The sequence below is a fragment of the Manis javanica genome, chromosome 5, assembly GCF_040802235.1.
Source record: "Manis javanica isolate MJ-LG chromosome 5, MJ_LKY, whole genome shotgun sequence".
NCBI lineage: Eukaryota > Metazoa > Chordata > Mammalia > Pholidota > Manidae > Manis > Manis javanica.
In genome coordinates, this window is record NC_133160.1 from 57,134,031 (window position 1) to 57,278,209 (window position 144,179).

Genomic DNA, 144,179 nt, shown 5'->3' on the forward strand with positions numbered 1-144,179 from the left:
CTCCCCACCAGTAGTCCAGTGTATTTCTACATGGCCCAGGTCCCAGACAGATTCCCTGGATGCTGAGGCACATGGCAGGCACACCTAAACATCTTAAAATGGGTTTTCAATTTCGGTCCCTAATTTTATCATTATCTTCCTGATTTTCATCTCTTTATCCTTTTCCCTATACTCTAGGGAATCTTTTAAAGTTTGCCTCTTTTTGTTATTTGACTTATCTTCAGATAACAAGTGTACTTTCAGTGTGTTTATTAATTTTAATTAAGCTTTATAAATTTGGATACACTCCAATACTTCCTTTCTACCTTCTGCTCCTTTTATTTCTTGTATTTATCTCTTCCTGTTGATCCCTCATTTTCCCCCTTTCTCCATAACCTGCAGCTGTTAATAATTTTCTATTCATCATGTGTGTTTCTTTTAATCTTTTGAAAACCTCAACCATTACCGTTTTGTTTTGTTTTGTTTTGCTTTGTTTCATACAGAAAGAACAGTTTACCATGTTTCTTTGTTCTTCCTCTAAGTCTTCGGAATGGAATCTCTTCTTCCGCTGGTTCATCAGTCCTTTTTAGTTGTTATTGCATAAGATTTTTTTCTTCAGTAATATTTGTCCTGATGTGTATCTATCAAGACATTATGAAAGGTTTTCCTTAGTGTTTTCATTGACCAGCATTTGCAGGTTGAATTTCCTTTTCATAGTTATAGTTTCATAGTTGTTAGTGTAGGGTAGGTTCAGTATAATATTTTCAGTAAATCGGACATTTATCTGGTATGGTTCTGCTATATGAAAGTTAGGTCCTGTGCTGTCTCAGCTCTCTACTTCTGTGAAAATTCAAAAGCAAAAATATGCAAGGGAGATATATAATACTAAAAAGCTTTTGCACAGCAAAGAAAACTATTAACAGAATGAAAAGGCAACCTACTGAATGGGAGAAAATATTTGCATAACATATTCTGATTTAAGGAGCTAATATTCAAGGTATATAAGTAACTCATACAACTCAGTAGCATAAAGTCCCAAATATTCTGATTTAAAAATGGGCAGAAAATCTGAATAGACATTATTTTTCAAAGAAGACACACAATTGGCTAACATGCATATGAAAAGATGCTCTACATGATTAATCATTCAGGGGAATATAAATCAAAACTATTACAAGATATCACCTCACACTTATTAGAATGGCTATTATCAAAAAGACTAGAAATAGTGAGAGTTGGTGAGGATGTGGAGAAAGGAGAATATTTGTTCAATGGAGGGACACTATGGGAAACAATATGGAAGTTCCTCAAAGAAATTAAAAATAGAATTTCCATATGATCCAGCAATTCCACTCCCAGATATTTATTTGAAACAAATGAAAACACTAATTTGAAAAGATATATGCACTCACTCCCATATTCATCATGCATTATTTACAGTTGTCAAGATATGGAAACAAAATAAGTGTCTATCAGTGGATGAATGGATAAAAAAATTGTGGTATATATATGTATATACAATGAAATATTCAGCCATAAAAAAGAAGGAAATATTACCATTTGTGACAACATTTGAAACTTGAGGGTATTATGCTAAATGAAATAAGTCAGAGAAAGACAAATACCATATACTCTCTTTTATATGTGGATTTTTTCTAAAAAGGTGAAAACAAGCTCATAGATACAGAGAAGAGATTGGTTGCCAAACAGTGGTTTCCAAAAGTGGGGTGGGGGATGGAGGATAGGATAAACAGGTGAATTGCTTCAGGTTTGTTTTTAGTTTAAGTAAACTAAATTTCAAAAGAAGAACATTCAGAAAAGATATATTTTATGAAATGGCTCCATAATCAAAACCTCTTGTCACAAACTAATACTTTTCCTCATGGATCATCATGCTCTGTATGTTAGCACTGCATGTTCAAAAGTGCATGCTGCATCACCAGCACCTCTCCCACTTCTTGCCCAGTGTGCTCTTGTCAGTTTAGTTCTATATGATTTGTGTGTGTATGTGTGTGTGTGTGTGTGTGTGAGTGTATGTATACATGCATGTGCCACTGGGAGAAAAATGGGAGGTATATCTTTCATTTAACTTAAAGCTAATTTGCAAAACACAACTCACCCAAAGTTAACTCACTGAGTGCTATTATTCAGCAAATATCCAATTTATTTATTAAGACATTTGCTAAATAAACAAAACTTCTTTGTATTATCTACAAAGAGGCTTAGAGCAGTTCATGGAAAAATGTTTATTTCCAAAGTATGTATCAAGAGGTTTTTTTCAAGGCTATATTTTTGATGCTGTCATTTCACCAAAATTAGCTAAATTTAGGGTGCTTTGATGTCTTTTACAAAGTTATTGCAGAATGAACAGTTCCACAGGCACAGTGAAAAGAGTTGAGTGGAAGGGCAGTTTTGTTAGATGGATTATGAATAGGTATTACAGGGCATTGTAGTGATAAGTGCATGGTGTAGCTTTAGAGTTTGCCCTTTGAATACTGTCTTTTGTTACATACCCAAGCACTCCATCTCCCTATAGTGCCTATTAATTTACTCCATAATATAAAACACCTCCTGATTTCTTTCTTTCTTTCTTTTTTTTGCTTATTGTCTATCTCTTCTTATACTCTCAGAAGTATAACCTCTCTGAAAGATGGGGCTCTGTTTTTTACACTGCTGAGTATCCAGTTCCTGGAAATAGTATATGTTTGACAATAAAAATTGTAACTGTGGTATATAGTGCTCCCAATGCATATTCATTGTTCCATCAGCACACTCTCTGTAGGGGAATTGTACTTTCTTCTTGTCATATGATTTGATTTGGCCAAAAGAATATAAACAGGTGGTTGGTTGGCTCATTCTAAAAGTGGTTTTAACTTATGCATAGGTCACTAAACAAGAAATAAATATTTGTTGTTGTAAGACTGAATTTGGGTGTATTTGGTGTCACAGTATTATCCCAGCAAAGGCTGGAAAATACTATAACACCATAATTCACACTTACATTCTTACTATAAGCCAGATACTGTTCATAGTCCATTACATATTTAGCATATCTAGTAACATCTTTAATTTATCAGTGAAGTAGATATTATTATCAACCAAATTTTACAAATGAGAAGTCTGAGGCACAAAGTAATATACTCAAATTCATATTAACTATCAATTCTAGAGCTGAGATTTGAACCAAGCCTTTTGACTTCAGAACTAGGGTTGTCAGACTTAGTAAATAAAAATTATAGGATGTTAGTTAATTTCAATTTCATATTAATGATGAGCCACTTAGATTGTTTTTGTGTAAGTTTGTCCCAAACATTATAAAGGTGCCCTCTATTATATTTGCATTCTTGTCCAGTCCTTTCTTTTACAGTGTTGTATGGTTTCTTTATAAAATTTATATAATGAATGAATGACCAAAACTGATAAGAATGTGATTCATGTTAAGACTAAGTGCCCTTAAATTTTTTATGCCACTTACTTATTGGTTGTTTCTATGTTGGAAAGCCTGATTGTGTTGTCACATTGTGATAATACTTGTGGCCCACATCCATTTCTTATGTTCTGTCAGTCCATCCAGGCTGTGTTGGACACAGACAACCAGGAGTAAAAGAAACAGGCCTTGGAAAAGGGGCATCACAGGGAAAATCTTGTCTTGGTCATCCACATCTGTGCTGGGAGGGGTGGCCTGTATGTTCAGTGCATGTGGATTGCAGTGTGAGCACAGGTACCCACTGAAAACTGGTCTACTGCTCTTGTTTGAACAACTGCGCTTAGCACACTCCTGCATAGAAGGGAGGCAATGGCTGCTGCCATGGGCTGGCCTCTAATATGGGGATTTTGGCTGGACATAGATGCTCAGCTAGAGGCTGAAACTCCATTACCTAGTTGGAAGAAGAGCTGGAATTAGAGAAGGACATGCAATTGTCCACTGGTCTGCTAACTTTGGAGCTGGAGGACAAGATGGGAGAATAGGATAATAAGTTAGAGATCTCAGTATGCCATTTTGCAAAGCTAGGAAGGTACAAACTAACATGGATTAAGATTTCAGCACTTGTGACAAAGCCTGATTGAGATGCTAAGAGGTAGAATCCCTGGGAAAGTGAGGAGAACAAGGAGAGGATGATGTGGTGATAGATGGGTTAGCAGAAGAAATGCCTTGTGTCATTTGACCCCCACTACAAAGGGAAGCAAAAGCATAGCATTGGCACCCCAGGCAGGAGGTGGCCCTCAAGTGAGGACATGTTCATGAAGGGACAACAAATATACTTCCACTGAACTTATTGACAGAGCTGCCAAACTCCAGCAAAGGGCCATAAAAGGTATCCAGGTGCTGTTAGTGCAGCTATGGAATACAGGGGGTGATGACAACATTTCTTTGACTGGGAGGGGGGCAGAGAAAATGCACTATCACCACATATGCTGCCCTGCAGCACCTACTTGGCATGTGGGGAATTCAAGGTACTCTGAATAGACTGGGTAATTCTAGCTTTGGCTCAATGAGACCCTGATAATCTACTAGGAGGTAAAACACACCCTTAGGGAGTTGGGCATGAGACAGGCAATCCACATTCCTGTCTTTTAAGTCCCTGGTCAGGCCACATTCACTGCTGGAATGAAGCTAAGATTCTCCAGTTCACACCCAGCACCAGGTATGGAAGCTGATATCTATGCTGAGTCCAGGTGCTGGACCTCGTTGCTTTCAGGACTCTGAACAGGTAGGCTGACAACCCAACACTGTGTTGGTTGGCCAGTGAAAAGCCTTAAAATCTGAACAGTTCTGACCTGCTCCATCTGTCCCTACTGCGCCTGCTGCCCTGCCTGGTCCACCAGAGGCCTCAGGAGTACAGTTCTATTCGGAGTGGGTGTTTCCCACTCTCCAGGTATAGAATGTAGGCCAAGATCACCTCCAGTGAGGGCTGTTGGGGCCAACTGGAGTCCTTGTGTTGAGTTCACTATTATCCCAGCAAACCAGGCTACTACTTTAGGGGATTAAAGAAGCTAAGTACCATGTATGCATATCTTCAACAAAGAGATAATAATCAAGGGTCACATTTCAAAAGTAATGATGTACAAGACTGGGAAAAAGTACATGACATTGAACAGAGGTTCCATCACCCCTATAACATGTAAGCAAGAGGCTTGGCAGAAAGGAAAAATGGAATATTAAAGCAGCAGATTAAATTACTAACAAGTAAAACCTCCTTGGTCAGGTGGAGTGAAGTACTATCCCAAGCTTTAATACATTTGAATGATCAACAAATAGTTCTTATTGCCCATGTGCCAAACTGGGGAACCCCAATGACCTAAAGCTCACTGTGGATCAATATGGTAGGCTGCGGACAACAAGCCCCATCAGACCTTGGAGAGGCTTTTTCTACTAGAATTCTCAATGAGACATTCTGATAGGATGGGTGAGTGACTTTGCATCTCCAGGTGAGGGTGGACTGCTCAATCTCCCCTAAGATCTCAGAGTCCTGCTGCAGTATACCTGGAATAGAACACACCACTGAAAGGGGAGGGAAAGGAGGTCTGGCATATTTGGCTGCCTCCCACCTTCCCACTCTTTCCTTCCCCCCACCAACATGAATGGTACACACAACCTGGTCAGATTCTTAAAGCTGCAGCCTCATTAACATCTAAAGATCAGGACACAAGTGTAATTCTTAAGAAAGGAATGACTTTCTATACAGGTCCCTACTAAATGTCTGTCTTTTCCACCTCAGGTTTCTGCTGCTTCTGTGGTGTCTGGTCATGGGATGGATACTAAGTGGAAATACCTTTTTACAGTGGATCTTCTCATTTGCCTGACCAAAAAACAATCCAATTGTTGGATATGAGGGCAGCTTCCCCTTTCTAGTTCATTAGGATTTCCATGGTGGGCATCACCATCCAGGGAGGGGATTAGAAGTCACTAAAGCAATGCATTAGAAGAGAACAAGTAGTCAGAACTTTTAATTCACCTGGTATTCCCAGTACTAACCTAGAGACCTGGACTGTGGCATACATATCAGTAACATTGGGCATGGGCATTCTTTTTCTGTCAATCAAATTATAGAGGAAGCCCATTAAAGTCCTGACTGGAACGGTCTTCAAAATACCTCTATCAGAGCTATGGGTGGCTATGTTCAGATTTGGGATGGGTTCAAATGGCTTGCCGCAGGTTATGGACATTTGTGCATCCAGTCACCCCTATGTTAGAAACAAAACAATTTATTCCAAAAAGAACCAACCCAAATATATAAGGAATATGGTATGGATATCACTGGAATTAGGTAGCTGTTCTGTCATATTCAAGGAGACTGTTTTGGCACTGACTGGTCATGCCACCCACGTATTTACTGAGTGACCCTAAATGGGACCCAATGGTTGTCTAACACAAATCTTTGGCTGTGGCTCCCACTGGGGTGTTTGGACCACTGCACCTTGGGTTTCTCTGGGCACAGGGAAGAATAGGTGCCACAGTAATTATAATTGCCATTTTCTTTCTCCTCCAGAAGGCTTGGTGGGCACATTCTGTTTTCCACTGATACAATCACTTGGCTGCTGTCTTTGTCTCCACCCTTAGCCTGGAGGACATTACGGCACACACAGAAGCCCTGACTTAAGTTCACGCAACAAACCTTGAATGATAGATAGTGAACAAAGCCTGTCCTTACTGAATACTGAAATGTTTCTAATGAGAAAAGCTGTCCTTCAAAAGAAGATGTCTTCGGACTGTTACTGCCTTACAAGGAGGCACCTGGGCCATTATTCAAACAGAATGTTGTGTGTTCATAGTTGATGAGTCTGCTAGTGTATCATTATTAAATCACATAAGAATACAAGGGAATTCCCTGAGTGATCTAGTCCCCATCCTAGAGGACCTATAAATCAATGGTTCAGTTCATGGGGCTTTTGATAAAAATGTTGTCACTGATTTCAGGAATCAATGTCTTAATTTGTATTTTCTCTTGCACATCCCAGTACTGTTGCTGTGGCATCTGCCTTCAATGCAGCCAGAGGGCTACAGAAGGAGCCACCTCCATGTGACTAAGACCTCTTCCAGACTACTCAGGGCACACTGCAGAAGTGGAGGGCATGTGAGAATGCAAGAGCCTGTCATGAAGGGTGGGTTGTCAGGGGAGGTTATCAAAAAGATATGACTACCAGCTGATACTTGAGCTGAACTCAGTCAATGATAGGCTCCCCATATACTCCCCTGTCCTTGGAATATGTGTTCTACTCATCTTCTGCACTACCAGAAGCTGCTCGAAAGCTATAGCCTTAAGATAGAAATATGAGGATGAGGTTATGTGGACTGGGTGCATGACTGAATCCAGGTAAGGACTCCTGTGTGAATATCCTAAACCAGTTAAGGCCTCTCTGTAACCTGTTAAGATTCTGATAGGTAGGTGTGGAAATTTCATCTTGTAGCCACCCAGACAAGCCTCATCAGAAAGTTCCTTTGTTCATTAAGATTGCCACCTACCAATCTTGAGCAGTACGCTTCTTTCTTCATTCTCTCCTGCCTTCTGGTTTTGGAGAATGGCTTCAGATTTGACCCATAGGCTGCTACAACACAATGTCAGACTGAAGCTTATAAACAACAGAAATGTATTTCTGATTTCTGGAGGCTGAAAAGTCCAAAATAAAGGTGCTGGTAGATTAAGTACTTCCTAGTGTACAGTCACCTTCTCGCTTCATCTTCAGATGGTGGCAGGGATGAGGGACCCTTGTGGGGCAGCTATTTTGAGGGTACTAATGTCCTTCAGGAGGGCCCCACCTTCATGAACTAATCACTTCCCAAAAGCAGTATCTCCAAATATCCTCACAATGAGGGTTAAGTTTCAACATAAGAATTTAGGGGAGCACAAACATTCAGTCTATAGCATATCTTGAATAACATTTTGGCAGATCTCATAATGGATGTCTATGACATGTTTTTCCATATAGAAAGGCATAAGATGAATTACTCAAGGCCTGTTTGCATTTGCAAAGTCAAGTCATTTACCAATTCAAGAGCAGGTATAAAAGAATAAAACAGCATACCCAGCAGTTTCAGAGCCAAAAATGCTCAAGAAATACAATGGAATTGTGATAAACTGATATTGTTCTTGACTTTTTTTCTGATGTTGGGTAACTATGTGCAACTAAAATAGCTTAGGTCCAAGTACAACTTTATGTACTACAGTTGCAGAAATAAATCTGATTAGGAAAGCACAATTACTCCATAATCATCTACTATAAACCAAATAATGTACAGATATAGTTCACTTTATTCAATTATTTTCAGCCCTCAGATGGTCTTTTTGGTTTTCTATTGACAAGGAACTATTCTATATCGTGAAAAAATAGCTCTATCCTCTTTTAAATAATATTTATTTTACCCTCAAAGATTTTGACTTGAAAAAAATATACATGCACAGCTAATTATAATAAAATTCATCAGATGATATAAAGAGGCATTGCAGAGAAATTGGAAAATGTGGGCAGGACTAGTGAATTAGGAAAAAAACATCTGATAAGTTGATATTTGAATTGTATCTTTAAGGAATAGTAGGTGTCAGAGAGATACACTTAGTTTCAAGTGTATGGAAATGTAATATAATATGCCATTTGGGGAGGATATTAGAAAGCCATATGTGGCTGGAAAAGAAGTTTTATTTGCAGCTGGGTCCTGGGAAATGATGACTTGTGAGACTGAGAGGCAACGCCTTGTTTGTAAAGGGATAGATATATAAATAAAGTTATAAGCATTTAAATAATTTTTCTAGATGTGAAGTGAGATACCCTAGGTCTATAAGCGGGCCTGAACCATTCTTATATTGGTTCTTTGAAAGGGAAGTATCAATGCTCGTCTTGAAAGGACCAAAATGTCCATCATGGTACCTCTGGAAAGACATGAATCCCAGAAAGAAAGGCATACTAAGTCTCCCTTATTATATCAGTTCAGTACCTTTAAATAAAATATAATGATGAAAAGTTATTTTTCCAGTTGATAGCAGATTTTAGTATATAAAGACTGGAATATTCTATGTCTACATCAGTTGGAGGAATAAAGGCTTTTCATGCAGAACTAAATCATAACCATTCCTGTGGCTGGAACTGAGAGACATTCCTGAGTGACATTCTGTCTGGAGTATGTACTCTTAGCTGTACTCTGCTGCTGGGCTGCCTGGGGTACCTTTATCTTGGCATTAGTTCATTCTTGATGGTGATAAGGTAGGGGTGAAAAATCATCTCCCTAAGCAAATTTGAATAACCCCGTTGATTATTTTGAACATTCAGTTGTACCTATTCAAAGAAGAAATCCTATACATATTTCATGTAAGCTTAATAAGAACAAGGAAAAAATGTTTATTCAGAGCAATATTACATAGAGTAAGTAATAAATGTTTAACAAATGAATAGTAAATAAATTAAATAAATCTTCATTTAATATATTTTAATGAAAAAAGTTAATTTGTTTTAAAATGCAATTATAGTCTTAGCATTAATAAGGTGATATTAAAGACATTTCTTCCCCCTCCCTCCTCTGTAACCCCTTGAAACAAGAACAGCATGGAAAAAATAAAAAATAAACCTCGCTTCAGTGAATCTAGAAATCATCTCAGATTACAAATTTCAAACTAAGAAGACCACTTTATAATAAACATTAACTGCTTAATTTGTTCCATGTACTATTCTATCATTTGGGATATATCAGTGGAGACAAATAAGACAAGCAGGTAAAGATTCTTATACTAACAAAGCTTGCATTTCAGTAAGAGGTAGACAATGAACTGTAATAATTATGAATAAGTGAATTATATAGTATATAAAAAGACGATTAATTTTGTGAAGAAAGTATACTATGGTAAAACTGGATGGGAAGTTCCTGGTGGGGTCAAAGAAATTGCATCTGGAAGAGTGAATTGGGCAAAGGAGGCTATTGCAGATGATGCTGTTTGTTACATCCCCAGCTAAGATTTAACTTAACTCTGTTAAAACAAAATGTGGAAGTTTTTAAGTGCTGGGTGAGCTAGTAGCTAAGTGCCAGGGTATGTTAAAGATATGTTGGTCAATGCATTAGGCCATGTGGGTTTGATGATTGTCTTTACTGAAGTCAGCCTCCTACCCTCCCACAAAACTGGTGGATAGTGGCACTACCTTTCTTAATCATTACATTTTAAAGGGATGGCTCCCAGGACCTTGAGAAAGATATTCCTGGATTGTAATGCTAACAAAGTCCAGAGGAAGATTGATGTCTTAAAGAAACCGAGAAAGAATTTATTTACCACTGCAAGTTTTCTTAAGTATATGATCTAAGAAATGGGTGGCCAGGGACGTCCAGTCGGGAAGAAACTTGTCAGTGGTTTGGGTAGGTGGGATGCAGGTTGTGTTTATTATTAACAGGAGAGACACTGGAACAGCACAGATACATGCCCTTGTATCTCAGCAGCTGTGGAAGGGAAATTTAGAAAATATCTGTATCAAAGAAGCCTGTGGAGCCTCACCATTCTATCTTGCACTTACACTGTAGTGTGTAAACCAGAAGCCCAGAGAAACTAGGCCTCTGCCAAGGATAAGTGATAGACAAGAAAAAGCAATGCCACATGCAAAAGCACTACCAAAAGAAAATTAAAGTAATAAAAAGATAGGGCAAATTATGTTGGTTAAAGCACACACACAAACACACACACACAAAGAGGCCTTAAAAATACAGAAAGAATTTCAGACAAAAATTCTTGGTGTTCTCAAAGGATTATTGTTATTTTATTAACTCATAGACAAGTGCTGTCAAAAGAGAAATCGAAAGAAAAAGCAATGAGGCCATTGTTGACCTCACTACATTAGTGAAGAACATGAGAGAGTTGAGGTTAGGTGGCCAATATCACCCAAAAAGTATGGATTTGATCTCATGAAGTCAAACTCCAGGACTCGTGTTCCAAAGCTTTGTTCTGCACGAGTTTACCTATTCTTTTCAATAAAACATTTTGATAAAATTTATCCAGTAAACTAGTGCTTTAAAACATAGAGCTCAAGATTGGAGAGATTGTGGTATTTGCATTTGTTTATTTATAGAACTAAAGTTAATAGCTAGGTCTGTTTGCTAGTTTAATCTTTGGCTGGCATTTGCAAACTAGGATTTCAGGAAAATTCTATTTCCAGAACAGATAGGAGTATGCTTAAACTATGCCCCAAACTGTGCAAACAATATGGTTTTAGACTGAACACCTGCTTTCCTTCTGGTAGTCTTGATTTTTGGTCCATGCCAGGCAGAGAGTGCCTATGTGATCAGTCCCCACTAAAAATCCTGGACATTTCACACACGTTGTCATAACTTCTGGCAGGAGAAATTAAACACATCCTTTGTGACTCAAGGGGGATAAAACTCTGGGAAGCTAGCATCTAATTTCCTCAGGACTTCAACCCATCTACTTTTTCTCTGTGCTAATTTGGCTTTCTAGAGCTTTACTGTAATAAATCTTATGTGTGACTATATGCTGAGTCTTGAATCTCTTAGTGAATCAACAAAGCTAGGGCTGATTTTGAAGGACCTCAGACACTCTGTACTGTACCTAATAGATTACTAACATTATAAATCTTGAAAAGGTTAAAGAAAAGTACATTATTAAAAATGGTGCATACATACAGTATTGTGAGGCTCATAGAAGATTCACTTTGGAATCCAACCTGACCCCCTACCCTTATGATACATAGGGGTTTATCAATCACAACCCTCTAGCAATAATCTTGTCCAAAAACAGGAAAGTGATCTAAGTTAGGCCAGTTATGAAATCATGAATTATGATTATAAGAATTCAGGAATTTTCCAAAATTTATGCTAGTCATTTAGGGTTATATAAAACCATCTTGCATATATCAAAAGGAAAATCTGTCTACAGAAGCAGGCAAATAATCCACAATTAAAAAAAAAGATGACAATTAGCTAATGTAGAAAGATCAAGTATAGAAAGATTGAGTTTGAGTTTCCAGTTTAAATAATAAAAATTGACAAAATGCAAGTCTTGGAAAAGAGAGATGAAAAGAACTATAGACTGTTCCATTTTTTATCATAGTACATCAATACTGTGAAACTTACAAATAAATATGAGATTTAATATTTCAATTTAAAGACAAAAAGTTAACCATTAGATCATCTGAAAATCAAATTTGTAGTTTCCCAAAGAGAAACACACACACACACAAATGTGCAACTGCATAGAATAAAAGGAAAGATCATACTACAAAATCCAAAGAAATATTTTAAAAGTTATATGGTATGTGGAATCTATTTGGTTATCTCTGCATCTTCTATAGAATCCACTTAAGTATAAAAAAGACATTTAGTATATGGAATAGAATTGGTTATCTCTACTTACCTGATTAATCAATTAATAATATATTGAGAATAAAACATAAAACTCACAAGGACAGAAAAATGGAAGAGAAAATGATAGGTGATGAACAATATTTCAAAACTTTGGAAATGGAAGAACAAATGGTAATTTTACAGAACAGAGAAAGTGACTTCATCTACTATAGAAGGAGAAGCCAACAGGACTTAAATAAATTGAGGACAAAAAATGCCAACAGGCCTCAGAAAGTGAAGGTATAAGGTAACTTTAAAAGTAAATGATATATGGAGTTGAAAGTAGAACTGAAATATTTTATAAGCAACAGTCAGACTCTAAGATCTCCTTCATTTCTTTGATGAAAACCATTTTGCAGTTCTAGTTTAAAGAGATTTCTTTTCTGGAGACACTGAACCACAAAAAGTAAATTAAAACAAAATTCTAGATGCAAGAATACCAAGAAAATGGGAAAACTAGATCTAAGCAATATTTTAAACACTTGTAAGATTGCTATACTCTTTATATGCCTATATTCTTTAGTAAGTGAAAATCCCTTTCCCTTCACTGGAATCCCAGAAATAAACAGCCAGTTCAAATTGGTTAATTAGGAGGACACACTCCGTAAGTGAGCTCATGAAAGTCACAACTTTATTTGAAAAGGTAGATATAACCCCCAGTCATTGCTCTTTCTTATGCTTTGTGGTACAGATCACCTTCTGAAACCTGAATAAAGTAAAACCAATTTGATTAAAGTAGCCATTTGAAAGGACAAAGTACTGGGCTGGACTCCAAGGAAAGGGAAGGGAAACTACTCCCCCTGCCTCAGCCTGCAGACTGGAGACACAGGACTGAAGGGTGTTTACCGAATCCCTCCAAACTCAAGGAAGGAAGCAGCTCACTCTTACCTGCCTCCCTGCCATACCCACTCCCCTCTTCCTGGTAAAAAGCTAGCCTAGGGGGCCATCAGGTGAGAAACTGGGGACCAACAGAAGGGAGGCTTAGAACCTCACCCCCACCCCCCCTGTTTTGAGAGAAATCTTCTGCATCCGTGGATGTTTTGTTGCCCTTGTCTAGCCTGGATTAATACTTAGTCTATAGGCACAGACCTGATCACCTACATTTGCCCTCTTACAGCACTAAGCTATGTTTTCTACCTTTATCTTGCATCTACCTACCACTTCAGTATTTTATTAAAAAAAAATAATAATAATAATAGTAATAATAAGGGAGAAATGTGGGATTCACATATAAATCAAGTACAAAAATCAAACAAATAATCATATTTGACCTGATTGTTTATAGTTCATGATACGTGATCAAAACCGAAAGTTTCTGTGATGACTGCCCTTGCACTGTTCACCATGTAAGAACTTATTCACTATGTAAGAACTTGTTCACCATGTAAGAACTTGTTCGTTAGGCTTCAGAAGATTGGAGACTGTTGAGAATTAGGCTTGGGGTGGATTAATGATTGTGCATTGAGTCCCCTATACAGAATTTTATTGTTGTTAACAACCAATTCATCATAAATATGAGAGATGCCTCTCAAAGAAAAAAAAAAGCGTAACCAGCGACTTCACTAGAACTGCTGCCCCAAAGTCACCCACTACTCCCAAAGTAAAAAACATTATTAAAACTCACTTACTCACCTGCTGGACTTGTCCAGAGTCATTTCTTTGGCCTATAGGTTCCGTTACAATTCAGGGAAATGTGTTTCTTTTATGAGCCTCTGGGAAATTCTGGTAAAATGCTTCCAAACAGTTTTTAAGGGTCTCAACTGAAAATATTAAAAAATAATTTTGTAAAAGGAGTACTTTCACATGTATTCAGAGATCTAAACAAAAACAAAAATTCTGTATACAGAGTAAAACTTCAAAGAAAGTATAATTAATGCCCTCAGAGTTAAGAGAGGATACTGTAACCATGAACAAAAACAGCTCTGTATTCAAAGGAAAAGGAATTGTTCATGAAATAATTCTTGAAAGTTAATTGTGTTGGTAAGACTTATAACATCACAATAATTGAAAGCTACATTCAATAAATAAAGCAAATAAATGTAACTAAAAAAGTTTAAAAAATATATATGAAAATTTAGAATCAATTCAGGATGTAAGGCTGATTTACAGGTGTTTCAGAAAGTGAATTTATAATTAGAGGTTTCAAATGATCAAAGAAATACATAACTAGAAAATTGTGCAGACTGAATTGATTTCCCAATTTTAAAATGTCCAAACAAAATGTGAAAAAGCAATGAATAAAATAAGACTAACGTCAAACTACATAATTATGAAATTTGAAGGCAAAAGCATTTAAAAATATACCCTAAGAGCTTCTAAATGAGAAAAATGAAACAGTTTGTATGCAATATAAATAGAATGGCAACAACACGTAATGCTCTCTTTAAAGGGTTCTAGAAATACTAACGCAATTTCTTCTAAAATTTAAGTGAAAATTGTTTACAATCTAAATTCTCCTCCTATCTAAAACCTCTTGGAAATGTGAGGGTAAGATGAAGATGTTTTCAGCCACAGAAGATCCTGCATGCTCCACTTCTTTCAAAGCTACAGAAAGATGGGTTTTATCAAAAAAGAACAAAAAAAAAAAAGGAATCCATATAATTCAGAGAAAAAGCTATTGAGACTAGAATAGGGTCAAGTGTATTTTCTAGGGAAATCTTTTTTTGTATGTGTGTATGAATCTGAATATCTGCAGAACTGTGGTTATGTAAACACTGAAGGTTAATTTAACAAACATTTTGATAAAAGTCTTTCAAGAGATTTAGAGGAGAACAAGTGTTTTCTTAAAGTGAAGATTAGAGTTTAATAACTTATATCCTTACTTAACATATTAGGAAAAATTATATCAGAAATGGAAAAAAATAATGTGTATTACTCACAAATGTATTTATTTAAAAATCACATTTAAAATTAAAAAACAAAACATTATTCAGGATAAATTTGAATTCTTGCTTCTATATACTTTGAAGTACATTGAAAAAAATACTGCACAAGATTGCTGGATTTCAATCCAAAGCTCTAATTTTATTTAATGACCCTGCATATTCTCGTACGCTCCCTACACTTCCAACATTTTTCCAAAATTAACAAATATTATATGGAAGAATTGTCCCTAACTTTTCAAGCGGCTACATTAAACTAGAGTAAAATCAATTTACACAGACAGCCCTCAATTTCCCCTGGCCAAAAAAAAAAGAGGGAAGAGTGTGCTCCTATTCCCAAAGTCCTTGAATTCTATTCAGAATTATTTAAATTGCTTATAAATGTTTGGTACTAGAACCAAGCCATACAAGCTTATCAATTTATAAACAGTTTACACTCGTGTAGTTTCGCTGTCACTGTTTGTAAACTGTAAGACAGCATAAGTCACCATGTTGATTCATTGAAAATGGCTTGCAAATGCTAACTGCATAAGCTGTGTGTACAAATAATTTCTAACTGTAATGAGGCCTGCTGATTGACATATCACAGTGCAAAATGCATGCAGAAATTATGTGCCCTCAGTGACTTTATACATGCTCCCTAAAGAGAGAGCATGAAATGAACCAACATATATATGTCCATATTTCCCTTGATTAGCATAAATTTTAATTCCCTCATACACTGTAATACTGCTTTCTTTGTTAAAGGGTTCCTTGAGTAAAATAGTTGAACCTGGGGGAGAAGATAAACTCTCCAGAATGGCAGGACTTTATTATTGTATATTAAACAAAATCTTGAGTATTCTTGACCAAGAAGAATATAAGATAAAATTCAATTTTCAAAATGGATTTACCCTTGAAGAAATCTGTATTCATCAGGCAACCATATGGCTCTTTCCTCTTAACCTTACTCTATATATAACTCACTATACATTATTGTCATTTTGTTTTTGTTTTCAAAGAATATTTAAAATTTTAGAAGCAACATTCTTTATCAAATTAAAGGCTGTGTCCCACTTTTATATAATTTAAGTGAGCATTAAACAGGTAGTGAGGTTAACATTTTCAGCAGTGGCCTTCCCAGAAATCATAAAAATATATCACATAGGTTGCCTACACCAATTATTAAGCCAGTTCTTTATAAAGCATGACCAAAGGAAGTAGTATTTTTGACTGACACATATTGAAGTCATATACTAAAAACCACTTAGACTGTGTTATAAATGTGGTCTTTGAGTCTGGACACAATGCAATGGTCACTCATTGGGCTATGAAGGTTTTTCTTCAGATTGCTTTAGTAAATAGTACTACAGGGATCTAAAGAGTTGTATAACCATGTGTGGTTATAATACTTGCCTTAATACTTAACACACAGTAAGCATTCCATAATTTCTTGCTTAATCAAATAGAATTAAGTGGCTGGTAGGAAATTACTGGGGAATTAAGTTACTAGGGAAGTTAAAAATAATATTTGGGGTCATTCTATCCTTCCCTAGTTAATCATTGGAGCCTACTAACAAGGAAAGCACTCACTATCAGCACTGAGCTCAACTATACTCAAACTCTCATTAATGCCCTGAGGTACGTATAAATGCGGGACTTGAAAATGTAAAAAAGTAGGAAGGTGTTACTTTAATGGAAAATTGACTAGTGGAAGCCAACAATTACAACATGGCTCTTCAAGGTATAGACAAAACAATGTCTTGCACAATGACTGTGGTATCTTCAAATTAAAGAAAAAATCCTGAGGCAGAGTCAAGATGGCTGCATGAATAGGACAGTGGGAATCTCCTCCCAAAACATATATGTTTTTGAAAATACAACAAATACAATTATCCCTAAAAGAGAGACAAGAAGACACAGGACAACAGTCAGACTACATCCACACTTGCGAGAACCCAGCGCCTGGTGAAAGGGGTAAGATACAAGCCACAGCCCGGCAGGACACGAGGCCTCTCACCCCAGCACCTACTGGGAGGAGAGGAGTCAGGGTGGGGAGGGAGAGGGACCCCAGGACTGCTGAACACCCAGCCCTAGCCATCTGCCCCAGAGCGCAGACACACAGCGCATGCATGGGGTTCTGGAAACTAGGGAAACAGGACAGTAAGACCTGTGAGTGGGTCCCATAGCTGGCGCCCCTGGGACAAAGAAAAGCAAGCACTTTTGAAAGTCTTAAAGGGACAGGGACCCCACAACTGGACAGAAGCATCCCGGGTCACAGTCCAGCAGCTGGAAATTCCAGAGAACTCCGGGAGCACTAACCCCCTGGGCAACAGCTCTGAGACCCCCTCATGGAAGTAAAAAGCCTAACAGCCCCCCAATAATTACCCCTCCGGGCCCTGCCAAAGCAGAGCAGCAGCCTGAGGGTTGCCATCCCCACTGCAAGGGAGCTTCATCCATACCGGCCGGGAAGAGACCCAGTCTACAAGCAATTGCCAAACACAAGCCACTAGGGGTCACAGTTGTCCCAGTAAAGAAAGGCCAGGATCAAGTGCAAAGAGTCTTGGCTCACCCAGATGACAGACGAGTCAATAGCATACCTCTGAACATATCAACATGAAAAGGCAAAAAAATTTGATCAAAACAAGATTAACCCAGACAGGTGTTAGCAATACTATTTTCAGACAAAATAGACTTCAAAATAAAGAAAGTAACAAAAGATAAAGAAGGACATTACATAGTGATAAAGGGCTCAGTCCAACAAGAGGATATAACGATTATAAATATATATGCAGCCAAGACAGAAGCACCTACATATGTGAAACAAATACAAACAGAATTAAAAGAGGACATAGAATGCAATGCATTCATTTTGGTAGACTTCAACACACCACTCACTCCAAAGGACAGATCCACCAGACAGAAAATAAATAAGGACACAGAGGCACTGAACAACACTAGAACAGATGGACCTAATAGACAACTATAGAACTCTACATCCAAAAGCAACAGGATACACATTCTTCTAAAGTGCACATGAAACACTCACCAGAATAGACCATGTACTATTCCACAAGAAGAGCCTCAGTAAATTCCAAAAGATTGAAATCCTACCAACCAACTTTTCAGACCACAAAGCATAAAACTAGAAATAAATTGTACAAAGAAAGCAAAAAGGCTCACAAACACATGGAGGCTTAGCAACATGCTCCTAAATAATCAATGGATCAATGACCAAATTAAAATGGAGATCCAGCAATATATGGAAACAAATGACCACAACAACACAAAGCCCCAACTACTGTGGGATACAGCAAAAGCAGTCTTAAGAGGAAGGTATATAGCAATCCAGGCATATTTAAAGAAGGAAGAACAATCCCAAACGAATGGACTAATGTCATAATTATCGAAATTGGAAAAAGAAGAACAAATGAGGCCTAAGGTCAGCAGAAGGAGGGACATAATAAAGATCAGAGAAGAAATAAATAAAATTGAGAAGAATAAAACAATAGCAAAAATCAATGAAACCAAGAGATGGTTCTTCATGAAAATAAACAAAATAGATAAGCCTCTAGCCAGACTTATTAAGAGGAAAAGAGAGCAACACACATCAACAGAATCAGAAACGAGAAAGGAAAAATCATGACAGACCCCACACAAATACAAAGAATAATTAGAGAGTACGAGGAAAACCTATATGCTAACAAGCTGGGAAACCTAGGAGAAATGGACAACTTCCTAGAAAAATACAACCTTCCAAGACGGACCCAGAAAGAAATAAAAAATCTAAACAGACCAATTACCAGCAACGAAATTGGAGCGGTAATCGAAAAATTACCAAAGAACAAAACCCCCAGAGCAGATAGATTTACCTCGGAATTCTATCAGACATACAGAGAAGACATAATAACCATTCTCCTTAAAGTTTTCCAAAAAATAGAAGAGGAGGGAATACTCCCAAACTCATTCTATGAAGCCAACATCACCCTAATACCAAAACCAGGCAAAGACCACACCAAAAAAGAAAATTACAGACCAATATCCCTGATGAATGTAGATGCAAAAATACTGAAAAAAATATTAGCAAAACGAATTCAAAAATACATCAAAAGGATCATACACCATGATCAAGTGGGATTCATCTCAGGGATGCAAGGATGACGCAACATTCGAAAATCCATCAACATCATCCACCACATCATAAAAAAGAAAGACAAAAACCACATGATCATCTCCATAGATGCTGATAAAGCATTTGACAAAATTCAACATCAATTCATGATAAAAACTCTCAACAAAATGGGAATAGAGGGCAAGTACCTCAACATAATAAAGGCCATATATGATAAACCCACAGCCAACATCATACTGAACAGCGAGAAGCTGAAAGCTTTTCCCCTGTGATCGGGAACAAGATAGGAATGCCCACTCTCCCCACTGTTATTCAACATAATACTGGAGGCCCTACCCTTGGCAGTTAGACAAAACAAAGAAATACAAGGAATCCAGATTGGTAAAGAAGAAATTAAACTGTCACTATTTGCAGATGACATGATATTGTACATAAAAAACCCTAAAGACTCCACTCCAAAACTATTAGAGCTAATATCGGAATTCAGCAATTTTGCAGGATACAAAATTAACACACAGAAATCTGTGGCTTTCCTATACACTAACAATAAACTAATAGAAAGAGAAATCAGGAAGACAATTCCATTCACAATAGCATCAAAAAGAATAAAATACCTAGGAATAAACCTAACCAAGGAAGTGAAAGACCTATATTCTGAAAACTGTAAGACACTCTTAAGAGAAATTAAAGAGGTCACTAACAAATGGAAACTCATCCCATGCTCTTGGCTAGGAAGAATTAATATCATCAAAATGGCCATCCTGCCCAAGGCAATATACAGATTAGATGCAATCCTTATCAAATTACCAACAGCATTCTTCAATGAACTGGAACAAACAGTTACAAAATTCATATGGAAACACCAAAGACCCTGAATCGCTAAAGCAATCCTGAGAAGGAAGAATAAAGTGGGGGGATCTCACTCCCCAACTTCAAGCTCTACTACAAAGCCACAGTAATCAAGACAATTTGGTACTGGCACAAGAACAGAGCCACAGACCAATGGAACAGAATAGTGTCTCCAAACATTAACCCAAACATATATGGTCAGCTAATAACTCGATAAAGGGGCCATGGACATACAATGGGGAAATGACAGTCTCTTCAACAGATGGTGCTGGCAAAACTGGACAGTTACATGTAAGAGAAAGAAACTGAATCACTGTCTAACCCCATACACAAAAATAAATTCGAAATGGATCAAAGACTTGAATGTAAGTCATGAAACCATAAAACTCTTAGAAAAAAACATAGGCAAAAATCTCTTAGACATAAACATGAGTGACCTCTTCTTGAACATATCTCCCTGGACAAGGGAAACAAAAGCAAAATGAACAAATGGGACTATATCAAGCTGAAAAGCTTCTGTACAGCAAAGGACACCATCAATAGAACAAAAAGTTACCCTACAGTATGTGAGAATATATTCATAAATGACAGATCTGACAAAGGGTTGACATCCAAAATATATAAAGAGCTCACACACCTCAACAAACAAAAAGCATATAATCCAATTAAGGGCAGAGGAGCTGAATAGACAGTTCTCTAAAAAAGAAATTCAGATGGCCAACAGACACATGAAAAGATGCTCCACATCTCTTGTCATCAGAGAAATGCAAATTAAAACCACAATGAGATATCATCTCACACCAGTAAGGATGGCTACCATCCAAAAGACAAACAACAAATGTTGGCGAGGTTGTGGAGAAAGGGGAACTCTCCTACACTGCTATTGGGAATGTAAATTAGTTCAACCATTGTGGAAAGCAGTATGGAGGTTCCTCAAAATGCTCAAAATAGAAATACCATTTGACCCAGGAATTCCACTTCTAGGAATTTACCCTAAGAATGCAGCACTCCAGTTTGAAAAAGACAGATGCACCCCTATGTTTATTGCTGCAGTATTTACAATAGCCAAGATATGGAAGCAACCTAAATGTCCATCAGTAGATGAATGGATGAAGAAGAAGTGGTACATATATACAATGAAATATTACTCAGCTATAAGAAAAAAACAGATCCTACCATTTTCAACAACATGAATGGAGCTAGAGGGTATTATGCTCAGTGAAATAAGCCAGGCAGATAAAGACAAGTACCAAATGATTTCACTCATATGTGGAGTATAAGAACAAAAGAAAACTGAAGGAACAAAACAGCAGCAGAAGCACAGAACCCAAGAATGGACTAATAGTTAACAAAGGGAAAGGGACTGGGGAGGACAGTTGGAAAGGGAGGGATAAGGGCGGGAAAAAAGAAAGGGGGCATTATGATTAACATGTATTGTGTGGGTGGGCATGGGGGGGCGCTGTGCAACACAGAGAAGACAAGTAGTGATTTTACAGCATCTTACTATGTTGATGGACAGTGACTGTGAACGGGTATGTGGGGGGGACTTGGTGAAGGGGGGAGCCTACTAAACATAATGTCCTTCATGTAATTGTAGATTAATGATACGAAAATAAAATTTAAAAAAAGAAAAAATCCTGCAAATTCTTAATAAAAAGTCATTTTTTATATGCCATTCATGCTGAAGGAATAGTCAAGGGGGAGGATCAACTCACAACTGTGTCCAACATTTGACATTTAATATATGCAAAAAAAGTAATTTTACTTCTCAGTTGACGTATTTTAACTCAAATCTACCTTTTTATTTAATTTTTTTATGTTGAGGTAAATACGATAATTGCACAAATCTTAGAGTTCAGCTTGATTAATTTAGAAATGTATACACTTATATAACCGTCTACATTTTAGTAGTGGCATTTAATTTGGAGCACTTAATTACCTAAGAAAGACATTTGTAACTGTACCTAGCATATACATCAAATACTGTAAGCATCAGTTGATAGATTATGAACACAGTGATGCTATCACCAGAGATGTGAATAACCACTGACTCTGTTATTCAGTGTTCCTCAAATTGTTTCTCCAAACTATTAACCTCAAAATCCACAGTGTTATCTGGAGCTCAGGACCCAAACCAAAATCTAGGGATACATCCTAGATCCTGTGTATTAGACATCTGTAAGTACAGCACACATATTGTTTCATTGTACAAAGTCTCACATCGAGTCGAACATGTGCAAAATTTTAGAAACACATTAATAGTGGATATGTTTTGGGTTGTCTGACATGGGTCATTAAATAAAAAACTAATGGCAATAGGTAAGCATAACTTCTGTAGTAATTAAAAGAGATTCAAAATATTAAACCACAATCAAATAGATATGGTTTCCATTTGGATACATTTGCAAAATGAAGCTTTTGTCAGAAACATGATTCAACAAATGACACAATGGGAAATTATATGATTAAAAGAATATTAACTGAGCAATCAAATAAGCACACATAAAATGTGCCCATATAAAATGCATAAGGAGATTATTTAGGATTATCTTGGTACGATTATACTATTTTTCTAGGCAAAATTATGTGCTGCAATTGAAAGAGGTTTTTTTTTGATATCAGAGAGAAAATATTAGGAAATCAAATGTAAAATCCTTTAGGATAAGGAATAGAAGAGTTGGAAAAGACAAAATTTTTTGGAACCTGAAATCTCATGTGCACACAGATAATCAACATACCTTCTGTATTTTTAGATCCCCTTAAAGAATTACTGTGGAAAGTTTGCACTAACCATGATTATGTGCCCTAGCTAATTTCTATGATAACCAGTAAAATTAAAAAATAAAAGGACTACAGGCAGGTTAACATTTTATTATAGAATCAGTTACTCCAGAAAACTATTATGAAATCTTGCTGATCATATTGTAAAAAGAGGTTTTTATAAGATTTTTTTAATTCTTTGTTTTATGAAAAGTTTGTTTTTGATCTATTACAAACTATAATTACCAGAATGACATATTGAAATCATCCAAGACCATTTTTATAATAACACAGAGTGTATAAATAAATCAAGAATTAATTAAAATCCTAAAATGATCATTTAAGAGCCAATCAACATTTTTATTGAAGTGTTAGATTGTATTTTAGGCTACATTTTATCTTCATTAAAAGAAAACCTGCTACATTTACAGGATTTAAAATATCTTAGTAAGGAGTTTTGATGCCTTTTAGTCTTATTTAACATTTTTGTGTCATATTCAGAATTAAAGTTCTTATAATTATTATGGTATTATCCTGCAACCCAAGTTATAAAATCTCCAATAATTACCACATAACAGTGTATTTTATTGAAGTTTATTGTATACACATTTTTGAAATTTTCATACTTGTTAATCACTTGATGCAAAAAGAAATAAAAATAATGACAAATATAGCATGCTCTGTCCTATGAACAGAAACCAGGAAAATCAATGAAAAGCTCAACTACTCTTTTACCTTCAATATAGTTATGTGATCAGCAAACCATTTCATCTAAAACAATTTTTTAATCAGTGAAATAAATATTTTAATGATTCCTTAAACTTGCTCTTATCCAGTCATGCCTCATATATTAGCACACTATAGAATCCCCTGGGATAAACATACTCATGAACAGATTGATTTTAAGCACATGCTTGAGTTCACCAAGGAAGGAACTTGCCAGCTCTACAAACCTCCTCTTTTACCATGACTTCAAGAAAACAAAATATTTTTGGAGTGACTATGATAAGAAGGATGGCAATATCCTAAATTATTGTACTAAATTTTTTTTCTATTTGTGGCCTCTGAATTAGCCAGTGTGCTACTGTTTGTTTGAAATCTATACCATTTTATCATTCTATTCTTTGTTGTCCTGATAGGAAGCTTCTTGTTTCCCCATCTGCATCATACAATCTTTCAGGTTAAATTTCTCTCACTCTCTTTCTCTCTCCTGTCTCTGTCTCTAAGTGTCTCCCCCCACCAATTAAACAGTAAAAAATAGAGCACCACATTGTTTGCTTATTCAACAAATACTAATTGACTCTTTACCAATGCTCTAGATATAGAAAAATAGACAATAACCTATGTACTTTTGTGGAGTTTCCATTCTAAAAAGAGAAACCAGCAAAAGCATCGAGGAGAGGAGAATGTTTTATGTGCTATGGAGACATATTTGAAGTACATAAAGGTGAAGGGACTATTGGAGAGGCGAGTTTCAGTTTTAAACAGTACATAGGGAAAGGCTCTTTCATAGGGTAACATGTGTATGACATAAATACAAGGGCCGAATCGTCGTAACTCTAGAGAACATTGTTCCACTGTAATCTGTGTGAGTGATGCCCCCTGAGTGTGCAGGCCACAAGCTATACAGCTATAAGTAGTGCTGGGATAGAGATCGGAAGGAGCTAAGGGAGAAAGCCAAGCACACATCTACAGAAGTGAATTCTAGACAGAGGATACAAATGACTTATTTAAAATGGAAGCGTGTTTATATGTTTGTGCATCATCAAAGAGACTGAGGTGTCTAAAAGTTATTCAGTAAATACTTGGATACAGTTTAAATATCACCCACAATCAATTACATCAATTACGTATTGATCTAAATTAACATTTGTAACATCCTAAGATATTTAAATGGAAATTATTCTCAGTTTATTTCCTGTATTTCACAAGCTTTGCCATAGTTGAATATTTTCCATCATCAAGATTGACAATTTTTAAACCAAATACAGCTAGATAAAAAAAATACTGATGTGTTTTAGGATAAAGAACAGAAAAGTTGGAAAAGACATAATTTTTTGGAACATGAATGTGTTGCCTGGTATTTATATGTTTTTACTACTTTTGGTATTTGAGAAAAAATTTTATGCAGATTAATAATATTCATCTTGTAACCTGTGCATGAAGTGGCATAACACATTGTGAATTAGTTTAGGCATGCTGAAACATACAATTTGCAAATATTAGTGGGGCTTTCTTTCTAGATACTTATGTCGTGAAGCAGCTTATTAAAAATATTTCTATATTCTGTGATAGGATGCCCATACTCAGAAGAAATCCAAAAGCATGTGTGCAGTAATTGAAAAATAAATAGAGCTGTGGTTTCTTTTGAGTTTATGCCATGCTTCTTCCCATCTGGGACTTTTAGCTCAATCAAAAAACAAAAGGGATGTTTTGGAGAGTGGATAAAAGAAGTCTTCTGAGCTTTTTCTGATGCTGCTTGCTTTAACCCTTTTCGAGTTTCAAGTTTTGGATCCCTCTTCCTTTCACCCCAAAAATGTTCTAGGGGAATTGTAATTCTTTGTTCCAGTCTCTGAATTGTCTGTTTTTCCAAAAGAGTGCTTTAAATGTCAACAACACAAACTAAGCCACCAATTTTAGAGCAAAAATAACAGCCAGTTCTCTTGAGCTTACACATTGGGATATTAAATTCTAAGCGTATTGTGAGCAACTCATTTCAACAACCAATTACTGCTTCAAAGACACAACAAAGACTAAGTAAGAAAGCACCATCCACCTCACATTTCGGAAGTATATGTGCTCTGTGTGAGCCAAGCCCCATGAAGCGTTGAACCAAGCAACCACAGCAGGTTCCTATCCTCTTGGTTATTCAACATTAATTTCTTAATGCCTGGTTGGGCTTGCTGATGAGTGGCCTCTATCTCTCAGGTATTCTGCAACATTGATTTCCAGCCTTGGAGTGAATTATTTGTTCGTTTTCTCTTTGCATGATTTAACACAGTTGGATTGCTGTGCAGAGAAGGGGAGGGAAAGAAAGCCCTTCAATAGATGTGCCCTACTTGAGGTTTCTGTTTAGTATTACTGATGTGAATGTACATGTTTTTTAAAAGACTGCTCAGATTTCTTCCAGCTACAAAGTTCTAACATTTTTGCATTGAACTACCAAACGCTTATAATTAACAAGTTCCATACCCAACATATGCAGTTTAAAAAGCCTATCACTGTGATACAATATTTTCAGTAGATAAGAGATCCCTCAAACCAATGCTTTTCTTTTCTTTTTTTTAAATTTACTAGCAGGTGGGTTTTATTAACATATCTTCCCAAAATGTCTCTTCAGCTAGTTCAAAGTCTCTTTTTTATGTTTGCTATCTTAACAATTTATTTACAATCACTATAAGCAAAATTGCCATCTTTTTAATTTCTTTTGAATTCTTCTACCTAATAAAACTGAATGAATGTTCTACATTTTTGGTAACTGTAACTGGATAGCATTTAAGCATCAGTAAAATTTATTTCTGAGTCATAACTTATTCATCATACAGTCATCTTATCTTTACCAATATTACAGAATTTTGCATTAAAAAGTAAGGTTGGAGGAGATTCTCAAGATGGCATGAGTAGGGTGGCAGAAATATCCTCCCAAGGAGGAGATTTCAAAATACGTATTTTGAAAATACAGCAAATACAATTATTCCTAAAAAAGTGACCAGAAGATACAGTACACCAGCCAGGGTACATCTGGGAGACCTCAACATCTCATGAAAAGGGTAAGATACAAAGCCATGACCCAAACACTCCCCACAGCCCAGCTCACCAGCAGGAGGAAAAGAATCAGAGCGGGAAGGGAGTTGAAGCACAGGACTGCTAAATAACCAGCCCTAGTAATCTCCCCTGGAAGCATAGACACACATTAGACACCCATTGCATGGGACTCTGGATATGAGAGGAGTGGAAAAGCAAAATCCAAGACTAAGACTGCAAACAGATTCCTACAGTCGGCTGCCCTGGGACAAAAGAAAAGCAGACACTTTAAAAGTCTTAAAGGGACAGGCATTTAACAGGTGGACAAAATCTTCCTGGCATACTCAGCCCAGCAGGCTGGGAATACTAAGAAACTTCAGGCATTCTAATCCCCCTGGGGGCAACACAGCTCTGAAGCCCCTCCCAGTAATAAGCAGCCTGCTGTTTTTTCCTACCCGGCTGGCACTGCAAGCAAACTGGCTGACCTGCCATTACTGCGGACCAGCTGGATAGCAGCCCTGCCTACAACCACCACCAGCTTAACACAGAGGCTTCACCCTACACACAGCTAACTGGCCCAGAACCAGAGGCTGCTCTCTGTGTCCAGTTAACCAACACAGACAGGGAGATGAGTGCAGAGTCCAGAAGGCACAAAGGGGCTCTGTTATCATGGTAGAACACACACCCACTTGCCTGTGACTGACGCCAGTGCTCTAGGCCATCCTGAGGACAGCCCCAACCATGGCAGCTCAGGGGTTTAACCCAGAGGTTGGCCCCTGTGTGCGGTTGACTGGCACAGACAGCAGAGACAGGCAGGGCAACCAGCAAGCAGGAAGGGACTTTGTTCTCCCAGATGACGCACACACCACTCACTGGCAACCACTCCCATCACCATGAAAAGGCAGAAGAATCTTGTTCAGTCCAAAATCCCTGAAACACCAGAGAGACGGCTTAGTAAGACTGAAATCACCAAACTTCCTGACAAAAAAGTCATAATAAAAATCATAACAATGCTGATGGGGCTACAGAGAAATATTCAAGAGCTAAGGGATGAATTCAGGAGGGAGATAACAGTAATGAAACAAACAATGAGGGGATTTAAGAGCAGACTGGTTGAGGTGCAAGAGATAGTTAATGGATTAGAAATCAGAGAACAGGAATGCAGAGAAGCTGAGGCAGAGAGAGATAACAGGATCTCTAGGAAAGAAAGAATGTTAAGAGAACTCTGTGACCAATCCAAAAGGCACAATATTTGCATTATAAGGGTACCAGAAGAAGAAGAAGAGAGAAAAAGGAATAGAATGTGTCTTTGAAGAAATAATTGTAGAAAACTTCCCCAATCTGGGGAAGGAAATAGTTGCTCAGACCATGGAAGCACACAGAACTCACAACAAAAGGGACCCAAGGAGGACAACAAGAAGACAAATAATAATTAAAATAGCAAAGATCAAAGACAAGGGCAGAGTATTAAAGCAGCCAGAGAGAGAATAAAGGTCACCAACAAAGGAAAACCCATCAGGCTATCATCAGCATTCTCAACAGAAATCTTACAGGCCAGAAGTGAATGGAATGATATATTCAATGCAATGAAACAGAAGGGCTGTGAAAAAAGAATAATGTATACAGCAAAATTATCATTTAAATTTGAAGGAGGGTTTAAACAATTACCAGATAAACAATAGGAGAGGTAATTTACCTCTTATAAACCATTGTTATAATGTACTTCAAAGGACCTGCTCTAGATGGAAGTATGCCTAAGGCTATATAGCTGTCACCACAGAAAATAAAACCACAGCCCACAGCAAAGAGTGTAGACTAACCAAACACTAAGTAAATGCAAAATAAGTCAGCTATCCACAAAATCAGTCAAGGGAAACACAAAGAGTGCAGAATAAAACACCTAACATATAAAGAGTGCAGGAGGAAGAAAAAGAAGGGAGAGAAATAAAGAATAATCAGACTGTCTTTATGACAGCTCAATAAGCGAGTTAAGTTAGACAGTAAGATAGTAAAGACGCTAACCTTGAACCTTTGGTAACCACAAATCTAAAGCCTGCAATGCCAATAAGTACGTATCTTTCAATAATCACCCTAAATGTAAATGGACAGAATGTACCAATCAAAAGACAGAGTAATGGAATGGATATAAAAACAAGACCCATCTATATGCTGCTTACAAGAGACTCACGTCAAACCCAAAGACATGCACAGACTAAAAGTCAAGGGATGGAAAAAGGTATTTTATGCAAACAGCAGGGAGAAAAAAGGAGGTGTTGCAGTACTAGTATCAGACAAAATAGACTTCTAAACAAAGAAAGTCACAAGAGATAATGAAGGACATTACATAATGATAAAGGGGTCAATTCAACAAGAGGATATAACCATTATAAATATATATGTACCCAATACAGGAGCACCAACATATGTGAAACAAATACTCACAGAATTAAAGGAGGAAATAGAATGCAATGCATTTTTTTATGAGACTTCAACACAGCACTCACACTCCAAAGGACAAATCCAACAGATAGAAATTAAGTAAGGACACAGAGGCACTGAACAACACACTAGGACAGATGGACCTAATAGACATCTATAGAACTCTACACCCAAAAGCAACAGGATATACATTGTTCTCAAGTGCACATGGAACATTTTCCAAAATAGACCACATATTAGGTCACAAAAACAGCCTCAGTAGATTCAAAATGATTGAAATTTTACCAACCAACTTTCAGACCACAAAGGTATAAAGCTAGAAATAAATTGTACAAAGAAAGAAAAAAGGCTTACACACACATGGAGGCTTACCAACATGCTCCTAAATAATCAATGGATCAATGACCAAATTAAAATAGAGGTCAAGCAATATATGGAAACAAATGACAACAACACAAAGCCCCAACTTCTGTGGGATGCAGCGAAACAGTTTTAAGAGGAAAGTATATAACAATCCAGGAATTTTTAAAGAAGGAAGAATAATCCCAAATGAATAGTCTAAAGACACAATTATCAAAATTGGAAAAAGAAGAAGAAATGAGGCCTAAAGTCAGCAGAAGGAGGGACATAATAAAGATCAGAGAAGAAATAAATAAAATTGAGAAGAAAAGAACAATAGAAAAAAAATCAATGAAACCAAGAGCTGGTTCTTTGAGAAAATAAACAAAAATTGATAAACTCCTAGCCAGACTTATTAAGAAAAAAAAGACTCTACAGACATAAACAGAATCAGAAATGAGAAAGGAAAAATCATGACAGACACCACAGAAATATAAAGAATTGTTAAAGAATACTATGAAAAACTGTATGCTAACAAACTGGATAACCTAGAAGAAATGGACTACTTTCTAGGAAAATACAATCTTCTAAGACTGACCCAGAAAGAAACAGAAAAATCTAAACAAACCAATTACCAGCAATGAAATTGAACTGGTAATTAAAAAACTACCAAGGACAAAACCCCTGGAATTCACTGAATTTTATCAGACATTTAGAGAAGACATAATACTCTTTCTCTTTACAGTTTTCCAGAAAATAGAAGAGGAGGGAATATTTCAAAACTCATTCTATGAAACCAGCATCACTCTAAAACGAAAACCAGAAAAAAGATACCACAGAAAAAGAAAACAACAGACCAATAACCTTGATGAACATAGATGCAAAAATACCCAACAAAATATTAGCACAGTGAAGTCAAAAATACCTCAAGAGGATCATACACCATGATCAAGTGGGGTTCATCTCAGAAATGCAAGGGTGGTACAACATTCGAAAATCCATCAACAACATCCTCCACATCAACAAGAAGAAGGACAAAAACCACATGATCATCACCACAGATGCTGAAAAAGTATTTGGCAAAATTCAACATCCATTCAAGATAAAAACTCTCAACAAAGTGGGTATAGAGGACAAGTACCTCAACATAATAAAGGCCATACATGACAAACCAACAGCCAACATCATACTTAACAGTGAGAAGCTGAAAGCTTTTCCTCTAAGATCGGGAACAAGAAAAGGATGCATACACCTCTTCTTTTATTCAACATAATTCTGGAGGTCCTAGCCACGGCAATCAGACAACCCAAATAAATAAAATGCATCCATATTGGTAAGGAAGAAGTTAACCTTTCAGTGTTTGCAGATGACATGATATTGTACAAAAAATACTCAGAAGAATCCATTCCAAAATTACTAGAACTAATATCTGAGTACAGCAAAGTTGCAGGATACAAAATTAATACATAGAAATCTGTTGCATTCCTATGTACTAAGGATGAACTAGCAGACAGAGAAATCAGGAAAACTATTCCATTCACAATTGTATCAAAGAGAAAAAAATACCTAAGAATAAACCTAATGAATTAAGTGAAAGACCTATACTCTGAAAACTAAAAGACACTCTTAAAATAAATTAAAGAGGACACTAATAAATGGATATTCATCCCATACTCTTGGGTAGGAAGAGTTAATATTGTCAACATGGCCATCCTGCCTAAAGCAAGCTACAGATTCAATGCAATCCCTATTAAAATACCAACAGCATTCTTCAAGAAACTGGAACAAATAGTTCTAAAAGTCATACAGAACCACAAAAAACTTCAAATAGGCATAGCAATCCTGAGTAGAAAGGATAAAGTAGGAGGGACCTTTTTCTGAACCTCAAGCTCTACTACAAAGCCATAGTAATCAAGACAATTTGGTACTGGCACAAGAACAGACCCATAGACCATTGGGACAGAATAGAGAGTCCAGATAGTAATCCAAGTGCATATGGTCAATTAATAGATGATAAAGGAGCCATGGATATACAGTGGGGAAATAGCCTCTTCAACAGCTGCTGTTGGTGAAACTGGACAGCTACATGTAAGAGAATGAATCTGGATTATGGTCTAACTCCATACACAAAAGTAAACTCAAAATGGATCAAAAAGGTGAATCTAAAGCATGAAACTATAAAACTCTTAGAAGAAAAGATAGGCAAAACTGTCTTGAATATAAACATGATCAACTTCATGCACATATCTCCATGAGCAAGGGAAACAAAAGCAAAAATGAACAAATGGGACCATATCAAACTAAAAGCTCTGTAGAGCAAAGGGCACCATCAGTACAACAAAAAGACATACTACAGTATGGGAGAATATGTTCATAAATGACATATCCAATTGGGGGATGACATCCAAAATATACAAAGAGCTCACATACCTCAACAAAGAAAAAACAAATAATCCAATTAAAATTGGGCAGAGCATCTGAACATACACTTATCCAAAGATTAAATTCAGATGGCCATGAAAATATGCTCCACATCACTAATCATCAGAGAAATGCGAATTAAAACCACAATGAGATATCACCTCACACCAGTTAGGATGGCCAACATCCAAAAGAGAAACAACAACAAATGTTGGCGAGGATGTGAAGAAAGGGGAACCCTCCTACACTGCTGCTGGGAATGTAAATTAGTTCAACCATTGTGGAAAGCAGTATGGAGGTTCCTCAAAAATCTCAAAATGGAAATACCATTTGACCCAGGAATTCCACTCATAGGAATTTACCCTAAGAATGAAAGAGCCCCATTTTAAAAAAACATATGCACCCCTATGTTTATCGCAGCACTGTTTACAATAGCCAAGAAATGGAAGCAACCTAAGTGTCCATCAGTAGATTAATGGATAAAGAAGATGTGGTACATATACACAATGGAATATTATTCAGCCATAAGAAGAAAACAAATCCTACCATTTGCAACATGAAGGGAGCTGCAGGTATTATGCTCAGTGAAATAAGACCGGCGAAGATAGACAAGTATCAGATGATTTCATTCATCTTTGGAGTATAAGAACAAAGCAAAAACTTAAGGAACAAAACAGCAGCAGATTCACAGAATCCAAGAATGGACTAACAGTTACCAAAGGGAAAGGGACTTGGGAGGATGGGTGGGAAGGGAGGAAGAAGGGGAATAAGGGGCCTTATGATTAGCATGCATAACATAGGGTGGGGCACAGGGAAGGCAGTACAGCACAAAGAAGACAATTAGTGATTCTATAGCATCTTACTACACTGATGGACAGTGACTGTAATGGGGTATGTGGTGGGGACTTGATAATGGGGGGACTCTAGTAATGACAATGTTGATCATGTAATTGTATATTAATGATACCAAAAAATATATAAAAAAGCAAGGTTGTTCATTACACACTTTAAAAATTATTAAAATATTCTTTAATTAAGAGTTAATTAGAAAAATTTAGACAATTCAAAACTTATAAAAAATTGTCTTTTATTAGAAATTATTGTCCATACCAAGACATACAGACATACAAAACACTTCTTAAAGAGCTTTAAAACAAAATTGAATTATTTACTTCTGAAAGTCTTAACAAAGATATAATGTGTTGAGTTTTTATAGAAATACTCAATTAGTAATTTTCCCAATGATCTCTCCAAATATAATTCTACTTCCAAATATGTCAAATAAATACTTCAATATATGCATGTATTTCTCAGAACTAAAATGGTATAATAGTACAGATTCAGATAAAATAGAAATTCTAGTTAAACAAAAATATAAATTATCTAAATGATTTCATATATGTGTTCCATGTTGAATATTCTTCAAAAACCATGTACTAATATTGCTTTCTAAAGTCAAAGTCAAAAGTTTTTAAATAATGTAGTTTTAAAATTTTCCTGATATAACCACCTAACAAATTAACAGTTTGCCATGAAGAGTTAGAGATTGGATATTATTGGGTATTATGTTGAACATATTAAATTCATTGCATAGTCAACTGGTCAACTAATTCTTTTGAATTTTATAAAATTCAGTAGAAACCAAAAAGTGAAAGATTTAGTTTGTCTTCCAGTGTGCACTCTAAACTTAATTCTAGGTCTTAAAGCAGAGAAACATATCATTGTGACCAGGCTAATTATTATGCTACCGGAAAGGCCAGTCAATAAGTCTAAACAGTATGATTTCAAGAACCTCTACATATTTGACTATCTGTAATAATTTTGCATATTTTTGTATCATTTGAATACATGGTATGCAAAAGTATTAAATGGATATTTAAATGGAATTTTAAATGGCCTTAACAACAAGAAACCACTAAAAACAAAAGCACTTTCGTGCTTTTCTATTTGTGAAGGACATGCATGCATGTTTGTGGAGGTGAAAGAGATAGAGGCTGATAAACAAGTCCATCATAGCACAGCATCATAATTATAGATTTATTAAAATGAATTTAGATTTTAATGGTCAGTCAATATGCCAAAGAGTATTTCTAATTATCCTGCAAATTGTTTGCATCTGTGACTAATCCTACTGTAATACATCTTCACCAATCAACTCATACAGCTTCTGAATACTGCTTATTTATATCTTTGTCAGTGTTCATTGCAATTTTACACTATAAATGCACTTGTTTCTCCTTTGTAATGATTTTTCACCTACCTTACATATCTAGCTATTGTTTTTCTATTGAAAAACCATACAGGATTTGAATCATATTTAAATAACTTCTAAAATAAATTTGTCTTGTGCTTAGCTTACTCTTGTTTTTAGCTTTAGAAGCATAGTTATATGCATATGTTCACTACATATGCACATATGCATATAACTAAAATGTAAAATTATAATTAAAACATTAATTAACTGAACAATCCAGAGCTCTGAGATTTATCATCCACTACAAAACCTGGTAATGCTGTTTTGGGAGAGAGGGAAAGGCATTATTTTAGATCAGTTCTCTAAAGTGCCTTGCAAACCTGAAATTCAAGGAAAGGAAAAGCAAATTTTGGTATTAATAAATACAAAAAACCTTCCTGTGGGCACTTCTGCTTTCAAAAAGGGAATAAAGGGATACCTTTGTACCAAGCAAAATAAATCTATAAAGTTCTCTCTTGTGCTTACAAAGAATGAGGGGAAAGAAGACACTGTTCAAACTTGCTATTTGCTAAAGGTAGGACATTTATTTCAAAGTTTCTGACATTTTTTTCTTTTTTATTACTAATAGATAAAGTTCTTATGATCATGAGTAGACAGGTAAAGCTTAGTTAAGCTCATTAATAATGTCTGGGTTATATAAAGGAAAGGCCAGAACTATGTTTGACATAGGGGAAAGAGAAACCAGAATAAATTAGTAAAGCTGGGAGAATCTTTCCATTTCTGAACAAAACCCAAGGAAAACAGGGTGAGGAAACAACAGAAAGTAATTCCAAGGGAGACACACCCTATAGTTGGGATGACCATGAGGTTTTAAGAACAAAGGTATATACTATTCAATTTTTATTCTTTTTATTTTTAATCAGATCCCTGTATTCAGCCCAGAATCATTAGCAAAGCTTTTCACAGAGACTAAGCATTAAATGTTATTTTAGAAGAGCTGGATCCAGACTAGTTTCCAGTGGAGCTAAGAAATCACAAAAAGTTAGCATATCTGGAAGAGAGCTAAAGCAAACAAGGAATATTTACTAGGTGTATCTGGGGGGGAAAAATACGTTCCCAGCCTGGGGCAAGTAACATTTGAAGGCGAAATCAGTCAGAGGGAGAAATAAAGTGGGAGAAACCCATTTATTATTTTACAAGGAGTCGTCCACTTATGCTCTCCCATGTGTCTCCTGACCTGGCTGCAAAAAGGGACCCCACACAACCTCTCAAGTCCAGATATGCCCTCGCCCCCTCTTGTAATCATCCATTGATATGGAAATGGACTACTTCTCTCCACCCTTGGAAACATCAATTGATATGGAGATGCACTAAGGCCATCTGAGAGATTCTGGAAATACTGTAATTTTACCCACATCCCACCCCTCCAGAAATCTTGCCTCATAATTGACTCACTCTTCATCTTCCTCAATGGCCCCTGTGTGAGAAACTTGGAGCACTGTATCCACACTAATAACATATAATAACAACAGCAATAAAATCATGATAATCTTCAAGCCAGAGGACTCAGCTAGGTTCAAAGTCCTATGCAGATTGTCAATAGCTCTCCCATTCCACAGGCATCAGTAGCTGATTGGCTAGGGAGATCAGAGCCATCATCACTCAGCAGATGCAGCCAGAGGGTGGATCCAGGCCACAGGGTCTATAAAATAAAATAATCTTAAGGGCTATAAGATACATATTTTAATGACACCAGCATAGGCAAATATTGTCCGTCAGGTAAGATGCATGCAAGAGAGTGGTCCTATGATAGGACAGTGGCAGGAATGGGATCTTGCCCTCACTTATGGGTTGCCCTATGTGGGGGCCAAGAATAGTCACTAGGGACCCAAAGAAAGATGAGGGAATTGTTGGAGCACAAACAACTCCTTCTTGGGACCCTGGAGGTCCATATTATAGATAATATTTTTCTTGCCCAACTCCTGTAATACCTGCTGGAGCTCTGCATACATTTTCTAGCTAGTGGGTAAGTAAGGTAAATCACCCTGATTAAGCCAAACTGCCCTGATGGCTGCTGTCAACCAATCCAGAAGTGCCTGACCCCCTGAGGTGTGACAGGCACTTTTCAACTGCTGCTGGAGAGAAGGGTGAGTCATCAGAGAAGCCAGTCTACCCATTTCAGAACCTGACATAACAATATTTTCCACCTCCATATCCCAAAGATGGAAAATCCATGTAGGCAGAGGTTCTGATGGCTTCTGCCCAAACAAGAAACTCATGTCCATCAGCTCCTCCTGGGTATAGGGGTGAATCATGGAGAAGGGCACCTACTCCCTCTGAGGACCCTATAGTTGTTGTGTTTTATTTTTTTAATTACAACCAGGCAGGCCTTTAATACATGAGGGGCTGGTGCCTCAGGCAGTGGCCTCTGCAACAGTTTGACCCTTGGCCCCACCCCATCATCCTCCCGTGATATTTCCTCTACCATCTCTGGGGCTGAAAGCGCAGTCTTTCCTCACCCTCCCCCACTGCCTGCTGCAACACAGATACCCCTGCCGCCTCCTCCCTCACTGCTAACGTATCTTCCGGGAATGTGACCTGTCTTCTCAATAACGGTCTCTCTTTATTAGAGGCACCCCAACTGTGATTGCCCAGCTCCTCCAAGTGATGCCAAATTGTGTCTTTCTCCCTGATAACCCTTTCCACTATCTCAAGAAACAAACACCCGACAATCCTGGCCACCACATGGCCACCTAGGGCCTCTAAGCAGTCTTCTATCTCATGGAGGCTAATTCCCCAGCTTTCAGAGTCTCCACCCTTCCCCAATTCTGGGGAAGGACCCACCCATCTAGGAGGAGCTTTACCCTAGACTAATTTCCCACTAGGTGCTTCCAAAGTGGAAGCCCCAAGGATGGAGGGTTACTGGGTGAAACTGCACCCTCCACCACTGCTAAAGGGAAGGAGGAGTTGTTAGCACCATTGCAGCAGCCACCAGGGCCTCCTGACCATTCACAGAGGGGTTTCTGGGTAACTTCCAGCCATCTGTAGGGGCAGCTCCTGAGTGTTGCACACATGAAGAAAGATTCTGGATTCAGAGGTCCTGTTGGCTACAGCCAGGTGCAACTTCTAGGGGAAAATATATTCACAGCCTGGGGCAAATAACCTTTGAAGCTGAAATCAGTAAAAAAGAGAAATAAAGTGGGAGAAAGCCTTACAAGCAATTTTCTACTTCTGCTCACCTTTGTCTCTCATGACCTGGCTGCGAAAGGATCCCACCACACCTCTCAAGTCCCAGTGCATACTAGCTCCCCACCCTCCTTGTAGTCACCCATTGTTATGGATATGGCTACTTCTCTCCACCCCTTGGAGACACCTTTTGATATGGAGATGCACTAAGACCAGGCAAGAGATTCTGTAAATATTGCAGTTTTCCCCACACTAGACACGGAAAATTAAAGTAGAAGTTGCCTATTGACTCTTGAATGATAATTGGCACAGGGGTGTCCACCCTCCATGACTGGAACACCGTACATAACTTCTGACTCCCCAAAAACTTAACTACAATTAGACTAATATTAACTTACCAATAACATAAACAGTTAATACATATTTTGTATGTTATATGTAGCAAATACTGTATTCTTACAATAAAGTAAGCTAGAGAAAAGTTTTCTGAAAATTGTCACAAATCAACAAAAAATTTTCCCAATATATTTACTGAAAAAATCCTGTATGTGGAATTGCATACATCATATGTTTATGATGTTCTAAACATGCTTTCTTCAGCAAGCAGCATTATAACTTCTCTAAGAAATCACCTACTTTAATTTAAATGTTTGTTTTCTCTATATCTTAGATGGGAGTTTTCATCTGTGGTCAATTTCTACCACTGGTCATGTATGAACACATATACACAGATGATAAACATGTGAACAGCACATAAAACATTATTCTCTACCAGTGGTTGACAGACTATAGTTTGTGGACCAAAGCCTACCACTGTTTATGAAAAAAGTTTTATTGGAACATAGTCACACCCATTTGTTGATATATTGTCCATAGGTAGTTGCAATAGAGATGGTCTGCCATAGAAGTCAAAAGCAATTGCTATTTAACTTTTAAAGAAAAAAGTTTGCTGATGTGTATCCTGCACTGTAACTCTGGAATCTCTTTTGTTCTTTGTTTTGTTTCCACTTTTCAATTTTTATGTTCTATCACAGGGAATGGTGGATTTAATCTTATGCAAAGCATAAGATCAACTATCTTCAATATCTTCCCAGGATGAAAAACTTTGAAACATTTGTGAAACAGAGGACATTCCAAGACAGAAGTAAACTGTGGCTGTTTCTCCATCCTTGTAAATTTTACTCTCTTTGCTACAATAAACTTGTGAATGCCGCCAACAGATTTCTCAAGGGACAACTTGATTCTCAGAATGTATTTAGTTGACATGCTGTTCATGCTACAGATTTAGAATCCAACATAGCATATAAGCCAAGTCCATGTTCTTCCCAGACTGATCCCAGTCAATGAATAAATTAAGCCTGTGTATGATTACAGGTCTCCTCTATCAGATAATCTTTGCTATGGGGCTTCTTATAAATGATTACATGGGCATTTCTCAAATTTCACTGCAGTCTGAGTCTCTTCCTAACTGCATTTCCTTTCCTCCCTGTCTTTTCACAGGGGCCAAACATACGTTGTTTTCTGGAAGCTCTCTCTGACTAACCTGCAAACTTTCCCTTTATCTGCAAAAGCCTTTTCTCTCAATAAATATGTTCCATGTCTAATTCTGTCCTGGCATCTAGTTTTGGAAGACCCAAACCTAAATAATCTGTTCTGATCTCCCTTCCATTTGCTGTATATTGTCACCCTATTCCAGACAAACAATGAAAACAAAAGGGAAATTATAACTAATATCAAAATAAAGCATATTTGGAGAGTAAGGTTCTGAAAATGATTTAGCAGATTATAGTTTGGAAAGTGTTGAGAGATCATTTCCATTAGTTTCTTGCATTTCTACACATTTTATAAGCAAAGAAATTGCTCCTCTACATTTTTCTGAACTACATTCTCAAGTACAGAAATAGGCATTCTTTCTCCATGTGGGACAGATAGCAGATTTGATTGCTACCCAGGATAGTAAAGTTAATTTGGGGCAAACATTGGGCAGGTTACCTAGCAGATCCTTTAAAAGATAGGAATTTCCTAAATTTATGTTTCTTAGTTTCGACACAAACCAACTGGGTAGGCAGCATCCACTTAGATGGCTCCACACTGCCCCATAGGACAGGACGCAGGGAGCACAGGGAACATAGCAGACTTGCATCTTACTTGAATGCTGTGCCATAAGTAATAAAAGTCTTTTGCCTCTGACCCAGAGGCATCCTTCTGCATCCATGAAACTTGTGACAAACTAACTTGTTAGCATGCAAGTGACAAAAATCTCACTCTTCCCAGGCCCTAAAAACATCTAATCAAGAAATTCAGTTTAAAGAAACATTTTAAAAAATAATAATTTGCATCATTATTGACTGTGGAATGAATAACCGTTAAACCTACTTTCCCCAAATATAAGTTTTACTCTCTTACTTCTGTGATATGGTAAATATTCTTTCACTGCAAATTATGCTTTAAAATTCAGTACACTGGTGAAAGCCATTTTTGGTTACTACTTGAGGATTCAGAAAGGAAAAAGAAAATCATTTGCCAGCAAACCTATAAAGACGTTGCTAGCTATTTTTTAGAGATATTTTTATCAAGCAGTGTGCCCTTTGATTTAGGTAAATGGATCACTTAAGTATTCTGATTCATTCAAAATCTAAACCATTACTTTATATGGAAGCAGATTTGTGGTCTAAATTATGGCTCTATCAGGCATTGGAAAAATGAATGACAGGATTCAGCACCTCATGGAGGAGTCTCCTTGATTACCCTTTGACAGTCTAGCTGTCTGTATGTTAAGCTCATGTTCAGCTATGATGATTATTTTATGCTAATAGAGTAATATTGTGTAGTTTTTACCCAGACAGGAAAAAGCAAAATGAGCCTGGAGAGGACTGTGCAGCTGTGTGGATTGACTGTGTAAGGTCCTTGGGGGATGTGACTATCAGACGGCTGAATCATCATTAAGATAATTAGTATACTTGGCGACTGCATTAGTGAAATTATTGTCATTGCTCACAGTTTGTCGGTGTGGTGTCTTTTGATTTGTTAAGATTCATTTTTATAAATGCAACTGACCATATGAATGAAATTAAGAGAAGTGAGTATTGTTATTTGTATTCTGTCAGTTAAAGAACTAATGCATGAAATGTGAATATATTTAAGCCTGGAGAGGTATTTTCTGAAATTGAATGGTTGACTTGCAACTGTCCTGTAAAATTAGATATTTAAAACAAAATATTTTATTGTTTATAAACTAATTATCTGTTTAAGTTAATTTTTCATTAGTAGTCATGAGTCTGTTTTTAAAAGATAAATGCTGAGGCCATAAATGGTCAAACCATAAAAGCTGACCTGAAATATATATTTCCTATTCACTACTTTGTCTAAACTTTGGGGTCTGCCACGATTGTTCATAAATGACTTCTAGTGCCTAGATTCTATTTTGGGAAAAATCGTAACTTTACAAAGTACAAAAGAAATACATGTAGTTATTGCTCAGTGATGTTGCTTCCAATGGCTTAATTAAATAAGCTGAATTTCTGGTTAACGATAACTCATCTCTAATAATGAGGACCCAACACCAAGAAAGCACTGATTGTTCAGTTTGGCAATGTCACCAGTTCTACCCTAGAGAGTGACAGTTTTAATCCACATGATGCTCATGATTGTTTTCATTAAAATTAACCTTGAAACACAGAGCTCTCCTTTTTATCTCATTTTGTTTCTTTCATGGATTGATTGGTACACACTAAGTGGAAGCTCAGTCTTTCCAATTTCTCTTCTCATCAAGTTTATCCACTTTTGCTCAATGAAAAAGTGAAGGACCAAGTGTCCTTACTGAGACAATTTAAAATTTTGCTGAAAGTATCATTATTTTTTATCATGTATACTTAGGTCTTACATTATTCCCTGGACCCTTTTTTCCTCCTATTTTTTCACTTCTCCTATCTTCACAAGAGTAGTCAGTCTTGGTAAAAGTCATAATGCTGACTTGTGTTCAAGAATCTGGGGAATGGGAAGAAACTCCTTGACAATGAATGGTCTTGGCAGTGTTTTCTTTATATGACAGTGAAAGTAAAAACAATGAAAGCAAAAATCAACAAATAGAATGATAGAAAAAAGCTTCTTCACAGAAAAGTAACAATAACAATATGAAAAGGTAACCTATAGAATGGAGACAATTTTTGCAAACCATATTTCTTATAAGGGATTGATATGCAAAATACAAAGCACACATACAAATCAATAACAAAAAGCAAAAATCCAATTAAAAAAAGGCTAGCAGAACTAAATAGACATTTTTCTAAAGAGGACATCCAAATGGCCTGCAGGTATATGAAAAGATGCTCAATATCATTAATCATTAGGGAAATGTAAATCAAAACTGCAATGAGATATCATCTCATACCTGTTAGAATGGCTATCATCAGGAAGACAAGAGATAATAAGTGTCAACAAGGACATGAAGAAAAAAGAACCCTTGTACATTGTTATTGGGAAAATAAATTAGTTCGGCCACTTGGAAAACAATATGGGCATTCCTCCAAAAATTAGAAAAATAACTACCATTTGATTCAGCAATTCTGCTTCTGCGCATTATCCAAAGAAAATGAAAACAGGATACAGAACAGATATATGTAGTCCCATGTTTATTACGGCATTATTCATAATAGCCAAGATATTGAAACAGCCTAAACACTCAACAATGGATTTGAATGGATAAAAATGTGGTGTATATATAAATATATAATGGAATACTATTCAGTCATGAAAAAGAAAGAAATCCTGCCATCCTGACAACATGGATAGACCTTAAGTATATTATGCTAACTTAGATAAGTCAGACAGATAACCACAAAAACAGTATGATATCATTTATATGTAGAATCTACAAAACTCAAACTCATCAAAACAGAGAATGAAATGATGGTTACCAGGGGATGGGAAGTAGAGGGATAAAGAAGATGTGTAAAAGTGCACAAACTTGTAATGAGCAGTAAGTAGGACCTAGAGATCTAATGCACAGTATTGTGAATTTAGACAATATTGAATTATAATCACTAAACTTGCTAAGATATTAGAATTTAATTATTCTGACTGCTATAGTGAAATGATAATTATATAACATAATAGAAGTGATAATTATCACTATAATAGAAATATTATTACTATATATATGTATATTAAAATGTTATACCTTAAAGTTACACAATGTTATAGATCAAGTATATTTCTTAAAAAAAGAATCCAGGGAATTCAGCTATGGGCCTCAGAAATATCAGCACCCACTCCCAAAGCTTTTTTTTATGGAAAATTTTCTTCCTTAAAATAGCACGCAGTATGTGTACTTTGAAAAACGTTTACAGAATTTCAAACAACAAATAAAGATCACAACAAATCAATTTGTAAAAATGTAAACATTTAGAAATTAATATTCATTTATAAAACCTGGCTACAAAACAGTATTTTTTACTTTTGAGGGAAACAGAAAAATGGAAATAAAACATTGAGCCACCACTAAAAATATAGCCCACAAATTATGAATATTACAAGTCACAATAGGATGGATTTGAAAGTGGATATATGACACAATTCTGTGTCCCCATCAAGGAAAAGGGCAACATGCCTGAAGAAAACTAAATACCTTTCCCTGTTTCGTCAGGGAAGATTTTTGAAATACAGCATATTTTTTATCTTTTTTTAACTTGATCTCCTCATCTCTACCATTCTTTATAAAATCTTTGTGCTAATGGCATTAATAATACCCAATTTATTGCATACAATAAGAGCTTAATAAAGTCAAGAGAAATTAAAGAACATTTAATAAACAACTAGATGAATGTAATTAACTCTGATTCAGCTCTATAAAATTTAATTAATGTTAGCTTTGAATATCCAATTGTAGCTAAGGCAGAGGCATTTTTCCATCATGAATCATTCTAGTAGGAGTATCAATATTAAATGGTAAATGATTTGAAAATTATACTGACCAAATTACTGTAGACTACAAAATATTCTACTCAGAATATCTACATGTTTCATTTTAAACCATTCATGCTTGTTATCATTAAGAGTCTGCTATTCAAGAAAAGTGTTTTTTCATTAGAGAGAATTAATCCTCTTGATAAATTCCTCCCATACTTCAGGTACTTGGACAATGTAATTTTTATTTCACCTAATCTTTTCTTTATTGTAGCTGTTATTTGTAATGGATGAGGCTAGTCTTTTTTTCTTTTCCTTTACTCTAAGTCTGGGAGAATCCAGACACAAGTTACACAAGTAAATGTGGAAGATATATTTCTCTATATTATTTTATATACTGAAGTATAATGCATGTATAAGGAATTTTACAAATTCGCAATTTACTATAAAATAAAATTAGAGTTAAAGTAATAAATACCTTTATAATCTATGAGTTTATTTTAATTCAGACATCATTGATAAATATGCTGGTATTTGTTGCATGTAGGAATGCTGGAGTTTTTTCATTTTGTTCTTCTAAGAATACTTTAATATCTAAGTAGGTGTAAAATGCCTTGACACTTTACTATTAATTCCCTTGCTTATCCTTGAGTGATTTAACTCTTTATCCTACATAACTGTCATTATATCCAAAACTCTGTCATCAATAAATGCTCATCATCTATAGACAGACAATAAACACAATTGTATTTGAGATCTAGACTTTTAATTGTAGAAACCAAAGCCCTTATTTTTAAAATTTATGCTTATTGTTTCTAAGGTGCCATTTTATTAAATATTTGAGCCACATTCATAGTCACAACTGATTATAATCTTAGCCATACTGTATAGATAGAGACAATCTTAGAGTTAATATTGTGGAACATTTATTTTGCTTACCTACTTTGAACTAGATATCTTATATATTATTTACTTATTCCTCATGTAGGACAGTGTTACTATATCCATTTATTCTGCTGAGGAAATAGTCTTGGAGATGTAAGTTATCTAATTTATGGTCATGCCACTAAAATTGGTAGACGTAGGATTTAATCATTTCTGTCTGACACCATAGGCCATGATATATATGTGCTGCTATTAAATACATGCATGTTAATACTGGAAAATATGTTGTGGTGTCCATGAGAATGCACCTAGCAGTCCTCCAACTATAGGGAATATAATTGATCAAGGGCCCCAGTCAGTCACCCCAGTCTGAAACCCACTGAAACTTTTGTACCAAGGCCAAACTTTCCAGTTTATAAATGAATATGCAGGCATACCAAGACAAACCATTCCTAGGATACACAGTTTTTTCCTCATGGCTGATCTTGGCTTGAGCACTCCCAAGGTACCTGACTTTGTGGACCTTTCTTGAACTGCATGGTGGCCTAAGACACATCCACCCTGCCTTCTCTCCCTCCCATTCCCTCACGATAGGACTTGCTTCGCAGTCTTACTTGTGACTCTCACACAGACATTTTCCCTGCTGAAACCCACGCATATTTAAAAAAATCAGTCATTTCAATGAAAATGTTTAGGTTTTAGTGGTCAGAGGTTTGCTAGGATACCTACTCTAAACTAAAAGACAGGTGCTGCATGTTACATTTCCTATCACAGAGAAAGAGGCACAGTGCCCTGGAAGTGTTTTTGGGTTATAGGTATAACATTTTACAAATCTAAGATTATTTTTCTGGTTCATACTCTTAGTGACACTGGGGGCTATGAGTTTTAAGTGGGGCCTAAAGGAAGAAAAGTATTTTCAGTAGGTTTCGGTCACTATCCAATTGGCCCGGTTGCTTGAACCATATGATCCTGATTTCAACAGAAGGAAAAAAGATGTAGTATGGAGCTTACAACATGTGTGTGAATCATAATGCAGGTTCCTGAGATGGTGGAGAAATGCCGTACCATCTGCTGAGGAGTATTATATACCATTTGAGAAACAGGACTTTGGTAGGCTTGGAATCCTTGATTATGTGATACCAAGTGAGCATACTTCTGGAACTTCCCATAGTAAGGTAGCTTATGTCAGACTCATTAAGTCATAAAGTCTGATAGGCATAGCAGCAGTCTATCATAGGACGGAATTAGTGCATCCTGGAATTGGACCAACCAGAACCAGAGGGCACAATTAAGCTAGATGAGCAGGTAGGTCAGACTCCATGTCATTTACAAAATTGCACTAGTATCCATCAACATCCAGCACCTATGATTATACGAATGGAATGTCCTTTATATTCAAACAGGAAAAGCTCAGATTTGATTTATAGTTTGGTTTATCACTTGGGAAATGTAAGTAATTCAAAAATGGACAGTGGGTGCATTACAGCTACATTGAAGGGTGACCCTAAAAGACAGTGGAGAGGGAGAATCTTCCCAATAGAAGATCTCTGAGCAGTGTGTTTGGTCACGCACATCGTGTGCAAGGAAAAATGGCCCAAGGTGAGAATGTATGCAGAATCTTTGGCAGATGCCAATGGATTTGCTATCTTGTCAGAGACATAAGAAAAGAGCTGGAAGATCTGCTCAAGAGGGTCAGGAGCAGAGGCATACGGATGGAAATATGGGAGTGGGTGCAAAGTGTGGAAATTTTGGTGTCACACATTAGCATCCATCAGAAAGCATCCATAAAGGAAGAGGCACTGAAAGTTCAAGAAAAAAAACTTGACTCAGTTTACATTAGCTTGATTTTGCCATCAGTCACTCCATAACTGACATAATGGGCCCATGAATAGATGCCCATGATGGCAGAAATAGAGATGATGTATGGGTCCAACAGCATAGAGTCTTACAAGACTGATCTAGCTACCACTGCCTCTAAATATCTAATGTGTTAGCAACAAAGATGAGCATTGCACTTCTAATATAGCAGCACACTTCTAGTACAGCAGTATTACTCGAGGGGACCAACAAACTACTTGGTGGTAAGCTGAGTATAGCAAGTCTCTGCTGTCCTGAAAGGGCCAGCATTTCATCTTCACTGTGTTAGTCTGGTTATGGTTTTGCCTTTCCTATTTTCAAAGTCTTGACCAGCATTTTTATTCAAGCATTATGGAATGCTTGATCAGGGGCATTGAATCCCTCATGGCACAGCATCTGACCAGGGAACCCACTTTACAGTGAAAGAGGTATAGGAGTGGGCTCATGGCCTTGGGATCTCATATATGTGCCATGTTGCCTAGAAATTTGCTGGCTTCATAAAATGCTGGAATTGCCTCTAATGGAGCAGCCAAAATATCAAATCAGAGGTCACATTCTCCATGATTTCATCATTACATTTTCATGGAAGCTGGGCTTCTCAAGAGCTGCTCCTGTTCCTGCAAGACATGGGATTCCATTGACAGTAGATTTTGACTCTAGAACTCTCCAAGAGCTTTGCCAAACCTTTTATACTGTGTGACAGTCCAGGAGGATTCCTCCAACCATCTCTTCCCTCCTTCATTTGGGGGAAATGTCTGTCATGAGGCTGACTTGCATGACTGTCAGAGGCTCTCCCAGTTTTATCTTGCTCCTTTCCAAGTTTTTCTCATGCAGGCATCTCTCCTAATACAAAATATGTGCACTCTCCTTATATAAAATACTGTCTTGGCATCTACTTCTTAGAGGAGTCAGACTTATATACATGTTAATTAAAACTTATGCTAAATTTTGTGCCTTTATGTATGTATGAAATGATTATTACAGGGGAATACTATATTGTTCAGTTGAGAAGTAAATCTCAAATTAAAAACCAGACAACATAGGATTAATCATATTAATAAAAGCAATGCCTTATTTCATAATGCTGAATAAAATTTATTATAATTGAGTTAAGCAAGATCACTAAAATCTTAAGAATGGTGCTTAATTTTTGTTAAATGGAAGATTAATGTGAACTGTTGCCAAACATCTAAAGCAAACTAAAAACATTGTTATTAAATAATCCACATAAAAATTAGAAATTATAAGAATTACACTTTAAATGTTTAAAATTCTGAAGTAGACAGAGGAAATAGAATTTTTTGTAGTGTGGGGTCCAGTTCAGCTCACTAGTAATAATTAAAGAAACAATGAAAAGGTCAATAGATAATTTGTTGGAAAACAGTTAATTTATTAACTTTCATTCCTCATTAGCATATAGTGAGATGAAAACTTACACAATATTATCAGATTATACTTTCTTATATACTATCAGATTATACATTCTCAGTATTTTTTAAGTAGGTATCAGGAAATGTAGAAATTCATACCATTTAGCCGAACAATTTTTTTCTTGAGTAAATCCTTAGAAATTAATTTAAAATGTTTACCTGAATTTATATGCACAGGTATTTAATACTATGAATAATCAAAATATTAATAACAAAATAAGTATCTCCCAGGGGAGATATATTTATATTGCTTATAATCAATTGCCAAGTATGAACTCTACACTAGGTGGAAGGGTCTATAAGGGCCTTATCTATGTTTAGTCTCAATAGAGCTATAGACCGTGACACAGTGACTGAAATGTCAAAGGCAATCAATAAATAATTATGGAGGAACTTATAAATTGTGCTAATGACCAGTTAATGCACATGAGATAATATAAATTGAAATAAATAACAGGGAATAGTATAAACTGTGACTACTCTATGTTTAAACATACATATGTGACATGTAATCACATAGTAACCAAAAGTCATTGTTCCAAGGCTAACAATGTTTACATTCTAATATATAGATTGTGATAATTTTCTCTGCATTAGAGTTTTTCTTTTCAATTAAATTGTGTTGTCTTACATTGGAAAACAGGATATTGGGAAATAACAAATTAAAGAGAAGATTGGAGAAAACAGCTTTGCTTTTGGGAGAAAATAAGGAATAAAGAAACAGTCTGCTTAGAAAATCAAAATTGGTTCCTTTCTTAATGATGGGATCGCCTTCCCCAAGCTCCCACCAAAAACTTTAAGACTGCCAGAACTCTAAACATAATTGTTCCTAACACTGAGGCCTGTTCATGACATGGTTTGAAATTCATTGAGCTGCTATTCCCTCTCTATCAATCTTCTGCGATTGTCATAATAAGTATCACAAGATTTGGTAGCTAAAATAGTCAAAATTTATTTTCTCATAGCTCTGCAGGTTAGAAGTCCAAGATCAAGGTGTCAGAAAATTTTGTTTCTCCTGAGACTCCGTTTCCTTGGCTTGCAGAAGACCATCATCTCACTGTGCTCTCACATGCCCTTTTCTCTGGACACACACACCTTTGGTCTCTCTCCTTCTTGGAAGGATGCTAGTCTATTGGATGAGATCTCATTCATATGACCTCATTTTACCTAAATTATTTCCTTTAAGGCTGTACCTAGCAAAACAGTCACAATAGGAATTAAGATGTCAACACTGTGACATTTAAGCTTTGTAAAACTTCACAATTTTTTATAAAAATTTATATAAAATTCAAACTTTATATAAACATTTTATATGTCTATAGTTTCAGACTTGAATGTTCAGTTTTTGCTATGTATCTATCTCATTTTGCTTTCTGAGCAATAACATAATTTGTTTTTAAATTTTGTAGATTATGAAAATTTATTTGACCCTAATATAGTATTTTTTGCCCAATATATCATTTGATTTTTTTTAATTGAGTACACATTAGGAAAAATAATATTATTCTCTTATTTTTCTACATTTAATATTATGTAGTACAAAATGTGAAAAAAAAAAGCATAATGATGTTTGTCTAAAAATATTGGAAATAATTCCAGTTCCAAGGCGTTGTTGCACTTTAGGATGAGAGATTTGAATTAGGGAGATCATCACAGTCTAGTAGTGCCCTAAAATGCCTGTTGTTCTGTGTATGATTATAATTCTAAACTTTAGGTTGTATATTACTACATTGTAAGGGCAAAACAACTTTTGCTGGGTAATTTAGTATCCTGAATTTTAACATAATGAGCACAGATTACTATGCTATTCTGTTATTTATTTCTTCACCTCTTGAAGTCACCTACTAGGATCCATAATAAAAACATCTTATTAAAATTAATACAAATACATATAAATATGTGTATGCATATATATATATATATATAAGAAAGATGATGAATGATAGATGGGAGGATTTTTTAGCAGTTTTTGAAAAGGTTAGAACTCATAATGGAAGTCACAGGTTACCACTAAACAGCACATTTCTTGAGAATCTGCAAGAGTAATAAAGTAATTTTAATGGTCAATTATTAAAACACCATATCACTCATTATCATCACTGCTATGCTGAAGGCTGTTGATGACAGCTCCTCCAAAGAAGGCCATCTTTCTATTCAGCTTAACAGCATGTTTTCCCCACTCTTCATCCACCCCAGGCTCCTTTAATAGCCTATAAGAGTTATCAAAGGAACCACTGGATTACAATTTCAAAGTAATGTTTATATATCCCTTCTTTACTTCATATCCCTTCTTTACTTTATACCATGTCTATATCTACCCAATAAATGAATGAAATCCAAATCAGAATTAGAAAGCAGCACAATTACATGCATCAAAAACAAATGCATATGAATCCAAATTAACTTTGTATTTATATGGCTCTTCAAAATAAGAAATATTAACTAAGCTAGTTTTAGTCATAGAATAAAAAGTCCAGCAGTTTTATTTCCCTTTTATAAAACAAAAAACAGAGCAAAGAAACAGACTATCTCAAAACTATGATGAAAACAAAATGCAGGTTTAGAAGTTTCACTGAAGGAACCAATCTCTCATACATGAGCTAGAAATTTTGGTAGGGAAACTCAGGTAAAATGAGCAAAAAATGAAAAATAATATAGATTGGAGGAAAATCTTTTTCAAAGGAGAATGTGAAAGTTAAAAAAACAGATAAGTTTGACACATAAAGTGAAACATAATTACCATTTAACCAGCTGGCTATTTTACCTTAGAGAGATGAAAACATGTTCACTTAAAAACCAGGTATAAATGTTTCTTCTTTATCACTGTTAACTAGACACAACACAAAAGTCTTTTAACAGATGAATGGATCAATAAACTGTGGTACATCCATATAGTGTAGTAATACCCAGCAAGAAAAAGGAGCAAATGGCTGATAAACTCAGTATCAGAAGTGACCCTCAAAGGCATTTTTCTCATTGAAAGAAACAACCCTCAAAATGTTACATACTGTATGATCCCTTTTTTATGATACTCTAGAAAATAAAAAACTGTAGGAACAGAGATCAGTGGGTATCAGAGGCTACTTTTGGAGGAACTGTTGACTATAAAAAGGCAGTATAAACGATTGTTTTTAAGGTGATGGAATTCTTCTATATCCTGGTTGTAGCAGTCATTAGCCAAACCTATACTAGTAATAAAATGCATACACTTGTACACCAAAATGAGTCCATTTTAGTACATGTATATTTAAAAAATAATGAAGACATCAGACATAATGGAAAAAGAAGGAAGAACACAAAAAGTGGGTGGGGGAAGACAGAAAGGGAAGGAATATTATCACATATTAACTGGGCAAAACTGTAGAAATACTTCTGCAGTTATTTCTAAAAAAATTTCTAAGAAAATGGACAATAGTTTGCTTCATTTATAATACCCAGTTGTTAAAATAATTCAGTTTCCAAAATAAAAGAGCACCAAAATCTCTGCTTTTACTGTATATACATGGTGAAACCTAATAAGCATGTTAGCCTAGAAGTCCAACATAAAAACTGAAAATAAGTTGTGCATTAAAATAAAAATCTGAAATTGAGACTTTAATGTATACTATATGCACAATAACAAATAAATTTTAATAATTATAATATTTCAAAAATTTGCATGTGATTTTTGTATTAGAAATCTGTGCCATTATAATACTCAACTTTCTTTTATTAATTCCTATAAAATATAATCACAATTATTATTGATGAGTTAGTTATATTCTATTTTTAAATGTCATGCCATTATATTGAATGCTCATATAAAGTAGCTATTGAGATTTTAGGTTAAGGGAACAGAAAACCTGAGTGTGAAATCTGCCTCTGCCCTGGCCATATGGGATGTTGACCTAAAAATGTAATTCTTGAGGCTCAATTTACTTTGTTATACAATATGAATTGCAATATTGTGAAATGATCTGGTTGTGGTTAAGTTAAAAATGCTACTATATGAAAAGAGCACAGTTCTTGCAGATAATAAATTTCAGTTAATACTATTTTTATTGTGGTTATTATAAATGTGATAGTTCACAAATACAGCTATATTCAATATCTACCTTAAAATATGAAATCCATAAAATTCTTAAATTCTAATTATTTCATCAATAATTTATATCCTCTACTATGAAATACATTCAATAATCTTATATATTTCAGTATGTGCATTAGGTATGTGAAAAGTGTATTTTACAAAGTGTTGATGTGAATGAATGTGTTGAGAAAAACAATTTAAAAAATTACAATGCACCATGGACTGACTACATGTACCTGAACTTCATAAATTTAACTTTTATTAAAAATGTTTTTATTGTTATTGCTTTGAAAGTATAAGCACTGATGTTTCTTTCTGTACCACTAGAGGCCATCGTACACTTTCTTAAACAAGTAAGTATATATTCAAATCACAAACTTAATTTGAGAGACATTTATAAATAAGTAGTCTGGAAGATTTTATATATAATAGAAGAGTTCTCATATAGGTTTAGGGTGGATCTCTCTCTTCTACTCTAGTACATGACACACTTGATTAGATTGGTAGCTATAACTGAAGGCAACTTGATTTTCTAGCAGAAAGACTTGCTCCTGTTATACCAAATTCAAATAAATAAAGTAAAAACAGAGTATTTCAGAGTTAACCAAATATTTTGTCATGTAAATTAATTTTGTTTGCTTACTGTGTAATGTGTTGAAGAATAAAATGTTAATTGAGTGAAGCACATATAAAGGAAAAACAGTGTAAAAATACTGAAATAATTCCAAAAGTTAGCAAGTGTGGATGTATCATAAAATTTCCATCTTATTTTTAATTTAGTGAATCTAGTTTTTATCATCTTCATTACAGTCCTCAAGCTGTTCTTCTGAGGTTACAGCACAAAATAGAAAAGTTCATTGTTATTGTGCCTTTATTAATTAGGTGATTTTCAAGAGCTAATCTAAGATGGATTTACATAAATAAAATTGTTATGACCAATTTATTTGTATTATGAAGTTAACTCTTTCCAAAAATACTAATGCAAAAATAATACATTAAAAGCAATATCTATTATAACAGAATATATATGCAGTATGTTCTAAAGATCAGTTATAAAAATTAAACCATAAGATATGTCTTGTAATAATTACAACTATCTTTTGAACATGGTATAAAATATCAATGACAAAGTATGAGAATAATTTGAAATCAGGCTATTATGTCTAGCAATTAGTGAGGAGCAATATACCCTAGTGACCCTGATTAAGTGATACACAGAAAAATTAGTTATCTCTACCATAATTTTATATCTAGTTGTTTGTAGAACTACTGATGTGAGATATCATTGCAGACTTAGATAATTACAGGAAAGATAGGAGACTTTCAGAGGCTAAAAGACTTGCTCTTTAATTCAGGAAAATAGAACCAAACCACTTAAACGCAAAAACTAAATCACATGTTCTTGAGGTACATCACATATTTAAAAAGCTATATCTGAGATAATGGGGAAAGGTTTCTTATAGGTTATTTTATAGTTCAAAGTAACAAGACTAATGTATATTATTAGTTGGTGGATAAAAGATTTCTAAATGTAATCAATCATGTTTATAATGGTAGACTAGTTCATTAGAAGTGAAAAAATATAATTTCTTATGACTTCATTGAGTTTGAAAATATATCTGTATCCCAGATTTAGCAAATATGATCAGTCAACATAAAATGAAACTAAAAATTATGAAATTACATGAGATAAGTTTTGTTTCAGTTTTTAAAAAATGTCCAAAATAAAGAATAAGCTACATTAGCTTCTAGTCTAGTTCTAATCAGTTCCTCTACTTTTCAGTTGGATTGTTTGCTCTTTACTGAGTTGGAAGTTCCTTATGTGTTTAGAAAATTAACTTGTTATCAGAAATGATTTGCAAATATTTTCTCCTATTCCATTGGTTACCTTTTTATTTTGTTGAGAAAATCAATTTAAAAAATTACACAATGCAATCAAGCATTTGCTGTGCAGAACTTGATTTAATCCCACTTGTTTATTTTGGATTTTGTTGACTTTGCTTTTGGTTTGAATCAAAAAAATAATTGCCAAAACCAATGTAAAGAATCTTATGCCCTATTTTTCTTCTAGGAGTATTATGGTTTCAGGTCTTATGTTAAAAGTCTCTAATTCATTTTGATTTGATCATGCATATGGTATAAGATGGGGGTCCATTTTTATTATTTTGTATGTAGCTGTCTAGTTTTCCCAAAACAACTTATTAAAGAATCTCTCCTTTCCTCACTTTATATATTTGGTCTATTTGTCATAAATTAATTGACTATATATATGCATGAGTTTGTTTCTGGGTTCTTTATTCTATTCTACTGATGTATACATATGTACTTTACTGTTTTGATTACTATAGCTTGTTGCTAGTTTGAAATCAGGAAGTGTGATTCCTCTAGCTTTGTTCTTCTATTTCAAGATTGCTTTGGCTTTTTGGGACCTTTTGTGGTTTCATATTTATTGTAGGATTTTTTTTTCTATTACTGAAAAATATATTGCAGCGAATCTGTAGGCTGCTTTGGAGAGTATAGATATCTTAATAATATCAGTTATTCTGATCCATGAGCATGGAATATATTTCCAATTATTTGAATCTTCTTCAATTTCATTCATCAATGTCTTGCAGTTTTCAGTATACAGATATTTCATCTCCTCAGTAAATTTATTCCTGTATTTTTTATTATTTTTTATGCAATTCTAAATGACACTGTTTTCTTAATTTCTTTTCCTGATACTTTGTTGTTTATGTATAGAAACTCATTGATTTTTTTATATTGATTTTGCATATTAAAAGATTTACTGAATTTTTAAATTAGTTATAACAGTCTTTTGGTAGAGTCCTTAGGTTTTTATATATACAAACTCTTATACCATCTACAAATAAAGATAATTTTACTTTATTCTTCTTGATTTGGATGCCCTTTTTTTCCTTTTTCTTGTCTGATTGCTCCAACTGGTATTTCTAGTACTATGACAAATAAAAGTGGAGAAAATGGTCATATTTTTCTTGTTCCTCATCTTAGATGAAAGGCTTTCAGCTTTTCACTGTTGAGTATGTTAGCTGTGGGCTTATAATATATTATGTTGGGTTATGTTCCCTCTACTAATTTGTGAAGAGTTTTTACATGACAGAATGTTGACATTTCTGAAATGCTTTTTATGCATCTAATGAGGTGATTGTGCTTTTATCTTTTATTTTGTTAGTGTAGTTCATAATTAATTTGCAAATATTGAATTTAAAATTATTGAATCTTTCCTGCATCCTTGGAATAAACCCCTTTGATCATGGTGTGCGATTCTTTTGAGGTATTGTTGAGTTTGGTTTGCCAATATTTTGCATCTAGGTTCATTATAGATATTGACACATAATTTTTTTTTTCTTGTAGTGTCCTTGCCTATTTTTGGTATCAGGGCATTGCTGATAACCTCAAAATGACTGTAAAAGTATTCGCTCCTCTTCTATTTTTTTTTTTTTTTTGGAGGAGTTGCGAAGGTTTAGTATTAATTGTTCTTTAAATGTTAGGACCCACCAGTTCTAACATTTAAGCCATTTCTTCCTGTACTTTCCATTTTGGGGAAGTTTTCAGTTATTGATTCAATTTCCTTATTGTTGTTCCTTACTGGTGTTTGGATTTTGTAGTTCTTCATAATGCAGTTTGGGTACTATTATCTATTTCTTCTTGGTTGTCCCATTTGTTGGCATATAAATTGTTCATAGTAGTTATTTATTTGAGTCTTCTCACTTTTGTTCTTGGTAAGTCTAGGTAAAGGTTCATCTATTTTGTTTATCTTTTCAAAAATACCAGTTGTTACTTCCATTGGTATTTTCTATACTTTATTTTATGTATTTCTGCTCTAATATTTTTTATGCCCTTTCTTCTATAAACTTTATGTTAGGATTGTTATTTTTCTGGTTCCTTGACATGTAAAGTTGGGTTATTTAAGCTCTTTCTTTTTCTTTATGTAAGCATTTATCTCTATGAATTTCTAGATCTGTTTTTCCTACATCCCATATATTTTGGTTTATTGTATTTACATTTGTCTCAGTAAGTTTTTAAGAGTTTAACAATTTTGTTAATATCTTGTTCAGTATTAGTGCTTGAACAGTGAATTAGATGTTATTTTTAATGACTTATAAAGTCACAGTGACTTAAAAAAAATTATTCTGGGAAAATAATCAGTAGGTGGGGGCAACTTGCTATTTAAGATCCATATAATATTACTTTAAACTCTTTCATCAGTTTTGGATTAGCCAATCCTCAATATTTCTGCAAATTTTTAGAGGCTTATTTTTTGAAGGATCATTTTACCATCCTTTAAGTGCTTTTCCTGAGCCTAACACTTTCTTAAGTGACACAGAAACGGAGTTAGCAGACAATTGAAATTATAAGATTGAAGGATTTACATTGTGGAATGTATGCAATTTTAAATGGGGTATCAGGTATCTGCATTGTTAAAAAACACAAAAATGTCCCCTGCCATTTTCTCATTTTATGCTCTAACTTCCTGTGGTGTTGCTCAGCCCTCAGCTCTCTCTTCTTTTTTGCTCTATTTTATTTCTGTTTTACTTTAGGAGGAAATCCCTTTAGGATTTGCTTTAGACAGAGAAATTCAGTTTTCTTCAGCCACTATGGCAGAACTCAGATCTGCGACTTGCTTCACATGTAAGGATTCAATTAAACATTTGAATGTATGACTTGCCAGGGGCCTTTCCTCATTGTTTGTAGACAAAGGCTGTCCATGCTTTGATTCACCACAAAGAGGAGAGGAAAGGCACCTTATTTTTCTAATTATACAAGTATATAAGCAAGATAATTTAAATTTCTTGGGATTTCCTTTAATATTTTTAGGATCAACTTAAAGTAGAGTGCCTCTATATTATTAATCACTTTTGTTTGGTAAAATATATAAATGATCTTACACCAAATTTTAAAGATGAGAGGATTGTTCAGTTACATCACCCATCTCCATTTTTGCTGTCTAATGCTGATTCTCCACCCAGAAGCTAGTCATTTTTTTTTCCAAGTATAAAGCAGAATATAACACTAACCAGCTCAAATCTTCTAAGAGCTAGTTTCCTATCACAGAATATGTAATCTTATCTCCTTAAATGGCTTCCAAAGCCTTACCTGCTCTGGTTCCTGCTACCCTACCTTCTTAGCCTATTGCACTCTCTCTTCTACCCATCTTCCCTTCTCCATTCTAGCTCAGTATTATTTATTTCTCCTTTGAGCCATCGATTGTAGCATGTTGTTTTATTTCCACATATTTCTAGATTGATACCACTGAAGTTAGAAAAGATGCTTTTTATTTCAATCTCCTTAAGTTTATTAAGACTTCCTTTGTGGACTAACATATGATCTATACTGGGGAATGTCCCATGTATACTTCAGAATAATGTGTCATCTGGTGCATTGGACAGAATGTTCTGTAAATATGTTCTAAATCCAGTGGTTTAATGTGTGGTTTAAGTCCAGTGTTTCCTTATTGATTTTCTGTCTGGATGATCTAGCCATTGCTGAAAGTGGGATATTTAAGTCCCTACTATTATTACACTGTTGTCTATTTCTCTTTTCAGGTCTGATACTATTGGCTTTATATACTTATGTGTTCCTTTTTTGAGCAAATAACATTTTGTAAATGATATATCCTCTTGTTAGATTTACCTCTTTATCATAATATAATTATTGTTCCTTCTTTTGACTAACATATTACATCTATGATGCCTCTGAATAACAATAAAATCCATGGCAGTTCTGAATAGTAAAACTAAGTCAAATATGTTATAGAATATATACAGTTTAAATAAACCTTATTTTTTCTTACCCTAATTCAATAGTCTTTATAACAAAACACTATATTTTGTGTAACTATAATGAATTAATACATTCAAAACACATAAATGAGACTTTAGTTTAAACTTACCTAAATATAAATTAGTTTTACATATGATGTTTGTATTACTGAGCCTATCAATTATAGCTATAATATAATAGTATATATATAAAATAAATATACTAGGAAACACTTTTAATAGGAATGTATTTGGAAATTTGTTGAAAAATTATATAAAAATACAATTAAAAGCTATAGTTTCAGCACACACACACACACAAAAGATCCTTACATACATTAAAAGGCATACTTCATACCACTAAGAACTAGTTCTTGACCCAAGATATAGACAGATGGTCTAGCTCCTAAAACATTTAAAAAATTTATTTTCATGTATATGCACATGTTTCCCGTTTGTGTCCTTCTGAATATTTTCTAAAGTGACCAGAAGAGAACTTAAAAATTATATTATCTGTTATACTTAGTCTTGTTTAATTTCTATACTCTGAAGTGAGAATTAAGTTTGCACATGCCATTTTTAAATTTCACTGTACATTAATAATTTAATAATTATTAAATGAATATTTATAACTGAGCAGTCTATATACACTTATAATCTAATAACTAAGATATGTCTGAGCAAGATTTCTTTACAGTTTTTTTATATGACTGATGAATGATTTTTCACAAATCTAAACACTTATGTTGGTAGAATGTCAGCATACTTTTAAGCCAATTTTAATATCTAGAATTTCTCTGTTTTGTGATTCTGAAGCTGATGCAAAGGATCCAAATGGAAAGAAAGAAAGAGGGGAGGGAGATGAAAAAAAAATTAATATGTAAGTCCGTTTATCTGCTTTCTCTATTTTGGTATACTTTTGTAATTTTCCCCTATACTTTTAATTACAAAGTAAATTTTGATACTATTATTAAACAAAATGAAACATAATTAGCAAAGTGTCATGTGAAAATATGATTTATTGATGTTTATAGAACTGCTATTTGGCCCAATTTTAATTTTAGTTGCATAAATATTTTTCTTTGTATTATATTTAAAAAATTATAACACAAAATAGAATTGCTAGATAATAAATCTATGAATTAATGTATGCTTATCTTAAAATATTAACCCAGTACTATGTAGTGTGAAATAAAAAAAAATATTGTCATCCTTATTTAGCACCTTTGATTTGGTATATAGTTTCCTTATAGATCCATATATTCAGATTATTTTAAAATGCCATTCATCAGTGCACTCTCCTAGCTGTACATTTCAATTATCATGATTTAAAAAGAAATAAAATCCTTGAGGATTTATCAATGATCAGTAAGCAGTATGTTTGTAAAGCTAAGGGGATTTAAAATAGGTTATTCTAGTCTACAAGTTAGTATTATCTTCTTCATTTATTTTTCGCACTTTGATCTTCATTTTTCTTGCTAAATAACATAAATTAGATTTACTGACATTTATTTTATATATACCACTTGGGAAACCAAGCTTAGACTTTCAACATCCATATCCAACCAAACAAAACAAAATAATTGCAGGAAGAAAAGCAATAAACAATACAGCAAGAACTGAAGGATAAAGAGAAGAAAATATACCAAAAATTTGAGCAGTTCAATGAAAAAAATATCAAGAGATTAAAATTAAAATTTAACTGTAATTTAATTTTTTAAACCAGGAAAAAGAGGAAGAAGAAAGCTGACATATTAATACTCTCTGTAAGAATTACCAATTAGCCACATGAAAATACTAACTCATTCCATCAAGTCAGCAAATATTCATTGCATGCTTATTTAAATCTGTGATATTTCATTGAAATTCATTCACAAAATAATTTTGTTTTCAATTATTACATGCAGCATGAATGGTATCCATTTTTCCTTCACTTGATCCTTCCCTTTAAAGTAGGTATAACTAAATATTTTGCTCTGCTAACTTACGTGTTTAGAAACATAATTTTGACTGATCTAGATGATCAATGTCATATGGAATGCTTGTATTTATTCTGTGAGTCACTTTGCCTATTACTTGTTAATACTTTCTGGAAATCTCTGCCCTTTCCACTCCAAAGTTGGTAGTAGTCCTCAAATAACTGAAGAAATTGTTAATTTCTGACCTAATTTTGTATGAGACTTCAGGTAATTTTTCTCCTCAGTATTACGAATTCTGATTTTCAACAGCTGGCCCATCTAAATTATGCTAGGAAAGTCAATGATAGCATCTTAAAAGGATTTAAAAATGTTCATTAGTAAATTCACTGATTTCCATCATATCTTCTTTCATGTGTTTAACTTTGCATAGACATTTCTACATACTATCTGAATTAGGCAGCCCTAGGCATAAAGAATAGATGACATTTTTCATATTTTTCTGTTTGCTAATCTAGTCAGTTGTGATTCCAAATGGAAAAAGAAATGACCTAGTCACCATCTGCTGCCAGAGCTTGTCATTCATTATCTCAGGGGTGGAGTGGTCTATGCTCTTTTATGGATTTATCTACATGACAGCAAACACTTTGAAAATTAATTAACATGAACATATGGAAGTGGGTGTTAGTTTCATAACATATAAGCTGGTTCAATTTTACAAAATGCTTCATCCAAGTATTTCCTCCAGTACACAAAAAATAAGCTTCTAGAGTAATTTGGAAACTTGAAGGAGTGTGTGACTTAGTGATTCAGACTCATTAGTTATGATAAAAGATAAGGCATCTACAAGGAAATACTTTCTATTTTAAAAATTAAATAAAAAATTCCAAGGAAAAAAAATGACTTTACCTTACTTTACAGAAACTCTCAATTTTTACACTAATACATTTTTTCATGACCAATAACCTAGTTAGAATTTTGCTTTTGTGTATTTTTAAATAGACAAACTGTTAAGCTAAATTAAGTAACATTTTAAATTAGTGAAATAGCTATGAGCTATCATTATAACTACATAGTTCCAAGTAACTGATTTGATTATATTTTCTATTTTGGCTGGGTATTTATTGGTGAAATTGATAAATATGGAAAAGATAGCATTAATTAAAATTACAGAACCATCACAGAATATCTTTTAAATGGACACCAGTTCTGCCTGTACTACAGCTGGATCCAAAACTACCCACCAACCTTCCTTTGAATATATTTATGGGAACCTATCAACAACACTCTACCTCTGTGTGAATCTAAAATATATCTACCTGTAATGATCCATGATCTGACCAAGACAAGTTTCATGAAAAGAATTACATTAACATGATATATTTTTGAGAGATATCTTTAGATATTTGTACCTAAAAATATAATATTTCTAAATGGGAGATATATTAATAGAGATAATGTTAGCTTTTTTAAATCTTTACTATCTTCAAATATAATTGTATGTTGCTTCAAGTATAGTCTTTTAATGTGTTTTCATGAAATAGAAAAGTTTTTTAAAGTGACTATTTGGTAACATAAAAAAACATATTTTAACTTCACTAATAGAAAAAATTCTGTTTTCCTTATTAAATTATAAAGTGTTTATTTTTTATGCCATTAAGGAAAATCATAATATGCAAGCTTTGAAAATTTTCTTTTGACCCTGATTATTTTATAGCTAAGGGAGTCTATGTGAAGAATAGTACAAATAAACCTATGACAGGCTTGTACAATATATAAAAGATGACCAGTTTTACAGCAAAGTTGCACACATATCCTTTTTGGTCAATAGTGCATTTTCCTGACACCATTTGAAATCATAATATATTTTTTACCATCATCTCTCCTGAAATAACTGATGTTTAAAAAAAAATTGTGCTAGTTTTATATTTCATTTTTTTCAATAAGCTTTATTAATCCAATAATTCTATTAACTGCATGTTAGAATAACAAAATCCTCCATGTTTGTGAATACGCTATAAACATTTCTATTTTCTCTGAGAAAACAAAACATAAATTCTAACATGTGTTCTTTCTACTACAGACACTAGACTTATTTTTGTGCAAATGTTGTGTTTTTTGAAAGAAGGGAAATATCCCCAAAGACAGTGATTTTAAATATTCTGTTTGTAGAGTGTCCCAAGCACATGGGCTCTATTTTAGTAACCATAGGTCTTAATGTAACTCCACCTAAGACTGGATAACCACAAAAATAATAATAAAGTATGCTAACATGAAAGACATTTTTATAAGAAACAGATATTGGCTCCTTGCCAGAACTTCCCAAAATGGGAATAATTTAAAATTATTGAAACTGAATTGTGTTGTCGGTTATGCTATGTTGTGTGAGTAATAATACTAAATATTTGCATACATAATATATTGATTTTTTATTTCATACAAATGATGGTAAATATTGCTACTTGACCTGCAGGAATTATAGCAAATTGCTAGTCACTGTGCATTTCAAAAAGAAATTTCCAAAGAAAAATTCACTCTTGGCATGGTGAGTGACACAAGGAGGCTTTGATGTTAGTCTAGTACTATAATTATTTTTCCCATGAGAAGAACATATCTGTATGTAACAATATGGAAATGCAGATTCCACTGTTAAAGGGCAGACATCATTGAGCATATTTTTCCAAGGAAAAAATAAAGAATATGATGGGGAGGCACTATTACAAGTAGAAGCCCTTTGAAACTCTAAAGCTGTAATCAGATTCACTGCGGGGCACAAAGCCCTGGGGCATTTATTTGTTGCAGACTGAGCATATCCAGAGACCTGGAGAACTTGTAACTTCACTCTGCAGTCCGAAAACATATACACTGCTCTACTTTTGAAATGCATGCTTGTCTTCTTTCCTACTCTCTTCATTCCTTCCAAAGTTTTAATTTATTGTTAAATGCTAGGTGTATTCTGTAACTCGGAGGGGGAAAATCTGTTCCCAGCCCAGGGCAAAGTACCTTTGAAACTGAAATCAGTGAAAGGGAGGAATAAAGTAGGAGAAACCTGTTTATTGCTTACAAGCAGTCTTCCACTTCTGCTCACCCATGTCGCTTGTGACCCAGATACAAAAACGGGCCCCACCCAACCTCTCTGGTCCAGATATGCCCTCCCTCCCTCTTGTAATCACCTATTGGTATGGCAATGGACTACTCTCCACCCCTTGGAAACACCTATTCATATAAAGATGCATTAAGGCTAGACAAGAGATTCTGAAAATTTTACTCACACATTCCCTGACATAGATCAGTGTATATGTATGTATACATGTATATACTGCACTATGATAAAACAAATATTTTGCTGTGAATTTTTGAAGTCATTTTGTTAGAAATGGACTTTACGTTTAGTACAGCTTTAGATTTACAGAAAAATGGTAAAGGTAGTACAGAGAGTTTCCATCTACCCTACCCCCCCGTTTCCTCTATCATTAACCTCTTATATTAGTATAGTCCATTTGTTAAAATTACTGGACCAGTAGTGATACATCATTATTAATTAATCCCAAGGCTTTATTCAGATTTCCTTTATTTTTGCCCACTATCCTTGCTCTGGTACCATCCAGGATATCACATTACATTAACTCATAATGTCTTCTTATATTATTGTTGACTGTGACGATTTCTCAGATTCCCTATTGTTTTTGATAGTGTTGACACTATTGAGGAGTACTGATCACATATTCTGTAGGATAAAATGATATTAGAATTTGATATTTTTCTCATATTTAGATTGGGGTTATGGGTCTTTAGGAGGAAGAGCACAAACATAAAATACTATTTTTATCACATAATATTAAGGGTAAATCTTATCAACATGATTTCCACTATAACGTTGAACTTGACCACCTGTCTTGTGGTAGGAAGCCAAGGAAGCCAGGGAGACAAAGTTTCTGTTGAGGCTTCAGGAATGTACAGGAATCACAAAGTGCTTGAGTGCTTGAGATTGAAAGAATGTAACAATATATTACTCCCCCTGCCCCACCAGGACTCAGTGGTATGGAACAGCTTATTGATCACAGTCATGGAAGCCCATTAGTTTATAATACGGTATCCGGGTAACCTTTACAGAAATAGGGCAAAATATAACTAGCATCCTGAATACACCTATAGTGACCTAATAGCTCCCACTGCAACATTCCTGGGTGTTGACTCCCTCCGACCTTGTAGACAATGTATAAAAGTCTTGGCCCTGCTGCCCCCAGGGCTTAGCCTCTGGATAGGAATCTGCTGAGCCAGTGTCAGCACTGATAAATGCTGCTTTTTGCCAAATGCCTCGGTGTCCTGACTCCTTGTTCATAGTTCCTGCGGTTCTTGCAACAATCTAATGCAGCGTTTGGCATATTTCTCCACTGTGAAGCTACTGTGGAGTAAATTTTCTTCTACATGTTCCACTGGAAAGTTAATTTTCCTCTTCCCATACTGTCCTTTTTAGAAGGTAGTTACTATGTTAACCGACTCTTACAGAATGGGAAGTTATACTCTACCTCCTTGAAGAGGGGGTATGTAAATAAATTATTTAGCATCATTCTGCATAGATTTGTTTCTTCTCTCTAAAGTGTTTATTTATTCCATCATTTTTCGTATCAATGAAGACTCATGGATATTTATTTTATTTTGGGGTCATAAACAAATACTAATGGATTTATTTGGTTACTCAAATTGTTCCAGCTGTAGTCATTGGGAGCTCTATTCAGTTGTTTTAAAAGAGCAAAATAAACACAAAACAAACAGAATGAAAAGACTAAAAAGTATAAATAATAGGAATCAATGAAATTCAAGGCAGGAAAAACAGTAAAAAAAACAGTGAAACTGAGAGCTAAATCTTTGAAAGGATCAGTAATAATGATAAATCTACATAGACTCAATAAGAAAAAATAGAGAAAAGCCACAAATTCCCAAAATCAATACTGAAAGAGGACTTTCTCTCTTTCTCTTTCTCTCTCTCTATATAGATAGATATAGATATTCCTCTAGTACACACACACAGACACACACGTTCTTCTTGAAAAGCTAATTAAGTACATACATATCCACTTCTTTTATTGGGCTCTCGCACAACAATGCCTCTAATCATATGTGTCCTAATCACCCTAGGACCAGTAAACAGACAACTGGAGACGTACTCTCTGCCCTGGAGGCAGAGAAGTTATTCAAATCAGCCAATCCACAGGAAGCCTGTAATATCTAAATTCCATCCATCTTGGATATATAAGCTTTCCTCTACAGCTCCATGTCCTATGACTCTGTCCCTGGGTGCAATCCCATGTGTGTTCCTACATGGCAACCTTCTCTTCTTTGGACCTCTAAGTAACAGAATTCTGCCTTTCATTTATTCAAGTGTAGTATGTCCCACAATCAAAATATCTTAGTCTTAGAAAACCGAGACATCATTACAGACCCTACAGACAAGCAAAGTTTTAAAGGTTCATAATAATACATTATGAACAAAAGTATGTGCACAAATGCAAAATGCTAGAATTTTTTCATTTATGTAGAGTGATAGACAAATATCACTAATAAAAGCTGATAATCTGAATATCACCTATATCTATTAAATATTATTAAGTTCATCTTAAAAACCTGACAAAGTAAACTGAAGAACCAAATGGCTTCACTGGTGAATTCAATCCAATATGTATGTAAGAAATACTAAGACTACATAAGCTACTCCAGAAAATTTTAGAGAAAGGAATATTTCTCAACTCTTTCTATCTTGCTAGCTTTACTATAACAGAGTTTGACTCCACTTTTGATATTTGATGATGACAGCTTTTAAGCCACACCCTCCCTCTTCCCCATTTACTCTGTATCTACACAAGTTGATGAGAAAGCCCAGTGCTAACCATACCCACAGACAAAACAATATACCTACATGATCAACTAAGCTGACATAGAAAAGTCAAATAGAAAAGTTCAAATATCACTCTTGATTAAAAAATAAAAACTCAGAAAACTAGAAATTAAAAAAGACTTCATTGATGTGGTAAGAACTATCTGCAAAAATTGCAACATATCATTTTTGATGGTGAAGAGCTGAGTGCTTTGCCTGTGATTAGAAAGAAAGCAAGTTTATCTGTTATTCTCATTTCTATTCAACATTGTAATAGAGGTTCTAGGCAGTGGGATAACACAAAATAAGAAATTTAGGGCAGACAGATTCAAAAGAAGAAACTAAAATGTCTGTATTCTCAGATAACACTGTTATGTTGGAGATTCCAAAGAATCTTCATAAAATTACTTGAACTAATATGTGAATTTAGCAATAGCACAGGATTCAAGGTCAATTTGAAAGATGTCAATTTCTCTAAAATAGTTATGAACAATTGGAAATTAAAACAAGTAACAAAGTGTATAGAAAATCTCCTCTCTTTCTCTTCTACTATTTATACCACTTCACACCTGTGACCAGATGCATAAGTTTTCCCCAACACTGAATTAATTCTCTGACACCATCTGGTGACACACAAATTGAGGGCTCAGTCCTAGAAGAATGTCCCCATTTTTGATTCCACTCTCAAGTCTCAGGTTCTCAACTGTACTTCTGAGAAACCCAAGAGTTCTCCAAATTCCATAGTTTAGGGATTTTTGTGGAGGCTTCCTCTCTTAGGCATGATTAATTATTAACCCCATCTCTCCTCTGAAAATTCCAAATTCTTAATCATGGCTCATTTTTTTCTGGTGGTCAGGCTGTTCTGAAGCTATCAAGGAGTCCACCAAGAGTTTCTCCATTAGAACAAAAATAAATTCCAAGGGATTTAGGAGCTCTTTATTAAGAACCAGGTTCAAAGATCAAATATTAGAATAAGTGTGCTCCTAGTGCTTTTATCACTTGGGAAATTATAAAGATTTTAAGAGTTCTGGACCAGACCAGGGATGGAGAAAAAAAAATGTTTCTTATTATATCACATCACCACACATATATAATAGCATCAAGAAACTTAAATTCTTAGTTATAAGTATAACAAAATAAGAGAAAGATATGTGAGAAGAGGAAAAACCCTGCAACTAGTAAAAAAAACATATCCAAAATTATTTTAGAAAATGGACAGATATAATTGGAAGACACAATCTTTGCTAAGATGTTAATTATTTCCAAATTGATTTATAGTAAGGCAATTTCGATAAAATAAAAGGTGTTTTCGTGTCTGTTTTTTTGTAGAAATAGAAATAGAAAAGGTAGTTCTAAAATTACATGGAGCTTCAAAAGAACTAAATTCATTGAAAATTGTGGAAAATATCTAATGGAATTCTAATTGCCTGATTTCCAGAATTTCTATAAAGTTTCTGTGACCAAGACAATGCAGCATAGAGGAAAAGATAGAAATATACTACAGAGTCTAAAAACAGAACTTGGTCAATATGATAAATTGATTCTCAATAAAGTCACAAGGGAATTCAATGCAGTAAAGGTAGTCTTTTCAACAAATGATGCTGTAATTATTGGACTTTAATATAATGAATACCCTGATCCATACCTCAAAATTCATTATATTTTAAAATATAAAATTTACACATTCTAAAATAAAACATTTGTAGAAATACGGCTTTCGGTTACATTACAATTTTTTAGTTAAGACACCAAAAGTATAATTGATTCATAACGGAAAAAAATTGATATATACTGGCAAAATTGAAAACTTCTTCTCTTCAAAATACACTGGTAAGAAAATATAAATGCAAGTCATAAACTGAGGGTATTTACAAAACAGATATCTGATAAAGCAATTGTGTCCATAATATATAAACAACACTCTAAACTCAAATATAAGTGAATAATAAAAGAATAAGCAAAGGTTTTGAACAAATATTTTACCAAAAACCATCCAAGGATGGCAGAAAAGCACAAAAAAAAGATGTTCAATATCATTAGCTGTAGGGAAGGTAAAAATTGAAATTGCTCAAAATACTACTTCACACATATTAAAACAGCTAATATATCTGGAAAATATAACACCAGAGGCATGATCCCTAAAAAAGGTAATTGATAAGCTGGATTTTATTAAAATTAGAAATGTCTACTTTATAGTAGACATTATCAAAAAGATTAGAGCACAAGCCATAGACTGGGGAGAAAATATTTGTAAAAGATACATCTGATAAAGCATTGTTTTCCAAAATAAAAATAAAACACTTAAAATTCAACAATTACAAAACAGATAACCTAATTAAAAATGGCCAAAAACCTTAACAGATAGCTAAACAAAGAGGAGATAGAGATGGCAAATAAGCATGTGTACGGATACACCACCTCATATGTCATTAGGGAAAAGCAAATTCAAACAACAATGGAATACCACTATACACCTATTAGAATGACTAAAATTCAAAACACTGACCACATCAAATGCTGGGCAAGGATATGGAGCAACCCTCATACACTGCTGTTGGAAATACAAAATGGTACAGGTATTTTGGAAAATAATTCAATGATTTCTTATAAAATTAAACATACTCTTACAACAAGCTGCAGCAATCCTTTTCCTTGATATTTACACAAAGGACTTGAAAACTTATGTCCACACAAAAACCTGCACATGGATATTTATAGCAGCGTTACTCATAATTGCCAAAACTTGGAAACAACTAAAATGTTCTTCAGTCAGTGAATGAATAAACTGTTGTTCATGCAGACATTTGTCAACCTGAAAACAAAGAACTGTAATGAAAGGCAAATGAGTGTGTTTATTTAAGATCAAAGAATTATCATTCAGGGAGAAAAGATGCAGGTAGAAACTCAAATAGTGTTCCACTTCTAGGGTGAAAGCAAGGGGGTTATGAATAAAAGGAAGTGTTGCAATTTCATGAATTGAAGAAAAGGCAAAAAATATCCTATGAGTGTTAACAAAATAAATTACTCTCGGTTATACACTGATTGACTACTGATTGTATCTTCAGAAAGTCCACCACCATTAGTCTAGTGTGTAAATTCTCTTGCTGACTTCTCAAGCGATTGGTTAACATAATTGCTGTTTTGCCCAGTCCAAATGTTCTGGGCCAGTTCAAACAGACACATAGGGCAGTTTCTCTGCAGTGACTGCTCTTCCTCTATTTTAAAATGGTTCCAGTCATGTCAAATTTTTACACAATGGAATGTTATTCCAAACAAAAAAATGAGTTATCAAGTCATAAAAGACATGGAGAGAACTATAGTGCATATTACTAAGTGAATGAAAACACTCTGAGAAGTCTACATACTGTATGATTTCACCTATAATACATTATGAAATAGGCGAAACTATAGAGACAACGAAAATGGTCAGTGCTTCCAGAGTTTGGGGGAGGGAAGGATGAAGAGGCAAAACACAGAGAATTTTTAGGGCAGGGAAAATACTCCATATGACAATATAATGATGGATATATGCCATATATGGATATTTATCCAAGCAGATACAATGTCCATAAAGAGTGAACCCTAAGGTAAGCTATGGACCTTCGGTAACTGTGATGTGTCAATGCTGGTTCATCCATGGTGTAAATGTGGCACTCTGGTACATAATGTTGTAAGTGGGAGATGATGTATGTGTGGGGGCAGGAAGTATTTGGGAAATTTCTGCACCTTCCATTCAATTTTATTGTAAATATAAAACTTCTAAAAAATAGTCTATAGTAAAACAAAGAAATGGGAGAATTAACCACAAAGTGTATTTTGCTGAGAAAAATAACCTTCTTTGTTTTAATGCTAGAACTTGCAGTTTTAAAGACCTTAGCTCACACTTACAACACTTGAAAATGACTGTGTTACATATGTTACTGTTTTAGATATTCAGTGTCTGAGGAGATTGTTTGATAAGCACTAACAGTAATACATGAATGACTTTTTCAACTTTAGAGTTACTAGCAATATATAAAGTGTGAAAAATTAATAAAGTACATTTTCATGAGTATCTGAATCATGATCATTTATTTAAACTCAACTTTTTAAAATCCACGTTTGCCAATGAAATTAGGATATAATATAAAATTTAATTTAATTTTGCTATGTTTTTAAATTATTAGTAGATTGAAGTTATAATAAGGGAAGATTGTTATTTTATTTCATTAAACTATCATGTAATACAACAGCTCTTTACACATTGCCTATGTTATATATATATATATATAACATATATATATATATATATATATATATATAAAACCCATAATAGCTATCTATATTATGTTTTTATTCCCAAAGCCAGTATGCCAGTATGAGTATTTTTGTCAACAAAACCATGTTAAGAAAACCTTCCTAATTTTTGAATTTTTCATTAATGTGTTTGCTTTTTTCCAACAATATCATGACACCAATGATCAGTTGAATTGCTTAGCTGAAAATTATTTTAATAATTTTATTTCCCCAAAAAACTGACATCATATAATGCTAGAGAGTATGAGTGCCACATGAGATAAGTTGGATTTAAAAAGGATACTACTGATACTGATGAACTATAAAAGTTAATCTACTAAAATCTCATAACTCTCTTGACATTATTCTGACATCTTTTAAGAAAGATGACTAACTTTAAAATATTTTAGTCAAGAATACATTTTTGAGGTTAATTATTATAATTTTATCTTTTCTTCTTTTCACTGATCTCTTAAGCTTAAATACTGCCTTCGAAATTCATGATGATGACACAAGTAGAAATTAATTTGAAAGAACCTTAATGTCATTTTTAGCTAAAATAATAATTTACTTGATTTTAATAAAGTTGTTTAAAATGCTCAAAATATTATTAGGCATATCATTGAAAGAATTCAAATGTATCTTGAAAGTGCTAAGCTTATGAAATTTTCAAAATTAACTTTGTAATTAGTGTGTGTCACCAAACAGAGTGCTGATAGGCATTTTCCAACTGAATCAAGTTCAATTTAAGCAATGAAGACTATGTGTAGCATTATCAGTAGATAATTTTGACATCACCAAACCTTGCCTGTAATAAGGTATTAGGAAACAAATATTCAAAATTTTTGTGTAAAATTCATTCAATTTTTCTTGTCTGATTTGGATACTCCACTGAAATATGTACTGTAATTAAAATAATTATTTAAGTGATTCATGCTTTGAATAACAAGAACAAAATAGTTTAATTTCTTTAGTGAGATTTATTTTATTTGTAATTGAGTTATGACAGTAAAATAGTCTGTAAACATTTTTGTTTATAGCGATTACTGCATTACTTTTTATTTATTAGGCAGATGATACAAATAAGTAATTACAGTTCAACAAGACTTTGCTTTATTACTGTTCACTTAATCCTGGGATAAATTTGAAGCAAACAAAATACTATAATTTTAAAAATGTATACTTTATTTTGTGAATTTAATATATTCTTATTCTTTAATAAATAATACCAACTTTTTCTATATCTTTGTGTAGTGCTACTTATCTTTAGAATGTCATAATAACAGTTATTTTCCTATTTATAATCCTGATTTCTGATCTGATAATCTTGCATATTAAAATGGGATATCTAATAGTAAAATATGCAAATAATATAAATTTTAAGAATTAGTCATGAATTGCACTTTAAATTGGATTATTGAAGTGAAATAAACTAATTCAACAATGTTCTAAAGAATCTTAACTTTATTTACTTTATTTTAAATTATTTTAAACAAGCTGTAACAAAGTTTTCCTTCACATATTCTCATTATCCATTTTCTCCCTAATCAACAAGTTGGGCTTTATATCTTAGTTAATGGTTAATAATGTGGATAATATCTTCAAAATAACCTTCAAAGTTTTTGATGTAAGCTCTGCAGGTGCTTTACGTGATCCTGAAAAATATAGGTATCAATCACAATAATTCAAATGAGACATTCAAGGTTCATTATCATGACAACACCATAGATTATGTTATCATTCTATCCTGACCCACACTGAAAAATGAAAGTACACCAGCTTTTCCACTAAAAGCTCAGGCCATCTGTGGAATAAGGCAATATCCCTGTTGTGGGGTAAATGGCAGAACTTCCAGAATCTCCCAAATGGCCTCAGTCTATTTACATATCAATGGATATTTACCACTGCAACTTCGTGTTGATATGAGCAAGGAGTGGAGAGAAAATGGCCATTTGCTTCTTCCTTCTGTTCCTGGTAGGTAATTGGTCTGGCATCTGCCAGTCACCAAGGACTGGCCCATGGAGCTCCTCCTAGAACTGGTGGTGGGCAAGGAGAGAGCATGCTGTGGCTATAAGAAAATGGAGCATGGAGTGGGCTTTGCTAGTGGAGACTGGGGTGAAAAGACTTGGAGAGTACAAGCAGCAGAGGGGATGGAAGGAGCCAGGCCTGGCTAGAGGACTGGAGCAACTGTAAGAAAAAAAGCCTTTTTCCCAACCTGCCCTTTTCCCTTGACTTATTTCAGTTTCACTGGATTCATAGTGTATTTAGCCCTGGGAGGGAGACCCCCTTACCCCCAGAGCTACATCTGTCTAATTCAAAAAGATTTAATATATCCTTTAAAATAAAACTTTAATTCCTCAGGCCTTTTTCATTTTTCCTTGGAACTTATAAATCCAAAATTTTGTTATTGGTATACTAATGATTAGAGGTGTGTGGTTCAAAATAGAGAAAGCATAGGGTTCGAATAGGGATATGATGTGATTTTCCACTAGCTAAAAAAAGTCTAATTTCTTATGTAAAAATTACTGCTAAAACATAATGTTTTTGCAAGTCCAGAACTTGCAAATTCAAAAAAAAGTGTGCAGAGAACAGTTATATTTAAAAAGATATAAAAAGACAGATAGACATTGTTTATTTTATGTTTGTGATCATATATGTATCTTCAGAGTGTGTGTTCTCCCTACATTTTATAAAATAAAACTCATTTCACCATATGACTTCCACTAAGTAGTAATTACCTTTATGGATGTTACAGACTGAATAGAATGAACTGTAAAATTAACTAATTTTAAAATCTTCTTCTTTCTAAATTCCTTCTATTTTTTGAATAAGCTCTAACAGATGCAAATTTTCAAAAGATGTTCTTCAAATAGATTTGTGCAGAATTCAGTGACTGAAACAGTAATTCATCTACTTAGAGGAACTTAACTTTTTTTATTAGTTAGGGTTTAAAATGTGTTGTTCTGAGGGGTTGAATTCATAACTGCCACTAGGACAAGGAGTCAGGAAGACTTCTCCAAAGTCAGAAAATATGGGTCAAGGCATAGGATTTACTGAGATAGGAGAAAAATCACAAGTGCAGAATCAGTAAGACAAAGAATCACATAGCTCTTCAGTCTCCACATGATCTAATGGAGTGGCACACCAGGGCCCATCTCAGCTACAGCTGGCCACAGTTTGATTCCAGTGGACAGACCCCATGTCGCTCTGTGGGTCTCCTTGTTAAGAGTACGAAAACATGGCCTACATGGCTGCTGGGTACCATTTAAGTCTGGAGTGCCTGATATTTACAGGAGTTGCCTGGGAACTCCTGCTGCAAACATCTGAGAAACTAGGTCCTGTGGCACCTGTGGAGGGTCACAGTCCCACCCAGGGAATTACACTGCCTCCAGGAAATATAGTGTTGTCCACACCATTCAAGGGTCATTCTTAGGCAATTCTGCTCCTGGCATAATTAATTTTTTCCTTATTCAACCAAGTAATGCAATGACTAAATAGCAAATTGGGACTTCAGAGCCATTTTCTACAGCTACTTTAGCTAAAAGATTATGATGTGTGAGTAGCATCAGTGCAGTTTTACACACATTCATGTTTGCATCAACATTTAGTTTGACTCAGTGAACCAGTGGTGCTTCAAACCTTTCTTGGATGGCTTATGCTACCTTCTCAGCATTTAGCTTAGGCTCTTGTTCTGCTTTTTTGCTTCCCCAGGACAGTAGGCCAGTTTGCTCTCCTTGCAGTGTCTATGCCATAGAAGAATGGAGGCTGATGGAGAGAACAAATTAATCCCTCTTTCTGGCTAGTAACATGAACTATGTTGTAGCTGCCTGGAACCAACTTGCCCAGAAGTCTTCTACCAGAGTCCCCAGTTAGAAGTAGGCCAGGAACTCTTCAGCTTTTCAAAATCTCTTCTACTTTGTTGAGAAACATCTAAGTATCATGTCATTTTCCTTTTCCATGTCTTCTTATGCCTTTCATATTCACATAAGTCTTGAGAATTTTTCCAAAGAATTTTCATGAAACTCTAACATCTCAGGCATACTGAACATAAAAAGATAAAAAGTTAGTACACAAATCCCAAAGCTGAATTATTTTTCCTCTGTGAAATAACTCAATTCAAGACAAATTTTGCATGCTAGCGGTCCATTAAGAGAACTTAGAGAAAATCCAGTCTGGTATAATAACTTTAAGTTAAGAAGAAGTGAGGAACCTAAGAGATCAAATTCCTCAGAAAAGTAAGAGACAGCACTGAAATCTACATCTTTTTGCCTACAGGCCCAATATTCTTCCTTAATTATCAAAAACAAGTTAGATCCTGTAGACAATTTAGCTACTGATGTAAGTAAACTTTTGGGAAACCTTTTTACATGAATTTTCATCTAAACATATTCACCACAGAGATGAGCTCACTTAAAAGCATGCTTAAATGATGCTATACAAAGTGCAGGCAAACATTGTGAAGTTCGTGTTTCAGAAAACAGCAAAAAAATCCTATGCGATAGGTAATAACCAAGACAATGGAAAAAATGGAAAATTCATGGACATTCAATGGAAAACGATTTTCCTCTGTTGAAAAATCAAAATTTTAGAGACTTTTCCTGTGTGGGAGACTTGAATATATTCACCATGCTAGTAAAATAAATAGTGAAAAACATGTTCTTACCTACAAAATTGCAGATACAGAAACCCCAGCATTAAGTGCAAAACACTAACATTCTAAAAAGAACATGCAGTTACTCAACAATACATCACTTCTTACACTAATTTTAGAAGCTGGTGATTCATTGACATATTTCTATTTGAGAAATAAAGTCTCAAATATTTTTAAAAATTGAGAAAAATAAAAAGTAAGATATACAAATAAAATACCAGCAATAAAATACTGCACATTTTCTCTATTTAGATAGACTTTCGGGTTTCACTGTGCAATGTATTCATAACATAATTGTCTATTACTTCTAAGATCCATTTAAATCCATAATTGTCTCATTTGAGCTCAGTATGGTTACCATTTAAAAGCTTTTTTTTCAGGTGTCCATACTGCTCTAGTGCATAATAAGCTGTTTGCGATCTAGTGATATGACGAGACTCTCACTTGAGCCCAGAATGATTGCATCTTAACTCAGTACGAATTCTGTGTTGATGCTTTGTGTTTCATGCTTTGAAAAGAAGAAACAAAAAATTAAAATAGCAGTTGAAACCCAATATTTCACTTCAGATTTCAAACCACAGGTGTTTTATGTGCCTTAAATACAAAGTGCTAACTAAAAGTTTGCTTCATGTGGCTAAAGAATGATGTAATTAGACCATATCTTTATTAAGAAATTATGGACATCTCTGATGGTTTAAAACCAAATTGTTTATTTGCTGTTATCTTAAGTATTTTGTTGGTTATTCAGGTAGATATATTTGAAATGTGAACTGTAGTTTCATAGCATTTTAAATTATGTTTTCATGAAATTTTAAAGGACAGATATTATTAAAACAAATACATGTAGCCAACTAAGCTGTTCTAGTAAATAAAGCAAGTATTTTATATTAACCTATATATAAGTACAGCTACTTCATTAATCTATATTTTAAAGTCATTTTAATTTTTCACTAAATTATTATTTTCAAATCATTAAATATCTTAAAATATACTTCTCTTTAATTAGAGATAGAAAACTGTTTTATGTGCAATTGCTGTTCAGAGGATGAAGAAGATGGACAATGCAAAAGAATGTGTTTGCTTGGCATTTACCTGTAATTATGTAGCTGGCTTATGTTTTCTGAAAAGTACTTTTTCAGAATAGCAATATCTAAAATAACTGAAAAACATTGCTTTAATTCAGCACTATGTAAAGAAGTCGTATAAAGGAGTTTGCTATTTAACGTAATTCTTTTCCATCATTAAAATTTTATGTAAATGGAACATTTATTTAGGCAGCTTTCTTTATCTGGACTTTATTCATAATCTGACTTAGTGTGAAACTACAAACATAAAAATCATCTGAGATGATGTATTCAATCCAAAAGACTGTTTTTTGAGAGCATACATTTGTATTTTCCATCTAAGCACAGAATCTAAAAAGGCACTTTCAAAATATAGATTTTATGTGGTATACATGCAAAAAAGTTTCAGTTTATCAACACAAAATTTGATCTTGTTTTAAAATATATTATTCAACATACTCATTAAATTTGACATCAACTATACACTGCAAGGTACATCTCTTTTTCTTCCTTAACTGTCTTATATTTACATATTCATAATCTATAGTTCACTCCCTCTCCTTCCTACCCCCTGTCTTATCAGGATTTGGTACATGTAACTGAATGATTTTTATCTATGAGACATGTAAAGTGCTAAAATTAGCTATCAGAGGACTCTAAATATATTATAAATTCATTGTAATGGTCCTAAACTATAAATAATTAATATTTTATGAAATTTATACACATAGAATGAGATATATTTTGAATGATTGTGGTGGGTGGGTGGGAAGGGTGAGGAGGATAAAGGGACACAAAAATTCTCAACATAATAAAGTTGGTCACAGGGATGGTAGAACAGCATGGAGAATATAGCCAGTGATTCTATAACATCTTCCTATTCCTATGTTGGCAGATAGTAACAGCACTAGTTGGGGAGGATTTAATAATATGCGTAAACTGTTGACCCACTGTGATGTATACTTGATACAACTATGCTTCAATAATAAAAAGAGAGTAATTTACAATCCAGAATTTTTGAAGGCTTGGGATGTTTAAATGGAAGGCATATTCTCATGTATTTTTAATGGAAAAAAATTTAAGATAAATCACTGGAACCCATTTCTAGTTTTTCTTGTTTTTCACAATATTGTTGTTAATTTAAATGCAGTTAACTTAAATGTAGTAGTTTTAAAAATTATTGAGAAAAACTATGTACATTTTCATTGAATGTACAAATAAAAGATGCTTTATATACTTTTAAATTTCTTTTGCAATTTCGGAAATATTTATACTGGTACATTCCAAATAGAGATCAATTTGGCTAAATATTTGTATAACATTAATACTAGAAGTATACATATTTTAACCTTTCAGGTACATAAGTTGTTTAAAAGACAAATTTTAATTAAAATTCTGTCTTTCAATACAGATTAGTAGCAAAAAAGAAACACTTTATGATGTAATGGATGATTATATTTTATTAGGATGTTTTGCAATACTGCTTTCATTAAAATAAATTGACAATACAAAGCAAAAAAATCATTATTATTGAAAGCAACTAACCTAACACCTTCATCAATATGTTCAAAGCACAAATATGTTTAAAGTGTAGATATAACTTGAAGCTTTTTAAAAAGCTGAAATTGAAGACCAAACAAAAATTTCTAACCACCCAAAATATCTTGTCTCAATATCTTGCATGAAGAATGACTATGATTTTCATATAAGAGCAGCTCTTATGATATGTTAATATGTAAGGTAAAATGTTATTCACTAAATTATTTCACTCATAAAAAGATTTTTTCAATAAATTTTGAAAATGACTTATATTTTAAAAAAATATACGTGCAACAGTTTAGATGGTAATATTTTCCAAGAGACATCACAAATAAAGTCATTTTTAACTACATGTCTCATTATGCAATTTAATTTTAATTCTATGCCATGGTTAGTGTGAATTTCTTAATGTGTTGAATACAGGATTAGACTTTATACCACACAGAGGTGTAAAATACCATTTTTCCACAATAAATTATAGTTTATATGCACATTTTATTTCCTGATTAATGGAGTACCGAAATTACCATGCATAATTTCTGCATAATATCTGCAATTGTATGATTAAAATTTAATTTAATTCCATTTTATGTTTAAAACAAAATATAATTCAGTTACACCAATGGGAATAAATAAAACTACACATATCACTTAAGATGATTTTTAGAAGGGGTTGAATTATATAAAGTCATATTAAAACTATATATTAAAGCTACATGGCTATATCTGTATTTATGTTGAGAAATAAATTCCTTCTTTGTTTATATTTAGAGTATATAAATGCACTGAAAACAAATTTTTCCATTATAAAGTGGGATGCCCCTCCAATTAGCACTGTTGATTTCAAAACTGTGTTGTTTTTCAATATCCCACAGTTCCTAAAATAACAACATGCAGTTACTCAATCTCTACACTTGAAATGGTTGATAATTTTCCTTTAAAAATGTATAAAATGAAGATACTAACTGAATTAGAATCAGTCATTGTAAGTCACTGTTTCTAGATAGATTATTATTTTGCATAAGTTTAAAAATATGAACTGTAATGAATATATTTTTAAATAAAAAAATACTATATCTATTTTTATGAATATGCAACATGTGAATAATTATAACCATGAAATCATGACATAATATAAATTTTGAAAATTACCTTTATCTAAATATGCTTTTACATCAAGTGTATTTGCATTTTGAAAAATCAGATAAATGTCAATTTAAAGTTATTTAAATGTATGAGAAAGCTATTAAAAGGTTTTCGCTTCCTGATAGGTAAGAGAAAGAATAAAATCAAAGTGAGCTGCCAGAATAAAATTGGTTTCTTTCAGATTTTAACATTCTGTTTCTGAAAATAATGAGACTCAGTAATAACCCAAGTTATTATATTATTGGCAATAATTTCTTTCAAAAGGAAATATCAAAGTCTGAGTCCCACATTACTTGATCTCTGTTAGTGTTTGGCACTGTTAAGTATTTTCTCCAACTTTCAATTCTTAATTCCTTTGGTTTCTATGATAACATTATTTCCTACCACACCTCCTCAACTCCTCCTTTTAAGTGTTTCATGTCTCTTTTTTCCCTCAAACTTTAAATGGTATCTTTTATCACTCTAGTCTTCCATTCTTTCTAATTTACTCCTTCTACATGAAATCCCATCAAAACATCCACTAAGTCTTATGTCATTCAACTCATAAGTAAATACAGGCAGAATCCTGCCTGATGATAAACAATTTTAAAAAGTATATTTGAAACCTATATATAATATTCCCAAATTAATGCAATATAATCCTCAAATATTTTCCTCATTTTATAATATTCACACTGGTTAATGAAAACACTATTAGACTGGTTACTTAAGTAAGAAACACACTATAAAAATTACAAAATTACTTCTTCAACACACATTCAGTCACTTACTTGTCTTGTTCTTTCTTCCTTAACATCTTTTCTATCTTCTCTCTTCATCCCTAGGACTTCTACTAGCTTATTTTAGATCAGGAATTACTTCTGCTTTTAACAATGTAAAAACAAATGTAATCTCACACACTTTAAAATACTGACTACAGGAAAAAGAATAATGACTACTACACAGGCTAAAAGTTAATTGAATGTATCCTATTGTTGTTGGGCAGCGGCATCTGCGAGGTCTCTCCCTGTGCACCAGGTGAAACCTAAACCTAGATGAGGAAGGGTTCTTGACTGAATGAGAAAGAATTCTCGAGCAGGTTGGAAGAGTGTAGGTAAGAAGGGAATTCATTAAAACAAGAGTAGAAACGAATGGCAGTGGCCTTGCAGGCAGCTGAGATAGGGACAATGCAAAGGTGCAGAGAGAAAGTTTGCTAAACATTTTCTTGGTATGTGACAGATTCCCTTGCCATCTCTTAAAGCCAGGGTCACTTGGCCTCCCATGTCTGCTAGGATCAGCACTGTATGGGGGCTAGCCCTTACCACCCCAGGATTTGGGGGAGCTGCAGAGCATGGGATGGGGTGAAATTATGTTCTGAGAACTTCCCAAATAAATATTTTCAGGCAGGCTCCTGCAGTACCGTCCAGAAAGTTCCTGCCCAAATATGAGCTCTTTCAGGCCCAAATATGAGCTCTCAGCAAATTATGAGAGTCAAGTGGAGATGAAGTGAAGATTTAGAAATAGAATGAAATAGCAAAGGAACAAAGATGTTTACCGCTGGAAAAGCAGAGGCAAAACATAATTGAGCAGTGAGAAAACTTTATTTAAAGTTGCCTACTAAAAGAGATCAAAGTGAGGGCGTCCTCAGACAGGAGGCATACTGAAAGGCTGGCACTTCCTCTTTTAAGGAGTTTTCAAGGGGCCAAGGGGTACAAACTTGCAAAGTGGTCTCAAAATCATTATCTGGGATGAGAAAAATTAAGTCTCTTCCATTCAAGTCCTCCAGATAATTTTACAAAATTATGCCTACCCTGCCCTCAAGGTGGGCTGAGTTATTGTCTGTTTGCTAAAGAATATGTTAGGAATCTTACTTCCTAACTTTCTCATTTTTAAAATGGAATCTTAGATTTAAGATGGAATCCTTCCTGTTCTTACTATGCTGTTTATATGTCAGCTTTTTTTGAAAATTAATCATGATGCTTGTCTCCTGTCTCTGTCCTCCATCACTATGACCCAAGCAAGTGTTCTAATTACTTTATATGAACTATCTTGATTCATCCACAAAACTTGGTATGAGCCAGGATTTTATCATTACCCTTTCACAGATGAGGAAACTGTGATCCTGAGTGATTAGGTAACCTGCCCACTGTCACTCATATAAACAAATGGCAGAGCAGAAGTTGGAAACCAGTGTCTGCATTCCAGTCCTGAACTATTCAATCCTCCTCCAGATTAACTCTCATTTAAAAACTGTAATTGGGAGGAGCCAAGATGGTGGCATTAGCAGGACAGCAGAAATCTCCTCCCAAAAACATATATATTTTTGAAAATACAACAAATGCAACTATTCCTAAAAGAGAGACCAGAAGATACAGGACAACAGCCAGGCTACATCTATACCTGAGAGAACCCAATGCCTCACGGAGGGGATAAGATACAAGTCACAGCCCTGTGGGACCTGAGTGACACCCCTACCCCAGCTCCCTGGTGGGAGGAGATGAGCTGTAGCTGGGAGGGAGAGGGAGCCCAGGACTGCTAAATACCCAGCCCTAGTCATCAGGACTGGGAGCGCAGACATACAGTGCATGGTGGGCTGGATACTAGTGATACAAAACAGTAAAACCTGAGAGCAGGTTCCCACAGCTGGAGCCCCTAGGACAAAAGAAAAGTGAGTGTTTTTTGAAAGTCTTAAAGGGACAGGAGCCTCACAGCTGTACGGAAGCATCCAAGCCCACTCAGCCCAGAAGCTGGGAATCCTGGGGAACTCTAGACACCATAGCCCCCTGGGCGGCAGTGCAGCTCTGAGGCCCCTCACAAAGGAGTGCTCTTTGAAACACCTTCCTGCTCATTCCCCCTCCACTGCGGCCCCATCACAGCAGAGCAGCAGCCTGAAAGTGGCTACACACACAGCAACCACAGAGATTACTCCACAGCGACCCAGGCAAGAATCAGAGACTCTTTCTGCATGCAGCTGCCCGGCACAAGCTCCTAGGGGTCGCCATTCTCCCCAGAAATGAAGGCCATGAGCAAAAGGGAAGGGACTCTGTTCTCCCAGCTGAAACACACGCCAACTGCCCATGACTACCTATATTGCCATGAAAAGGCAGAAGAATTTGATCCAGACAAGAATCACACAGACATCCTCCCCTGTGAGGGAACCTGGGGAGATAGATTTAAGAAATCTTTCTGAAAAAGAATTCAAAATAAAGGTTGTAACCATGCTGATGGACTTGCAGAGAAATATGTATGAGCTAAGGAGGGAGAGTACAGAAATAAAACAATCTCTGGAAGGACTTAAAAGTAGAATGGATGAGATGCAAGAGGCCATTAATGTAATAGAAATCAGAGAATAAGAACACAGAGAAGATGATGCAGAGAGAGATAAAAGGATCTCCAGTAATGAAAGAATATTAAGAGAACTGTGTGACCAATTGAAATGGGACAATATCCACATTATAGGGGTACCAGAAGAAGAAGAGAGAGAAAAAGGGATAGAAAGTGTCTTTGAAGAAATAATTGCTGAAAACTTCCCCAAACTGGGGGAGGAAATAGTCTCTCAGACCACAGAAGCACACAGAACTCCCAACACAAGGGACCCAAGGACGACAACACCAAGACAGAGAAAAAAGGCCACCTACAGAGGAAAACCCATCAGGCTCTCAACAGACTTCTCAAGAGAAACCTTTCAGGCCAGAAGAGAATGGCATGATATATTTAATGCAATAAAACAGAAGGGCCTTGAACCAAGAATACTGTATCAAGTATGATTATCATTTAAATATGAAGCAGGGATTAAAAAATTTCCAGACAAGCCAAAGTTGAGGGAATTTGCCTCCTAAAAACCAACTCTACAGGGTATTTTAGAGGGACTGCTCTAGATGGAAGCACTCCTAAGGCTAACCAGATGTCATCAGAGAAAATAAAATCACAGCAAAGAAAGCAGAACAATTAAATACTAACTAAAGGCAAAAAATAAAATCAACTAGCCACAAAAGCAGTCAAAGGAAACACAAAGGAGCACAAAATAAAACACCTAACAAAGAAAGAATGGAGGAGGAGGAATAGGAAGGGAGAGAAATAAAGAATCACCAGTTTCTGTTTATAATAGCTCAATAAGCAAGTTAAATTAGACAGTAAGATAGTAAATAAGCTAACCTTGAACCCTTGGTAACCACGAACCTAAAGCCTTCAGTGGCAATAAGTACATATCTTTCAATAATCACCCTAAATGTAAATGGACTGAATGAACCAATCAAAAGACACAGAGTAATAGAATGAATAAAAAGGCAAGTCCCATCTATATGCTACTTAAAAAAGACTCACCTCAAACCCAAAGACATGCACAGACTAAAAGTTAAGGGAGGGAAAAAGATACTTCATTCAAACAACAAAGAGAAAAAAGCAGGTGCTGCAGTACTTGTATCAGACAAAATAGACTTCAAAACAAGGAAAGTAACAAGAGACAAAGAAGGACATTATATAATGATAAAGGGGTCAATCCAAAAAGGCAATATAACCATTATAAATATATATGCACCCAACACAGGAGCACCAACATATGTGAAATAAATAGCAACAGAATTAAAGGAGGAAATAGAATGGAATGCATTTATTTTAGGGGACTTCAACACACCACTCACACCAAAGGACAGATCTACCAGAGATAAAATAAGTAAGGACACAGAGGCACTTAACCGTGCACTAGAACAGATGAACCTAATAGATATCTATAGAACTCTACACCCAAAAGCAACAGTGTACACATTCTTCTAAAGTGCATATGGAACATTCTCCAAAATAGACCACATACTAGGCCGCGAAAACACCTCAGTAAATTCAAAAAGACTGAAATTCTACCAACCAACTACTCAGACCACAAAGGTATAAAACTAGAAATAAATTGTAGACAGCAAAAAGGCTCACAAGCACATGGAGGCATAACAGCATGCTTCTAAATAATCAATGGATCAACAACCAAATTAAAATAGAGAACAAGCAATATAGGAAAACAAATAACAACAACACAGAGCTCCAACTTCTGTGAGACTCAGCGAAAGCAGTTTTAAGAGGAAAGTATATAGCAATCCAGGAATATTTAAAGAAGGAAGAACAATCCCAAATGAATAGTCTAAAGACACAATTATCAAAATTGGAAAAAGAAGAAGAAATGAGGCCTAAAGTCAGCAGAAAGAGGGACATAATAAAGATCAGAGAAAAGAAATCAATAAATTTGAGAAGAATAAAACAATAGAAAAAAATCAATGAAACCAAGAGCTGAATCTTTGAGAAAATAAACAAAATAGATAAGCCCCTAGCCAGGCTCATAAAAAGAAAAAGAAAATCTACACACATCAACAAAATCAGAAATGAGAAAAGAAAAATCACGGACACCACAGAAATACAAAAATTATTAGAGTATACTACAAAAGACCATACGTTAACAAGCTGGAAAACCTAGAAGAAATGGACAACTTCCTAGAAAAATACAACGTTCCATGACTGGCCAAGGAAGAAACATAAAATCTAAACAAACCAATTACCAGCAACAAAACTGAAGCAGTAATCAAAAAACTACCAGCAAACTACCATCCTGGGCCAGATGGATTTACCACGGACTTTTATCGGACATACAGAGAAGACATCATACCCATTCTCCTTGAAGTTTTCCAAAAAATTGAAGAAGAGGGAATACTTCCAGACTCATTCTATCAAGTCAGCATCACTGTAATACCAAAACCATGCAAAGAAACCACCAAAAGAGAAAATTACAGACCCATATCCTTGATGAACATAGATGCAAAAATACTCAACAAAATATTAGCAAACCGAATTCAAAAATACATCAAGAGGATCATATACCATGATCAAGTGGGATTCATCTCAGGGATGCAAGGATGGTACAACATTCGAAAATCCTTCAACATCATCCACCACATCAACAAAAAGAAAGACAAAAACCACATGATCATCTCCATAGATGTTGAAAAAGCAGTCAACAAAATTCAACATCCATTCATGATAAAAACTCTCAGCAAAATGGGTATAGAGGGCAAATATTTCAACATAATAAAGGCCATATATGAAAAACCCACAGGCAACATCATACTGAACAGTGAGAAACTGAAAGTATTTCCTCTAAGATCAGGAACAAGACAGGGTTGCCCTCTCTCCCCACTTTTATTCAACATAGTACTGGAGGTCCTAGCCATGGCAATTAGACGAAACAAAGATATACAAGGAATCCAGATCAGTAAAGAAGAAGTCAAACTGTCACTATTTTCTGATGACATGGTGTTGTACATAAAAAATCCTAAAGACTCCACTCCAAAACTACTAGCAGTGATATTGGAATACAGCAAAGTTGCAGGATACAAAATTAATACACAGAAATCTGTGGCTTTCCTATACACTAACAATGAACTAATAGAAAGCAAAATCAGGGAGACAATATCATTCACAATTGCATCAAAAAGAATAAAATACCTATGAATAAACCTAACCAAGGAAGTGAAAGACCTATACTCCAAAAACTACAAGACATTCTTAAGAGAAATTAAAGACAACACTAACAAATGGAAACTCATCCCCTGCTCTTGGCTAGGAAGAATTACTATTATCAAAATGGCCATCCTGCCCAAAGCAATCTACAGATTCAGTGCAATCCCTATCAAATTACCAACAGCTTTCTTCAATGAACTGGAACAAATAGTTCTAAAATTCATATGGAACCATGAAAGAACCTGAATAAACAAAGCAATACTGAGAAGGAAGAATAAAGTGAGGGGGATCTTGCTCCTCAACTTCAAGCTCTACTACAAAGCCATAGAAGTCAAGACAATTTGGTACTGGTACAAGAAAAGAGCCACAGACCAGTGGACCAGTCTGTTGAGCTCAGATAAAAACCCAAGCATATATGGTCAATTAATATACAATAAAGGAGCCATAGACATATAGTGGGAAAATGATAGCTTCTTCAACATCTGGTGTTGCAAAACTAGACAGCTTCATGTAAGAGAATGAAACTGGATAATTGTCTAACCCCATACACAAAAGTAAATTCAAAATGGATCAAAGACCTAAATGTAAGCCATGAAACCATAAAACTCTTAGAAAAAACATAGGCAAAAATCTCTTGGACATAAACATGAGCTACTTCTTCAGGAACATATCTCCCTGGGCAAGGGAAACAAAAGCAAAAATGAACAAGTGGGACTATATCAACCTGAAAGCTTCTGTAAAGCAAAGGACACCATAATAGAACAAAAAGGTATCCTACAGTATGGGAGAATATATTCATAAATGAAAGATCCAATAAAAGGTTCACATCCAAAATATATAAAGAGCTCACGCTCCTCAACAAAAAGTGAACAATCCAGTCAAAAAATGGTTAGAGGAGCTGAACAGACAGTTCTCTGAAGAAGAAATTCAGATGGCCAACAGACACATGAAAAGATGCTCCACATTGCTAGTTATCAGAGAAATGCAAATTAAAACCACAAGGAGCTATCACCTCACACCAGTAAGGATTGCCATCATTGAAAAGACAAACAACAACAAATGTTGGCGAGGTTGTGGAGAAAGGGGAACCCTCCTACACTGCTGGTGGGAATGTAAATTAGTTCAACCATTGTGGAAAGCAGTATGGAAGTTCCTCAAAATGCTCAAAATAGAAATACCATTTCACCCAGGAATCACATTTCTAGGAATTTACCCTAAGAATGCAGCAGCCTAATTTGAAAAAGACAGATGCACCCCTGTGTTTATCGCAGCATTGATTACAATAGCCGAGAAATGGAAGCAACCTTTGTGTACATCAGTAGATGAATGGATAAAGAAGATGTGGTACATACACGCAATGGAATATTTTTCAGCAATAAGAAGAAAACAAATCCTACCATTTGCAACAACATAGATGGAGCTAGAGGGTATTATGCTCAGTGAAATAAGCCAGGCAGAGAAGGACAAGTACCAAATGATTTCACTCATATGTGGAATATAAGAACAAAGGAAAAACTGAAGGAACAAAACAGGAGCAGAATCACAGTATCCAAGAATGGACTAACAGTTACCAAATGGAAAGATACTGGGGAGGATGAGTGGGAAGGGTGGGATAAGGTGGGGGGGAAAGAAAGGGGACCTTATGATTAGAATGTATAATGTGGGGGTGTTATGGAGAGGGCTGTGCAACACAGAGAAGACAAGTAATTGTTTTACAGCATCTTGCTACGTTGATGGACAGTGACTAATGAGGTATGTGGGGGGAACTTGGTGAAGGGGGGAGTCTAGTAAACATAATGTTCCTCGTGTAATTGTAGGTTAATGATACCAAAATTAAAAAATCTAATTGTTTAATGTGAAGTTCTTCTAAAATTAAATAACTACCTGTCTCATATGCTGTCTGGTAATAATCTTTCGAGGCCTTATCTCAGGCATTTCATCCTCACATATATCCCTGAATGTGTAACATTTTTCCCTGTCTCCATGTATTTATATTTGTTGTTTCCTCTGAATTATTATGTGCTCTCTCCTCCTTCTCATCTGCTTTTTGAACTGTTCTGCATTCAGTATCTTTCTTAATGTTTTCCTAGTCTTTGAATTCATATTTGACCAATTACAGCAAGGTTTATCAAGTGTTTCTTTTGCTATTATGTTGTATTGCATTTATAACAATGGATTCACATCATCTGATAACTTTCTGACTCATCTACTATAATCTGACACAAGGAGGGATATGTATTATTTATCTTTGTACTCACATCCTATACACATCCAATGATATTTACACATGAGTGCCAGATTTCTCAAATTCAATTATTCCTCTAGTAATATAACTGACTATTTTAAAATGGGCCTACTTAGAGTTATTTTATTTCTTATATTTAATAACATACTTTTAATTCATGAAGGTAAAAGATTGAGATGCAGCTAAGCTAGTAGACCAATAATACAATGAACATGAGAAATCCTTCTCCTCATAAGACACCTTTATTATTGGGCATACTTATGGTCTAACTTACTTTATTGTTGTCACCTTAGGTCCTAATATGACTTTACTTTTAATCTGTGAAATGACTTACTCTTGCTAGTGAAGATCACATTGGCCTTCCCTTCCTTCAGTAAGTTTCCAGGACTTCATCACATCAGCCAGCAAATAAAGGTTTCTTTAGTTTCTTCTTTGTTTGTATAGTTTCTTCAGAAGTGTTCATCTTCATTTATAACACTGTTTGAAGCAACTGGCAGTTTTATCTACTAAATATCTCGTTTTTTTTTTTTTTTTTTTTAGTTGAAATATCATTGATCTATAATCTTACATTGGTTTCAAATATAAACATCTCAAGTTTCATGAAATCTTGAACTACAAGTCAGGGTCCCAATCAGTAATAAATGAGTGCCTTATTAACAAACAGATGGATATACAAATGCAAATTTGTATATATTAAATAGAAATTCATTTTTTACTAATTAAGTTATAACAAAATATTATGGTACATTACTGCTGGTATCCACCATCATGTTAGATATTTACATAATAAACACTGACCAGCTGGAAAATTCTTTATAGGATGCTATAAATAAAATATTAAAAATTATCGATTATTGTATTAACTTACTTTCGGTATTCAACTTAAGTTGCATATCTGAGAAACTAAGTCAATACTTTTAATTTTCTATTAATTTTATAGTTTAAATGTTATGTTATAATAATGTTATAAAACCAAATGAATTTTTGCTTTGTTAATGTTCTTTATTAATTACTGCGTAGAAAACTACCCACAAACATTTTGACTTAAAATAGAAAACACTTTACTATATTTCATAATCTTTTGGGTCAGAAAATTGAGCAGAACTCAGCTGGACAATTCTACATCGCATAGAAAAATCTGGATTCTCTTAGTGGTATTCAGCTGATGCCTGGCCTGGAAGGTCAAAGACAAATTAACCCCCATGATTGATGACTTGAAAGGAATAGCTGTATGGTTCAACTTAGAACCGTTTCCCTCTCAGTTGATTTCAGGGCCTCTCTGTATTTTCTCCAGTGTCCTTTAAAGCGTCTCAGGGGTTTAATAGTGAATATTCCAAAAGGTACTGGAAGAAATTGCAAGAATCTTATGTTCTAGGCTCAGAAGTCCCAGAGCATTTTACCTACCACATTCGGTTGGTCAAGCAAGTCTCCACCTAAACTCCGATTTCAAAGGAAAAGGAATAGACTCATTTTTTCTCGATGGAGAAATGACATGTTAAGAGAAAGAATTGATGGCAGTCTTCTTGGAAATATGTTACCATAGCGACCTACAGCAAAGAATCTTTAAAAACTACATCCCAATACTCCAAGATACTAAGATTCTTCTATAAACTTATTTTAATCCTTTTCTATTTAAAATATTGTACATTTTTACCACTTCTCATATATTTCAACACATGCTATATTCAATACATTTTATATCAGTTGTATTAATAGAAAATTTCCCACAAAGGTTTTTGTGAATCTCTTCTAAATATTGTTTATAACATAACCCACATAAAATAATGAATTCTGTATATGCTCAATTTCTGCTTGCCACCAGACCTCACTCTTTATTATCTGATACACTTTTATTCTCCATCTTTGCAACACAGATGGCCCAAGTTTCAGGGACAAAAATTTTGATTTTATTTCAAAAACAAATGTGAGAAAATTTGGAATTAAGTCTGGAACAGCAAAAGTAAAAGTTTTTTTTCTTCTTTTGATCTACAAAGTTCAAAACTATTTTTAGCCATTGAGAATATGTTGAGGATGGGTATAACATCACTGGAGTGGTTTCCTAAAACTCTTCTTTCCTGTGCTTTTCAAAATATCATTTTCCATAGTGTTAGATTTCATTTGCTAGGAAACTTGGGTTCTGTGTTATTCAGTATTTTCACCTATGGCTCCTACCATTTCTTTTGATTGGTATTAGTTCAAGCAAGCATTACTTTACATTTACTGTGATTTCATTTTTTGTCAGGTGAAACAAAACACTGACTGACTAATTTCAGTGTATTTCCTAATCAATATGTTTTATGTGAGGAAATATCACATACCCAAAACAATTAACTTTAGACTACGTTGATCTCGACCATAGAGTAAATCACATATCTACTTAATAACTTTTGAAATTTTACTCCAAATACTAGGATCCTTATTTGTGTTGAAGAATGCTACATCTGTAGGATTACTTTAACACACATATTTATTACAATAAATTTCCATTGTATCACTACAATACTTGAGTAAAGCCAGCTTCACCAATGTGCTCTTTCTATTTTTAAAATACAAACAAGGATGGATTCAATATGCAAAGTTTTTGTTTCAGATTACTGCATCCATACTTCTGAGTGAGGTTGTCTTTGTCTTGTTTGATAGCAAGTTTATATAACTCTGTGTACAACGATGGGAACTGTTTTCTCCTTTTGTATTCTGATCAAGTGCTGGTAAAATATGGAATTATTTATATATCCTTACTTATATATGTAGTAGAAACTGATGAAATCCCTTTTTTGTCCCAGTTATTATTTGTGGTTTCTACCTATTGTCCTATTTTTAATGATTATTTGAAATTTTAGGTTTTCTATATCTTCCAGTTTCCATTTCATGAAGACCTATTTTTAAAGGAAATTATCCATATCATATACATATATTTTTCAAAAATTTTAAATTAAACTATTTCAAAGGACTGTATTTTGATTATGAATTTTTTCATATAGTCACAAATGGAAATTACAAATAATCATCAAAGATTAATAATAAAATAAAATTAGATTCTCATCATGCAGATAAAAAAAGTAAGAACATTACCTAAAATCTTTGAAGCTGCCTTTCTGTCCTACCTTGTTTATGTGTTCTCCCCACAAAAGTTAAAGTTATATAACTGCACGTATCTCTCCTCTTCTTGTGTTACAATATTAGTGTATATGTATGAATTCATATAAAAAAAGAATTGTTCAGCCTTCCCTATTTTGGGACATTATATAAATTGAGTATGCATTTTGTGTGAAGTTGGTAAATACATTATGTTACATGGCAAAACGGACTTTGCAAATACAACTAAATTTATGGATCTTAAAATAGTGAGAACACCAGGATTATTTGGGTGAACCCAACTGAATTATATTAGCTCTTAAAAGCTGAGAACTTTCTCTGACATCAGACAGATCTAGGAGAAATAAAATTCAAAGATCATAAGCATGAGAAAGATTCGACTCTGATGCTGGGTTGAGATGAATGGGGCTATTTGGAAAGCATAAAGAAAAGAATTTTACAACAACCACTCAGCTTGGAAGAGGATTCTGAGCCCCAGATGTGAGTGAGAACTGTAGCCTAGCTTCATCTTAATCTTAGCCCACTGAGATTATGAGTAGCCAATTGAGCCACCCAGAGTTCTGACTCAGAAAAATTATGAGATAATAAGTGGGTATTGTTTTAAGCCATAAAATTGTGGTTATTTTTATGGATAGAAAATTAATGCATATTTATTCATGTTAATTTGTATTTCTATATGTAATTCATATCACTGATGAATAATATTTCATTTTTGACAATTCTACAGTTAATGTATCCATTCCATTATTAATAAAGATGTGTTCCCACCATTTATTTGCTATTATGAAAAACACACATATAAATTTTTTTTCTTGTATTAAAGGTTTAATTCACTGAAAAGTCAAAACAATTCTGTTTGAGGAAAAGAAAGAATATTTTCCTCAAACTTTTCCACAGAAAAGGGAAATGCAATTTACATTATTTGATTCCTATGCTTCTTTGTCATACAGAAATTCTACATCAAAAGGACTTTATCCGTTTACTCCTAATTTCTAAGGCTTAGAGACTAATTGGTTCCTGAAAATAATCTTTCTTAAGATTTAAAAGAAACAGATAAAATGAAAAATGATGACTAAGAAGAGAGACATGGTGAGAGATCAAGTCTTTGATCACATTATAATCCTCCTTTCTACAGTTACTACTTTAAATCTGCAGGAGTAACACATTCATTTCTATAAATTCTATAGTGAGAAAGAGGAAGAAAGTGTTTTATGGAAACACATACACCAGCATAAATCTAGTGTATTATAGGACTAAGCCTACTTAGTGCATAGGTAATCATCGAGATCGGGTATCACTCTGGAAGAAACCCCAAACGAATAAACTGCTACATGACCTTATTTATAGTCCCAAGTAGTACGTCCAACCATGGGAAAACCATCCTAGCAAAATAAACCTTCTAAAACAATTTTTAAATTACTTTATACTTCTTTTATGGGAAAGAATGCCTTTGGTGTGAAAGTTAAGAAAAATGTTTACATATCACTTTTTCTTTAAAAGATTCATAAAGTAGTATGCAGCCTGAACCTCTCCGGGAACTTCTGCAGCGAGAGGCAGCAGTCCTGACTGCCCTTTATGCTGTGAAGCCAGGCTCCGAATCATGGCATATGACCACCACGCACAATGGTTGCCATGGATACAAGCACTGCTCTTGCACCCATCACAGATGACAGTTACACCCAACATTAAAAGTGCCATGCTTTGTCCAAGGCATTTTGTATGTATTGTTTACTTTAATCTTCATAATCCTTTTGCCAAGGAAGGTCGGTTTAATGGTCCCTATATTACCATTGAGGGAGTCACACGCCCAGTGAGGTTCAATCATTTCCTGAGGTACCTGGCATTAAGGCATAGAAGTGTGTGATGTGAACCCAGCACTCTCTCTTTCTGAAACCTGTGCTCTTATCAAATATATGTACTTCACTCCGATTACAAAGACATTTTTATAATTGATAATGACCATAATATTCAGGCATGAAAGCATAGGCAAGATGACGTTATGGCAGGGCTTTGAAAAAAGCCAATGTACATACCCAGGGTCTACATGTCAAAAAATTATCTATACTAAATATTTTCAGTAATTCCCATCGTAAATATGAATTCTGAGGTGAGAACTTTTGCTGAGACGTCAAATGCAGTCAGTAGGAACAGCAGTTGTACTAACTGCGTTTTTGTACCCTAAAACACTAAGAAGGAATCCAACAAACAGTTTTATGATCACCACGATGGGGTAGTTTTGATTAAATTTAAGGGTTCAGTCAATTAAACTTTTCTTTTTTTTTTTTTGAGAGGGCATCTCTCATATTTATTGATCAAATGGTTGTTAACAACAATAAAATTCTGTATAGGGGGGTCAATGCTCAATGCACAATCATTAATCCATCTCAAGCCTAGTTCTCGTCAGTCTCCAATCTTCTGAAGCATAACGAACAAGTTCTTACATAGTGAACGAATTCTTACATAGTGAATAAGTTCCTACATGGTGAACAGTACAAGGGCAGTCATCACAGAAACTTTCGGTTCTGATCACACATTATGAACTATAAACAATCAGGTCATATATGAATATTCGTTTGATTTTTATACTTGATTTATAAGTGGATCACACATTTCTCCCTTTATTATTATTACTATTTTTATTTTTAATAAACTGCTGAAGTGGTAGGTAGATGCAAGATAAAGGTAGAAAACATAGTTTAGTGTTGTAAGTGAGCAATTGTAGATGATCAGGTGTGTGCCTGTAGACTATGTGCTAATCCGAGCTAGACAAGGGCAATAAAACATCCATGGATGCAGAAGATTTCTCTCAACACAGGCGGGGGTGAGGTTCTAAGATTAAACACTGTTGTTCCCCAAATTCTCACCTGATGGCCCCCCTGCGACTGTGCCTGTCTTAGGTTGTTCCTCCCTTGAGGAATTTTACCCGTCTCTGGCTAACCAGTCATCTTCTGGGGCCATACAGGGAAATGTAAAGTTGGTAAGTGAGAGAGAAGCCATATTGTTTGAAAAGGTTAGCTTTTTACTTCTTTGCAGATTTATGCCCTGTGGCTTCTATGCCCAGCACTTGTCTCGAGGTATCTTTACCACCTGGAGGAATTATGATACTCGGTAAATTCGATATGAGGCACGAATTCTATTTAAGGGTTGTAATTAGGAAGGAAGAAGAAAAGCTATAGAGGTAGCATATGGAAGAAAACATGGGAGGATTGATTATTTCTTTGACATATCTTCTTGTAGAGTACCTTAAGCATGTATAGGTTTTAAACTGCCAACTAATTTGCGCTCACATATTAACATAATAGGAATACGGTGACATAAACAAAGCAAATCTATAATTACCATCCATCTCCAGTGAAGCCAAGAAAACCATTTAGGCACCCTAGGCATTTGTGAAAATTTGTCTATGATATGATGGATATTGTCCAACTGTACTTGAACAGTCTGGGAGAAATCAGACAAATTAAAGCAACCCATTTCTGGGATCTGTTCACATCCATATGTTCTTTTAACCGTAGATAGTCTATACTCGTAAGATTTTGGAGCACTACAACTTGCACGCTTCCCAACTCCTGGTTGAGTTCCAACAGTACAGATCCACTCAAATTCATTGTCTCACTGTATGCACATGCCAGCCTAGACATCTCCCTCCTCATTCCAATGGCAAGTCCAGGAAACAGTGGGGTGGACGCAGCCACAACCGCTGCATTACCCGGATCCCTGTGGAGGCTTTTTGATGATCATCGCCCGGCACGAGTCCTCCAGAGAGTGCTGATGCCGGAAGCCTCTCCTCATATCATATCTTAGTTCATTTTCTGGGTAGCCAAGCTAGGCCTTGATCTTCTGCATAGAAACAAACAGACCCTTTGCCCACACTTTGACATGCCCTCTATACCACTGTGTAGAACTCGTTGGAGGTCAGCACACTGGAACTATTAGTCCATTTTTGGGTTCTGAAATTCCGCTGCTGTTTTGCTCCTTCAGTTTTTCCTTTGTTCTTATACTCCTCAGATGAGTGAAATCATTTGGTATTTCTCTTTCTCCGCTTGGCTTATTTCACTGAGCATAATACTCTCCAGCTCCATCCATGTTGCTGCAAATGGTTGGATTTTTCCACTTCTTATGGCTGAGTAGTATTCCATTGTGTATATGTACCACATCTTCTTTATCCATTCATCTACCGATGGACATTAAGGTTGCTTCCAGTTCTCGGCTATTGTAAATAGTGCTGCGATAAACATAGGGGTGCATCTGTCTTTCTCAAACTTGATTGCTGTGTTCTTACGGTAAATTCCTAGGACTGGAATTCCTGGGTCAAATGGTATGTCTGTTTTGAGCATTTTGATGAACCTCCATACTGCTTTCCACATGGTTGAACTAATTTACATTCCCACCAGCAGTGTAGGAGGGTTCCCCTTTCTCCACAGCCTCGCCAACATTTGTTGTTGTTTGTCTTTTGGATAGCAGCTATCCTTACTGGTGTGAGGTGATACCACATTGTGGTTTTAATTTACATTTCTCTGATAATTAGTGATGTGGAGCATCTTTTCATGTGTCTGTTGGCCATCTGTATTTCTTTTTTAGAGAACAGTCTGTTCAGTTCCTCTGCACATTTTTTAAGTGGATTTTTTCTTTTTTGTTTGTTGAGGTGGGTGAGCTCTTTATATATTCTGGATATCAAGCCTTTATTGGATCTGTCATTTTCAAATATATTCTCCCATACTGTAGGGTTCCTTTTTGTTCTATTCATGGTGTCTTTCGCTGTACAGAAGCTTTTCAGCTTAATGTAGTCCCACTTGCTCATTTTTGCTGTTGTTTTCCTTGCCTGGGGAGATATGTTCTAGAAGAGATCACTCATGTTTATGTCTAAGAGGTTTTTGCCTATGTTTTTTTTCCAAGAGTTTAATGGTTTCATGACTAACATTCAGGTCTTTGATCCATTTTGAGTTTACCTTTGTAGATGGAGTTAGACAAAGGTCCAGTTTCATTCTCCTACATGTAGCTGTCCAATTTTGCCAGCACCATCTGTTGAAGAGACTGTCATTTCGCCATTGTATGTCCATGGCTCCTTTATCAAATATTAATTGGTCATATATGTTTGGGTTAATTTCTGGAGTCTCTAATCTGTTCCACTGGTCTGTGGCTCAGTTCTTTGCCAGTACCAAATTGTCTTGATTACTATGGCTTTGTAGTAGAGCTTGAAGTTGGGGAATGAGATCCCCCCTACTTTATTCTTCTTTTTCAGGATTGCTTTGGCTATTCTGGGTCTTTGGTGTTTCCATATGAATTTTTGAATTATTTGTTCCAGTTCATTGAAGAATGTTGATGGTAATTTGATAGGGATTGCATCAAATCTCTATATTGCTTTAGGCAGGATGGCCATTTTTACGATATTAATTTTTCCTAGCCACGAGCGGGGGATGAGTTTCCATTTGTTAGTGTCCCCTTTAATATCTCTTAAGAGTGACTTGTAGTTTTCAGAATATAAGTCTTTCACTTCTTTGGTTAGGTTTATTCCTAGGTATTTTATTCTTTTTGATGCAATAGTGAATGGAATTGTTTTCCTGATTTCTCTTTCTATTGGTTCATTGTTAGTGTACAGGAAAGCTACAGATTTCTGAGTGTTAATTTTGTATCCTGCAACTTTGCTGTATTCTGATATCAGTTCTAGTAGTTTTGGAGTGGAGTCTTTAGGGTTTTTTATGTAAAGTATCATATCATCTGCAAATAGTGACAGTTTAACTTCTTCTTTACCAATCTGGATTCCTTGTATTTCTTTGTTTTGTCTGATTGCTGTGGCAAGGACCTCCAGTACTGTGTTAAATAACAGTGGGGAGAGTGGGCATTCCTGTCTGGTTCCCGATCTCAGAGGAAATGCTTTCAGCTTCTCAGCTGTGGTTTTATCATATATGGCCTTTATTATGTTGAGGTACTTGCCCTCTATTCCCATTTTGCTGAGAGTTTTTATCATGAATGGATGTTTAATTTTGTCAAGTGCTTTTTCAGCATCTATGGAGATGATCATGGGTTTTTGTCTTTCTTTTTGTTGATGTGGTGGATGATGTTGATGGATTTTCGAATGTTGTACCATCCTTGCATCCCTGGGATGAAATCCACTTGGTCATGGTGTATGATTCTTTTGATATACTGTTGAATTCTGTTTGCTAATATTTTATTGAGTATTTTTGCATCTACATTCATCAGGGATATGGGTCTGTAATTTTCTTTTTTGGTGGGGTCTTTGCCTGGTTTTGGTATTAGGGTGATGTTGGCTTCATAGAATGAGTTTGGGAGTATTCTCTCCTCTTCTGTTTTTTGGAACACTTTAAGGAGAATGGTTATTATGTCTTCTCTGTTTGTCTGATAAAATTCCGAGGTAAATCCGTCTGGCCCCCAGTTTTGTTCTTGGGTAGTTTTTTGATTACCGTTTCAATTTCTTTGCTCGTAATTGGTTTGTTTAACTTTTGTGTTTCTTCCTTGGTCAGTCTTGGGAGGTTGTGTTTTTCTAGGAAGTTGTCAATTTCTTCTAGGTTTTCCAGCTTATTGGCATATAGGTTTTCATAGTAGTCTTTAATAATTCTTTGTATTTCTGTGGAGTCTGTCGTGATTTTTCCATTCTCGCTTCTGATTATGTTGATTTATGTTGATTCCCTTTTTCTCTTAATAAGTTTGGCTAGAGGCTCATCTATTTTGTTTATTTTCTTAAAGAACCAGCTCTTGGTTTCGTTGATTTTTGCTATTGTTTTATTCTTCTCAATTTTGTTTATTTCTTCTCTGATCTTTATTATGTCTGTCCTACTGCTGACTTTAGGCCTCATTTGTTCTTCTTCTTCCAGTTTCGATAGTTGTGCTGTTAGACTATTCATTTCGGATTGTTCTTCCTTCTTCAGATGTCCCTGGATCGCTATATACTTTCCTCTTAAGACTGCTTTCGCTGCATCCCACAGAAATTGGGGCTTTGTGTTGTTGTTGTCATTTTTTTTCTATATATTTCTTGATCTCTATTTTGATTTGTTCATTGATCCATTGATTATTTAGAAGCATGTTGTTAAGCCTCCATGTGTTTGTGAGCCTTTTTGTTTTCTTTGTAGAATTGATTTCTAGTTTTATACGTTTATGGTCTGAAAAATTGGTTGGTAGAATTTCAATATTTTGGAATTTACTGAGGCTCTTTTTGTGAGCTAGTATGTTGTCTATTCTGGAGAATGTTCCATGTGCACTTGAGAAGAATGTATATCCTGTTGCTTTTGCATGTAGAGTTCTATAGATGTCTGTTAGGTCTATCTGTTCTAGTGTATTGTTCAGTGTCTGTGTGTCCTTACTTATTTTCTGCCTGGTGGATCTATCCTTTGGGGTGAGTGGTGTGTTGAAGTCTCTTAAGATGAATGCATTGCAGTCTATTTCCCCCTTTAGTTCTGTTAGTATTTGCTTCACATATGCTGGTGCTCCTGTATTGGGTGCATATATATTTAGAATGGTTTTGTCCTCTTGTTGGACTGAGCCCTTTATCATTATGTAGTGTCCTTCTTTATCTCTTGTTACTCTCTTTGTTTTGAAGTCTATTTTGTCTGATATTAGTACTGCAACCCCTGCTTTCTTCTCACTGTTGTTTGCTTGAAATATGTTTTTCCATTCTTTGACTTTTAGTCTGTGCTTGTCTTTGGGTTTGAGGTGAGTTTCTTGTAAGCAGCATATAGACGGTCTTGCTTTTTTATCCATTCTATTACTCTGTGTCTTTTGATTGGTACATTAAGTCCGTTTACATTTAGGGTGACTATTGAGAGATATGTACTTGTTGCCATTGCAGGGTTTAGATTCGTGGTTACCAAAGGTTCAAGGTTAGCTTCTTTAGTATCTTACTGCCTAACTTAGCTCACTTATTGAGCTGTTATATACACTGTCTGGAGATTCTTTTCTTCTCTCCCTTCTTATTCCTCCTCCTCCATTTTTCATATGTTGTATGTTTTGTTCTGTGCTCTTTTTAGGAGTGCTCCCATCTAGAGCCATCCCTGTAAGATGCCCTGTAGAGGTGGTTTGTGGGAAGCAAATTCCCTCAGCTTATGCATGTCTGAGAATTGTTTAATCCTGGCATCATATTTAAATGATAGTCATGCTGGTCACAGTATCCTTGGTTCAAGGCCCTTCTGTTTCATTGCATTAAATATATCATGCCATTCTCTTCTGGCCTGTAGGGTTTCTGTCAAGAAGTCTGATGTTAGCCTGATGGGTTTTCCTTTATACGTGACCTTTTTCTCTCTAGCTATCTTTAAAACTCTTTCTTTGTCCTTGATCTTTTCCATTTTCATTATTATGTGTCTTGGTGTTGTCTTCCTTGGATCCTTTCTGTTGGGGGTTCTGTGTATTTCCGTGGTCTGTTCGATTCTTTCCTCCCCCAGTGTGGGGAAGTTTTCAGCAATTATTTCTTCATAGAGACTTTCTATCCCTTTTCCTCTCTCTTCTTCTTCTTTTACCCTTATAATATGAATATTATTCCTTTTGTATTGGTCACATAGTTCTCTTAGTGTTGTTTCATTCCTGGAGATCCTTTTATCTCTCTCTATGTCAGCTTCTATACGTTCCTGTTCTCTGGTTTCTATTCCTTAAATGGCCTCTTGCATCTTATCCATTCTGCTTATAAATCCTTCCAGGGATTGTTTCACTTCTGTGATCTCCTTCCTGACATCTGTAATCTCCCTCTGGACTTCATCCCATTGCTCTTGCATTTTTCTCTGCATCTCATCCCATTGCTCTTGCATTTTTCTCTGCATCTCTGTCAGCATGTTCATGATTTTTATTTTGAATTCTTTTTCAGGAGGACTGGTTAGGTCTGTCTCCTTCTCAGGTGTTGTCTCTGTGATCTTTGTCTGCCTGTAGTTTTGCCTTTTTATGGTGATAGAGATAGTTTGCAGAGCTGGTACGTGTGACAGCTGGAAGAGCTTTCCTTCCTGTTGGTTTGTGGCCTTCCTCTCGTGGGAGAATAGCGACCTCTAGTGGCTTATGCTTGGCAGCTGTGTGCAGACAAGGCTTCTGCTACCTCCCTGTTTGCTATGGAGTTTATCTCCGCTGTTACTGTGCGCGTGGCCTGGCTGGGGCTGCTCCTCCGAAATGGTGGAGCCCCATTGGAGGGGGAGCGGCCAGGAGGCTATTTATCTCCGTAATGGGCCTCTGTGCTCCCTGTTGCCCAGGGGTTTAGAGTGCCCAGAGATCCCCAGCTTCCCTGCCTCTGGGCTAAGTGTCCTGTCCTGCCCCTTTAAGACTTCCAAAAAGCACTCTCCAAACCATAACAACAACAGCAACAATGAAAGAGGAAAAAAAAAAAGGAATAAAATGCACGATTTTCTTTGCCCTCAGGTGCCTGTCTCAGGTACCCACTCACCGGTCTTGCTGCCTTGTTTCCCTATTATTGAGGTCCCTGTCCCTTTAAGGCTTCCAAAAAGCACTCGCCAAAAAAAAAGGGAAAAACGCGTGATTTTCTTTGTCCTCAGGCACCGGTCTCAGGCACCCGCTCACCGGTCTTACTACCCTGTTTCCCTGGTATTGGGGTCCCTGTCCCTTTAAGGCTTCCAAAAACCACTCACCAAAAAAGGAAAAAATACCGCTCCGGTTTCTCTCCACCCGCCAGGAGCCGGGGGGAGGGGCTCTCGGGTCCCACCGGGCCGGGGCTTGTATCTTATCCCCTTCGTGAGGCGCTGGCTTCTCGCAGGTGTGGATGTGGTCTGGATGTTGTCCTGTGTCCTCTGGTCTCTATTTTAGGAAGAGTTTTCTTTATTATATTTTCATAAGTCTATGTGGTTTTGGGAGGAGAGTTCCACTGCTCTACTCATGCCGCCATACTGGCTCCCCCATATAAATATTTGTATGTTTATCACTTATATACATAATGAAATATTTCTCTAGGATATATAGAACAGGATCTGATGGATTATAGATTTTGCCTTTATTAAATTTTATATTACAATTCCTAATAGTTATTAAAAGTAATGTAAAGTCATGCTTTCTCATCTTTACACCAATAAGCTTGCTTGTGTTTTCACATCTGTGACATCTGTGACAATTGACAGTGTCTTAATTTCAATTGATTTGTGACTCTGATGTCTATGTGATTGTACTTGTTATGATTTTAATTTAATTTTCTGGATTACTCATCAAGCTGAGACTAGTCCTGGGAAATGCCTGTATACACAATTAATCTATCCCCTCCTTTACTTAAAAAAAATATTTTTCTTAATAATTTGTATGTTTTCTTAAATATTCTGGAATATAAACATTTTTTCCATGAATTATTTTCTTCTTCCCAATTTGTGATTTGCCTCTTTGCTCTCTATATGATATTTAAGAAGCAAAGAAAACTAGTATTTATTTTAACAGAGGAAAATATATTTGTATCTTCCTGTAGTTTGCACTTATGTTTTACTGCAGCAGGATATGTATCCCGAATTCATAGAGATATTCTTAAATACATTTTTCTAAAATACTTAAAATATGTTTCAGAGCTAATACATTTGTACACCTGGATATGAACTTTTTGTGAAGCAAGGATCAATTACCATTGCTTTTGATTATGGATAATTAATGATTTAAATGCTATATATACAATTTTCAATTTTTCTGATTTCCTAATTTTCTAATTTCTAATTGCCACTAACGTTGGAGAAGTATCAAGTTTCCATAGCTATATGCTCTATTCGTATACATAATTTTATTTGTGTATCACTGCAATAGTATACTTTCTTAATCATAATAATTTTATAGTTTGTATTTTCTGGTACAGCAAGTCTTTATATTTAGTTCTTCAAGAGTATTTTGATTATGCTTTTTGCTTTGCTCATACATAGAAATTTAAAATTTTGTTAATCTCAAGGAAAATTTCTATTGGCATTTTGTTTTTTACCATATGTCTATATTCATATCTTTCTGTAAATATAATATATTTGCAATATTAGGTCTTCCTTTCCAGGACTATAGTATGTCTTTTCTAAATAAAATAATTTATTAAATATTTTAATGCAGACATATTTTCCCAACTACTATATCCTTGTTGTACAGTATGTTAGTCCTAAATTGTTATTTGTTTTAATTTACAACAACTAGCAATTAATTTTGCTATTTAATTCAATATTTTTAAAGTATTTTCCAGGTATTTGAAGATTTATTTTCTCATCATTTCAAAAGTTCCTACTTAGTTCATCTTCTATCACTTTGAAGTTTATATCCTAGAAATGAGCTTAGTTAACTAAATTTTGCTGGACCATTGTTTGCATTTTGAATTATTTTTTAGTGGCAATTGGCCAGAAATCAAATTATATTTCATTCGACATTTTGTAGTTCACTTTCTTATGTATTTCTATGATGCTTCTCAGTTGGCTGTTATCAGATAAACCAGCACTTCTTCATAATCATCTGTCCTTTCCCTCTGGCTGGTTTTAAGATGCCCTTTCTTTTTTTGTGCTTAGCAATTTTCCTTTCTCAGTGCTACTGATAAGGAAAATATTCAACACAGCTGTCAAGGTCAGCAAACCACTTCTTTCCTCCTGTTGGCAAAGTCCACAGAGCACTCCCAGCTCCCCTTATGCTCCTTCTCTGGGCCCCTCTTTCACCCTGCACATGCCAAAATGCCACATATCAAAATGATTTTTAATTGCTCCCCTTGCTTGTGCTCAGGGCTCAGACCTTGGGAGATTACACCCCACTAAGCCCTCAGGTGTAAAAATAAAACCTCAACCCTCCAAGGCCTCCAAGTGCTGCTTGATTTTTCCATCAGCAATCCAGTTCAGGTTTTCCAGTTTTTCCGTAACACTATACTGGCAAAATAATTCGCCAGAGAATAAAACCCTGACCTATAATGTTTGCTGATATCCACTGTATAAATATTTCCACCATGGCTAATTGAAGCTACCAATGTTTCAAAGATTAGCTGGCAAGTTCAAGAATATTTAACAAATGGCTTTTTTAAGACAATATAAATTGGCTTTGGCAAACCACTGCCTTTCTTTAGCTTATCCTGTAATAAGGCCTCTTACTTACTGCATCTAAGGCTTCATGAATTTCATTGATATTGGAAAATTCTCAATGTCTCTGTGAATTTTTATCTGTCCCATCCTGAAACTTCAATTAGATGTATAGTAAACCTTCTCATTCTATCCTCCACAACTCTCATGTTATGCCCTTTTATGAATCTTCTTTTCTCTATATATTGCATTCTGAATAATATATTTAGATTTACCTTTCTGGTAAGTAAATTTGTTTCCAGTTATAATCTGCTGAATAATGTCCATTTTCTCTTATCACTTATTTAATTTTCAATTTAAATATTTGGCAATTTTTACAGATATACCTCCACATTTTCTATTCCTTTGGTTTGTATTTATGTTCATATATATTTTAAATATACCTATTTCATATATTATCTGATAATTCCAGTATCAGTATGTCTTGATGTCTCATCCTGTTGTTTGCTATTCTATTGATTCATACTTGTGTATCTTGTTCCCTTTTTGATTGAGAGTTCATTTTCAGTCAATCACTTAACTTCTGGGAATCTTAAAAGATATGGCTTGCAGATGTTTTCTTCCATAAAAAATTTGTGTTTGTTTTTCCATGCACCCCATGGCAAAGCAATTTTTTTTTAAATGGCTTCTATGGTCTCAAGTTTTCTCGGTCATACACATCATGAAACTCAAGTATCAAAGCCATGAGAGGATAGGCTGGTACCTGCAAGTTCTTGCAGCACATAAAATTATTTCATGGTATCCCTCACAATTTTAAGGCCTAAGATATACAAGTTACCTTCTAGACTTCTTTTGTCAAAATATTTTTTTCTTACTCATCTTCTTTTTTTACTAGCAAAGCTGAATATTCTGGGATGTTAAAATTTGTGTTAAGAATTTTTTTCTATTGAAGTACAGTTGATATACAATATTATGTTGATTTCAAGAGCACAACATAGTGATTTAACAGTTACATACATTATTAAGTGCTCACCCCAACTCATCTTTTCATTTAGGTTGCAGTCTATCAATGTTTCTGGGTTTTCTAACATTTACTATTACAACATCCCAACCAATGATAGCCAAATATTTTATCTCCAATAAACCATTAAAATCCAAGCTTCTAAGTTACTGGTATCACTGGAAACTTGCAAGACATCCTTTAGCTTTGGCTCAACTGTTTTCTTTGAACTCGTTCTAGCTTTTTTCATTTTTCTCCTTGGTTTATTATTCTTGCTTTGTTATGATCACACTCAGAAGTGTAAAACTACACTTGTTATGTCACACTAAGTATTTATAAGCATTTATAATAGTGGGGTTTTAAGAATATTAATCTGACATGTTGCCAAGAGTAGAACTAATTCATTTTTTATGACAAATAAATTACAGGCAGAGTGAATTATTATTAACAATAATAATAGTTAATAAGTGATATCTATGACATTGTGTATTAAATAAAGTATAGAAATAGTTTACTGATGTTGGCCCTTTCTTTATCCATTATATACTTATCATGGTATGGGTGCAGTTATGTTAAGTTACTTGAATTCAGACTATAATGATTTATTTAGAATAAAACATTCAAATTTTTCATGTCAAGGTTCTTAGTGTTTGGGTGACACCCTAAAAAGCCAATGTTTAATGTGGACATTATATAAAGATGTAAGTAGGTTTATTCTTTAGATACGGAAGGTTTAACTTTATAAAACAGTTTGTATTCATGCATGTCACTCATCTTGATGGAATATGTGTTTTCCTTTTAAACATGGTGTATTGCTATGAAATTTTCTGTACTTTAAAACTTGGAAATTGTGATTTGTAGTTATGAAAATTTTTATTCTGTACCTTTTCTACTCTATGTTGAGCCAAAAGTGCAGTAAAATTTATAATAGAACCATTTTGTATATTTAAATGTGTTATATTTTATTCAATTCAGAATCCTTATAGGCAATAGACTAAAGAAGAGGAGGTTTGGAAATAAGAGTTTAATGTTTCATTTGTTAATAGCTTGCTATATATCTTGACATCAACATCGAGAAAGCTAACCTAGTAAAAGTAAGCACTTTTATAGTCTCTGCTTTTTAATTGTTTTTTATTCCTATGTCTAATACATGGAAGCAAGACAACAAGTACTTGTGGAATTAAAAATGAGAGATTTTCAATTGCCTTTTGAAGATAACCTATTGTTATTAGAAAAGGATGCAAAAAAGACAACTAAGTTCTAGTTCTTCAAATTACTTCCATAGATTGTAAGACATTTTCAAAACTAAGATTCTCATGGAAAAATTCAGTACCTAGTTATAGTCTAAATTATTAACTTTTGTTTAATAGTTCTAATACTGAACATGTTTGAATGTTTTAATCCAGATTACAACTATATGTATAGAAAGAACATAGAAGTACTCTATTACTGAATTAAAATTATATCTCATATAATCATCAAAACAATAACTCCCAAGATTCCTAATGTGAAAATTCCAATGGAAAGTTCTGTAATCATATGAAGCCCTTACAATGTAGATTTATAAAACAAAATTAAGTTTTCCTCATTGCTATCTGAGTTTCTGATAAAGTACTTCTGTACATTTGCTTTTGGAAAGGGTATTTATTTTTGCCAGGTTTCAAATTCTTTGTATTTTCTTCTAAAGAGCTCTTTTCTAAATACAACAGTAAAAATCTATACAGATATTTACATTGCCTTTATCAAAGACACCCACTTCTTCGAATTGCTTTAATCTTTTTTAGTCACAATGATTTTACCATAATTATAAGTATACTTAACTGTATTCAGAATGTAGCTGCATCCTACATACCTCCCACCTTAATAAATGGGATTCCTATCCCAATTTTCTTTTTCATTTGCTTTTCTTATTTAGATGAAATTCACATAACATAAAATTAACTATTTTAATTTAAAATTTATTATACAATGTACAATTTAGTGGCATGTAGTGCCTTTGTAATGTACCACCATTCAAAACTTTATCACCACCCACAAAAACACTATAGCTATTCATTTTTCATCCTTCTTCCCATATTCTGGCAGTCACTAATTTACTTTATACCTCTATGGATTTGCCTATTGTGGATATTTCATATAAAAGTAGTGATACCATTTTAAAGATATTTTGTGTCTGGCTTCCTTCACTTAACACAGTGTTTCTGAGGACCATCCAAGTTGTAGCATGTATCAGTAGTTCATTGATTTTAATGACTGAAAATAATTCAAGTATGCATATACATAATTTATTTATCTATTTATCTATAAGATGGATATTTGGGTCATTTCTACCTTCTGGCTATTGTAAAGAGTGCTGTTATGAAAATTTGTGAATAAGTATTTGAGTATCAGTTTTCATTTGTATTGCATATATACCCAGGAATGGAATTGCTGGATCACATGGTAATTCTGTTGGTAACATTATGAGGTCCCACCGAATTATATTCTATGGCAGTGGCATCATCTTACATTTTTTACCATCAAAGTTTGAGTGTTCCCATTTATCCACACCCTTGCCAACATTGTTGTTGTTATTTTTATTATTATTTAGTTTTCCTAGTTGATGTGAAGTGTTATCTCATTATTGTTTTGATTTGCATTTCCTTAATGGTCATTTTATCATGTGCTTGTTGTTTATGTGCATATCTTCTTTGGACAAATCTCAGTATCTTTTGCCCATTTAAAATATTAGAATGCCTTTTCTGTTGGTCAGTTGTAAGAGGTCTTTTATATACTGGATACTTAAGCCCTTATCAGATTTGTGATTACAATTTTTTTCCATTCTTTAGGCTGCATTTTCACTTTCTTGATAATGTCTACCATAGATTTAATGTTTGTGTACCCCCCTCCAGATTTTCATGTTGAAACCTCATCCCCAGTGTAATGGTATCTGGAGGTGAGACCTCTGGGTGGGAAGGGATTACATAATGAGTACTGAATGGAATTAGTGCCTTAACAGAAGGAATCCCAGAAGGGGAAGGGGAACCCTTCTCTTTCTGCCATGTCAGGTCACACCAAGACAACCATCTGTGAACAAAGAAGACCCTCACCAAACACCTAATTTATTGGCACCTTGATCTTTGACTTCCCAGCTGTGAGCAATAAATTTCTGTTGTATATAAACCATCTAGACTATGGTGTTCTGTTATAGCAGCCAAAATGAATTAAGACAATGTATTTTGATGTACACATTTATAATTTTATGAAGTCCAATGGATCTATTTTCTGCTGTTGTTTTTGCTTTTGGTGTCCAATCTAAGAATCCATTGTAGAATCTTAGGTCATGAAAATTTACCCCTATGTTTTCTTCTAATACTTTTTATGATTTTAACTCAAAGTTACTGATCTATTTTCAGTATTTTTTTTATGTGGAGTAAGGTAGGACATCCAACTTGATTTTTTTTTTGCATGTTTCTATCCTGTTGTCCTAGTACTGTTTGCGGTAGGTTATTCCTTTCCTCTATTGAATGATCTTGGCACCTTCTTATAAATCAGTTGGTCATAGATATTTAGGATTTTTTCTAAACTCTTAATTCTGTTCCATTGGTCTATATTCTTCTGCCAGTAATACACTATTTTGATTGCTACAGTTTTGTATTAAGTTTTGAAATCAAGAGTGTGAGTCTTCCAACATAGATTCTCTTTTCCAGTATTGTTTTGACTCTTTAGGATTTGTTGCAATTCCCTATGAATATGAGGATCAGCTTTTCCAACTTATAAAAAATGGCCATTGGAATTTTGATATGATTGCATTTTGGGGAGGATTGCACTATTAACAATATTAAGTCTTCCAATCCATGAACATGGCATAAACTTTCCATTTAGGTTTCTTTAATTTAATTTACCTCATAACTTTTTTGTGGATTTTATGGGGTTTTCTATATAAAATCATGCCATTTGTCAACAGAAGAAATTTAATTATTCTTTTCCAATTTGGATGCCTTATATATTTTTTTCTTTGCTAAATGTTCTACCTAGGACTTCCAATACAATATTGAAAAGCAGGAGTGAAACATATATTGCCTTTTTCTTGATCTTAGAGGGAAAGCTTTCAGTCTTTCACTGAAATTTGGTGTTGGTTTTTCATAAATGCCATTTGACACTAGGTGTAGGTTTTTCATAAATGCCATTTATCATATTAAGGAAGTTCCCTCTATTCTTAGATTTATGAACAGTTTTATTATGAAAATCTGTTGTCAATTTTACAAAAGAACTTTGTCTAAGGCTTTTTCTGCATTTTTTCCTTCATCCTATTAATGTGTTTTACTACATTGATTTTTTTGTTGTTGAAAATACACCATTCCACTCAGATAATCTTCACTTGATTAAGATATGTAATTTTTAATGTATTATTTCATTTGGCTTGCCAGTCTTCCTTTTTTATGAATTTTTGCATCTATATTCATAAGTGATGTTAGTCTCTAGTTTTCTTTTCTGGTGTTATTTTTCATTGGCTTTGGTATTAAGGTAATGTTTGCCTTTTACAAATGAAGTGTTCCTTTAACATTTAAAAAAAAAATTTAAATGGCATTGGTTTGATTCCTCTTAAATCTTTGGCAGAATTCAATAGTGAAGCCATTGGTCCTGGACTTTTATTTGTTGGGAGGTTTTGATTAACTATTCAATTTTGTGTTATAAATCTGTTAAGAATTTTTTATTTCTTCTTGATTCAGTTATGATAATTTTTGCATTTCTAAGACCTTACCTATTTCCTCTAGATTATCTATTTTGTTCTCATATAATTGTTTGGAATACTAGTTATTATCCCTTTAATTTCTGTAAGGACAGTATTTTTGTCACAAAATTTATTTCTGACTTTAGTTATTTGTTTGAAAACAGGAAAATTATATGGTGTATCAAAAAAGAAATTATAAAAAAGAAATTAAATAGATATTATGGACCTAAAAACTATAATAGCAGGAATGAAAAAAAACACTAGAAGGAATCAATAGCAGATCTGAGCAGGCACAAAAAAATCAGCATCGTTAAAGATAGATAAGATAGTTGAAATCACTGCTTTGAGAAGAAGAAAAAAGAAAAAAACAAGAAAAAAACATGAGTCCAAGTGGTTAATGGGATACTATGAAGAACACCAACACATAAAAATATACAGTTATCATTTATTTATGATTTATTAATTATCTAATTCAATATTCATACATAAGGAATGGTTGCTGGATGAGAGTCACTAAGTCTGTTGTCTACACTTTCAGTAATTATTTATGGTTATTATCCGGTCAATCAAAAAAATACATGCATAGTTAATACAAACATTATAGGAAATAGAAAAAATTCTAATTTCTATAAATCTCCTGATAAGAGGCAATAATTTACAAGTGTTTTATTATAAGTACACCTAAATATTCATAATGAAACAAGTAACTTGCAAATTATTCAATGTTTAATCATTTATTTTTAAAATTAGATGAAAATAAGTTCCTGAGACAAGAGACTAATATAATTAACATTACATGACAAGGCCTGTATGTGACATTAATGTATTTTTAATAAATTTTCATTTTAAGAAGCACACATTTGACATTTAACATATAAGCTATCATGCTATTTATATCAATTAACACACTTACCAAGTGCCATTTAGCAATTTAAGAATTAATTACTATGAAACTGATTTGCCAAACACTACTATTTAAATGTTAATGTGTCAAAACTCTTTGTAATTACAAGGAAAGTATGAAATTTAGTCCAATGAACATTCATTATTTATGTGTGAAATAACTAATAAAATAATTTTCTAAATATATATGGATCAGTGGAAAAAGTTATTTTAAAATAAAATATATTAAGCAGAATAATCAATTTTATGTCAGTTTTTATGAATATCTTACATTGATAAATATTTCATAATTTTTAAATTATTTATTACATTATATATTCTTTTCTTTATTATTTGAAGAATATTTAGAACAACAGTAAAAAAATAAGATGGACCCATAAGGTAAGTTTATGTAGGACTGAGTTAATGAGAAATAATAGTACATATCTTTGTATTTAACTTGTAATCCTTTTACTATGTTTTATTATATCCCAGAAAATAGCTGCTCTCTATTGAGAATGGCATTGCATTGAAACTATTACAATTGCAATAAATAAGAATCCCAATTCAAGCTGGTTTGATAAAAAAAACATATATATTGCCTTATGTAAAATATAATGCATAAGGAGATTAGGATTTTTCTCTGCCCTTCTCTCCCTCTCGCAACTTAGTCTGACTTTCCTCTAAGTTGTCATCATTCCTAGGCAACTCCCAGGCAGTTTTCCACCTGATAGTTGCTCTGTGACTCAAACTTATATTTACCTGAATTAAAAACTATGTATTTCCTTCCCAGCCAATTAATTAATATTCACCCAAATGAGTTTCATTAATGTGGATTAGGTCATATGCCCATCTCTGAACAAGTAATTACAGCCAGTGAATAAAATAGTCTGTCTTGTAAGAGCGAAGTCACACACCCACCCCCAGTGTTCCCTGAAAAACCTGGAATTAAAACACACAAACATGGAGAAAACTTAAAAAAGAAAAGGGGAGAAGGAAAACAAGCAAATGTTCAAAAAAATGCCCTGCTGACCATAAAACTGAATTACTGATTTACTTCTGTATTACATCTTTTTTCTTATCTACTAATTAGTTAATAACTCACACTGTAAATATCTATACCAGCTGAGAAGTATGTTCAGGAATATTTTCAGTACTTTTACCAGAATAAAGGAAATATGGTGGGCAAGCAAAAACTACAGATGTCCACTACAAGAATGGGTCTCATGTAGCCATTCTAAAGCCATAATCTAGCAGTAGGAAATTTAGTTCTAAATTGAAGTAATCATAGAAAAATACCCTGTAGACTACTAAAACACAGTTGTAGTCTGAAAGCACTACATGACCTGTCAGTTTGTAATTATAAGAGCTCTAGAAGAAAAATATACATATGTATACTTTAGTATTTCTTATAGTGGAGAAATAGATTCACAGACATTAGACTTTAAAAAGGAAATCGAGGGAACCAAAGAGTATCTTATAATTGGCAAATAATTTAGTAAAATGTGAGGTAGATCATAGGTAGAATATTGCTCATGAGAAAAATGGAGTGTACTACATGCATTTAACTAATATAGATAATCCACAAAACAATATGTAGAATAACAAATAAACAAGGTGCAAAAGATGTATAATCTGATATAACTTAATTTAAAAAGCGTAAGAATACTGTATAATATATTTATTCAACTGATTAGAAAAATTCTTGTCTCTGGGAGGAAAAAAAACCCATCATGACTAAAGCAAGTGATCAGGTAATTTGTTTATGTATATTATCCCAGTTTTATTTTCTTTATTTTGTAAGAACCTTTATTTTTACATATTAAAATGTAATCAATTAGTTAAAATGTTAAGATTTAATTGAAATTAATTATATTTGATATTTAATATAAACTTGAAGATCATAAATGGAACACAGGAAGAAGAATGTGTAGACATGACTAGAAGATGAAGTACAGAACCTTAGGGAAACTCCAAGTGTATAAAGTTATAAAGTTGAAGCTGAAAGAGAACACAAAGTAAGTGACCGACGTAGCTGACAGGGAACCAAGGAGAATCCAGTGCCTTCAGATGCATGGAGTAAAGTTCATGAAGGTGGTCAACAGTGGCATATGTTTCAAGGAATGAAGTCTGTGAAAACTGAAAATCCAGAAGACTAATGCAGAAAAATTGGAATAACCAAATAATAACCAATATAATTCCAATTACAGTTTGAAATAAATTTTGTCTTTGTTTTTGGTTTGTTTTCTTGAAGGGAAATTTATTTTTGTTCATGGTAGACAAAAAAAAAAAAAAATCAAAGGTGAAAAAGAGAAGATCTAGGAGAACATTGCATAAAGTCCAGGATACAGGATAAGAGGTGGGAACAAGGGTATTAATGCTCCCATCTTCAAGATGGGAGCTTTGCAGAAGAGGAGGAATCAGTCTAGAGATAAGAAATGGGAGTAGCAGATTCATGAAATCATGAGCTCTAAAAAGAGAAACTGAAGGTGTTCACAAGAGCTGGCGGCTATCTTCACAGTCTGGAGAGAGAATTTGTGTGAAGAGAGTAAGGGGGAGAAGATTGAAGGAGAAAGGTTCACACTTAAATTTGAAAAACATCTGTGGGAGCCAATTAGAGCCTATTGTCATTTGTTAAGAATAAAGTCTCTGGATTGAATATCATGAATGTGTAATGGAATCAGTAAAATGGGTCTTGTTTCTGCCAGCATTCATCCAGATTACTGCAGTGTTAATTTTATATGAATATTCAGTAAGAAACAAAATATACACCAAATGTATTAAACAAGGAAGATGTCAATTTTCAGTAATTTGTAGGTTTTTATGCAAATGACATTATTTTTATCTTATATGGCATCTCTTCATTTACTCCATTATTTTCTCCACAATCTGCCATTTTATTATTTTAACTAAACACATCTTAGTTTCTTATTATGCAGTAACATATTTTAAAAGACAATTAAAAATTAACCTTGCAGAATATAGCAGTTGGAGTTTTAGCTTTATTATAATGTGTTTAGGTAACGAAATAAGATTTACATTTTAATACATATTTTGTGGAAATAATAAAAGGAAAGGTATTTTTAAATTGACTTTTTCTTTATAAATTTATATTTGAAATAATTTAGTTATAATGAAAGTCAAATAATTATGTTTTTAAATATCTGCTACATTTAAAGAAAATTCCTCAGGAAAAATTAATATATGAAATCCTAAAGTAAAATTACATCTAAGAAATTGATAATATTCTGATAGTTCAAAGTAAAGGTACTTATCATTAATTGAGATTTATTATAACTAAAAATGTGCATCATAGAACAAAATAAAGGATATCGGTTATAAACTACCCATAGAATAGCCTAACTTCATCACTGAAATTCCTTATTATGAATCATGTACAGATTTTAATTATTAAAAATTTATTAAATTTATTTAACAGTATAATGTATTCACATAAACTGATACATAATTTTTCATTCAATATTTATAAAATTGTGAAAAGAGAATGCTTACAAATAAAGACTATATCTGAAGAGATAATACTAATTATGTAAACGTGTGCATTTCAGCCACTAAACAAAGTATTTGATGCTGAACTTTATGCTTGCATGATAGACTAGGTATGTAGTTCTATCTGCCTCCATGGTGGAGAATGTCTACAGATATTTAGCATCACTGAAATTAAATTTCTCAGAAGGAAATATTTATACATACATAATGATAAAGATATATTAATACATATATACACATACAATGTTCCTTGTTTTCATACCATTGCCAGATTTCCCTTCAGAAGTAGGTACCCCCAGTTCTGACTGTTTACCTAGACCTGCTTCTCTAGTCTTCTCCTGCTGATGCTGCATAAATTTGATGTTTCATTTATTTATTTATTTATTTACTTTAATTTTATTTTGGTATCATTAATCTACAATTACATGAAGGACATTATGTTCACTAGGCTCCCCCTCTCACGAAGTCCCCCCCCACATACCCGTTCACAGTCACTGTCCATCAACATAGCAAGATGCTGTAAAATCACTACTTGTCTCTCTGTGTTGCACAGCCTTCCCCATGCACCCCCCACGCTATAAATGTTAATCGTAATGCCCCCTTTCTTTTTTCCCACCCTTATCCCTCCCTTCCAACCCGTCCTCCCCAATCCCTTTCCCTTTGGTAACTGTTAGTCCATTTTTAGGTTTTGTGCTTCTGCTGCTGTTTTGTTCCTTCAGTTTTCTTTTGTTCTTATACTCCAAATATGAGTGAAATCATTTGGTATTTGTCTTTCTCTGCGTGGCTTATTTAACTGAGCATAATACCCTCTAGCTGCTCCATTCATGTTGTTGCAAATGGTAGGATCCATTTTTTTCTTATAGCTGAGTAATATTCCATTGTGTATATGTACTACATCTTCTTTATCCATTCATCTACTGATGGACATTTAGGTTGCTTCCATATCTTGGCTATTGTAAATAGTGCAGCAATAAACATAGGGGTGCATCTGTCTTTTTCAAACTGGAGTGCTGCATTCTTAGGGTAAATTCCTAGAAGTGGAATTCCTGGGTCAAATGGTATTTCTATTTTGAGCATTCTGAGGAACCTCCATACTGCTTTCCACAATGGTTGACCTAATTCACATTCCAACCAGCAGTGTAGGAGGGTTACCCTTTCTCCACAACCTCCCCAATATTTGTTGTTGTTTGTCTTTTGGATGGTAGCCATCCTTACTGGTGTGAGATGATATCTCATTGTGGTTTTAATTTGCATTTCTCTGATGACAAGCGATGTGGAACATCTTTTCATGTGTCTGTTGGCCATCTGAATTTCTTCTTTAGAGAACTTCTTTAGAGAATTTCTTCTTTAGATTCAGCTCCTCTGTCCTTTTTTTTTTTATATTTAAATAACTTTTTTTTTTTGTTTTTGAGAGGGCATCTCATATTTATTGATCAAATGGTTGTTAACAACAATAAAATTCAGTATAGGGGGGTCAACGCTCAATGTACAATCATTAATCCATCTCAAGCCTAATTCTCGTCAGTCTCCAATCTTCTGAAGCATAATGAACAAGTTCTTACATGGTGAACGAATTCTTACATAGTGAATAAATTCTTACATGGTGAACAGTACAAGGGCATTCATCACAGAAACATTCGGTTTTGATCATGCATTATGACCTATAAACAATTAGGTCAAATATGAATATTTGTTTGATTTTTGTACTTGATTTATATGTTGATCCCACATTTCTCCTATTATTATTATTATTATTATTTTTAATAAAATGCTGAAGTGGTAGGTAGATTCCTCTGCCCATTTTTTAACTGGATTATTTGCTTTCTATTTGTTGAGGTGTGTGAGCTCTTTATATATTTTGGATGTCAACCCTTTGTCGGATCTGTCATTTATGAATATATTCTCCCATACTGTAGGATACCTTTTTGTTCTATTGATGGTGTCTTTTGCTGTACAGAAGCTTTTCCTTGATACAGCCCCATTTGTTCATTTTTGCTTTTGTTTCCCTTGCCCGGGGAGATATGTTCAAGAAGAGGTCACTCATGTTTATGTCTTAGAGATTTTTGCCTATGTTTTTTTCTAAGACTTTAATGGTTTCATGACTTACATTCAGGTCTTTGATCCATTTCAAATTTACTTTTGTATATGGGGTTAGACAGTGATCCAGTTTCATTCTCTTACATGTAGCTGTCCAGTTTTGCTAGCACCATCTGTTGAAGAGACTGTCATTTCCCCATTGTATGTCCATGGCCCCTTTATCAAATATTAGTTGACCATATATATTTGAGTTAATGTTTGGAGTCTCTATTTTGTTCCATTGGTCTGTGGCTCTTTTCTTGTGCCAGTACCAAATTGTCTTGATTACTGTGGCTTTGTAGTAGAATTTGAAGTGGGGGAGTGAGATTCCCCCCCCCCCCACCGACTTTATTCTTCCTTCTCAGTATTGCTTTAGCTATTCGGGGTCTTTGGTGATTCCATATGCATTTTTGAACTATTTGTTCCAGTTCATTGAAAAATGCTGTTGGTAATTTGATAGGGATTGCATTGAATCTGTATATTGCTTTGGGCAGGATGGCCATTTTGATGATATTAGTTCTTCCTAGCCAAGAGCATGGGATGAGTTTCCATTTGTTAGTGACCTCTTTTTAATTTCTCTTAAGAGGGTCTTATAGTTTTCAGAGTATAGGTCCTTCACTTCCGTGGTTAGGTTTATTCCTAGGTGTTTTATTCTTTTTGATGCTATTGTGAATGGAATTATCTTCCTGATTTCTCTATTAGTTTATTATTAGTGTATAGGAAAGCCACAGATTTCTGTGTGTTAATTTTGTATCCTGCAACTTTGCTGAATTCCGATATTAGCTCTAGTAGTTTCAAGTGGAGGCTTTAGGGTTTTTTATTTACAATATCATGTCATCTGCAAATAGTGAGAGTTTAACTTCTACTTTACTGATCTGGGTTCCTTGTATTTCTTTCTTTTGTCTAATTTCCGTGGCTAGGACCTCCAGTATTATGTTGAATAACAGTGGGGAGAGTGGGCATCCTTGTCTTGTTCCTGATCTCAGAGGAAAAGCTTTCAGCTTCTCGCTGTTCAGTATGATGTTGGCTGTGGGATTATCATATATGGCCTTTATTATGTTGAGGGACTTGCCCTCTATACCCATTTTGTTGAGAGTTTTTATCATGAAAGGATGTTGAGTGTTATCGAATGCCTTTTCAGCATCTATGGAGCTGATCATGTGGTTTTTGTCTCTCTTTTTGTTGATGTGGTGGATGATGTTGATGGACCATCCTTGCATCCCTGGGATGAATCCCACTTGGTCATGGCATATGATCCTTTTGATGTATTTTTGAATTCGTTGTGCTAATATTTTGTTGAGTATTTTTGCATCTACGTTCATCAGGAATATTGGTCTGTAGTTTTCTATTTTGGTGGGGTCTTTGCCTGGTTTTGGAATTAGGGTGATGTTGGCTTCATAGAATGAGTTTGGGAGTATTCCCTCCTCTTCTATTGTTTGGAAAACTTTAAAGAGAATGGGTATTATGTCTTCTCTGTATGTCTGATAAAATTCCGAGGTAAATCCATCTGGCCTGGGGGTTTTGTTCTTTGGTAGTTTTTGATTACCGATTCAATTTCGTTGCTGGTAATTGGTCTGTTTAGATTTTCTATTTCTTTCTGGATCAGTCTTGGAAGGTTGTATTTTTCTAGGAAGTTGTCCATTTCTCCTGGGTTTCCCAGCTTGTTAGCATATAGGTTTTTCTAGTACTCTCTAATGATTCTTTGTATTTCTGTGGGGTCCGTTGTGATTTTTCCTTTCTCGTTTCTGATTCTGTTGATGTGTGTTGACTCTCTTTTCCTCTTTAGAAGTCTGGCTAGAGGATAATCTATTTTGTTTATTTTCTCATAGAACCAGCTCTTAGTTTCATTGATTTTTGCTATTGTTTTATTCTTCTCAATTTTATTTATTTCTTCTCTGATCTTTATTATGTCCCTCCTTCTGCTGACCTTAGGCCTCATTTGTTCTTCTTTTTCTAATTTCAATAATTGTTACATTAGACCATTCATTTGGGATTGTTCTTCCTTCTTTAAATATGCCTGGATTGCTATATACTTTCCTCTTAAGACTGCTTTTGCTGTATCCCACAGTAGTTGGGGCTTTGTGTTGTTGTTGTCATTTGTTTCCATATATTGCTGGATCTCCATTTTAATTTAGTCATTAATTATTTAGGACTATGTGCTAATTAGTTTTTTTGCCTATGTGTTTGTGAACCTCCATGTGTTTGTGAACCTTTTTGCTTTCTTTGTACAATTTATTTCTAGTTTTATGCTTTGTGGTCTGAAAAGTTGGTTGGTAGGATTTCAGTCTTTTGGAATTTTCTGAGGCTTTTTTGGGGGCCTAGTATGTGTTCTATTCTGGAGAATGTTCCATGTGCACTTGAAAAGAATGTATATCCTGTTGCTTTTGGATGTAGAGTTCTGTAGATGTCTATTAGGTCCGTCTGTTCTAGTGTGTCGTTCAGTGCCTCTGTGTCCTTACTTATTTTCTGTCTGGTGGATCTGTCCTTTGGTGTGAGTGGTGTGTTGAAGTCTCCAAAAATGAATGCATTGCATTCTATTTCTTCCTTTAATTCTGTTAGTGTTTGTTTCACATATGTTGGTGTTCTTGTATTGGGTGCATTTATATTTATAATGGTTATATCCTCTTGTTGGACTGAGACCTTTATCATTAGATAATGTCCTTCTTTATCTTTCTTTGCTTTCTTTATTTTGAAGCTGGAATTTCCAGCTGCTGGACTGTAACCCATGATGCTTCCGTCTAGTTGTGGGGTCCCTGTCCCTTTAATACTTTCTTAAAGCACTCGCTTTTCTTTGTGCCAGAGGCGCCGGCCATGGGACCTGCTCATAGGTCTTACTCTCCTGCTTCCCTAGTTTCTAGCACCCCACACATGCACTGTGTGTCTGCACTCTTGTGTGGATGGCTGTGGCTGAGTGTTTAGCAGTCCTGGGCTCCCTCTCCCTCCCTGCTCTGACTCCTCTCTTCCCACTGGTAGCTGGGGTGAGGGACGCTCGGGTCCCACCGGGCTGTGGCTTGTATCTTACCCCTTTCAGCAGGTGCTGGTTTCTCCCAAGTGTGTATGTAGTCTGGCTGTTGTCCTGTATCTTCTGGTCTCTCTTTTAGGGATAGTTGTATTTGTTGTATTTTCAAAAATATATATGTTTTTGGGAGGAGATTCCCACTGTCCTACTCATGCCGCCATCTTTGCTCCGCCTTGATGTTTCATTTATTTAGCTACTTATTTTCTCTGTAATTGTTTCTATGTTCAAGCAAGATGCTGGATGCTGGGAATCCAATACTAAGCCAAAATGGAGATGAACCTACTGAAAAGCACAGTGTCTATGATAAAGTAACTTTATCCTGCACTCAGAGAATGGCAGTCACTGTGGAAGGGCTCTGCCTGCAGTGGTCCGAGTGTCATCATGCCAAGCCTCTGAGTTACATGCTTCTATAGGTGTCATTTTATACTTGAGGTAAAGTAAGTTCAGTAACTTGAGACCTTCACTGAGCCAAGAAGTAGTAGACAGGGAATCTTGGCTTAGGCAGGATAAATTCTCAATGGTCCCACACTTCTCACCAACTCTTAATTGTCTTCCTCTGCTGAGAGTGACTGCTTCCCTTTTATTTCAGCACATTCTTATCCTTCATGCTGTAGGCTCTATAAATGCTAGTAAAAGGAGTGAAATTCATTTGGTTCTCTCAATGTTGTATAAATGCTTAACCATGAAATGAGTTATCCAGTTCTAGTCAGCATCTTGGGCTCTTTTGTAAGGCATTTAATTATTTGTGGCAAAGCACATAGGGCTTCAATGCACAGATCTCCAAACTTCTTCAAACATGTTTTACTATCTGTAAAACAAATTTTGATCACCCCCACTTAATTTGTATGTATTTATTATAAGTTATATACATGTAAGATTATAATGTAAACACAATTACTTTCAATGACTGAGATAAAGCTGAGATTTTAAAAATATATTTAAATGTCATGTGGATTGTGAAGTTTGATGTTATAAACTAAATTTTTTTCTTTTTTTTTCATAAACTAATTTCTCAATGTAAAATATACTTGGAATGAGGTTCATTAACAATAGTGGATATAAATTTTTATATGAAATAGCGATCTTAATTCTTTTGAGTTTCAAATACTAGTAGATCACCATTGCCTTTACCTTAGAGAGACTGATTATGAACTCAAATTAAGTATAGAACTAACCACTCTACCACTGTCTTGTTATTTTTAGTCTTACTTATTATTGTCATCTTCGTTATATTATCATTTGTGATAATCTTTAAAGTCACCTTTGTATTTTATAGAGTTTATTTTAATTTAAAACAGATAATATTATAACAAGATGCCACTCACAATATCCTCCCTATTTGAAAAATTCCCATTCATCTCTAAGGTTACCTTCTGTACTACACCTGAAACATGATTGTCTGAAATACAAGACATGTGGGAGAATCAGTGCCAAACTATATATTAAATGTTGAAACACTTAATTAATTTATTTTTATTACAGAAATGTTCAGAAGTATAAATTGTGTTTCTCCTACATCCTAATAGGTCATCTTGCATATTCCCTGGTGTGCACACTACTTTGAAGTCCACAACTCTAAGCAAGCACACTTAAGAGTCTGTATTGATTATATGTTAGACTTATTTCTACATGTTCTGGGCAGCATTCTCATTTTGCCAATGAAGGAAATAAAGTACTGGCAGGTTAATTGACCCAGTCTGGGCTAAGAATAAAACTGTTTGCTTACTGTGTTCTTGATCTGTACCTTAGGGACTGTGGGATATTTTCAGACATTAGCTTTTATGAGGACTCCATCCCAGTCCCTTGGGTCTGAATTTATTAACTTGTCTGTTACTTTACTTATTTTCTGAGTTTCTGGTCCTGGCACACTGGTAAGTAAAGGTTAGGGTGGTGGAATAGTTCTGTACCATTTACCTCTAGAAATACATTCTCTTTTCAAACAGCCATTTTTAGTACTTGTATAAATTATGCACTTGTGGTTTAAAAGGATTAATAGTTCTAAAAATTCTCTTTATGTGTTGTCACAGAACAAAATCTAAGATGTTTAAAAGCTGAATTAAATCCTTGGAGGATTTATAAGATATTTATTGTGGCTTAACTCATTCCACTTCCGGCAATGTAATTTATAGTCTTAGGGAGATGTGTAAAAACATTCAGTGATATGATAATGGCATTAACAAGAAATATTCCTTTAAGAAACTAAAGTTAACATTATTTCTATCAAATAATTAAAGCATAATAAAATGTAAAATTTCTAAATATTTGCAACAAATTATTTTTAACTTAGTTACTTAGAGTGTGTGTATATATGTAGTTTGTATACATATTCATATAAATAATACATATGCACATAAATCAAAGTAATATTCAAAATCATACATGTATATATATACATACATATATACATACATACACTTGTATAGATAGATTCAGATATAGAGATTCGCATTTGCATATTTTAGGTTAATATAGATTTTGCTAACAATTTTACTCAATTACTCATGATCAGGATTGTATCTTATTAGTGAACTTAACAGTAGAACAATCTATGCATCGGTTATCTGTACTAGATGACACTTGTCTGAATTTGGTGATCCAGATAGTTTATTCAGGTCTTCAGACAATTAATATGATGTAAAGATGGGTTAAAAAAAATCACATAACATTAAAGGCAAGATACAGATGACAGAGAAGTGGATTTTTTTTCCCCAGAACTAGAAAGGATACCCAGTGTTCTTTTATATGGGGATTTGTGATTTCAGGTTAGATAAACTGTTAAAATAGCAAAGTCAGGGACAAGAGTTTTTCTGAAATACGACTTGACAAGAAGCAAAGCCTCTTTCAGGGATCTCTGACCCCTGCATGGCTCTCCTCTATTGCTTTTCAATGTATTTGTTGTATCTTCTCTGAGCTTCCTTAATCAAATTGTTTTACTTCTCTCTCTATAAGAACATGTCGCGTGCCCTGTCCTCGCCGGCAAGAACAGCATGCAACAACAGCAGGATTCTTCTGCAGAAAGCTTTATTCTTCAGCTCTTTGTGAAACAAATGAGTTGGGCAGGACCCAGAGGGGAAGGAGAGGCTTGCTTATATAGCTCTCATGCTCTGACCTGGTTGGTGCGGCTCCATATGCCTTATTAGCATAACCATTTGGTGGGTCTCATTGGTCCTTATGCCAAGGCGCAATTAGCATGTAGTTTAGTGGTGTGGGATGATTTGTCATTAGGAAGTTCGGGGCCTTCCGGCTGCCCTGCATTGGGCGCTATTTTCTGAGCGCGGCTGCCAACATCTCCCCCTTTTTTGTCTAACAGAAGCTCAAGGCGGAACTTGCCAGCAGAGGCGGAGACAGAGGCCTGACCTCCATCATACTTCCTGATGCCCCCTTTTTGGAGAGGGGTTCTGGGCATCTACCCCTATGCAGTCAGGCATGCCTCTCAGAGGGGTCCAAGACCTCTTGCAGTGCTTTGCCTCGCATCTTCTGGCTGGCGTTGGGACCGCTTGGTACAAAGGGTTTGGACCCTTTTTCTCAACCCTCTTGCACCATGAGCTTCTTAAAGAAAGCTGTGATTAAGCATTGAGGTACTTGGGCCTGGTGCAGTGCCACATGGGCTCAGGGTGCAAGAGCTACTTCAAGCTAAAGCCGAGCTTCCTTCTTAAGCATGTTGAGCCACACTTGGGGAGAGGCGCCAACGTCTATTGCCATTAGGGCTTGAGCAAGGATCACCTTGTCCTGCTTATGTTGGTTGCGGAGTCTGCATAACAACCAGAGTAAGAGCATGAGACCTCCAAGCAGGAACACGCCCATCCCAGCCATGCCCGCCCACTCCTTGACGTGGGAGAGAGCTCTGAGGAACCAGGAAGAGAGTCCTTCCGCTACGGAGATATCTAGACGGGTGGAGTTGATGTGGATAATTTCTCGCCGCAGCTCTTCTAGTGTCCCATCGAAGTCTTGGGAACAGTTTCCTGAAAGATACTGGGACAGGTCTCGTGACAGATTAGCTGCCCGTGTAAAATTTTTATATTGAATGCTAGTGATGCAGAGGGCACGATATTTCCGCTCACATCTCAATTGGGCCATTTGCCAGAGCACCTCTATTTGTTCTTCCACGAGATCTATGCGTTGATTGAGGATCATTATTCCTCCTTTCAATTTGCCATCAAGTGTGGACTGTTGGTCCAGGGCAGAAGCTACTGAGGCTGCAAGGTTATTGAGCTCTGTAGCCGATTTGATGGAGGTGTCTAAAGCTATACCAGCGGCAGTGGCTGCGACCGCGGTCGCAGAGATCAGGAGCACTATGGCGGCTGTAACACCGAAATCGCGCCTTTCTCGAAACAGAGTCATGGTGTTAGGGGCGTCTACGGGAACAGGGACCCAACGGGGGATGCGGACTACCAAAGCATTGGTAAAGTTACGCGCATCCCAACACTGAGACAGAAAGCAGGTTTCATTGGAGCAGGAGTCAAAGCTACTATTGGATAAGATAAACAGAAATGGGGGGTATACGCATACTGGAGAAGGTGGAAAAAGGGAATTAGGTGACTCTGGACCTGATTTTGCTGAACACGTGTAGTTCTCGTTGTTATGGGTCATGATCATGTTCCAGTGTGCACGCATGTGGTTATTCTCGCACCAAAAGGTGATATTTTTTACACCGATTCCCCCACCCTGGAGGGCGGAAAAGGGGGAGAGGTCGGTACACGAGCCATTGACTCCACACAGCATCCATTTATGGAAGGGGTTCATGCTCAGCTGCTGACGAAACTCGCCTTCGAGCACCTTTACTGGCCACCAAGCCTCATTGGCTGGCCGTCCCTCCATATCTGGGGAGATGGTAAACTCCTGCCTCTCAGTTGCCCACGTTACTACAGTTGACTGACAGTCAGTCCAGGGCCACAGCTCTCCCTCATAGTCGCCCACACAATGGGAGGCATATTTGGGTTGACGAGGCCTGTCGGTGGAATTGTTCCTGGGAGAGTGTACAAATGTGCCATTGATCCAGAGAACCATCTGGTGGATAGTCATGTTCTTATAGGGTGGGCTCCCTTCCTTATTAGGCCCTTCAAATTTAGCTGACATAACGGGGAGGCTACTGGCCTCTAGAATTATGTCACTGAACCATCCGTATTTCCTCCGTTTCAGGGAGATACAGCCAGCTAGATTCTGAGTGGTGAAGCATAATGACCCATTAGTTACGAAGGATCGGTTTTCTCCCAGGGGAGCTACTAGGGTGTCTTTAACTAAGTAGGACAAGTTCATACTAGCATTGGTAGTGAAAAAGCACGGAAAAACGGCTGCATTGAAACAGACAGGCATAGGCTTAGGAAAGGCAGACAGGATTCCCCATCTCAATACTCCCTGAGTCGGGGTCTCCAGTGTCAGGAGCAGGGTCAGGAGGTATAGCGAAGTCATCTCCTTTGTTTAGGACTTTCCTCATTAGGTGCTCCGGGATCCAGAAGGGATTTTCTTCACGCTGGGGGAAAACACACACAGCTCCCCTGGATCTGATTATGATTGGATCCGGGCCCTTCCATTGGTTAGATAACACGTCCTTCAATTTTACTAGTTCTTGTGGGTCTTTTGGCCACTGATTATGGCGATCCGCTGCTGTATGGCCTTGAGCATCCAGATTCAAAAAATTTATAGTGAAAAGTGCTAGGGCTATGGCAGTTTTTGGTGTGGGGGGTATATCTTCAATTCCCCCTTTTTGTTTAAGTAAATAGGATTTGAGCGTGCGGTTCGCGCGTTCCACAATTCCTTGACCCTGTGGGTTGTAGGGAAGGCTAGTGATATGTTTTATCTCCATGTGATGACAAAATTGAGCAAATTTTGTAGAGGTATAGGCTGGGCCATTGTCTGTTTTCAGAATCTGTGGTAAGCCTTATGCGCTCTAAGCCTCAAGGCAGTGCTGGATGACATGGGAAGCTTTCTCTCCTGACAATGGGGAGGCAAAGATGACTCCTGAACAAGTATCCACGGATACATGTACATATTTCAGTTTCTCAAAAGACGAAATATGCGTCACATCCATTTGCCAAACTTGTAAAGGCTTAATACCTCTGGGGTTGATCCCAACATGAGGTGTGGGAAGGAAGCTGCAGCAATGTTGGCAGCTAAGGACAATGTTCTTAGCTTCGGCCCTGGTTATGCTAAACTGCTTGCGCAGTGTTTCGGCAGTGACATGAAATTGTGTGTGGAATTTTGAAGCTGTGGTGATAGGGTCTAGCAGGGGAAAAGCTATATCTCTGGTTGCGAGGTCTGCCAGGTGGTTGCCTTGGGTCATAGGCCCGGGAAGGCCTGAATGTGCTCTGATATGAGTTATATACAAAGGAGATTGCCTATGAATTAGTGCTGATTGTATCTGTTTGAACAAAGTGGCTACTGGGCTGGACACTTTGATTAGCCCGGCCACTTCTAGAGATTTGACTGCATTAACTACATAACAGGAGTCAGACACAATATTTAAAGGTTCAGGAAAGATTTGTAGGACTTCTAAGACTATGCGACATTCCACTATTTGTGGAGTGTCAGGCGTGTAGCCTTTTGTCACAACTTTGCCATCATGGACATAGGCACCTGTGCCTGTCTTAGACCCGTCCGTGTAAACTGTTTTTCCATGAGGCAGCGGGGTTAGGCTAGTGACCCGAGGGAATACTAGGAGATGATTTTTGGCGAAGTTGATGAGGGGATGTTTAGGGAAATGATTATCAAAGGTTCCTGAGAAACTGTAAGCAAGTATGGCCCAATCATCGTTCATAGCACATAATACTTGTATCTGTTCTACGCTGTAAGGGGTTATAATTTTAGCTGGAGCCTCTCCGAAATGAGTCATGGAGGTTTTTACTCCTCTCAAAGCAAGTTTGGCCACGGCTGCCGGATAGTACTCTATTGTCCTAGCCTGAGAGGCTTGGGGATGGATCCAGATCAGTGGGCCGTGCTGCCATAAAACTGCTGTTGGCAGCTCTGGGGTGGGAAGCACACACAACTCAAAGGGTTCATTCGATTGCACTCTATTTAATTGTGCTGTCATCAAAGCCTGTTCTACTTTGCGAATGGCTTGTATGCCTCAGGTGTGAGGGAGCGCGGTGACGTTAGTTGTGGGTCTCCTTCTAGGGTTTTAAATAGTGGAGTCAATTCAGTGGTGGGTATCTTTAAGTATGGGCGCAACCAATTAATATCCCCTAGGAGTTTTTGGAAGTCATTCAAATTTCGCAATTGATTATGTCTTATCTCAAGCTTTTGGGGGCAAATTACATCTGTGTAAATGGTTGCTCTTAGGAATTTGCTAACACTAGATTTTTGGACCTTCTCGCTTGCTATATTCAGTCTCTAATTTTCTAGGAATCTAGTGAGATCTATATATGCTTCTTCTATTTCCGCTGGTTGTGGGGAGCAAAGAAGGATGTCATCCATGTAATGGATGATCTTTAGCGTGGGATAGGTCTTACGAATTGGGTCTAGCGCTCGCTGAACGTACAGTTGACATATGGTGGGGCTATTTGCCATTCCTTGAGGGAGGACCTTCCACTGAAATCTGGCATCGGGTTGTTCATGGTTAATAGCTGGCAAAGTAAAAGCAAATCTTTCCCTGTCCTTGGAGCTTAGAGGTATAGAAAAGAAACAATCTTTAATATCTATTATGAGCACTTTCCATTCTTTGGGTAAGGCAGAGAGGAGTGGCAGTCCCCATTGTACGGGTCCAAGCATTCTCATTTGAGCATTTACTGCTCTCAGATCATGAAGCAACCTCCATGATCCTGACTTTTTCCTGATTACAAATATGGGTGTGTTCCATGGGGACACAGAGGGTTCTAGGTGTCCCACTTGGAGCTGCTCTTGCACTAAGCAATGAGCTGCTTCTAATTTTTCAGAGGATAGGGGCCACTGAGGAACTCATACGGCCTCCTCTGTGAGCTAAGGTATGGGCATGGCATCTTCAATGGCCTCTATGAAAAACCCAGGCCGTGACGGTCATTTTTTACTTTGGGCAGGATGGGCTCTATGCGTCCCTGTTGGTGTTTCCCCAGCTCCTTGCTAGGGATGTATCCCATGTCCATCATCATGCCTTGGGCGGGGGTGGAGTATTCATTAATGAGTTTGAGGCCTAAGTCTCTCATGACATCCCTCCCCCATAAATTGACCGGTAGAGGGAGTACATAGGGGTGACTGTACCCTCTTGTCCTTCAGGGGCTCGCCATTTCAATGGTTTGGCACTAATTGAAGGGCTTGACTCATATCTTAAACCTTGTAATGAATGTGAGGATTGGGTCACAGGCCACTTGGAGGGCCACCAGGTTGCAGAGATAATACTTTTATCTGCTCCAGTGTCTAGGATTCCCTCAAAGCTCTTTCCCTCTATTTGAAGAGTTAATTTTGGTCTGTCTGCTAAATCTAATACTATGAAGGCTGAATCCCAGTCAGAGGAGCCGAAGCCCCTTTCTCCCCTCTCCGTGTTGGTAGCAGGATAATTGGCGTGGAGACTAGGTAAAACTAAGAGCTGGGCTATGCGGTCTCCCGGAGATATAGGGTAGATTCCTCTAGGGGCCGAACACATGATTTTTACCTGTCCTTCATAATCTTGATCTATGACTCCGGGATGAACTACCAGGCCTTTCAATGCAGCAGAAGAGCGCCCTAGGAGTAACCCAATGGTATTTGGTGGTAGGGGGCCTTTAAAGTCTGAAGGGATAGGCTGAACTCCCATCTGTGGAGTCAACACTATTCTGGTGGTGGCACGGATGTCCAATCCCGCGGAACCTGAAGTGGCTCTCCTTGGGGGGCTTGGTTGTTCTCGAATGACACTTGCATGCTGGTTGCCCCATATATTTGCGGGCCCTGGTGACAGGGGCCCCTCTGGGCGTTTTTTGGCAGTTCTAAGGGTTTCCCTTCTATATCTTTAATAGACCGGCACTCATTGGCCCAATGCCTGCCTTTCTTACACTTAGGGCACAACCTAGGGGTCTTTTGGGTTGTTTGTTCTGAAGCTGGGCTCCTACACTCTCTCTTTATATGTCCTAATTTCCCGTATTGAAAGCATTTGATACTTCTGTTAGTGATCCTGGCTTGTTTGTGGCTCTGTAATATGGCCGCGGCTAGGCCCGCATTGGTGAGTGGCCCTCCTATTTCTCTACAGGCTTTCAACCAGGCATGTATCCCTTTTTGTTTCCAGGGTGTTATCGCCTGTCTGCATTCCTTGGTACATTGTTCAAATACTAATTGCTCTACTAGGGGCATTGCTTGTTCCTGATCTCCAAATATTCTGCCTGCGGCCTCCATCATACGAGCGACAAAGTCAGAAAATGGCTCGCTCAGCCCCTGAATAATTTTTGTCAAATTGCCTGATACTTCTCCTTTGTTGGTGAGGGCTTTCCATGCCTTGGCGGCGCACGTGTTTATTTGTGCGTATACCTGTAAGGGGAAGGCGGTCTGGTTGGCTACCCACTGTCCTTGGCCCATCAGCATATCATATGACCACGCAGGCTGTCCTTTGGCCGCGTTTGCGCGTGCCTGGGTCATGCTGATATCATGCCACAATGCCTTCCATTCTATGTATTGCCCCATACTAGAAAGGCATGCCTTAGTTACATATTGCCAGTCTGCGGGTGTCATGGCTGTCTCTGTTAATCTCTCAACTTGTGCTATGGTATAGTTAGCACTGACTCCATAAGTCCGAACAGATTCTGCTAACTCCTTAACTTGTTTATGGCTCAGGGGCTGGTGAGAGCGTACGCCATTATCCTCAAATACAGGAAACATTTGTCTAATTGCCTGAAGAGTATCTGGGTGGCAAAAGGAGAGTGCACCACTCACGTAAGGTGGCGGGGCAACGGGCATCGGGGGACACCCTGCTTTCATTTTTTCCTTGGTCCGCTTTTCAACTTTGCTGGTTCCCTTACTTCTACACTCTGCGGTTTTATTTTCTTCCCCTTCCTCTGCGGACGTTAATTCCTCCTCAGATTCCCTATTGGAGAGTTGGAGGTCTCTCAACTCTTTCCAGGGGTATTTACTATTTTCTCCAAGGCGATCGTCACTCATTTCTCGGGGCTCTTTTGCTTTTGCCCTAGGTGGGCTTTCTCCCTCACTCTGAGGTTTCTTTACCTTCGTTTTTGTGGCCTTTTTTCGGCCACGCGCGCTCTCTGTTTCCCGTTCCGTTTCTGACATGCTCTCTTGGATATCTGTCAATGCTCTCTGACCTTCTTTTATTACCTTTTCACATCTCTCATCTTGCAGACAAGCTCTAATCAGTTTCCAGAGGGGCCTGGTGCCTCCCCTCAGGCTACCCTCCTCCTCCTCTCTATCAAGATCTTTCCCCAGTTTGTCCCAGCTCGGGATTGAGAGGGACCCTGAACAAATGAACCAGGGGGCCACACGGTCTATCTCCTTCACAAAAGATCTTAAGACTTTGCTGGAGACCTTCAAGTTTTGCTCTTTGAGAGCTGTCTGCAGCGCCGTGACTAATGACGGTGCATTCCCCATGGTGCCTCCTTATTTACAGAGAACCATCAACCATCATCCTAAAAAGCAGGGACCTCTCGGAACTTACCCCTCTGGGCTTTCTTCTGACCTGCAGTTCTGAATCCTCTCTAGATGTCTGAAGGGTCCTCCCTGTGCCGGTGATGTTCTGGTTCCCAGGTTTCGGCACCACTTGTCGCGTGCCCTGTCCTCGCCGGCAAGAACAGCATGCAACAACAGCAGGATTCTTCTGCAGAAAGCTTTATTCTTCAGCTCTTTGTGAAACAAATGAGTTGGGCAGGACCCAGAGGGGAAGGAGAGGCTTGCTTATATAGCTCTCATGCTCTGACCTGGTTGGTGCGGCTCCATATGCCTTATTAGCATAACCATTTGGTGGGTCTCATTGGTCCTTATGCCAAGGCGCAATTAGCATGTAGTTTAGTGGTGTGGGATGATTTGTCATTAGGAAGTTCGGGGCCTTCCGGCTGCCCTGCATTGGGCGCTATTTTCTGAGCGCGGCTGCCAACAAGAACATCCATGATGAGAAGTCTTTCCATTCTATCAAGCTCTTCAAGCTTAAGTTCATGAATAACTTATATTCTTTCAAAAAGTACTTACTGAAAGTTCATATATGTCAGGGATATAGATAGTATTATATTATTATCTTCTATTTTCTTTAAGAGAGAAAATCGTGCTGAATGTATTATTACAAATGAAATGAGCCACATGATAGTTTTATGTAAAAAACATTGTGCCTTCACAAGTATGATTTTACATTTGTAGTATTCTTTAATGGAAATTTTTACTCATATAAATCAATCTCAATTTAATTTTGATTACAATAGACAAGGTTTGCAAGTCATTTCTCTGAAGGGTTATTAGAAAAAGAAGGAGCTAAATGTGGCAGGGGAGGGTGGAGGAGAGAGAAAAAAATCATAAGGCTGAACAGGGGAATATGATGTGTCATAAAATCAGTGGAAACATAAGAAGCTGAGAAAGGAAATGGAGAATGTATTCATGCATGCCTGAAACAGCTGAAACAGAGGAAGCTCCCACTGGCCCTACAGGGTGGTCCATTTGCTCAGAAGAGCTGCATCTCTAAGACCACGGGCTCAGGGGATGGCTTAAGCATAGGTGGATCTCTATTAATCACAACCTCTGTCAAGACTCAGATGTTTGGTTTAAGGGGAAAGCAAATAAGCATAAGGCTCAACAAAACTAAGACAACTTTACTAGAATCTCAGAGTAACTGAGAGGAAGAGGCGCCTTGAAAATATGTTTAGTGAACAATAAATTATAAATCTGACTGCACATTCAAGATGCACGTTGATTATTTGGTTACATTGTAGTAAATTCAAAATACTTAAAAAAATACTGTAATTTCATGAAAAATATTATCTCGTTTCTTTGACAATTTCTTTTTGAAAGGCTGTTTCTTAGATGAAAAGAACCTTATATATATTTTTCTTGGCTTCTTATGTCCAGTTCATCAGTTCCTCTATGAAAACAAATCTAGAAAAGGAATCGAGTATCTATTCTGCTTCCTTGATATCTAGTCATTCTTAATTGTAAGATCTAAGTGATATTTTTCTTATAAAGATTTTATCATCAATCTATTTCATGAGATCAATAGTTCTTATATCCAATGCATATTTCAAAATAACTATAAAGGGTTTCTCTATAGTCTGAACTTTTTTAGATTTAAAACTCATTTTTTGACATAAACTTTTTTGTTCTCTGGGTCATGTACTGGGAATTTCTGTGTTGAACACACTAGACATGTGGTTTGCCATAAAAGAGCTTAGAAACTACTGGGGGAATTGCTTATAACTGTGAAGTAAAAAGGCAATTACAATACAGGATACCACAGTGGCTCATAGTTCCCAAGAAGCCTATTTGGCAGTTAATAATAACATCTGGGAGGAAGTAGTGTCTAAAGATCAATCTAAGATGAATAGTTTTAGCTGATGGGTTAGGAGATGAGAACATTCTTAGCTGAAGTAACAGAGCAACAGTTGTTGCCAAAAGCAAGGATAGTAAAGGAACTGAAAGTTTTGACTGGATAAAGCAGAAAGAATGGGTGGTCAGTCTGGAAGATAAGCAGAATCCATATTGAGAGCATAGGGACAAAAGAAAGAGGGATGATGAATAATGCATGGTTTCTTATTTGAGTAATAAGGTGCCTTAGGTTGGTGCCCTTTATTGAGATACAAATTTAGAAGGATGGTTATTTAGAGAACATGTCAACTTAAGTTTTTGTATATATTGAGATGAAGGATTATGTTATCATCTATATAAATGTCTTGTAGGATTCTGTTATTATCTATATTGAAATGTCTTGTAGGTGCTCAGGTATTTCTTCCTGGAAGAAAACTGTACTGGAGAAAAAATATGTGGAATCATCCACAAAGAAGTGGTTATTAAGTAATGGATGCAGGTATATTTTTGCACAGGTTCTATAGAAAATGATAAAAAATAGGATTTAGTATATAATTTGTAAAGAACCAATATTTATATTTGTCTTCATGTACAATTTTTTTAAACTTAATTGTGAAAATTGACAATATTGTTGAAATTCAAGTATGAATTCAAAATATTAACTATTTTATGCCACTACTGATGGACTCACATGTCACAATTTAGTAATATAACGTTACCCACTTACATTTAAAAACACGGTGTATTTAGCAAACATATTCTGAATTCTAAATGTTTTGCTTGACAATGTAAATTTTCAAATAAGAATGTTTTAATAAATAAAAAAGTGATTGTAGTTTAGCTAGATATTAGTAGATTTGATAACAAATAAATAATCAGAATATCTAAGTTTAGGCTTCAAACTCTTCTTGCAAAATGACAGGGTAATTGTTTTTGGCCTGAATTGTTTATGTGATTGTTTCATCTTTGTAACTGACCTGTCAAGAAATAGCTTAAGTTTCTCTGTGTGTTAGAGATCTGAAGATTAAGTTAAAGCCTCTTTCCAGTTTCAGCAATCTCTAGATACAAATGTAGTTTAATTGTATCTATTAGTTTAATGAAATAGTTTGATTGCTATATCAAATATATTTATGTGAAAAAAGTGCACCCCACTGGCATAAAGTTAAGGAATAATATTAAACCATCAAATCTTCAAAGCTTTTGTGTCCAGCATATTAAAAGTATGTTTCATCTGCACTCTGGAGTATTTTTTGGAAATGAAAAATATTGTATCACAACTAAAATTAGGTACATTCTTTGTGAAGATTCAAAACTTAATAAATACAAAATGATACATTGAGGAATCAAAAGTAATTTTTATATTCCAAATAAGAAAGGGAAAACTAAATAGCATCTAATACTAAGTAATTCAGTTTTTAAAAAATAGCTTGGTTAATAGTATAGAGGTTTAGGCTTATGAATATAAAGTAATATATATCTTCATACTTTCTTCTACAAAGAAGAATATAAAATATGTATTTTTAAATTTAAGAGCATTAAACTTACGCTGCTTCAAAACTGTTCAGGCCTTTACAACAAATTAAGAATGTTAGGAAACATCTTTTACCATGCTATAGCAAACATTTTAATTTTGCATATAAATATATAGAATTAGGCAATGCCATTTCCTTATATGTGAATTTTAAAATTTCATATAATTTGGGTATATCTGAGTAAAAATCGTACTATTATACCATTACTATGCATCCATATATTGTACTATATTTTAAAAACTAGAAATTAACATTAAAAATGTTATTTTTAAGGAAATCATATATCTGAGTATTAATAACAATACATTTCTCTTAGGTAACATTGCCTTGTATATTTTATCAGCAAAATAAAAGTTCTAAAATGTATTTTAACTATATATCACAGTAGCATATTATAAAGAAAAAAGATGTATAGATCAAGCTATTAAGTTTGATTAATTGAATATAATTTAAAGAGTCCTTACTTTTGGATACAAATTGTCTATCTAGACTACTGTAAGAAATGTATTTCTTAAGTTCTTGATTGTAAGTTGTAAACTGAGAAAGTATATTTTCCCATTTCTCCTATGCATTTTACTGATCAAATAATAATAAAAGAGAGAGTACATAAATTTAGTTTTCATGTATGTTTCCTCAAAGTTATAAAAGTTTATCACTGGATTTAGTAATAAACTTCGAAGTGCTAGTGGTATAAAGAGATATCATATATAAACTTAGAAAAAAAGTCTAAAACTATAACTTTATTTTACTGTTTATTCATAGTTGTTACAGATATATGGTGGTGCTGGTGGTGTCTATATAAGTGCCATGTAGAAATACCCAAAATAAGTTATTTATATCTCTTAAAAAATTTCACTGTGCAACCTACTAATGTATGGAATTGTGCTAAGTAATATTGTAGATGTGTGTATATATATATATATATATATTATATATATATATACATCTCAAGTGTATTAAAGCAAAGTCATTTGTCATGAAGAAATGTATAGGAAAGAAATTCTGTAAATTTTAGAATTATTTAAATGAAAGCATGTTCTGAAACCCTGATCATGAGACATCATACACCGATATGGCAAAATATTTATGGATGAGTGTTCAAACCAAATGAGTGATCAAACCAAATTATTAGATTTTCATTAACCTGCTTTCATTATTCCCTAAACAATAGAAGGTAGGTTTATTTATTGAGTTTGTAGATCCATTCCCTATATTCAGATATCACAGTTCCCACCACTAGGGGAAAAAGAGAGAATAAGAAGTAAAGGGATTTCCTATGAAATATGTTACATGGTGGAAATTTCATAAGTTAATTGCTTTTTAGTCATTTTGCTCTTATGACCTCTTCCACAAAAAGATGGAAAATCAGTTTCATTCCACTCTCTCAGATAAAGCACCCAGATCTTCATGGCTTTGATTTAATATTCTGTTACTTTGTTTTACGTGCAAATGTAAGCACTGTACCAAATAAGTTCTAGGCTGTGTATTAAAAGTTTTACATGGACCATTTCATTTAATCTCCATAATAGCCCAATATCACACTACCATTTCCATTCAAAACTGAGAAAACTCAGAAATTTTATAACATCTAATCACAAAGTTAAACTGTTCTCCTCATTATCATCATCATGTTATTCATCTTCCTTACTGTGATATAAAAAATTAAATAATATGTATACTGCCATGATGTAATAAAACATATTTATAAATGGGTGGAGAACAATGATAGGTAATCAGGAAGTCACAATGTGGAAGTTTATGATGTTGCCTCTGCCGGGCTGCATTTTTTAGGTTCTGCCTTACCAAGAGGATAGCCAACCCAAACTCATTTCAGTATAGAGTTTTAATGTTTCTGCACTATGAATTTAGTAATGGTGGGGCCAAATCTTAAGGCAACATATGAGTGAGATACAAAGACACAAGGCAGCTAAGACCATCCCCTTTTTAAAGAGCTTTTTTTGGGCTTCATAAGTACCTCTGCTCACATCTCCTTCACCAGAACTGACCACTACTAGCAGGAAGGGAGTAAAAGTGAGGACTTTTAATTAGACAAATTGCTACTGATAGAAGAAAGAAATGATAGAGGTTGTAATCTTCCTTTTCTTTTTATAGAAAACATCAGAAAATATTATCATGGAATTATCAGAGAATATACACCCCAAAATAAATGTGGAAATAAAGAAAAGAATATTATATAAATGTGTCAAGTATGAATATTGGCTCCACTCCTGATTCTTGTAGAGCAATGGATATTATAGGTAAACTTTTCTAAAGTTCAGATGAATGAATCAGGATTTGTTTTAATTAGCCTTTCACTGTTTGAATTGTCATGTCTGGGTTGTTCTGTGACAATTACATAAGGTAATGGATATAAAACACATAGCTAAGTGATGCCTATCAAGAGCAAAGGTGCTCTAAATGATAGCACATATGTAAGGTGCACTCAGCCCTATGTTCAATGACACTTCTCATTTCACCTACCATACAATGCCCGGGACTGTGTGTCTTTTTGAGGGTGACCAGCTATTAAATTCTACTTGGTGATCACAGTTCACAGATGGCAGGTATTCAGCCTCACCCTGACCACTATTTTTCTGAAAGCGCATTGTGGATTAAGGATTGTTGAGGAGGATGCCCATTCATTCCTGTCCCGTATGCACAGGTCAAGTTCAAGACTGCATTGCTATAAGAACTTCATAGGCCTATAAATAAATTTTTACAACTGAGGAACAATAGTTCATTTTTGTTAACAACTGAGGAGAAATAGTTCATTGCTAGCACAAGAAGCATCTCAAACAAGGGTGAAAGATTTTTATTTCTCCTTCATTAGATAGACGAAGAATATCTCTACATACAAAAAGAAACCCTTGGTCTTTCAAAGTTTTTTTTTAAATTCAGATTTTAAAATCATTATTATATTACATGCTGAATGCTTTGATCTCTAGGAGATAATGGGCAGCCTTTGAATTCTAGGAGATAATGGGCAGGTAAGAGAATTATTCCATGAAAAGATTCCTTAATTCAGGAAATGTCTATAGGCAGCAGGAGTTTCCATTATGCCCACCAGGGGGCAGATGTGGATGGAACAAAACGACCAACTGATTTTACAGATTTTTGTTAAGCAAAGCCCGCCTCTCCAGTTGGTAGCAGCGAAAGAGAGAGCTAGCTAAAGCCCGATGGAGCTTTAGAAAGCTCAGAGCATTTCCAGAATGGGAGAATTCCAAGTACCTAGGATGGCACTAAATCAGCAGAAATAGCTATCAGACTTGAAAGGGACGTAGAGGCATTTCATTGTTCAGAATGAGATCAGATCCTGATTATAGGCTGCTTAGTATATCTGGTTCTGTTACTCACCATTACGTGAACTTTAGCAAGTTGTTTTAAATTTCTCACTTTAAAATGAAACCACTAATGATACCTACCTTATGAGAATATTACAAGGGCTCAGTGATTTAATATTTGAAATTAGAAAAAAATCGGCTTAGAACAGTTACATATCACACAGCAAACATCCTGTAGGTGTTAGCTATTACTATATCCACAGTGAACTTTGTGGCCAAACAATGGGGAATGCAATTAATATAGATAGTTCAGAAGATAATTCATGGAAAGATAATTTTTGGTACAAGATATCTAGACCCCATCCCTGCTCTTGAAAATAAAGATTCAGCCTTGAGTGAGAGAGGAGGGAACCCCCTTCCCTTACCAAACTAGGTGAAGTTTCTTTAGTTTTCATGAGACAGATGTTTGAACAATTAAGGTCAACATACAAATAAAATTTCTTTTCATCCACTCAAGTTTGTGGGCTAAGTTATACCCACCAAAAGGTGTGTGAGAATTACCTGTGAGAGACACATGAATTGCACATCAGGAAGACCTAACTTTGTTTCAGGCAACAGAGAATGCTTCTTCACAGAGGAAGTTATAAGTTGAGTCCTAGAGGAAGACTAAAATTATCTAGGCAATAAGATATCTGCATATACATATACATATATATATATATATATATATATATTTAGAAAAAGAAAACCTGTAAATTCTTGCCTAGATGCCAGCAAAAGAATTATGAATCCTAAGAGCTGAGCAAAATCCAGAGTGTCTTGAGCCTAAGGTATTCACAGAAAAATCCTACCATTTCTACTTCTAATATTTATTTTAAAGTCATCAACTTACTTCCTTTTCACCGCTACTATACTGGTTTCTGACCTAGATTTCTAACATCTGTAACTGATCCTCATACCTACAGAACTGTTCTAACCCAACCCAATCCCCAAATTACAGCTGGCAAGGACTTTCAGGCATAAGTATCTGATACTTTTCTATTTAATAGCTCCCCAGTGTATTTAGGACAAATTTCGTAAATTTTGGTATGACATAAACAGGTCTTGAAATACTGATCTCTAACGTTCCAGTTCCATCCCTTTGTCTCACCCATTAAAGTCTATGCTCAAGGAAGGCAGGGACTACCTCATCCAGTATATATCAGCGACTCACGCTTATGCACTGTATCATCAATGACCAGAATATTGCCTGACATAATAACAGGATAGATAATTTTTTCTTGAGTTGATGTGAATAAGATATTCATGCCCACATATTTGTTCCAATCCTCTCTTCATTAAAACCTTAGAAACAGAGGTTCTTTGATATTTTAAAGATTCTGTTAGATATTTTATCTAAAGACATTTAAATAAAGAGCATTTCCATAATCTGCTATACACAAAATAAAAATACAATAAGCCCAACTACTCATCCTTGCTAAGGGGGGCAGGATGAGGGGTAAAAGGATTTAATTACTCATGTGATGAGTTATATGGTATTTTTTGCACTTAATCTACATTGTGTAGGACAACTGAGTTTATTGTTTGCTTTTCCATTATTTTTCAAGAATGTTTGTAAATATTTATTTGCATATAATTTAATTTCTAATATTACTAAGGTACTAGAAATATTTAATCAATTTGAGAAGAATTATGATTTCCACTGAAGCTGACTGAATCAATAAGTGCCATAAACTACAGCATATTAAGAGGACACAAAACAAACAAATCAGGGCTCCATCTTTATGGGTTTACTATTTGGTATGTTTATGATCATTTTTTAAAATATCAAAAGCAGATGTATTCTACTTTAATTGTGTTCTTCTAATGACCAGTAATTTACCAGCTATAACTTTCTTGATCTCTCAATTCTGAATAGCACAAATGTAGACAGACTGAACATTTTATCCAGATTTTTGTAAAATATGTATGAACTTTTAAGGTAGAACTATTTTTAGTGAAATAAAATGATAGAAAAGTGATAACTGACAGACAGGAATACAGAGAAAAATCAAAATATGCATTAAAATATTTTTTGTCTGAAATTTTTCCCATCCTGTGATTTCAAGCATTAGCCAGTCTTTGTAGATTCATCTCTGTTGTATTTGGTACAAGCAAAAAGCCTAAATCTCCCATAGTAAAAATTTCTTTAAATTTTGACTAATAGTCAAAGCCCAGTTGATGGAATTATTTCTCCTAGACTTCCCACTGACTTAGACATGCATGGAACAATTCAAGAACTTGGGAGGGGAAAGAGATCTATGAATCCCAAGGAGACCAGTGACTTAGAGGTAGCAAGTTCAGGGAGAATGGCATTAATTATGGTCAGTATAAATGCTATTTTGATGAATGACATTATTTATATTATATGATTGCTATATTTAGTAAATAAAGTACAGGATACTCAACTAAGTTTGAATTACAAATAAACACCAGAAAAAAACTTTAGTATAAGGATGTCTCAGGCAATATTGGCATATCCTTTACTAAAACATTATTTGTTGTTTAGTAAAATTCACATATAATTGTATGTCTTGTATTTCATCTGGCAATCTAATCAAGTTTTATCTAGGGATTTCAGATGTTTTTTGCTTTTGCCAAGTATTTACATATTCTAATTTTGGTAATAACAGTAATAAAAACTCATAGAACACTTTTATTTTGCTATGCATTTCTTTAAGAAGCCACATGTGCATCATATACTTTAATCCTCATAACAACCCTATGAATAAATGTTATTATTCCCTGCTTCCCAGGTGAGAAAAGCATGGAAAGAAAAGCTAAGAAACTTGCTGAAGATCATGGTGCAGTCAGTATTGTAAGGGTTCCCAGTGTGTCTGGGGCTTTGAGCAAGCGGGAGATTCAGGTAACTAGACAAGCAATCTGACCACAGCGGCTACTTTCTTAAGTAGACACTGCTTGAGCAATAAGGACGCAGGTGAGTCCCCAGGAATGATGGACATGTGGGTTAGGAGAATGGCCAATTCAGCCTCCTAAGTGATGATAGCAGGTACCTTCCCTAAGGCTTAGAGCTTTCTTTGACTCTGAGATCAGCATATAACTGGACAATTTACCCATAAATGATAGAAATTCTGTTCTACACACTATTTATTTAGTATTGAAGCATGTAATTCCTGAAGTCATTATCAGGTCCCAGTCAATGAATTGTCTGCATACCATATGATGATGGAATCTCAAAAGTCACTGCTAATGTTAAATAGCTTGGGCTGTAAAAATACCTTATTTAAATATAACTACAGACTGCTTTGAATGTTGGACAAATACAGGGAGTCAGCAGAAGGAAGTGGGAACCCTTACCTGTGTTTGAGTTTGCTAGCAACAATCATTTCTCTGAGATTCCTAAAAAGATCATTTAGAACTGGAATGAACATTCAACATTCAGATGCCTTCCTTCAAATTTCTAGACAAAAAGGTCAAATCCTCAACAGTCTAAGTCCACACATACTTCTGAAGGCTAGGCAACTGTGCTGAAACAGACTGTTGGATGAACATACGACCTGTGCTGACAGAGTGATGTACCAAAATTGAGTTTGTTTTCTGTGGATAGGACTAGTGCAGTAGAACAAGAGTTCTTACCTCCTCCCGCACTTCCTTCCACCCTCCTTCCTGTTTTCTCCCCCTCCTACCCTCCCTCCCTCCCTTTTTTCCTTCTTTCTTTCCTTCCTTCCTTTTTTTTTATTTCCCTCCATCCTTAATGCTTTTTTCTTTTTTTTTGCTAATTTAGTAAATATTTGCTAGGCTCCTTCTATGTACTAGGCACTGTTTTAGGTGCTTGAGATAATCCAGGAAAGGAAATCAACCAAGATCCCTGCATTTATGGCATTTACATTCTAGAGGGCAGACACAGAAAATGAAAAAAAAAAAAAAAAGATCTATGTCTATAGTGGTAGAAACTTACAAAGGCTAAAGAAAAAACTGTAAAGCAAGTTACAGTGTTAAAAGGGGGGTAACTGACAGGTTTCACTATAGAAATTGTATTTGAGCAAGAACTGGAAGGACATAAGGAAGTTAATCTTTTTACAAACTGAATCTGGCAGGACACTCAGAGGCTTATCCAGTGTAAGAGAAAGTCACACCTCAGGTTGAGTCATGAAGTGGGATGGGATGGGATGAAAACGAGAAGTAGGAAAGTCACCAAATACTCAGACTCATTGTCTTGGTCTTGAGGATCTCAAGGAAATAAAACACCCATAGCTGTCTTTTCTGGGAGACTTACTGTCCTGGAGTAGGGATATTAATTCTCTCTTTGAGGATGCCACTTTTCGGTGATGAGCATGTGGTGAAATAATTCATGATAACATGAAGTAATTTGTCCTGTTTTTCCCTGGCCTCTCACTGCATGATAATAACCAAGCCCTGTAATTCATTGCCTCTGATGTTTGGGAAGCAGAGAAAGCCAAAGCAACCTTAAGTTCCATCTATTGTTAAAACCTAACTCATGAAAGTATTATGTTAGGGATCTTGGAGAGACAGTGGAGAGGAGTGGGGAAAAACCTTTGAGGCCTAGCATGCTTTTGAGAATGAATGGGACAATCCAGGGGTCTCTTGATGCCTAGGGTTGTAGGGACATGGACTCAGGTCCCTGCAACTCTTCAGACATCAAAATACATGGTTTCAACATACACCTAGGGAGCCCACTGCCTTGGATGTCGCCAGTGCCTTTAACAGCTTCATACTGTTGTACATCTATGGATTACTTCACTGTATCTGTTTGGATTTTCATGATTTCTATCAGCTGTATAATCCCCTAAATTAATTTTTAATTCTCTGGTAGGATACTTAGATTTTTTTTAAAATTTTTTGACCAGACATTGACTTATACATTGGCCAACAATTCAGCCAAGAAATTAATGCTTATGGCGTTTTCTGTGACTGCTTTTAGACCTGAGGGCTATCTACACAGAGAATAGACACAGGACAGGTTGGGTATTACACCATTGAACTGCCAAGGTCATACTCAACTGAAGGCACTTTACAGTGAGAATCAGATTCATTGTTTTCCCACAAAGAATATGCAACCTAAACATCTGTAAATAAAGCCTGGAGGCCTAGTGTTGGTGGTGGCCACAAAATTCAAGGTTCAATTTAAAGACCCTCTGAGAATGGGGTCTAAGAAATGCAAGCCCCACTACAGTTTCTAGAAAGAGTTTAATGGCAACTGGAAGGACTGCAGTTATAGAAGTGAAACACAAATGATTTTTAGTAAATGATTTGGAAATTCTTCAAAGGCAATTGTATATAACTCAAATCGTGGGTGCCAAAACTGAGTCCCTTACTTAAATAGAAATGACCATTGAATGAAAACAGAATACACAAAAATTTATAAGAATAATCTGAGATATGAGACTTGTATAGAAAACTATAAAAGGCTAATATTATTATGTGAATAAAAGAAAAAAATTGGCATGTACTCAAAAATAAAATTCTATGATGAGTTTAATATATTAATTGGTAATGCAATCTCAATGTTGCTCACATAATTCAGATTACAGAGTTCTTTGAAGATGACAGAGACACCCTTAATATACTTCAGAAAATGCACCTTCATTATGAAAACAAGACAGATACAATAACTTGAGCCTTATTTAAGTAAAATATGTATTGCTGAATACAGATTCTCAGCTGAGTAATATGAAATATGGTGAAATACATAAAAAATAATATGTTTTGAATTTCTTCTAAGTAAATTTAAATGCAAATTAAAATTACAAAGGAGGAATACTTTAAAATTTATTTGTTAACAGTGTTTTCAATTTCAGATACCCACCTATTTCTGATGTTTTCATTCTGGCCAGATATTATTCAAAAGTAAATTTCAATTGAAATTACTAGTAAGTAAATTTTTTAAAGGACTAATAAAGTGACTTCATTTTGCCATCTAACATTCTTATTGTAAAATTCCCAAGAGCATTTATAGCTACTACGCTTAAGATATTGCTTGAATTCATTATGCATTTTAAAATTCTTTTCAAGTTATGCCAAATAGTCTGTATTATAAGGTAGCCATATGTTCTTTCTTTGTATTTTTTTCCTCAAATAAGTTTAAAATATTAAGTTTTTAATATGAATTTTACTTTGAAAATATTAGATAAAATATATTTCCTATTATCTAGCATTTAAAAATAACTAATGCATGCACATACACAGACCCTCTTGTTAATTGTATTTCCTTTATTTATTCAAATAGTGGATTTAAACACTGGGTTTAATAATTACAAAACTTCAGGCAAATGATCTTTCAAACTTTGCCCCTTAAAATACTAAAATGTATCACCGGGCTGCACTCCATTCACCATGATGTTAAGGCTGTGCTGTTATTTTACATAGCTTCCTATATTACCATTTATTGAACTTCAAAACCTATTACCAAGTAAAAATCAAAAGAGTTGAGGGAGAAGAAACACATACAAACATATATACACACACATATGGACTCATGTTAGATTTATTCCATTTAGTCTAATAAGAATGTAAAATATTAAAAACTCAATTTTAATTATATATCTAAAATAGGAACTGACCAAGGATAATATGTAAGAAATGTTTTTTAAAGGATCAAATGTGGAGAATTGTAGAAATAAGTGGTTGCAATATAACAAAATATATGGTGCAAATAATCTACATTATAAGATATATCTTTGAGATTTAAATTCAGTTTAAAACATTTCAATATAGATGACATGGTTACAGAAACATGAAAATGTAACTAAAATTTTCATGAAGTCTCTGGTTGAGAATATCCTTTGTTTAATTATCTCTAGTATTTTTAGTATTTCTGATTTAGGTGTTAATAAAGGTAGACAAATGAAGTCAATCTATAAAAATCTTTAAAATTAAAAGTCATAGTACACATATAAGCACCTAAGAAGAATGTTTTAGACCTGGCAGATATAGTCATCGCAATCTAAAACAAACGGACAAAAAAATTCAATAGGTGGTTTGACTATGGTTTAATGATATTTTCAGAGGTAATATGATGAGATATTAATTCTTTCACTGCTGGCTACATGGCTACCAAAAATGTAGATTGTCATATATGTACTCTATGGACACTGTTACAGGTTAGACTGCATTATAAATTTTGTATCACCCTCTCCTGATACCAGTCAGTATCACTATTTTTATATCCATTTAAAATTAACAGAAAGCAATGATTTAAAATATTGTCCAGGAATCAACTTTAGAGATTAAATTTATAGGAAGAAAGTTTTGAGACAAACACCTCTGAGCCACAGGAAAATGCATTCTAGAGTTGTGGATTAACAAGTGGTCGACCAATTCATAGGGTCAGTCACTAAAACATATGGTGTAGGAAAAAATTGGAGCATGAGTTCTAAAGAAGTTTACTAGGTGAAGTTTTTCCAAGTATTGGAAATTAGTCTAGAAATTATTTACTACAACTGCTTTGTTCAGCTATAGAAGAGAAAGCACATTTAAACAGTACTGAAGTACATACAAAGTAAGCATTAAAAATACCTGAAAGATTTCAAGACATAATGATGAATTTAACATATATAAATTTAGAATACAGTCCAAACAATATAATATTACCCTTCAGAAGCCCCCAGTATTTTGTATTCATCACCTCAATCTTTTGGGATATCTTCTTCTTTACTATTTCATAAATTTAGAATAATCTTATCTTATCTTATCTTATCTTATCCCCAAAAGTGATGTTGTTTGGATTGTATTGATCTACACATAAATTTGAGAAAAACTAACATAATAATGATATTAGTCTTCTAGACATACCTTTCCATTTATTTCTATTTATTTGTCTTTTTTAATGAATTATAATAAGAGAGAAAAACATATGTATTCGTGATGTAGTTCTTGTGTCTCATTTCCTTAATTTTTCTCTATGTCATATAGATTTTATGGATATTTTAAATAATAATAAGGATTCTATTTTTGGGTGTACACAGAGTGTGTACATGTGTCTGCATATGTATCATTAAATTAATATGAACTGCAATACCATTTTAGACCTATCATATTGCTACACTTTCAGTTATCTCCAATACAAGAATTGTAAACAGTATATTTGCAATCCTAATTGAGGATGATTTAGTGGTATCTAACAAGAAAATGAATGCATATACCTTTTGCTATCTATACATATGGAATTGATTCAATTTATTACAGCACACACTGGGATGTTAAGCAGTCATGAATGAAATCTCAAACTGTCTTTATGTGTTGATAAGGAAGGATTTCCAAGATATAGTAAGTGAAATAATGAGGAACAGTCTGAATGGTATGCTTGTGAAAATATTTATGTAATTGTCTATTTATTTATAGAATGTCATTGTGTTACATCCAGGAGGAAGAACTTAGTTACTTAAAGACAAAGATGAGTGGGAGATTTTACAGTATATTTCTCCCATACTTCCCAATTTTGTACCATGGGGCTATCATTCTTTATTTTTATTACAATTTTTTATTAAGTTATTATAGATATACACTCTTATAAAAGTTTCACATGGAAAAAAATGTGGTTACTACATTCACCCATATCATTGAGTGCCCCCCATGCCGCACTGCAGTCACCGTCCATCAGTGTAGTAAGATGCCCCAGAGTCACGACTCGTCTTCTCTGTGCTACACTGTCTTCCCCATGATCTCCCCCACACCATGTGTTCTAATCATAATACCCCTCAATTCCCTTCTCCATCCCTCCCTACCTGCCCTCTTCCACTTCTCCCCTTTGGTAACTCCTAGTCCCTTCTTGAAGTCTGTGAGTCTGCTGCTGTTTTCTCCTTCAGTTTCACTTTGTTGTTCTACTCCACAAAAGAGGGATATCATTTGGTACTTGTCTTTCTATGCTTGGCTTATTTCACTGAGCATACATAATACCCTCTAGTTTCATCCATGTTGTAAATGGTAGGATTTGTTTCTTTCTTATGACTGAATAGTATTCAATTGTGTATATGTACCACCTCTTCTTTATGCATTCATCTACTGACAGACACTTAGGTTGCTTCCATATCTCAATTATTGTAAATAGTGCTTCAGTAAACAGGGGTGAATATGTCTTTTTAAATCTGAGAAATTGTATTCTTTGTGTAAATTCCTGGGAGTGGAGTGGAATTCCCAGGTCAAATGGTCTTCATACTTTTAGTTTTACAAGGAAACTCCCTATTGCTTTCTATAGTGGTTGAATAAGTTTACATTCCAACCAGCATTGTAAGTGGGTTCCCCTTTCTCCACATCCTTGCTACCATTTGTTTTTCTTAGTCTTTAAGATGCTGGATATCCTTACTGTTGTGACGTGATATATCATTGTGGTTTTAATATGCATTTCTCTGATAAATAGTGATGTGGAAAATCTTTTCATGTGCCTGTTGGCCATATGAATTTCTTCTTTGGAGAATTGTCTGTTCATATCCTCAGCCCATTATTTAACCAGGTTATTTCTTTTTGGTTGTTGAGGCATGTGAGCTCTTTATATACTTTCAATGTTAACCCCTTGTCAGATATGTTGCTTACAAATATATTCTCCCATACTATAGGATGCCTTTTTGTTCTGCTGATGGTGTCTTTTCCTGTACAGAAGCTTTTTAGCTTGATGAAGTTCCATTTGTTCATTTTGGCTTTCATTTCCCTTGCCTGAAGAAATGCATTCAGGAAAAGTTGCTCATGTTTATATTCAGGAGATTTTTACCTATGTTAACTTCTAAGAGTTTTATGGTTTCAAGACTTATGTTCAGGTCTTTGATCCATTTTGAGTTTACTTTTGTGTATGGGGTTACACAGTAATCCAGTTTCACTCTCTTGCATGTAGCTGTCCAGTTTGCTAACACCAGTTGTTGAAGAGGCTGTCATTTCCTCATGGTATGTCCATGGCTCCTTTATCATATATTAATTGACCATATATGCTTGAGTTTATATCTGGACTCTTTAGTCTGTTTCATTGGTCTATGGGTCTGCTCTTGTGGCAGTACCAAATTACCTTGATTACTGAGGCTTTGTAGTAGAGCTTGAACACAGGAAGCATAATCCTCCCAGCTTTAGTCTTCCTTCTTGGGATTGCTTTGGCTATTCAGGGTCTTTTGTGGTTCCATATGAATTTTAGATCTATTAGTTTTAGTCTGTTGAAGAATGCTGTTGGTATTTTGACAGGGATTACATTGAATCTGTAGATTGCTTTAGGCAGGATGGCCATTATGACAATATTAATTCTTCCTAATGATGAGCATGCAATGTTTCTCCATTTATTGGTATCTTCTTTAATTTCTCTCATGAGTGTCTTGTAGTTTCAGAGTATACACCTTTCACTTCCTTCATTAGGTTTATTCCAAGGCATTTTATTCTTTTGGATGCAAT